At 44.6% G+C, this 129,993-nt stretch overlaps 2 protein-coding genes across 3 annotated transcripts; one reads left to right on the top strand and one right to left on the bottom strand.

Moving 5' to 3' along the window:
- Positions 1-767: 767 nt before the first annotated feature.
- SIGLEC15 (sialic acid binding Ig like lectin 15) lies at positions 768-13,252 on the top strand. The gene is made up of 6 exons (XM_047086472.1): positions 768-819; positions 8,042-8,101; positions 8,475-8,858; positions 9,930-10,316; positions 11,399-11,429; positions 13,171-13,252. Exons 1-6 carry the CDS (start codon positions 768-770, stop codon positions 13,250-13,252), a joined length of 996 nt encoding a protein of 331 aa, XP_046942428.1.
- Positions 13,253-19,124: 5,872 nt separating this feature from the next.
- On the bottom strand, positions 19,125-129,169 carry EPG5 (ectopic P-granules 5 autophagy tethering factor). Of its 2 annotated transcripts, XM_047086310.1 has the most exons (45): positions 128,735-129,169; positions 127,165-128,692; positions 115,613-116,557; positions 114,135-114,372; positions 112,531-112,667; positions 111,535-111,642; positions 110,549-110,622; positions 108,526-108,631; positions 106,403-106,517; positions 105,901-106,051; positions 102,483-102,638; positions 98,634-98,791; positions 97,345-97,499; positions 95,329-95,469; positions 90,428-90,592; positions 88,936-89,055; positions 88,023-88,282; positions 84,774-84,914; positions 81,553-81,697; positions 81,130-81,327; positions 80,631-80,741; positions 79,029-79,151; positions 77,947-78,113; positions 76,880-77,101; positions 74,943-75,066; positions 71,332-71,476; positions 69,322-69,493; positions 67,606-67,768; positions 58,516-58,658; positions 56,646-56,802; positions 53,791-53,985; positions 52,579-52,792; positions 49,921-50,069; positions 49,154-49,355; positions 48,510-48,582; positions 46,370-46,473; positions 41,620-41,795; positions 38,352-38,537; positions 37,393-37,602; positions 36,314-36,458; positions 29,398-29,640; positions 27,920-28,136; positions 27,519-27,734; positions 25,838-25,952; positions 19,125-23,626 (listed from the first exon to the last, which is right to left on the bottom strand). In XM_047086310.1, the coding sequence occupies exons 2-45, from the start codon at positions 127,225-127,227 to the stop codon at positions 23,444-23,446; spliced, it is 7,731 nt and encodes a 2,576-aa protein (XP_046942266.1). In that variant the 5' UTR covers positions 127,228-128,692; positions 128,735-129,169; the 3' UTR covers positions 19,125-23,443. The 2 variants fall into 2 exon arrangements, with proteins under 2 accessions (XP_046942266.1, XP_046942267.1); XM_047086311.1 differs by having other exon boundaries at positions 46,370-46,470; positions 127,165-129,169.
- Between the last annotated feature and the right edge of the window lie 824 nt (positions 129,170-129,993).

The raw sequence follows: 129,993 nt of genomic DNA, 5'->3' as shown, positions 1-129,993 counted from the left end.
TTTGCTTAGTAAGTTTACTATTTCCCTTTTATGCTGCTTGGTAATGTAACCATTGTCAATGATGACTACATTTTGGAGAGGACTTTTCTTCTGTGAATAATCACCACTTCAGAATCAGCATGGCCACAGGAAGATAGCTTCATCAAAATGAAAACCCGTGCTGGCACACTAAAAATGTAGAGAAGAAAAGGAGGGAAAGAAAGGAGGAGGGAGGGAAGAGGGTGGTAGGAGGGAGGGAGGAGGGGTGGGGGAGGGAGAAAGGAAGGTAGAATGAGAGAGGGAGGAGGGGGGAGGGAAGGAAGGGAGGTAAGATGGAAGGGAGGGGAGGGTAGAAAGAGGGAGGAAGAGGGAAGGAAGGGAGAAGGGGAAGGGGGAAGGGAGGCGGGTAGAGGGAGAGAGAGGACGAAGGGAAGAAGGGAGGAAGAGAGGGCAGGCAGCAAAAGAGCAGCACTTTTTTCAAAGGGACCAGTGGCCCCAGGAAAGGGTCCTTCCTCTTCCTCAAGTGCTTCTCTGTTTCCTGTCCTGGAAAATCATCTGAGTGGTTCCCCTGTTGGTTTTCCACATGACTAAACCCCACGGGCTTCATCTGATCATATCCAGGCTGCCCAACTGCCTCTCCCCAGTTCCCCTGGAGCCTGGAGCCCAGTAGGGGCACAGGCCTGGGCACACAACCCACCCCCTCACCTGCCTTCTCCTCATCAGGGAGGCTTCTCGCTGGTGGCCCAGGCGAGTGTGGGGCTGGTCTGGGGTCTCCAGACACTCACAGCATGGAATGGTCCCTCCGGCTCCTGGCCTGCCTGGTGGGCATCCTCCCTATAGGTAAGTTTCCCACTTTTCTCTGTGGCCCCTGCTCAGAACAGAATAGATGCTCACAGAATCTTAGGTACAGTCTTCTCTCCTTGAACTTGGGACAACCGGGTTGCACTTAGGGAAGCTGCGTTGACAGAAGCCACAAGTTCAAGCCCGGGTGTCATCTTGGGTTCCGGTGACTTTAGGCAATCCTCTGACTTCTCTGAGCCCCACCTGTAGAAAGGCCACCGGCTCAGCCACCGCTGTGAGGATCCAAGGAGATAGTGGGCAAGCTTTGGGGCGGACAGTCCAGGCTCTGAAGGGACCTCGGGTGTTGCGGTCATCCAAGTGCTTTGTGTCACGATGGGCACAGCCCAGAGGGAAAACGGGTTTGGGGGAAGAGTGGGGGTGATTTCACATGGGGAACAGGGCAACCGATAGAGGGCATCCTGACCGCTCAGGGGGAACCCCAAGGCGTGAATGGGAACCCTTTGCCGCAGGCTTAGGTAACGACGTCATTGGCACTGAGCTCAGTGAGTTCGTGTCCCTGGGAACGGTGTTTCTGTTACCGACCGAACATCGACCATCGGTAGCAGCATTTCAGTGGGAAGAGAGTATTTGTTCAAATGCAGATCCTTGGGCTCCACCCCAGTCCTGCAGAATGAGAATATCAGGCAACAGGGCCCAGAAGTCTGCATCTTCAACCATCTTCTCAGGTCATTCTGATGCTCGACATAGTTGAGGGTAATTGGGATAAATGACAAAAGCCATCCTCCGAGCCCCTTGGCCCAGACCCCAGTCCTTTCCCGGACCCCCGCCTGAGACATCCCTCTTGTGGATATGTCCCTGGACTCAGCGTCGGTGCCTCCATGTGCATGGCCACTGGCCGTCATGTGCCACATTAGTGATCTCTGATATCATGGTGTTCTAAGCTGTTAGGCAACATTCCTTGTTTGGGGTCCTGTCTCCATGACTGGATTATACACTCCCACACCTTAGGCTCCTTTTCCTTCTTCTTGAGCATTCAACTGAGGCAGAGTCCAGTTCAGGTCGGGTTTGGATAAGAGCAGCTGCCTACAGAGCTCTTAGAAGTGCTGGCCACTTTAATTGGTAAGTGTGGTGTAGGGTGGGGCTAGGATGTGTGGCTCTAGACTGAACCGACCCCAGTCCCCACCCTGCGCTGCCCGTTGTCCCCTGACAGAGCCCTCCAGTGGGGGCTGATAGGGGAGAGGCTTTCTTTTCCCAGAGTGCCCTAACTCGGCTGACTCCCTGGGATGATTTAGGGTGCCACTTAGAGGGTGGGGGCTGGAGAAGGTGACCCTGCCCGGATCTTGGGCTGATAAGAGAGCGGTTCAAGCATAAGTGTTGACGTCATACACAGCTTTAAATCCTGGCTCTGCTGTTTACTACCTTGTGTGGCCCTGAAAAGGTTGCCTAACTTCTCTGAGCATCAGCAAAGTGGGGTCCCTGGTGCCTCGTGGGGTGCTGTGAAGGATAATTAGATCATGTATATAAAAGCCCCCAGCACAGTCCTGGTGCTCAGTGATTGTACAAGGAAATGGCAAGGAAATCTTGTTGAAGTCACATACCCTTGAGAGAGGCTAGCTTTGGCGGGGTGGGGGTGGGGGTGCTTGTTTTGGTTTATTTCTTTTCTGCTGTTGAGGGTCAGGGGCTATGAATCAGTCAAAGACAAAAAGACGTAGAGGAAGTATGAGCAGTCACGTGTCCAAGAACAAAACTTAAACCACGCAAGTGTTCCTGCCATGTACTGAGATTTACCCAGGGAGGCTGAGGCGTCTTGGGGAGGGGATCCCTTTTTCTCACACTGGCAGCTGCTTCACGGAACTAGGGTGAGCAGGGTCGCACTTTCTGAGACCCCTCTGGCACCGTTCACCTATGAGCCTCTCCGTGTGGCACCAGGCCTGGGCAAGAGGCCGGACGACCGGGCTGGGTTAGGCTGCAATGTGGGAGCCTGAGGGGCTGCGTGAGCAGGGTCCCCGCGCGTCACATTCTGCCCCCCAGCTGCATCTCTGAGCATAGGGCCAGGGCAAGCCGTCGGCAAAAACAAAGTGGGAGGAATTTGTCCAGGAAACCCCCCTTCCCCTTTCTGTGCCCTTCTTCTTACCGATGCCACCCACCCTCAGCACCCAGCGCCCTGGGGCAGCCCCTAATCTCCCAGGGGCTCACACACACACACTCTCCCGTGTCTTCTTGTCTTTCCCGTCTGGCTCCCCACGGATCTGCTTTCAGAAAGCTGGAGATGCCAGGGAACATGCAGGTGGAAAGAACAATGGTCTGGGAGCTCTGACCACTTGGGTGACTTTGGACAACCCTGCAGTTGGTCCACAAGCCTCTGATAATAGGTAGAGCGATCATAGTCACTGTCACCCTCAAGGGCTCCCATCTCAGGCCCTGACAAGCAGCTCATCTACTCTTCACCCCAGCTCTGCAGTGCAAGGACCCCTGTGCCTGTTTAGGGAGGCCAATGGAAGTCGGGTAACTTTTCTGGGCTGTCACAGCCTGGGCTGAACCAGAGGGTTCTGAGTGCAAGCCCCAACCTTTACACCATCCACATGCAGCGGTGGGGAGCCCAGAGCAAAGCTTGTGCTCAAAGGAATTTATTAGCTCTGAACCACTGCCGCAAAACAAACCAAAAGGCAAGACAAATCTCAGTAGTGAGCAAGGACATGGGGTGCGGGGAGAGGCCAAGGAGGAGATGGGCTGCTGTCATGGGTCCAGGGGGGAAACGGGAGAGTTCCCCGAGCCAGGATGATGCTTCTGCTCCTGGCGGCTACTGTGGCCAGTAGCTTGGGCTGAGAAGTCCTACCTGGGGTGGAGAAGGACTGACAGGGAGCAGGGCCCTCTGAGAAGGCCAGGGAAGCACGGGCAGAGACAGGCTGAGTGGGAACTCGGGAGAGCAGCGCCCTGGGGCAGACACTGGCCGCGGGGCACGGTCAGCTGAGGCTCTCCATCTGTAGCTCAGGCAAGCGGGGCCACGTCCACAGCCGTGTGGCCGAGAGGCAAGGCTACGGGAGAAGCCTGGATAACCCCGAGGTCAGGAGAACAGCCAGGCCTTTCCCTCATGCATCCCTGCTCCTCATCCCTTCCCTAGAAACTTCTGGGTCCAGCTCACACTGAAAGATGGGTTTCCTGTTTTCTCTGTCACCCCACCCCCCTCCCCGGTCTGCAGCCCTTTCTCCCCTTTTCTCCACTGACAACCTATCTGCACAACACACAGGCCCCAAAAAGAATTGCTGGGAGCAAACGCAGGCAGGAGAGAAGTGGACGGAAGGCAGTGTGCCCCAGCTCAACCCACACACCTCCCTGGTGAGGTTTGCTGGCCAAGAGGAACATCTCCCCTTGCCCTCAAATGCCCTCTCCTGACACTCCAGGTGCCACCATGCCCAAGAGGCTACCGCCGGAGTCACTCCCTGAGAACACCCCTGCTAGCATGCCAAATGTCCCCAAGGAGGGTGGCCCCCTTACAGATCGCTGGCCTCATGAGAGTGGCTGCCGTCTGCTGGTGATGTCAGCCATCATGGGGCCGAGGGGGCGGCAGCACCGGGGAGGTCTGAGGGACTCCAGCTCTGAGCAACACGTGGCCATCCCCTGGGAGGCACGGTCCACCCTGACTGCCCACACGGTCCCTAAGATGCTAAATTGAGCCGCCAAAGGTGCGATGTCAGCGTCCCCTATCTTCACCCCTGCTGCATCGGCTTGAGGTGTGTGCCCAGAGCACTTCCCGCCACTGCTCAGCACCCCCACCCTGCTCCCTCATATGCACCCTCCCTTGGCAGGGCTGGGGAGAGAAGGGGGCTAACGTGCATTGAGCATTTGCTGGGCGAGCTACACGTGTGACTTCATTCAACCTTCAAGCCCATGAGGAAGGTATTAGGCGCCCCACTTTGCAGCAGAAGAGTCTGAGACCTGGGACAGTAAGTAACCTGCCCAAAGATCACCCATAAGTGAGTGAGCCTAGAACAGTGCCAGGCTCAGACTGGGTGCTCATAAGAGCCCAGGAAAGAATGACCACAAGTGAGACTGTCACCCAGGTCCAGCTGTGCCAAAGCAGGAAAGCTTGCCAGCATGCCCTGTGGCCCACCACTGAGTGGTGAAGGTGGACAGTGAGAAGAATGTGGGTCTCTTGCTGTCCCCAGAGGCTAATAGTCCTGAGGCAAGGAGATTAGAAACTCCACAATAAGGGGGCATGGTTTTAGTTCAGGAGTCATCCCTCCCTTGTCCTAAAGACGGGCATGAGCTGCCAGAGGGAATGACAAATGTCACAGGACGCTGGGGAGCTTAGATTCCTGCCAAAGCAAACACATGTGCTCCCTGGGCAGTTCCTGCCGGGACCTCCCACCCTCCCCTTGAGTCCCTGAGTGGATGTGTCCGAAGTCTCCATGTAACAGGGAGTCCAGGTGCTTTCCTCTTGAAACACCATCCAGCAGGTAAACAGGAAACACAAATCTCCCCTTAACTGGAGCCAAGATCCTCACACTGGCCAAAAGGGCCTCTGTGGGCCCTCTCTGCTCCTAGAGCAAAGCCCCCAGGGAGGGAGAGGCCGTGGCAGACCATCTGTATCCCACTTCAGGATGTTCCAAACTAGACTGTCATCCCCAAGCGACACAGTACACAGGACAGAGTAGAAACGTGAGCCACCAAGGGGGAAGCCTTGGCTCTGATTCTGGTGAGTCAAGTGACCTTGGGCAGTCATGTGGCCTGAGCCTCAGTTCTCTCTTCCCCAAAAGAGGCTATCGCGAGTCTCTCATTGGGTCGTCGTACATATGAAATGAAATGAGAAATATCTCCCAGTGAGCACCCAAAGCACTGTGTACTCTGGCTCCCTTATCTCGTCATGCCTGCAACCTCTATGCTCATGTCCTTACCTCTCTTTGCCTAGAGCTCCTTCCGTCTACACCAAATCTTAGAAAATCCCACTTCTTTCTCAAGAATCTGCTGGTCCTCCAAGCATTCGCTGACTAATATTTGCACACCTCTTCCTCTTCCCCCAGCCACACCACCCTCCTCTGCCAGCCTGATTACCCTCCCTTCCGCCCTTTTACAGCAATCCAATTCAACATCAGTTGGTTTGTGGCAAGTGCCGTGCTAGGCAGTGATGACACAAATACGACCACACATACGTGGTCCCTGTCCTCCCAGAGCTTCTGGATGCCTGGAGGATGTACCTCTGCCAGGCCAGGGGCCGAAGGCAAGGGTGCCAGACCCAGCCTTGGGGTTCAAGGAAGCCTCCCCTCTGTAGGAAGACTCAGCAGAGACCTGGGGATGACTGGGAGGAAGTTGGTGAATGATATAGGCCAGGAAACTTGTTCAGACAGAGGAAACATTGTTCGTGTCCCTCATTAGAGCACCTGGCAGGCTGTAGTGTAATTATGTGTTCACAGATCTGTCTCCCTTTCTGAGTGGTGAGCTCCAGCAGGCTGATAAGGTAACCTATTGATCTTTGTAACCCTGGCTTGTATCCAAGTGCCTGGCTTAGAGTGGGACATGTCTGATAAACACCTCCTAATTGATGAATGCACAATAGCAAAAAAATACCTCTGGGGAATCAGTACCTGGTTCCAGGATGCCTGCGAGATGCAGAAGCTCAAAAGAGGCTGAGGTTACAGAGGGTGAGAAGTGTAGGGAAACTGAGGCAGGGACTGAGCCTCAAGAGTGGGGAAACCGTTTCTGTAGCTGGAGGTACTGAGTAAACCAGCAAAACCTTCAGGAAGGGTTTCTCAGATTTGAAACTAGGCCCTTTGATTATTAACAACTGAGCAAACAAGCTCTTAGTAGAGGTAAATGTCAAGTCCTCCACTTGGGTTCAAAAGCATAATTCCACTTGTTTAGAGGAAACGAAATTTGGCTTATAAGCAGATCGCGTGAAAAAAGAGCTTGTGGTTTTACTGGATTGCAAGCTCGGCACAAGCCCACAGTGTCATTTTATACGAGGCAAAGCTCACACAACCCAATTCGTACCCCACTCTCCTGGTCCAGCACCCCCACGGCACACATCTGTGGCACACCCCTGCAGGACACGTGCAACACACGCCCCTGCAGCACATATCTGGAGTCCCCGGCTCAGGACACTACATTGCACGGAGAGCACCAAGCGGGCAGTGAGGAAGGGGAGGAGCAGGGGAGGCCCCGGGACTTCCACCAGAGAAGGGAAGACTTAATGGGTCCAGGATAGCCATGCTGGGGTCCCAGAAGGGCCATCACCGTGAGAGGATGTGCACGCTCCAAAGAGGGTCATGTGGGTAGTGGCAGATGTTGGTTCTATGCAGAAGAAATGTCCTGACCTGTAGATAATTCATAGATGGGATGGGCTTCTTGGAGGACGGATGGTAACTGGCTGTGGGCCGGGGGGATTCCAAACCAGGACATGAGCTACCCCCAAAGAGTAAAGAGCACTGGACATGGAGTCAGCAAAGCTGGGTTTCTCCCAGCATCTGTCTGTGTGACTCTGGGACTCCATTTTCGCATCTATAACAATAGTTCCCCGAGTCATTCTCCCCTAGGGTGTTTTGGGGGTCATGTGACATGATGTATACCAAAGAATTGTGTAAATTACAAAGCTCTTGGGAAATACCAGAGTGGGTATATTATTCCCTCTAAGGATCCCTTTTGTGAACTGCATTCAGCGTTGTAGCTGGGTAGAACTAGCAGCCTGTCCTCCCTCCTCAGGGAGACACCACCCCTATCCTGATCCTCCAAGGCCCAGGTCCAACACCCACCCACCCACCTGCTCACCCCTTCCCCAAAGCAGCACACATATGCAACAACAGGGGCAGAGGCTCTCCCGTCATCTTCAAGCTGAAGGCGGAGCACAGCTTCCAGACCCTAGCTCAACCGTACTTCAGAGGCTCACAACACAGGAGGTGAGGAAACAGCCCAAAGGCGCTTGAGAAGAGCAAGAAGGCAGCGCAATGGTCTACCACTCTTGGTCTCTCAGCTCATCTGGCCTTTTGGGAAGTCCATTTCGGTTGACCCGGATTCTCAAAGAATCTCATCCCATTCAACACGTTAAGCTCAAAACATACCATCCCTTGCCAAGGCCCGTTTCCCCTCTGTAAATGGGAGTGTTGGTCTCCTTGGATGAGCCCCAAGGTTTCATGCGTTTGTGGAATCAGGCAGTCCTGAGTCTGAATTCCGGCTTTGCTTCCTAGCTGTGTGACCTTATGTAATCACTCAACTTCTCTGTGCCTCAGTTTATTACATACAACCCAGGAATAACTGTGCTTACATCTAGGATCATTTGTGAGAACTAAAAGAGATACTACCGGGAACTTGCTCAACACGGAGGTGCACAGTAAGTGCTTTTATTATCACTACCGCGGGGGTCTTGGGACTAATGTAACCATGGAATCCAGGGCTTTTCTGCAGCAGGGCAGGGGTTAGGGAAGAGTATGGGGTCAAGGGGCCTGTCGGTGAAGTGGGACCGCCTGAATGAGGCAAATAGTCCCAGGCACCTCAAGAGTCCCGGGAGACAAGATCCCGGGAGATGCCTCTCGGGTCACGGTCACGGGGTGGGCTTCTGGGCCCCCAGGTGGGAGACGCTCCCAGAGTCCTAAGGTTTCCAAACCTCCCGGTGGGGACTCCCCTCCCCCCGCCTCCCAGAGTCCGAGGGATTGCGGCCGGCGCGGCCTCAGGGCAGGGCTGACGCTCCGGCCGCCTGCCCGCAGGTGCGCCGGCGCAGCGCTGGTCCATGCATGTGCCGGCCGAGGTGAGCGCGGCGGCGGGCGAGGCGGCCGTGCTGCCCTGCACCTTCACGCACCCGCACCGCCACTACGACGGGCCGCTCACGGCCATCTGGCGCGCGGGCGAGGCGTACGCGGGCCCGCAGGTGTTCCGGTGCGCGGCGGCGCGGGGCAGCGAGCTCTGCCAGACGGCGCTGAGCCTGCACGGCCGCTTCCGGCTGCTGGGCAACCCGCGCCGCAACGACCTGTCGCTGCGCGTCGAGCGCCTCGCCCTGGCCGACGACGGCCGCTACTTCTGCCGCGTCGAGTTCGCCGGCGACGTCCACGACCGCTACGAGAGCCGCCACGGCATCCGGCTCCGCGTGACCGGTGAGCGCCGTGCCCTTGTCCCGGCCCCCTTCCCCGCCCCGTCCAGAGGGCTTTCCGGGTGCCGGCACTGCGCCCGCCAGGGAGCCATACACAGCCCATCTCTCTAGGGAAGGAGGGGGGGGGTCTCACTGGCGATGGCTACGAGCCACGTGGGAACTAGTTAAAAATGCAGACCGCTTGCTCCGAGAAGGGCTGAATGGGGCCCGGGAATGGGCACTGTAATGAAGCGCGCAGAGAGTGAATGTTCCCAGGAGCTCGCAGTCTAGGGGGCGAGAAGCACGAGTAATCCTGAATACGGCAAAGGCTGCAATGGGATATGTGCTCTGTGCACTGAAGGGCACCCGCAGCCCCGTGGGGGGGGGGGGGGAATGCCCAGGGAGCCCACAGTGCCCAGTATTTTGCTAGACTCTGGCATAAAGAAGTGGGCACCAGGATCCCCGGTCCCTAGAACAGTGGTTCTCAACCCTGGCTGTGCACTGGAATTAGCTGGGGAGCTTTTAAATATCCTAGCCCCACCCCGCTGCCGTGGGGATCCGGTTCTGGGCTCGTCTGCCTCTGCCACGAACTTCCCATGTGCCCTTGGGCTGGCCGGGCTGCCTCTCCGAGTGCATTTCAGTTTCTCCCCAGGGCCCTCGACACCCTGCCACAGACAGGTTGTCTGGGAGTGAGAAGTGCCCTTGAACCCCTACCAGCAGACAGTCCCCAGCCCTGAGCTACCGCAACAATAACGACCGTTGAGTGCGCATTTGCTAATGGGCCACGCCCTAATCCAAGCACCCCACATGTATTAACTTGTCAAATCCCAACGACCCCATAAAGAAAGCGATCCCCATTTTACGCATGAAGAAACTGAGGCACGGAGCTTCGGAATAACTTGCCCAAGGCCACATCTCTATTGGGACCCAGGCACCGTGGCGCTAGAGCGCCTACTCCCTCTTCTCTGAGCCAACCACCCCCAAATCTCTTGGTGACTAAACGGGACTGGGAGGGGTCCCCCTTGCCTTTTCCTTTGCCCCCTCTGCTCTGACCAGGATTCGCTTTCTCCCTCGACCCCTTGGCCGCTGCCCGCAGCCGCCCCGCGGATCGTCAACCTCTCGGTGCTGCCGGGTACGGCGCACTCCTTCCGCGCGCTCTGCACGGCCGAGGGGGAGCCGCCGCCCGTCCTCGACTGGTCCGGCCCGGCCCTGGGCAACGGCTCGGCCTCCGTGCCGGGCCCGGGTCAGGGACAGGGTCACGGCCACCAGGTGACCGCCGAGCTGCCCGCGCTGGTCCACGACGGCCGCTACACGTGCACGGCGTCCAACAGCCTGGGCCGCGCGGAGGCCAGCGTCTACTTGTTCCGATTCCACGGCGCCTCCGGGGCCTCGTCGCTCGCCCTGCCGCTCGGGGCACTCGGCCTCAAGGCGCTGCTGCTGCTCGGCGTTCTGGCCGCCCGCGCTGTCGCCCGCCGCCGCCCAGGTGGGTGCACCCCCGGGCCAGGGTGGGTGCGAGGGGCGGGGGCTCTCCTTCTAGGTAAGGCCGCCCGGCTGACCACCTGGCGTAACCCAGCCCAAACAGACTTTCTGCACCCGTGCTCCAACTCACTCTCCTCTCCCTGCGTAAAGCTCAGGAGGTGGGAACTAGCAGGACCTTGTTTTACACCAAGGAAGCGGAGCCCAGAGAGGTTACGGAACTTGCCTCTACCCAGAGGCACAGAGATAGAGACCCAGAAAGTATAGCGCCGCCCTTTTGGCGGCACCCCATAAATGACACCACCACACGTGAGGCTTTCCCAGATAGCACCATTCCGTTATGTTACAGTAAGCATCTTGAGGACCTACTGTGTGCTGTGTAGGTGCTAGGAATACAGAGCTGAGTAAGAGGTGCCCAGTCTGCAGGGGGAAGGGCTGTCCTGGAGCCCAGGTACCACCCAAGCACAGACTGGCAGGCCTCACTCTGGTGGGACATCTGGATAGGGGCCAGGAGGGAAGGTGAGAGCTAACTCAGAAAAGCAAACAAGGAGCTGGTGGTGTTCCCAGCAGAGGGAACAGCAAACACAGAGGTGAGGAAGTGTGAGCTAACAGGGTGTCCTCAGGAGCTGCTGCTCACCCCACGCTTCTCTTGCTGAGCTGGCTGGGAAATTTGCTCGTGCCCCAGAGAGGGGCTTCCCAGGGCCTCTCAGGCCCAGGTCAGCAGCACCGGCCTCAGCCTCTCCTGGGATGAAATCCAAAATTTGTCACAGTTGCCCTGGCTGCTGCCTCCTTTCCTGTGGCTGTGCCGTCCGTCTTGCTGGCTCTTCACACCCACCAAGCATTCTGTGCTGCACGGTCCTCAGAAAGGCGGGTCTTTCTGCTGGGCCGCTCCTCACTCCACGCTCCTCCTCGTTAACTCCTGGTCATCTGCCAGGCCACTTCACCCCCTGCCAGCTAGTGTTTGTTACACGTCCCTTGAGACCACTTTCCACAGTGGGGTAGGGTGGGCAGCCAGGGCCTGTAGCCTGCGACGACCATGGAGATTCATGCCTCTCCTCTCTCTTTCTCTGTCTCTCTGTCCCTACACAGAGCACCCAGTTGCCCAGGACACCCCACCACGGTGAGTACCCTGCCCTCACCCACCCGGCTCTAGTCCCCACTGGCCAAGCAAGGCATGCAGGCTTCTCAAGGCTCGTGCCGTAAGGATAAAGAATGGCAAAGGGCAGGACTGGGGGCTGGAACTTGACCAGGGTTTAGACCCTCCCTGTGGCCTTCCAAAGCCTTCCTCTTCGGTCTCCCAAGTCCTTCTTGGCCTGACCAGGCCACGGTGACCTGCTCTCCCCACCCCACCCCCAGCATTTACAGTCTGAGCCTCGCCCTGGCATCTCTCCCAGACCCGCCTGGTTTCCTGGTGCTGCAGGGCCATTTTTCTGTTTTATGTCCACACCTAGATGTGATTCCTCAAGGCTGTGTCTCCTCTTGTTCTCCTAAGCATTGTAGAACAGGCAGACTCACACAAAAGCCACCTGGGGGCACTGATTCTCCCCCAAAGCTGAAGGTTTCACAAACAAAATGCCATTAGAGGTTCAGAGGGTTTAAGCTAGGAAGTGCTGACCCTCGTGTCCAGGCTCCCCTTCTCTCCCAGTGTCTGCTCATGTGGAAGTCTGTGTTGAAGAAGAAAGAATCCAATTCACTGACCCTGGGCAGTGTGCCTGGGATGCTGGGGAGTGGGGAGGCGGAACACAGTCTTTCAGGGCCCATTGGACAAGCCCTGGCATTCCTATAACTCCATCCCTGCCTGTGCCCTGGGGGCTGGAAAAACCATAATGCCAGCCCAGTCCCCTCTCTCCAGCTGCCTGGCCAGCTATCCCCCACATTCTTGGAAACCTGTGCAATACCCCTTTTCTTTGCTAAAGGCACCTAAATCAGAAAGCTGAGTGTTCAAATATTTATTGAGTACCCGCCATGTACCAGACGCTGTTTTGGATGCTAACGCTACAGCAAAACCCCCTGACCTCAGAAAACTCACATGATGTGGAGAATTTAATAAACACCTAAACAAGATCATCTTAGATTCTAAAATAAGAGCTGCAAAGGAAATGGACAGGGCCATGCAGCAGAGCCCCAGGGGAGGGAGGCAGTCACTGGGCAAGTCAAAGGCTCAGGGGCGACCTGGAAAGGGGCCGATGAGAAATCACTGAAGCAGACAGGTGGCCCCATCCGAACAAGAGTGGGGGCCAGGAGACCTTTGGGGTGGCTGCTGACCAAAGCTGAGGCCGGCTTGACACTAGGAAGGAGGTCGAGTGGTGGAGGTGGGGAGGTGGGACTGGTGGAAGGCGGGGCTGACCATAGGGCCAGGTGGGCAGCACAAGTGAGGGAGGCAGCCAGGGTGCCCCGTTTGGAGCTGTCACCCTGGGTGCCACTAAGATGAAGACGAGAGAGAGAGAAGGGGGTGGTGGTGAGGATCATGGGAGCACTCACATGTAGGTGTGAGATGCCTGTTAAGATGTCCCTGGGGAGAAGTCAAAGTCAGGAGAGCAGCTGGAGCTCAGGAGGCCAAGCCCGGGAGATCAGTCTGGAGGGCATGTGACACAAGACAGCTGAAGCCACCAATGAGATCCCTTCGAGAAGATAGCACCTCTGTGGTCTGGGCTGCCTTCCCCTGTGTTAGCCTCCTCCCCGCTCCACAGCTGCTGCCCCTACCCTTCCTCCACCCTTTAGTTGGTCCGCAAGCCCTGCTGGATATAGGCCCCAGTCCCCTTTCGTGTCTCCTTCCTGCCCGTCGCTGGGGCATGGTTTGGGCAATTGGTGATGACCCCACTTCTGTATCGGGTGGTCAACCGACTCTCTCCTGTCCACAGGCCCCAGGCTCAGGAGTCCAACTATGAGAATTTGAGCCAGATGAGCCCTCGGGACCCACCAGCAGCCACATGTTTACCGTGAGGAGCCCCTTGGCCACTGGCATCCTCTTGTACAGCATGAGGAGCGAAGGCCAATGCCAGGCTTGGCTGGGACAGCCCTTCCTGGCTGCCAGCCACCTTGGCAGCCCCTTGCCAGGCAACCCCCCACAAAGGGAGTCCAGACCCCATTCACAGAGGCTCAGTGGTTTCTTACGTGGATGTCTGTCCCAGAGCCCCCATCACTGGGACCAGCATTTTGAAAGAATGTGTATGTGTGTGTACGTGTCTGTGCGTGTGTGCGTGAGCTCAGCGTGAAGCTCACAGACAAGTTCTGGCCCTTTCTTACATAGAATGCCATCATAAAACGGGCAAGACACTGGTCAGAGGGGCTCCCAGGCTCTGACTTGCTGTGTCGACTAGGGCATGTTTTTACCTCTCTGAGTCTCAGTTTGTCCATTCTGGAACATGGACAATAATCTTCCCTCCTGGCTGCTAGGACTACCAAGATCTGAAGAAATTATGGATGTGAAGGGACTTCGCAAAGTACAGAACCATGTACAGATGTGGCGGCGGGGGGCGGGGGGGGGAGGCCACGGGCTCCTCCTTGCAGGCAGAGGGACGTGGGACGTGCAGAGACTTCTTGGACAAGTGGGGGCCCCACACCAGCCTGGCCAAGAACAAGGATTCCAGAGAGCAAACCTTTGAGTCTGGGGCTGTGCAAATCTGTGGTCCCAGGAACATCAACTCAGCGGTGAGAAGCACGGTACCCCTGCCCCCTGGGGTCTCGTCTGTGACTGCCTCACACACTGTGCCTACCTCTTACCCCATTGGCTGCTCTGCACTGCCTTGAGCTGGGTCCCCTGGGAAAAGAAACACCCATCATCTGACAGCATCTGGGATTCACTGTCCTTAAGGACCAAAAGCTGAGAGGTCAGAGGGGAAGTCTGGGCTGCAGGTTCGTGTGGATAAAGCAGCTGTGGCTGTGACCTCCACCTATGACCTGCATCCACCCGGCGCGTGAGAGGTCCAAAAGCACCAGCGATTTCACGGCATTTGTCCGAGGCCTCGCAGACTGACTGCAGGGTGCTGCCTTCCGTGTTCACACCTCTGTGTGAGCCTGTGCATTTTAGCTCCTGCAGTTCTTGGGCTCAGGGGACAGGGAGGAGGTGTGCCTGAGCCCAGGGCAAGCTGGCAAGAGCAAAGGGCCACCGGGCCAGGCACTGAAGAAGCAATGGGGACAGTCTTTCTCTCAGAACTTTTCCAAAAGCTAGGGTGGTAACCTAGAATAAGGAAGGGTCCTCGCTGATGCTTTGCTGGGGAGGTGGCCTGAGGTGTGAGGGATCTTCACAAGTTAATAAGCAGGGCAGTGGGTGACAAGTTTCCCTTGCTCAGCAGAGCCTTTGCCAGGGAAAGTGGGTGACAGCAGCTCATGGTTAACTTGGGATCCATCCAGGAGCCTGTCTGAACTGTCAGAAGGTCAGAGGAGTTGGAATTTGTACCTCCTCGTATGAGGATACTTTGGGCACCTCCATGGAGAGTCCCGTATCACCAAGGAAGAAGCGAGGGACACGGGGGTGGTGTGGTTTGAAACGTCTGCCTGGTCTTTGAGGCCCGTTTCACAGCCAAGAAAAAGCCATGATAGCAATTATTTTCTGTGTATCTGTTTTGTGCTAGGAATTGGGCCAGGTGTTTGGGCATACAGAAATGAATGAGGTATGCGTCTCGGTCAGTCTGGGTTAGGTTGTGCTGTGTTAACAAAGCCAAAATCACAGTGGCTGAAAACAACTAGGGTTTATTCGCACCAGAGTTACATGCCCACCACAGATTGGCATTAGAGCTTTGCTTGCTGTACTTACTCAGGAACACAGGCTCCCAAGGACCCTCCATCTCTTGTTGTGGGTCGTTGGGTTGGAGATAAAAAGAGAGCTCTCGAGGGTCTCCTACTTGAGATCATAACTCATTGGCCAGAACTACCAACATGCCACACTCACCCTCAGGGGGCCGGGCAGTGCGCCCGACACGATGCCTGGAAGGAGGGAAGCCAGAAGCATGGGCAACAGCCCTGAGGGCTCCACAGTAAAATTTCTCAGGTTAGGGAGCGACAGACCAGTTAGTGGGAAATCCTTTAAGGGCAACAGAATGCTGAAGGTGCTATGGGAGCACACAGGAAGGAAGAGTGACCCAGTCTTGGGAAGGCTTCCTAGAGGAGGGGACATGGAGAAGCACGTGCCAGCCACGTAAATGGGGGAGAACGGAAGTCGGAAGATGAGAACAAAGGTGATTCTAAGCAGATAGGGCAGTCTGGGAAAAGGCCAGGTGGTCAGACATGGCATGATATTGAAGCCACCCAAAGTTGCTGGAGCATGAGGGCTGGAGCTGGGGCTGCAGCTAGAGGGGGCTCCCACATGGTAGCAAGTGCTGCCCCCGACAGGGCTGAGAAGCAGGGCGGGGGGGGGGGGGGGGTGGAACCAAGGGGCCAAGCAGGACGCTGACTCCCTCTACTGCTCAGCATGCTGTTTTCACCCATCCAACTGCTGCACCTGCTCCGTAGCCACCATGCTCTGGGGCTGGGGTTTCCACCTCGAGACCCCAGGCTCTCAGAGCCGTGTTTCTGCAGTGGTTTCTGAAGGTCACGTGGTTTGCATCAGAAGGACCTGGGGAGCTTGCTCAAATCCCCATCCTGAGTGCTACCTGGGCCTCCTAAAAGTGAGCTCTGAGGCTGGGTGCTGGAATTTTAAACAGATGCTCATGTGATTTTTGCCCCTAACTTTGTATTATGATCATTTTCAATCATGCACACACACACACACACAGCTGAAAAAGGAAGATGACCACCCAGGTACCCACCACCTACATCCAACAGTTACTACCATTTGCCATATTGGCTAATGTGCACACGTGTGTGTGTGTGTGTGTGTGTGTGTTTGAACCATTCAGGGTCAACTGCAGACACCACAGTGCTTCGCCTCTAAATACCTCAGCTGCATCTCCAGAGAACAAGAGCATTCTCCATAACTCCAATGCCATTTTCACATTTGAGAAAATGTTAACAATAATTGAATAATATCATCGTATAGCCCACATTCGTATTGCCCCAGTTCTCAAAATGTCTTTCTTAGCTTGTCGTCTCTAGCCAGGGCCCAGGTGACTCCAGGCGATTCTTAAGCTAAAGTTTGAGGCTGCCTCCAGGTGGGCTGACTTCCAAGGGTGCGACCTCACCACCCAATGCTCCTTCTTATGGTATGTGCAGTTTGAAGGAGGGCGTCCCGGAAACCGCCGAAGTGGCATTCCTAAAAGGAACACGCAGCTGGTGGAGTGCTTTCACACTCCATGCTGGGCCGTGGGGAGCACACACAGAGAAGGGACAGCAGAGGGTCCCTCCGGCACTCCCTCTACTGATTTGCTTACTGCGCACAGGCAGCCTTCTGCTTAGTCTCCATATAAAGCGGCTGCTCCGGGGGCAAAAGGGGAGAGTGGTGAAGCGGCTGTATTTGGCCATCACCAGAACCCAGGAGCTTGGAGCTCTCACTGGGAGGTCTGCGTGGAGCAGAGCTGCCGTCCTCCCCAACCCGACCGTCTCGGAGCACTCAGGCTTTGTCAGAGGCAAGGACCAGAGCCACAGGCGACGGGCTCAGTCGGCACATTGTCAGGGAGAGAAGGGACCCAGGAGACTTGGCGTTTTCAAGACAGGACTCCGCAGTGTGGCCCAGGATGCGCAGCTAGAGCCGTCCCTTCAGTGCTCTGGGAATGTGAGCCCGTTTGTCCCCAGAAGGGCTGCTGACAGCCCAGAGACTGCCCTCCACTGCCAGCCCTCCACCTGTTGCCCCTGGAGATGGGCAGTGGGAGGAAGAGGTGCACCCAGATGTGCCAAGAGCCCAACACACTTCCCCTGCCTTGAGGAGCTAGTGAGCTTTTACATCGAGATGCATCTACAGGAGAAGACAGTGTCCATGAGATCATCTACACTGAAGGTAGGCCCTGCCTGGGGACGAAATGACACACAGTGGGCTGAGTGTTCACATACAGCCCCTTAGCCAGCCTGGACGGGAGCGCCAGGCCCACTGGTCACAGGGCCTTCAGGCCAGTGGGACCTTAGAGACCAAGAGCCGGGGGTCCTGGGCTTTGTCCGGCCTCCAGCCCTGGCTGCTTAAGTCAATGCTACCAGCCCTGTCTCCCCCAGTAACATCCCCTCAACATTTCCTCAGTGCCTCCACCTCTGTGGCCTCAGGGACTTCTTGCTGTAAACCCAGGGAACAGGAAAAGCTGCAATTATCCCCATTTAAAATAGGGAAAGTCTCAGGAGGAAAGCGGCCTGGCCAGCTTCCCACATGTTTTGTGACAAAACAGCTGTGGTCCCAGCTCTTTCCACACCAACATGCTGCCTCCTCTTTCCCAGGCTTTCTCTCCCATGTCTCTCCTCCTCTCCTGTGCCCCTTCCTCTGTGTCACGTTTTATGCACTAAAGGGAGAAAAACATGATCTGCCAACATAAGGATACAAAAATACTTGGAACTCTGGGTTTCCCGGGGTTTGGGCCCCCAGACCTTTGTCTTCCACAGTCACCCCCAAGTGACCTCAAAGCGTCCCCAGAGCTGAAGACAGCCCAGGCACTCACCTCCATACTGCCACCAGAAGAGGAGGAGGAGGAGGATGAGATGAAGGAGGAGAAGAGTGGGACTGGAAAGGGAAGGTGGACAGAGGGCCTTAAGGAAGGTTGACTAAGGACAAGGCAGGGGGCGCTTGGGTGGCTCAGCTGTTAAGTGTCCAACTCTTGATTTTGGCTCAGGTCATGATCTCATGGACCGTGAGATCAAGCCCCCTTCGGGCTCTGTACTGACAGCATGGAACCTGCTTGGGACTCTCTCTCCCTCTCTCTCTGTGCCCCTCCAATGCTCACACCCTTTCTCTCTACCTCAAAATATTAAAAACAAAAAAAAACAAAAAAAAAAAGACAAGGCAGGGAGCAGGGCAGCTCAGGAAGACTGAAGGTCCACAGTAAATCTGGTGTCAGCCACAAATTTAGGCTATATTACAATACAGTGTCCAGGAGAGGGGCCGTGTTGGTCACTCTGACAGACCAGGAAAGTGTGGCTGTTTCCTAAAAGGGTTTGGCTAGAAAGGAAGACCAAGAAGGAAGAGGGCTGTCTTCAGAAGAGCAGTTTCCAGAGGAAGATCCTGGCTCCTTCACCCTTAGATGAAGACCATCTCTATTTCTCAGCTGCCCCAGGGTGACAGGAACCATTTCCCGCTGCATTTCTGTGGGTGTGTCCCAGCAAGAAAGCCCACTGGTCCAGAGACAGGAAACCGATTCCTACACTAGGAGGTGGCACAGCTTGCCTCTAATCCACTTCCCAATCCCTAAATCCTGTGGCTCCGTCTGGAAAAAGGAAGCCAAACCCAGACAAGGGAGGAAGGGGCCCTGTCCCACAGAAATTCCAAACTGACGTCAATCCCAAATCAAATGTGCAGGCCCTCCCACCATACTTTGGCCCGTTCAAGATGTGTCTCACGAATGCTAAGGAAAGCGAGAGAAAGAGCTCCCTGAGCTTCAATGCTCAGGTTATACTGCCCTCCCCTGGCAGCTCGACCTCCAAGGTGCCCCAGCCCCGCCCAGGAAGTCTGGTGGTGGAGCCTTCCTGCAGCTTCGTGTCCCTCCTCCTCCTAAGGTCACAGCCACACTGTAGACCCTCAGGGCTCTCCTGAATTCTCTGGGGTCACCAGGTGGCCTCCTGTTCTTAAACTCCCAAGACTTAAATTCTCTTTGAATTTAACTTTGTGGCATGTGGTGGCATGTCACAAAATACAGTTTCTACCCCTTACAAGCTCTCTGATTCCAAATTCTTCTTAGTGTGACTTCTGGATGAAAAGACCTGCCAACCAATCTGCCAAAAACGAGACGTGTCCACCACATGTAAATTCAATTTTAATTCTGGTTTATTTGCAGGATTTTACTTAAACCCATTCGCATTTCTCTGTTTCTCATCATTATATAAAAACTCAATCTTTGTACAAGCGTGTAAAATGCTCAACAATGAACAAGAAGTGAATATTGCACATTTAATGACCGGATAAGATGTGGTTGTTAAAGGCCACACTATACATGTGGGAAGGAAAGAGTTAAACACACTCAGGAAGTACTTGTTGCCACATAAGTGATTTTAAGCCACTGAAGGAAAACTAAATTCTAACCTTCAGCGCTCAGTGAGAGATATTACATCTGTACATTAAAAAATAAAAGTTTTAATAAACAACATTCATTCCTTAGTGATTTCATTATCCCCAAACAGGGTCAGTAGTTCAGTTTTATTTTTTTCAAGTTATTGTCACCAAAAATCAGGAACCTATCCAGACGGGAAGAAGTGTCAGCTGTAGCTTCTGCAGGACACTTGATGGCTCTATAATGTGTGGGGATCACCAAGGACCAGGACAAGGTCTGTAAGAGCGCCTGGCTGTAAGCCAAGAACTTTATCCAGCTCAACCCAGATTCAAACGGAAGATCAGTATGAGGATACTCTTGAAAAAAAAAAAAAAAAGCAACATGTTTGCTTCCAACATTAGACTCCTCGTTTTGTTTAAGAAGACAAAGTTAACTGAGCAGAAAAGAATTCAGCTACTACTTCGAAATAAGCCGTGAAGTTGGTCCAGGCTGAAGAGCAGACAGTGTTAAAGGATACGTGCAAAGCGCCTTATTTGTTAGCTTATCATGCAGGCAGGCGATGAGACTGATCTTGGGCAGCAACTAATGTTAAACCAAGGTGTGGAGTTCGAATTCGCCACTAACTGAATGTGCGAACCACAGGGCACAGCCGCCGAGAGCCGATGCCATCCACATGTCCCAGGGGGTCAACGTCACTGCTTGGCCCACACTGGTGTGACAAAGCCCGGGACAGAGATCAGGCCAAGGGCACAAAACAGAAGGAAGCATACTCTCTTGCTGCCTGCGGGTGACTGCCACCTCAAGTTTGTGCCCCTGAGCCCCGGCCCTGGTATTCATGGACACGGCCCTTTTGGAGTAACATGGGCTAACTTGGGCACTTTCCCCAAAGAGCAGCCCTGTCAGACATCGTGGGGGAAGAGGACCAACTAAAGGCACTGAGCATTTAGCATGAAGACTAAGAGGTGGACCGGTGGGGTCAGGTGGGTGATGAGGTCTGAAAATGTTAGAAGATCGGTTAGAGTAGCAGAGGAGCCCCGGCCTGGCCAGCTGCAGCCGAACCATGACCAATGTCATCAGGCCAGTTCTGGCACAACATAAAGCCAATGCCCACCTGGGCTTGTCCACAAGGGGCAGGACTCCTGGCCACAGGACAGGGCGGAGGAGAGGCAGGGGGTTGGCTGGAAGAGCAGGGCTGGGGGTCCCTGCTGAGTGAGAAGTGGGACCAGATGAACTTTAAAAGTCATGATCCTACAGCATTTGCTTCCTGCTCCAGAGGAAATCATTAACCTTAGTATTAAAAACCCAATAGAAAACTGTGTATCACCTTCATTCAAAAGAAAGGGCATGAACTGAACACCCTACCTTGTGCCCCCTGGATGCGCCGATTTTAGTAACTGAGCGGGAGGAATGGGGCTGGTTAGGGTGAAGTGAGCCCACTCGGGGGATTTTCATTTTCTGGAGAGGCTCGCCCGGCCTCAGAATGAGGGGCTCAGGCCACCCCAGGGGGCAGATGTGACTGAGCCCCAAACTGATCATGACGTTCTCTGCGCGCCCAGGAGCTCTGGGATCACACCGGGTGGGTCCTGGCTCCTCCATCAGGCTGAGCGGACAAATCAGCACAACCTCCCCATCGGCCTGTGCCTTCCAGCTTTCTGCCCTGTCCCCTTGTTCCAGTCGGGCGCAGGAGCCAGGACACGGGGGAGGTCAAGCGTGCCTCTCAGACCCGAGCTCTGTGAGCTGTGGGGAGATGAGTGCAGATGCAGGGGAAGCACCTGTCATGACGTCCCTGTCGGAGCCAGGTGCCACCAACGGGCACAGGCAGGGAAGGTCGGTGCTAGCTCGCCTCCAACACCGCTCGGCGCGGGGCGGCCTTGGTCTGGTTTGATCCAGGCATCACATGTGGCACCGCAGGTAAGGGTGTCTGAACCTGGCCCTGCGCTCTCTGGAGGCCGACTGTTTTTGCAGCAAAGGCTCATCGTTCCTGAAAGCCAAGGGCTGGCTATTCTATTCTGCCCCCAGAAGGCTATAGCAGTGTTGCCACCTTCTGAACTATCTCAGCATCTTTAAAGCACTTCCTCAGCCTTGAGACGCTCCAAGGAGGCTATGTGGTGAGTGAGGCCTCCACTGTTAAGCACAAAGTAGTCAGAGAGGAAGTATTTCACCAAGCATCTCTGAAAATCAAGTTCCCATATCAGAACAGAGGACATTGGGCATAACATTCTGCGTTAACTTTAACTGAAATACCCCTAAAATTCATATTCTTGCCAGCTACAACCAAAGACTGATTTTATTTTTTATAATTTTTACAGACCAAATACGTTATAAATATTACAAACCTTTGAAAATTAATAGATGAATCATAATTTTCTTTAAAATGTAGACTGTCACTCAAAATTTTCACATTCTAGGATATCAATAATTACAGCCTCCTCACAGAAAACAGCACACAAAACACTTCTGTCATGAAATCTTTGTGGCCAAATCGGCCACTGAACTGCCCACAGCTTATGACATTTTCTTAACACAGCACAGGGAGGCTGACTGATTTTGAAAATGGAGAAAAGCAAAACCAAGGAGAGCCCTGTGATGTGCCCTCTGAGAGGGATGCTTTGTGGCCTACAACCTTGGAGGCTCACAGGGATAATCTTGATCTGTGGAGCAGATGTGTTCTGTGCAACTAAACAAGTTCAAACTGGGAGAACAGGCTCCCGCACACTTCCAAATGTTGGGGGGGGAGCACTCCAAGAGGAGATCTGAAGAGAGGTTATCACTCCGTTAACCTTTATCCCGCTTCCCCCTGCTGAGGGCTCTCAGTTCAGACACTGTTAGATAAATATCCTCGGGTTATAATTAATCCATGAACAGAAGACATATTCTGCCAGCTGAGTGAACAAAATCAATTTCGAGCCAAGAGAATTAGGAAGGCAGAAGTCAAACTGCTCATGCCGGGGGTGGAAATGACAAGAGCAAGAAGCTGGCCACAGAGCAAGGCAGCAGACAGGCTCTGGTAGCGAGTGAATGGTGAACAACAACAGAAGGCACATGGCTACTGGAAAAGTCAAGTTTCCACGGACAAGTGTCTAACTTCATTTGAGCTTAAATGTGGAATGAAGAAACAAGCAGAATACAGAGCATTAAGTTCTCAGACTCCCTCTCTAGAGAGCAAGGCCTTCAGATTTCAAACCTGCTGTCTATCAAGAGGTACAAACTTTGATGTCCACGGGGGCTGAGGAAGCGGTGTGAATGCAGGAATGGGCTGGGGTAGGCCTGACACTATGTCCACATATGTCCACAGTGACCACACTCTCCACCACGGGGATCAAACGAAACATGTCTGTACACAGTCTGCTCATCACATGCTACCTGTGTGCCCCCTCAGTTTACATGGACATCTCCTTCTTCATGAGGACCACAGCTGGATGGAAATGGACTTGTCACCATCTCTGCCATCCGCTACAATCAAGGATCAAGTGGCCACATTTCAGACAATGCCTCACTTTAATTCAGCATTCTTATCTCCATTTTGAGGGAAATAATACTTTGAAGCTGGTGTATTTCCCCACATTTGAGAAATGCAGAAGTTTTCAAAGCTTGTTTTACTTTGAAAGAACACAAATGAGGTTCAAAACTGAGGGTTCTACATGATTCCCAAAGCAGTTAGATCTGACACAGCAGTCTTGAGATTTAAATAAAACAGGGAAGACAGAAATGGAGACATACAACAGAGCCCCGTGGGGGGGGTCCTGTGAGGTGACTGGGGATCCAGCAGCTGAATGGCTCTGTGCCCAAGTGGGACTCATTTTCTCCAGTGGGGTGCACATAAAAACTACAAAGGCCCTGGGAAGTTTCAAGAACTAAGAAAACACACACACACACACACACACACACACACACACAAAGACATACACACATGCGCATGCACAACAGAATTATCTAGTGCCTCCCGACTTGCCTCTCAGTCAACGAACTCACTGGCCCAACTGAGCTCTGCAGTGAGACTGAGCAAAGTTACTTGTGCAACAGCAAAGTTAAATGTAAACATAAACAGCAACAGGTTTTTTTGAGAGACTCGGTGTTACTATCGTATGTTGTCCAAATAATGCACTTCTGGATAGAGACAGTTAACAAGAAGAGCCAGGAAGCTTTTCCCATCTTGGAGGCAATGGCCAGGATGCTTTATAAATTGTGCAGCTTGTGATACCTGATCCTGGTATTCAACATACTGCTTACTTGATGTCAAGGATTCAAGAGCATTCAGAGCCTGAAAGACACGGAAGACAGGAGGGTTAACCACACAGATGTATAGTTCGTGATCCCTGCAGGTGCAGCACACCTGCCATCATCTGGTGCAACTGCGAGCCTCAGGGAAGCCTAGGGAACCGGAAGCAGAAGTCCCAAAGGCAGGCACTGATGAACCACAGCAGAAGGAAGCCAGCACCCAAGCTTCTCTGGCTTCAGCAGCCTCCACACCCAGCCTTCCCTCCTCCTGGCTGTGCTGTTTCTCCAACCTTCCCCGCAGAAAGCCACTGTGGCAGCCAGGCCAGGCCGGCCCACTGCCTCATCCTCCTTCCCGCCAGTGCCGGCACAGAGCCCTCCCCACCGATCTCCTGCTGCCTCTCCTCCCAGAACCCAAACCGAAATCCCAGGCACCAGCTACTGTGAGATTTTGATTTGCTATTGGGTTTGTTCTTAGATTACCAAATCACGTCATATTAAACTGTCTAATTATATGCAATTCAAAAGAAACCAGTGCCTAAGTGCTGCTGAGGGTGAGATCATTCTATCGGTCAACAAGCATATAAAGTACAGATCAAGCTCCTCGGCTTTGCCCGCCAGAAACAATGAAGGTGTTCCCATGCCTCTCTTCGGGAATAAAGAAAAACATTCTTCAATTCCACAATTTCAACATTTCTTTCCTTCATAGTAGGAAAGGAGAAGAAGACTGTATGTGGAGAAAACAAAATCAGAACAGTGGTTCTTGGTGTGGGAGAGCTTTGACACCGGTCATCCACCCCCAGGATTCTGAACGTGACCACAGACTACCCCACACCTTCCCCTCTCAGATATGGGGCCCCCGCACAAGAGAATGCAGATCAAATGCAGATCAAGGCTCAGGTCAGTAAACAAGGATGGAGAAGTCGTTGAGGATGGTAAATAATTTGGCAGCTTAGAAATAAACTGCCAGGGGATTGAAGACAGAAGTGTCAGAGCCAAAAATGAACAACTGAAGGGATGTAGCTCCCAACCTGACTGCTGGGTGGAGGGAGTTCAATCTGAGAACAGGCATCAATGGGGGGCAGGCAGGAGTCATCACATAAGGGAATGAAGGTGGAGAGGCAAGGCCCGGGAGACCTGGTAGCCACAGGAGAGCATCAGACTTCTCGAATATACGTGGGTGTCGCGCCCACTTCACAATCGGCCCTCGGGAGAATTTCCTGCCCACGTGTGGCAGTTCCTACACGGCTCATATATGACATTAAGGACTCAAACAGCAGTTGTCAGGTCAATTGGCGACAAGTATCGGGTACTGTATAAACCAAAAAGCCTGTGAAGAACCTGCTGCCTGGATCGCTGGATGCTTGCTCTTAATAACCCAGAGATCGCCCTGCACGTGGCCGGCTTGGACATCACAAGGCCACAAAGGACGAAGAGCGAGGGGTGCGAGCACCCACCAGACACAGAGAGAACTGCAGAGCGCAGACGGGGTGAGGCCCCAGCCGGCACTTACAAGTCACTGAGCCCCGCCCCTCTCAGCCCCACTTCCTCAGCACACAACCAGGATAACAGCAGCTCCTACAGCACAGGGTTCTCATGAGGATTAAATGAGCTAAAACGTTAACTCATTAATATCAAGTGAGTTAAAACTCACAACAGTGCCTCCGGTGAGCACTCAGGAATGCTGGCCACTGTTTTACAGGAGACCCCTCTGTACACGGCCAGCCTGTTTACAGGTGAAAATACCTATGAGGACAGGACCACTGCCACATGGCCTCCCGCGTTTTTAGAACAAACTATAATTTCTCACAGCTGCCACCGTGTCCATGTTTTTTGGTTATTCCCACATCAGCCAACAGGGGTCAACCCCCAGGCTCACAAAATCAGAACGACTTCCTTGGTTCCAAGTTAAAGCTCAACTAACCTAGTCAGTCTCCTGTGGCCCCATCTTCTGTGCCAGTCCCTGGCCCCCAGCACGTGGTCACAATCCTATTCATCAGAACCAATTCGACCCTGGACCGGCTGGCTTGCCCATGGCCTTGCTTTTTCTACAACGGCACTTCCAGTGCTCTAGGCACGCACCTACAAAAACTGGTTTAAAATCTGAGGCAGGCACGTGCAGTATGCAGAGCACAGCACAGAGCTACGACAGCGAACCACGCCGCCATGTATGAGGACAACGGCTGCCACCCCTCGCCTCCCGGGAAGGCCCGCCGAAAAGACTCCGACCCTTAAATGTAAAGCTGTTTTTACTGACCTGCTGAGCTTTTGGGGTCAGATGTAATTCAGAGCCAGGCTTCAAACGGATCTGATCCTCGGAAGGAACCTGAACCGAAAGGAAGGCGGCCATGCCTCGAGCAACCACTCGGAACCTTCGGCGTCAGGGAGAGGTCAGAAGTAAATGACGAGTCAAGTAAATATTTTAAAATAAATACCACATTTTCTCTTTAAAAACAAGATAAACACATTTCAGACCTAACGTTGTTGCTAGCCTCTGCAGGAAAACCTTAAGTATGACCAAGAAGGAGCCTTAACCTTTCTTTCCATCATCACTGCCCAAAAAACGTAACTAACATTCAGACTGTTGCAAACATGTAGAATAACTGGAACCTCAGGCACTGCTGGTGTGAATGTAAAAACTGGTGCAGGAAAATGGATTTGGGCAGTTACTCAGTAACTTAAGCACAGAGAAACCATATGACCCAGCAATTCTACTCCTGGGCACATAACTCAAAAGAACTGAAAACATGTGCAGCAAAAGTTTGTTAACAAACTTTATAGCAGCCAAAAAGTGTAAAAACCCAAATGTCTATCCACTGATGAATGGATAAACAAAATGTGGTACATCCATACCACATCCACATGGCTGAATATTACTCAGCCATAAAAAGGAGTGAGGTACTGATTCATGATTAAACATGGGTGAGTCTTGCAACTTCAGGTGAAGTCACAGAAGCCAGACACAAGAGGCCACACAGTATATGATTCCATTTCTATGAGATGTCCAGAAAGGATATAATAAAGTCAGAAGGTCACTTAGTGGCTGCCAGAGACTCAGGGGAGAGGGACATAGGGAGTTAACTGTTTAACAAGTACGGGATTTCCTGTTGGGAAGACAGAAACATGTCTGAACTAGACAGTGGCAATGAGTACAACACTGTCAATGTATTAAACGCCGCTGAATTGTATAGTTTAAAAGAGTTACCGTAATAAATTTTACGTTATGTGTAGTCTGCCACAATTTAGGTAAATCAAAGTCACATACTCCTGCTAAATTCTACCACAAACAAAGACACATGATGTGACCTGGTCTGGACTGATTCCCGAAGTTGCAATGGGCTATTCTACAAGAATGCTGACATCACAATGGCAGAACTCTTTTCAACCCTGATAAAGGCTAGGGAAGAAAACCACTATGCAAATAAGGGAGATAAAAATTGGAGGCCAGTGGCAAATTCTTCCATGCCTTGCAATTTTCAGCAACAAAAACTTAGACTTGTTTCTCATTACTTATCCCTCTCATCAGTGGACTTGAACTCATCGCGATTCACAGTTCTAGGAGACTGAGTCCCTCATGGGCCTGCGCTGCCCTGACAAAGTACAGGCAGTGAAGCAACTAACTGGGGTATTATAACCTAACTTTACACACCATCGCTGGCTCAAAGCCAGAAAGAAATCAGCAGTGTGGTCAGGTTACACAGTCAAAATACAACGAGAGATATTACTAAGAAAACATTCTTTAAATGTGAAAACAAAGTTGTTTACAAAAAATAAACATGTTTTGTAATATATAAAGATGTAATCAAGCTGATTTTTCCCCCCTTAATCTATGAGGGGACCTAGCCCTGAAGTCAAAAAGCCTACTCAAGTATCCCAGTCCCCAAGCAGGGGCAGATGCTGAGGCCCAGTGGGAAGAGCAGTGGCAGGCGCCTGCTTACCTGTTGGACAGGGGCGACTTCCGGCCCAGCCCGATTGCCCCCAGAATCCCGGAGCTGAGCCTCTCCTCGGCCAGCTGGCTCTGTCTGCTCTGAAGCATGAGCAGAATTCGAACGACAGACTCTATCAGGACCGAGTCACTCTGTTCCGTCTGAATCAGGGACAGCTGCAGGACTTGGTGCCACCACAAAAACAGCTTGGCCTCTTCCTGCACGGAGCTGGGGGGGGGGGGGGTGCCCAGGAGGAAAACACAATTAGAGGTGGCTTCTTTCCGCTCCTGTTTAATTGAAATTCCACATTTGAATTTTAAGTATGGGGGACACTTGGTACTTTCAAAGCTTTGGCTGACAGCCCAGCGTGTTAACACAGTGACAGGGACAGAGCAGCCACAGGGCCAACATACCCGGGGTACACCTGCTCCAACCACCTGCTCAGGGTGAGAAGCACTTTCATTTCGTTCCTTAAAGTCTGTTCGCTGTTTAAACACTGTAGCAAGTAGACATAGAGAGTCAGGTAGCTGCCGAGGGACAGGCACTCCTGCAGAAATTCTTCTATGGTGAGCTCCGGAACTTGGAGGGACACCAGAATGGGGCCCCATCCTAAATTCTGACTGAGGGAGCCTGAGAAAAAAAAAAAAAAAAAAAAAAAAACAAGGAAAGATAGCAAGATGAAAACAAGAATGAAATTATTTACCTGCTGGAATGGGCCTCTTCACTTTAGGCTTCATGTCAAGCCCACGTGGGCCCTGGAGGCCACACAAGTGAAACGTGCCTCATGGCATAGACTGGGAAGTCCTCACGCTAAGTGCCCATCCACGGCTAGAGGGCAAGAGGTCAGAATCACCCTTCTCTCCCTTTTAATACCTTAAAATCACAGGTAGGTACTGCCTGTCCAAGTCACCTAAGGGTTTTAACTTCATCTAATACCTTTTAAGTGGGTTGTGAATATGCTTTTCTCAAGGAAATTATTATTACTCTATTTGACAGAAGTATTTCTACTTTTCAGGGCTTGGTTTGACTCATACCTCAACAGAAATCCTTAAAACTGTTTCACAAACTGAAAAAAAAAATTTTTGATTTTAGCAACCCGAATGAATTTGAAGCAGGAGTGTTATCCTAGTGGTTCTCAATTCTTTGGGGGAATGACAGTGGGGAGATGGTGACATGTGCAGCACCTTCCATGGGGGGACACAGGGACATGCACTGTTCACGGGTTGTCAAGGAAGGGCAGCAGCAGGTGACGGGCACTTCCCGGCCTTCTTGCTCTAATACCCTTCCTTCTCTCCTACTGTGTGCACAATGATGTGTATCTGGCTATCACAGCTGAGAATGTTCATCCGAGCAATTCTTCTTAACCAGACCACAATGTTTCCAGAATCGAGTTAGAGGGAGGTTAGGGAATAAGAATGATTTTTAAAAGGTGGGGGTGGGGGGATGGGCTTTGATCTCTTTGTAATAGTGTAAAAGATGTGACAAGAAGCAATAAAAGACACACATGAAAACTCATTTTAAAAAGTGACAAAAATAAAGAATATTAACATAGTGGGTCTTATAAAGATTCTGGTTTATAGCATTTCTTTAGAAGATCATGGCTAGGCCTGTGACTTTACATGACCTGCCTCCCATAAAAGAGCCGGTCTGACCTCCAAAACCACTGTAAAATGAATTGGAGGTTCCCTCCACTGAAACAGGACTGTACTAACAGACACGGGCCATAGGTTCTCACACTAACTGCAGATCTTTGTGGACAATACAAAATACATTGTGAAACATCAGCTACATTAACAAACAAATCGCTCACTGGAAGGGTCCAGAAAGGTACATCTTTCTGAGAAAGCTTTACTCTCCCCTGGAAAAGACCATCCTAACGAGAGCCTCGTACCTTCGTTGAAGTAGGCAGTGATGCAGGCTTCTGTCGTCTCAGCCATGTGGCGGACAGAAGCCAGGCTCTGACAGGCTGCTGTTAAGAGAGGCAGAACCACCAGCCCGTGCACCTTCTGCCCAATCCAGGTGCGGACACTGCCCCGGAGGAACTCTGCCGTTGGAATAGTTGCGTTGTTCATCATCATCAGGACTTCCATAAAGAGGCTGCTGAGCGCCATGTGGCGGGTCTGGCTGTCCATGTCTGCAGGGGAGCACAGACACATCGTGAGTGGCTGCAGGAATGGCGATGTCAGTGTGCCCGATCTTGGCCACACTCTGGGGCACACTTTACAGTTCTGGTCACTGATCCTGAAGGACCAGAAGGAACACTCTGCATGGGGTGTAGCTTTTAAGGACAGGATGCAGCACATCAGTACTTCGTAAGGGCAAAGGAGGAACCACTGAGCGATCCCTGGTTACGGGAGGCGGCTGAGCTATATTTCAATAAACAGACATCAAGCTGGTAAAAGACTAAATTATTTATCAGAACATGCTTACTTAGACTTTATCGTCCAGACTTTGCTCACAGATCTCAAAAGCCACCTGGTAAACTGTCTAGAAACAGTACCTCCACTCACCAGTGCCAAAGCTGTAGATATTCTGGAGTGATTTACAAGGAATAGAGGTTATTCCTTAAAACTAAATATAAAAGTAAGGAAAAGAAAAACTTTTTTAAACCTTTTCAAAAGAACTCCTCACTTAAGCAGTTTTTATTTCTTTCTTTGTTTTTTCAGTAAGAAAAGTGGACAGACGGGCAATATAATGGGTCTTTCCAAAAAATTGAGATGAAAAGAGAACAGAGGACGAGAAAAAGCAAATTCATTCTACAAGAGAACTGCAAAACGTTATTGAGGTGGATTCCTTCTTCACATCCCCAAATAGAAAACAGTTCACCGGGAGTTCATGGAAAAGACAATCCAACAGGCCACGGTTGTTGCCAGCTCCTTCTAGCTCTCCTTGAGTTAGGTAAAAATTCTTACTGAAATAGAACTGGGGCTTTCTTATCACAAGGCTTCGGTACTCACATCAATGAAAGTAGGGGAGTCTTGGTCTTGCTCATCACACCTATCAAACCAAACTCACCCACTCACAAGTGTTGAATAAACCCTAACTTAATGTTACTATAAGACCTACTTCTTATCGGGGCACCTGGGTGGCAAGTCAGGTTGGGCGTCTGACTTGATTTCGGCTCAGGTCACAATCTCATAGTTCATGAGTTCAAGCCCCGCATCGGGCTCTGTGCTGATAGCGTGGAGCCTGCTTGGATTCTTTCTCCCTCTCTCTCTCCTCCTCCCTGCTCACTCCCTCTCTCTCAAAAATAAATAAACATTAAAAAAACAACAACACTCCTACTTATTATCAAGCAAGGACTTCAAAAACAAAGGTTTTAGAAACAACCTATATATGAATACCTATTTTTTCATGTATTTCTATGGGTAGAGATACTCTTTTTTTTAAAGGTTATTTATTTATTTTGAGAGTGAGTGAGCAAGCATGAGCAGGGGAGGGGCAGAGAGAGAAGGAAACAGAGAATCCCTAGCTGTCAGAATCTGACAGCGTTGAGCCTGACGCAGGGCTCTCGTGAACCATGAGATCATGACCTGAGCTGAAATCAAGAGTTGGACGCTTAACTGAGCCACCCAGGCACCCCACAGGTATTCTTTATTAAGGCATTATCTATGAATTTCAGTCCAATAGCTATTTTAATTTGAATCTGCCTTTTAATTATGACTCACAGGAACAAAAAACTACTACAATAAACTTCCTAATAGATCCCACCCTTGCCTCTCCCTACGCATCATCAACACAGCCAACAAATGTTTTCTGAAAAACCAGATCTGATCCCATCACTCTTCTGATTAAGATCTTTCTAGAAAGCCCTCCTCTCCTGTGCTTGGCCAGCTATTAGCTAATCTTCAGGGCCTAAATCCATTTGATCAATTCTAAAACAGCCTCTCCAGTACTGTCTGGTAATTTTCTTTTCTTTCCTTTTTTAACATTCACTGAGTTACTGACTTGCCAGACCGATGCTACAGCTCCAGGCATACACTCATTCCGTGCTTACACTATCCACATGAGACAGGTACGATTATTATGCCCAGTCTGCAGATGAAGTTACACAACTTCTACAAGATCACATAGTTAGCAAGTGGATAAAGCAGGCAGTTTGGTTCCAGAATCTCTATTTTTGACTGCCATATTACATGCCCTGTATGGTAAATCTATATTGCAGATATGTTCGAGAAATTTCAACTGATTTCTTGTTCACCAATTCCAATCTCCTCAGTGACACCAGCTTTAAATGACTATGCTTCCCAGCATAGTACACTACAATCACCTATTCTCAAACAGTATTTAAGTAAATATTTAAAAGTTTGTGAGATTCACCCATGATGAGGCAGATTTTCACTGTTGTATTCTATTATACAAATATACAACAATTTGTCCTTTCTACTGAACAAATGGGCTCTTTTCGGTTTTGGACCCCCTTAGATGCATAGCTACAGACACTGTTCATATTTCCCAGGGCACAGGTGCATTTCTTTTAGAATATTCTAGGAGCAGAATTCTGAGTTGTAAGATATGCAAACCAGTAGATCATAGCAAACTTCTAAAAAAGGTTGTACCAATATACTCTGTGATCAGCAGTACACGAGAGTTACTCTGATCTACATAGTTGCCAACAGTTAGTATTGAAACCTTTTTAATTTTAGCCATTCTAATGGATATGTCATCATATGTCTCTAAGGTTTTAATTTGTATTTCCCTGATTATTTTTTTAAAGTTTACTTATTTATTTTGAGAGAAAGAGAGAGAGAGAGAGTATGCTCATGCATGTGTGAATAAACGGGAGAGGGGCAGAGAGAGTAGGAGAGTGAGAGAATCCCAAGCAGGCTCCGTGCTGTGAGATCATGACCTGAGCTGAAACCAAGAGTCGGATGCTTACCCGACTGAGCCACCCAGGCACCCCGATATTTTCCCTGATTATTAACAAGGTTTAGCACCTTTTTGTAGATACACTGGTCATTTAGATATTCTCTTTTGTGGAGGGTCAATTCAAGGGTCTTTGTTCATTTTTTTCTAGTGGGTCATCTTTTTCTTCCTTCCTTTATTCAGTGTGACAATTTTAGTCATTCATATTTAATGTAATTACTGACGTAACGGGGTCTAAGTCTATTATCTTTTGATATATCTTCTCTTTATTCCTCCTATTCCACATTCCTTTTTCTCTCTTTTACTTCCTTTCATTATATCTTATTGTACTTTTTCTCTTTTCGTCTGGAAGTTAAACACTCAACATTCTTATGGTGGTTATCTTACAAATGACACATGCATTCTTGAGTTTTCAAAGTCTGATGTTAACTGACTCTCAGACCATGCAAGGGCTTTAACCTACTGGTGCCATAACCCAGGGAGGCATTACTGTTATTCTTGTTTTAGACACTCACATTTCATTTAGATTCACCAACGCCTGTATTGGCCACTTTCATTGTTCTTCATCCTCAGTCTCTTCCTACTTATCTTCTCTGGATTATTACTTCTTCCCTTCCGCAGTCTTTAGTTGTATTTTGCTGTTCTTTTTATAACCTCTTAAGCTGGATCCTTACCTTACTAACCTTCATCTTTTTAAAATTTTAATATAAGCATTTAAGGCCAAGCAATTAAGTGCCACTGCAGCTGCATCCTACAAGTTTTGATGCATTCTGGTTTTGTATCCAGTTCTAAATATTTTTAATTTCTATTATGATTGCTTCTTTGGTCATCAGTTATTTAAAGTTTGCTTCTTAATTCCAGCATGCGATTATATTTTGCTACTGATTCCTAAGTTCACTGCACTGTGGTTAAAATGTGCGTGGTCTGTTCCACACCAGTCCTTTGGGATTGGTGGAAACTGACTTTCTACTGAACAAGTGGTGAGGTTCCTTACCCGTGCCGGGCAAGATTGACACCACGTGAGTTCTGCGTTTACAGGGCACATCTCCTCCGCATGGGCACTACAGCCAGCTGGGCCATCAGACTTCCTAGAGCCTTACTGATTTTCCTTCCTTAATTAATTACTGTCAGAAGTGTGGCCACATCTCTTACTGTGAATGACTTTCACATTTCTCTTCCTAATTCTGTCAATTTTCACTTCAGGTATTCGTAGTCGCTACTGTGTTATTAGGTACAAATACATTTATCATTATTGTATCTTCCTGGTATATGAAAACTTTTATCAATTTCCAATGACTCTATCTCTATTAACACTTTTTATTTATTTATTTTTCTGTCATGCAACTTCAAGGCAGGAAAACACCCTAGAGATCATCTGGCTCTGTAATGCTTTCTGCCATATAGTCCTATCTAACTGTCTAATATGAAAGCTATGCCAGCTTTCTATTTTAGTAACTGCCCGCTATGACTGCCTTCTAGAAAGCTTTGTATAGCCTATGCTTTGTATGTACTTTTTATAAACAGCTTAGAGCTGGTGTTGTGCATTATTAATCCAGTCTGACAAATTCTGTCTTTTAAACAGTCCATTAACATTTACGGACGTAAACTCTACCACCTCGTTTTGGTTATTTTTCTCACCTTCTCCAAGCTTCTTTTCTTGCCTTCTTTGGACTAAATGCATTTTGGCCATTCCTTTTTATCTCTTTCCACTAACTTGGCAATTATACATTTTATTTCTGTTCTTTTAGCGAACATCTGAGAAATGTCAACATTCACATTTCATCAAGGTATAAATTTAATCAATTTGTTGACCCTTTCAAACAATACTAAAACTTTAGAATGCTTTTAACTCAACCTCCTTCCTCACTTCTATATACTCGTGGTAATATAGTTTAATTTCAGCTTTTGCTTTTTAAGCCCCTAAATGCATGCTGACTGTAGCTTTCCACAGGCATTTTATGTTCATATTAACCACATTTTACCACTTTCTCTGCTTACTTTTCCTTCTTGTAATCCAATTCTTTTTATTCGTGATGACTCTTCTACCTAAAGAACATGCTTCAAGACTGCCTTTAGTGATGTCTTTGGGACACTCTCCATTGTCAGTGAAAATATCTTTATTTTATCCTTACCCTTGAAGACCGTATCTCTAAGGTGATAGTTCCAGGTCACGGTCATTTTCTCGGAGCACACTCGAGTTGCTCCACTGTCTTAGCTTCCTTTGTTGCTACTGAGAAATCGGCGGTCAGTGCAAATGTTGTTCCTTTGAACGTGTCCGCCCATCTGTCCTTCCTTCCTTCATGTGAAAGTTGTTTCCTTTGTCCCTGGTACCTCTGCAGTGTCACCAGTGTGTACAGATGTCAATTTCTCTCCAACCTTCTTGAGATTTGCTGGGTTTACTGAATCCGAGGAGTTTTCCGTTCATCAGCCCTGGAAAATTCTCAGTCCTGCTATCTCTCCAGCTCCTTACTGCCTCCCCCCAGTTCTGTCCTCTTCTCTTGGAATTCTGACTGGGTAACTGGATATGTGGTAAATCTTCTCGGCCTATCCTCCATGCCCTCTAACCTCACTTCCACATTCTTTCTCTGTCTGTTCTGCATTCTGGACATTGTCTTCATGTTCGTTTTCCGGCTTACTAATTTTCTCTTCAGAGGAGTTGAGCCTACCAAGTTTTTATCACAATTTTTATATTTTCATTTCTAGAATATCTGATTCTCTCTCAAAGCTGTATATTTCTATAATTTCTTGCTCCTTACTGACATTTTCAAATCTTTTATTTCATCAAATAGATTAAAAATACTAGTTTACTGTGCTAATTAATTATTCCAGTGTCTTAAGTCTTTATATGTGTGAGTCTACTGTCATTTTCTGCTGACTTGCTTGTGGGGCCTTGTTTCCTTATGTGTTTTATGACTTTTTTTTCCACTAGGATTTCATATTCCTTGGAACTCTGAGGCCAGAGTTGAAGACAGGTTTCTGCAAAGCGGCTCTGTGGTTGCTTTGTACCAGGCATCTAACGGCACTGCCAACCCAGAACAACTTGAACTCAATTTCCACATACAGGAATTTTTCTCTTGACAGTCTAGGTAGCGGGAATTTGTGCTTCAAATTCAAAGATGTGCTTCAACTTATACTTACTAATTTTCAAAAAGACGTAGCTCTTTGCCCACCACACAGACATGTGCCCCAACACCCAGGTCAAACATACCACTGTCTTTGCCCTCCTCTCCCAGGGGCAGGTTAAGCTCTAGCTACCCTTGTCCTGAAGATGCCATCCTGTGGGTGATGCACAGGAGCTCCTTTTAGGATCCCATTACTAGCAAGCCCCGGCCTTTAGTGCCTCCACCCAGTCTAAGAAGGTTCCACAAAAGCCTTCATGGGAGAAGCCAGCCTCGGCACTCCAATTACCTTTGCAGGTTCCTCCTCCACTTAGGTCCTGACTTCTAAGATTTTCCATGATAAGTTTCATTTTTGGTTTCATAAAAACATTTTCTCCAGCATTCTTAGTTGTTTTCAGCAGAAGCAGTCAGGATACCCAGTCCACCAAACTGCTGGGAGCACAAGTCTCTGCACACAGTTTCTTCACGTGTCTATAGATGATTCTGGAGTGCCCACCAGGGAAGAGCCAAAGCATCTTGGAATGCTGCTCACGGGCCGTCTCTGGCTCCCCCCACTCATTAAATCCAGTCGTCTAGCTTAGCCCTCAGTCCAGTTAACCTCACACCAGCATCCGACAGTGTGAACCCCTCCTCAAGTTCTTAGCACTCGTGCCTCCCCAGTGCTGAAATGACAGTGTCCCTGGGAGCCAGTCCTCTCTCTGCGCATCACTTCTCCGGGAACACGACTGAAAGCGTCCTGCCCGCCTCCCGGACCTCACGAGGCCTCACACACCGCAGGGATTCACCGACTGAATAAATACATGACTGCCCGTGGCCACTTACCAGGTGGGTTAAAGGCGATGATATCATCTAAGAGCTTAGACATCTCCTTTTCTAGGGCTGCTAAAGTGATTTTTCCATTTTGTTCCAGGGAGCTGAGGAACTGAACCATCTGATGAGTGAAGGCTCGGCATTTTGGAACTGCATCCTGACAGAAAAAGGAGCATTCATATGAATCCATGCAAGCAGTGTTAAGTGCTGGGGAGCATGCCGCGGCTCTGACTGCTTTGGTAGCAGGTAGAGAGAACAGAGCAGGAGACCACACAAAGACAGGCATGTGTCGAAGGACCGACCCTGTGTCTAGGGATACGCGCACATCTGTCACTAGAACACACATTCTCCCGAATTCCAGAACACTCTTCCTTTTTCACTCCGTTAATAAAAACATTAACGCTATACTAATTACTTGCCAGAAACTTTTCCAATTCATTACCTAATTTAATTCTCACAACAACACTTTACAGGCAAGTATTACTATTTCCAATTCAGATGAGAACACCAACGTCACAATGGCAGGGGGCGGGGGACCGGAGTTGGTCAGACCTCAAACTCGTGCTCATAACTTCCCTGCCATTCTGCTGCCAAGGACATCCAGATCCCTAAACCAACAGCTGCCACCCCCAACCTTTTTCACCTCTCGTTAGCCCATGATCCTGCCGTAAGTGAAGGTTGACCAAGAGAGATAATTAAAACTAAAAACTCTAGGAGTACAAAATAAGTGCACCATGACATACATCCTCTACCTTTTTTAATTTTTTTTTTTTTAACGTTTATTTATTTTTGAGACAGAGAGAGAGAGAGCATGAACGGGGGAGGCTCAGAGAGAGGGAGACACAGAATCTGAAACAAGCTCCAGGCTCTGTGCGGGCAGCACAGAGCCCGACGCGGGGCTCGAACTCACGGACAGCGAGATCACGACCTGAGCCGAAGTCCGCCGCTTAACCAACTGAGCCACCTCAGTGGCGCCCCTCCTCTACCTTTTTTAACTGAGCCATCACGAGGCTTGAGCCTGTCCTCAGTAGCACTTACACTACTACAACCCTGAAGAACACTCTGCCTTTTAAAGCACCCACTCGACTTACGAGATGTTTCTGGCCGTCAGTAGGAACAGAAAGGCCTGCAGACACTCTCAGCAGCTTCATGATTAATTCAGCAGAAGGTTCCTTTGCCAGGATGACGGATGGCTGGTAATGGCTGCTGAAATAACCTAGCACACTCTGGTATGACACAATGTCTACAAGATGCCATGAAAGTGAGCTTGTTTGTCCAAGGAGATTCAGCAGAGGTGAATCCTGAAAATAAAACACACACTCCTTTAGTTTTGGAGTTCCCCATTTCCCAGAAATATGTCTCCAGTCTATGGAGTGACCACTAAGAGGGCCCATGACCAGCATGGAACAGGTAAGATGTCAAAGAAGTATCTACTCAAGTAGAAGTGCTAGTGAAAGTAATAACCAAAGTCTTGGCAAAAATACTTTAAGATTTGTTAGTATTCAGAACCCAATTTTTCTTTTTTTTTTCTTTTTTTTTAAAAATTTTTTTTTTTCAACGTTTATTTATTTTTGGGACAGAGAGAGACAGAGCATGAACGGGGGAGGGGCAGAGAGAGAGGGAGACACAGAATTGGAAACAGGCTCCAGGCTCTGAGCCATCAGCCCAGAGCCCGACGCGGGGCTCGAACTCCCGGACCGCGAGATCGTGACCTGGCTGAAGTCGGACGCTTAACCGACTGCGCCACCCAGGCGCCCCAGAACCCAATTTTTCAAAGGAACTCTTGGATCTAGTCATAGAACTAGCAATTAATGAGATGGAAGATAAAATTGATTTTTATATTCTAACTCCATGTGCCTCCCTTCATGATCCAGAATTCGATTAGGAACGATCCCAGAAAATCAGGCACTAGTTGAAGGCACATCCCAAATGCCAAGCAGATATCACACCGACAGAGGTGTTAGGGAAACCAGTGAAAAACTACAACTTCGTAGAAAGGGAGGATCTCGGAAGCCTTGCCAAGTCTTCATCTCAGGCTCTCCAAACTTACTGCTTGGTCTACCAGCTGATCTTCCTTTGCCAATAAAATCATCATGAAAAGGAGGCAGACAATCATGCTCCGCGTCTCTGGGTGAGGACTGGGGCTCCAGGCGTCAGAGAGCACACTGACCCAGTTGACTTCGCACAGGACAGACCCCAAAAATAAGAAGCAGCTCTTAGGGCTTCCTCGTTCCACCTAAAGGGAAATGAATTCAAATCAATGTTTGATTGAAGATGTGTATAAATCACTGTTTACTAAATTGTATTTTAGAAAATAACTTTTTTCCCAGATTATAAAAATCATCTATAAATCCTTCCCCCAGAGATTTAGACTTAACATTTGTCATATTTTTTCTTCCATGCTCAGTGAATGTGTACATTTTTCACCTTATTTAGAGTTCATTATTTATTACACGAATTCTTTTTTTCTTTGTTATTTTTTTTTGAGAGAGGGAGGGAGGGAGAGGGAGAGAGTGCATGAGCAGGGGACAAAAGGAGAGAGAGAGAGAGAGAGAGAGAGAGAGAGAATCTTAAGCAGGTTACACACTCAGCACAGAGCCTGACACAGGGCTCAATCCCACGACCCTGGGATCATGACCTGAGCCAAAATCAAGAGTCAGATGCTCAACCTACTGAGCCACCCAGGTGCCTCTATTCCACTAATTCTTAATAGGAGAGGAGTGACCTTCCCTAGCTCTAACCAGACTGCCACGGTCAGTCACCAAAGTTCAGGGGAGTCTATTACAGCCCTCAGATGTGCTAGGACAGGTCAAAGACTGAGATCTACTAGCCAGTGGTTCCTAAAGCTGATCATACATCAGAACCCCCCCCCCCCCACTAAAGACCCACTAAAACACAGACTGTGGGACCCTGCTGCCAAATTTTATATTTCCTAAATCCAGGGTGGGAGCAGGAATTTGGATTTTTAGTAAGTTTCCCGGTGGTACAGACACTACTGGTCCTAGGACTCTACTTTTAGACCTACTATAACAGTGTACATAATTTTTATACTGCCTTTTTAGTGTAATGTTATGTTATAAAAATAACTCCACAACATTAGTCTTTGTGATTTTTGATGACTTCATAATGTTAAATCCTATTTAAAATACATTAGGGATTGGTAGGAGGGGTGGTAGATATATTTTAAAGTATATAATCAATGTCAGAGTTCTATCTTATTAGCCCATTTCAACAGTCTGTTTACATTTTTTTTAATGTTTATTTATTTTTGAAAGAGAGAGAGACAGAGCACGAGCAGGGGAGAGGCAGAGAGAGAGGGAGACACAGAATCTGAAGTAGGCTTCACGCTCTGAGCTATTAGCACAGAGCCCGACGCGGGGCTGGAACTCATGAACCGCGAGGTCATGACCTGAGTCAAAGTCAGACGCTCAATCGACTGAGCAACCAGGTGCCCCTCAACAGTCTGTTTAAAATAAAATGTGGCTGGCTATAAATTTTTCTGTTTAAAATGAAGGTTAAAAAGCTCTACTCCATTTATAAAATCACAATCAATGGAACTTGGTAATGATTCATGCCCTCCCATGACTACCATCATTGTATCATACTAACCACTTATTCTTTTCCCTTTTAGAAAATGATTCTTCATCCTCCTAATAACCTCTAACCTCACTCTAAACCCTTCAAAAAACATCCCTTCTAAGGCCAGCAAGACACATAGAACTGAAAAGCTTCCAGCTTCTGGGCAGGTCGGGGTCATCTATCATTAGACTAAAATTCCTAGAGGCACAGAGTCTAGAGCATCCCTTCAGAGACTGTTCTAGTTTAATCTGTCACACAGCTGAGGCTGCCCTCTTACTTAAAGCTGTATTACAGCTCTTTAAACAAACATTTTCTTCCATGTTCGTAACAGTGACAAATACATACTTAGGACCTGTCTCAGATACTAAACCTAGTTACAAAATCATTCCTAACCTTTTATCTCTGAGACAACTGTCCTCAGCTTTCCCTGGAGCTCAGCCACAGACAAGTGGCTGACAAGAACATCCCGGGTGAGTCTCCGTGTGCAGCACAGAAGGACTGCAGTACATTTCACTACTGCCGCGAACCACTGTGGACCTGCAGTAATTAAAGCACTTAGGGTGTCCCAGTAATCAATTGACATTAAGTTAAGAGTGAACACAAATGAGGGGCGCCTGGGTGGCGCAGTCGGTTAAGCGTCCGACTTCAGCCAGGTCACGATCTCGCGGTCCGTGAGTTCGAGCCCCGCGTCAGGCTCTGGGCTGATGGCTCAGAGCCTGGAGCCTGTTTCCGATTCTGTGTCTCCCTCTCTCTCTGCCCCTCCCCCGTTCATGCTCTGTCTCTCTCTGTCTCAAAAATAAATAAATAAACGTTGAAAAAAAAAATTTAAAAAAAAAAAAAGAGTGAACACAAATGAGCTAGTGACTATGAATAAATGGAAATGACTGTAAAAAGCTAAGAAGACCAGATTATAACAGGTTTTTAAAAATAGCAACATAAGAGGGGTGCCTGGGTGGCTCAGTCAGTTAAGCGTCCGACTCTCAATTTCGGCCCAAGTCGTGATCTCATGGTCATGAATGAGATTGAGCCCCACATCAGGCTCCTCACTGGGCGTGGAGTCCACTGAAGATTCTCTCTCCCTCTCCCCTTCCCTGTGCGTTCTCTCTCTCTCTCTCAAACAAAAAAAAGAAAACTATAAACTTAAGAACAACAACACTGCCTGGCTGGTAAGTAACACCACTGTGGCTGTTTTTCACAACTATTGCTTCTACTGCTAAAACTCACACACACAGATTAGCATTTTTTCCAGGTCATTTCAAGTCTTTATACGATTATGATGCATCATTGGCCGTTACAACGCACTTCTATCTCCTACAACATTATTCCCTTATGTAACTGCTTAAAGAAACTAATGGCTTGAGTACCAATTACATTTTGCTCTAATAGAACATTTAACAGTATGAAAGTCTGGTGATGCTATCCTAGAAAAATATGCAAACCCAGAAACACCAAGATTGAGCATGACGAAGTCATTAAACTATGTACTCATCGAACAATATTACTAAAATCTAGGGGGTGACAGCCATATGACAGACAAAATCTTTCTCTGGGTTTAAAAATGGTCCTAGAAGTGTTTTCCAATCACCTGCTCACACAGTGAAACGATTTCCATGGGAAGTCACATGCTCCACACAAGCACCACACAGGCACACAGAAAGCCCACACCGCAACTGTGGCTAAAAACCATTGAACAGGCTGCTGCCCAGAAGCCGGGCTGTGCCACGGGGAGTGAGGCTTACTTTGAAGAAGGCCTCCATGAGCATCTGGTCAGGGTGCAGGTCCCTCCACGGGAGCTTCTGGTAGGCACTATGGAAAGCGTACAGAATGAACTCGGGCATTCTGGGTGCTGTGCATGCTTCACAGTAATGCAGCAGGTGCAACCTGAGGGCTCCATCATCACCTGGCGACAGCTTATCTGAAATTGAAACGGAAAACACAGCTGAAGACATTCGGGGTTATCTTTAAAAATAAACAAATTAATACAAAACAGAAATTTGAACTGAAAGTCTAAGACCTAAGGTTCTCTATATTTACTCACTTTCAAAGATTTTCATGTGCCAGGAAAAAAAAAAACTGATGGCAAATTACTAACAAAGACTGGTATGTAATTACTCACTTGGGTAACTGGAATAAGCAGCTGGGATGTGGGAGAAAGTAGGGCGATCAGTGTTTCTTTAAAACTTCTAACTATTTGGCTTTTTAACACAAATACACTCGCATAACCCCAACCACTTCCAGGTACCCCTTTAGTCTGCTGCCCTCGGCATATACGCAGTCACTGGCCTTAGCACTTACTCATTTGGCACCCCGGAGGAATCTAATACCCCTCAAGAAGAAATGTGCCACATGACTAAAACTTAACCCTTGGTGCGGTAAAACTAGATTATTGCTGTCACTCAGCCAAGTTAGTCTAAAATGACACTCCTGTGTTATCACTCAGTATTATCATCACTCAGTATTATCATCACCAGTATCAATTACTACAGTGCCCTCAAGAGTTCATGGCAATGTAACCGGCGTTTCGTCTAAAACAAAACTTTTCAGACTTTCTGGTTTTATGAAAAGGAATGAATGGAGTCAAAGAAGAGAGAGCCACGCACAACAAGAACAGAAACCTGATGATGTTTCTTAATAGCGGCTTTTGAAAAATGACAAATAAGCATCAGCCCACGGTACCAATCAATTTATCATTTCTAACATGCCTGTGCCCTTGGTTCGCATCCTTACTTTATTCTGAATCATGAAACACTAACATGTTTTTAACCTCTTAAGACAAGGTAAGAGTAGCATTTGTTCAAATGTGAATAAAAATAGTTTTGTTTAAATAAGTACGGATATGTAGGTACAAGACGTCTAAAAGGTAATCTCTTAGGACAAGACTGAGTTTCTAGTTCCAGCCCAGACACACCTAAGTTCTGTGAGCTCAGATAAATTCATTTTGCTTTTTGGGTCTTCATTTTCTCACAAATAAAAGGAGAGAGCTGGTTCAGAAGACCTCACTAAAAGGCTACAACAAAATACTTCTTCCTGCTTTGCACAGTGCTGTTTCCTCTCCTTGAACTCAGCTACCAATTCCTGATGTTAGCCATGTACCCTCCTGTACCCAAGCTACTTTCTTACTTTATATACACAGGCAAGAGCCTAAGAGAGTACTTGTCCCTTATACTAAGAAACCAAATATATACAGCCTTTGTGATTATAATTTAATGCTCAAATCTTTTTGATGATGGTAAGAAGAAGCCAGAAGTCTATCTTTCCAAAAAAAACAAAAACAAAAAAGTGAGTACTATTAGGATTTCATGCGTTACTCATTGAACCCATACTTACCAAATAGACACTGAACCTACGGCACTGCCCAAGTCTTGTGGGGATAAAAAGAATGTTTCTGTGCCTAGAGCTTACATCTTACAGTGGAGTCAGAAAAAAAAAATTTTAAGAGATCAGGCATATACATAAAAGATCAATAAAAAATACTGGATGGATACATCTAGGCAACGGAATGTTGTTCAGCATTGAAAGGAAATGAGCTATCAGACCATGAAAAGACTTGGAGAAATCTTAAATGCATAATAGTAAGTGAAAGAAGCCAATATGAAATGCTACATAATGTATGATTCCAATTATTTGGCATTATAGAAAAACTAAAACTACGGAGAAAGAAAAAAAAAATTCTCCCCAAGAATTAGTGGGTGGGGGGGAGCATAGGCAGAACTGTAATGGTGGGTATGTGTCATCATACATTTCTCAAAATCAACAACGTACAACATCAAGAGCGAACCCTAACATACACCATGACTTTGGGTGATAATGATGTGTCAGCGTAGGCTCATCAACTGTAACAAATGTACCACTCTGGTGGGGGGTGTTGATAGTGGGGGAGGCTATCCGGGGGGTGGGGGGGGGGGATATGGGAACTTGCTGTACTTTCTGCTCAATTTTGCTGTGAACCTAAATCTTTCTATACACGTGCACGTTTTTTTAAGGACTGGATGACATATTAAGTCTGTGACTAAGTGCCACACAGACACATGGCGGCCACAGAGGCCACGGCAGCCACAGAGCTACACTAGTCAGAAACGGCACGTGCCAGTCGGGCCGTGGCACCTTCAGGACTCACTGCAGTGCCTGAGTGGAGCCAACAGCTGAGCACAGAGCTGGCCACTTCTGCCCACCGGGGGAACACTCCGTGAGGAATCCTGGCCCAGCGCTCGCTGCTGGGCTGGCCAGCCCTTTCTCGGAGCTGCGCCTGGGCAGAGGCACTGCTCTTCCTTCCCATCGCCTTTCACAGGTGTTACACCTGCACGGGCCCTGAAGGCGTTCTTCGCCCACTGCCGCTCCTCTCCCTCCTATCTTCCCAGGTACCACCCCAAAAAGATCCCAAGTAGCCTTCTACCCCACCACGGTGTCTGCTCCTGAAGGACTCAAACCATGAAGATGCACTATGAAGATTCAGAGGCAGAAGAGAAACACGTGTGTACAAAAACACGTGCAGAAGAATATAAAGGACCCGAGGCTTCGTCCAGTAGTGGAGTCAGCATGAGCAAGTACAGCGAGGGGAGGGCCAAGGACATCGGCGGAACGGCGTGTCAAGCAGTATGGCTGGAGTGGAAGGTTTCCATAAGGAAGCCATTGCACAATGCTGAAGCGCACTGGGCCAGATACATCTGAATGTTGGGCAAAAAGACGACACTTAAAAGTTTGGAAATATGAATATGATAGGACATAAATACTGTTTTCAGGAAATAATTAATCTATTCAATAGGCAGGAACAGAAACTAGAATGAGAAAAACAGGAGGCAACCGCAAGAATCTGGGTGGAGTGGAACAAATGTCCTTATAAACCTCCCAATATAAAACATTTGGATACAGTAGGTAAAATAAAACATCTTTGAAAATGCATAGCTAGGTACACACAGCGGAAGACAACAAGGCCAAATGCGGGTGGCCAGAAGCAAAGAGAGCCCAGGAAACGTAAGTCCTGAACAGACACCAAGACCTCAGCTGCATGCCGAGGGGTCTGCTTCTGCAGGGCTCTAATAGCATGAGGAGTCTCCCAAGGCCTGTGCCCTCACCGAGAGGGCAGATCAAGGGAAGAAAGGAACCTTTTCTCTGCCTTCACCTGGACTTGGAGCGGAGGAAACGGGGGGGGGGGGGGGGGGGGAAGCTGTTCGTGGTAACTGGGCACACCTACAAGCGAGTCTGGGGTCTGACTGCTTATACCTGTGTAGTGAGAGAAACCGCAGGCTGAGGAATCATAGTTCCAGATGGAACAAATGAGGATCTTTTCTGGAAGACACACCCTCATCCTGGTCTTCATGGAATTTCTACAGAGAAAATCTCTCTAAATATGGGCTCACAATACGAAATTTAAAAATATACACAGAGAGGTGCCTGGGTGGCTCAGTTGGTTAAGCATCTGACTCTTGATTTCGGCTCAGGTTGTGATCTCACAGTTTGTGAGTTCAAGCCCCGTGTCACCCTCCACACTGACAGCACAGAGCCTGCTTGGGATTCTCTCTCTCTCTCTGCCCTTCCTGCGCACTCTCTCAAAATAAACAAATAAACAAACAAAAAGATACAAAAGGAGGGGCACCTGGGTGGCTCAGTCGGTTAAGCATCCAACCCTTGACATCTACTGGCTCAGGTCATGATCTCACAGTTCTGAGATCGAGCCCCAAGTGAGGCTTTGAGCTAAGCATGGAGCCTCTTTGGGATTCTCTCTCGCCTCCTTTCTCTCTCTTTGCTTCTCTGCCCTTCCCCCACTTGTGTGTGCACACGCACACTTCCTCTCTCTCAAAATAAGTGAACATTTTTTTAAAATACACAAGGAAACAAGCCTCTAAGTATGAGAATCTAAAGGAACATCCAACTGTAGCATAAGCCAGGTGTCCCCAGCAGGGACTTCAGATAATTACTACCGCACACAGGTCATAAAGCAAAGTATGTTTAAACATTTCAAAGAAATAACAATTAGAGTTTTAAACAAAAAAAGAAATCAGATGCTATCAAAAAGAAACAGGGTAGATTTGAAAAACAAATACAACTTCTAGATACTGAAATAAGAAACTCAAAGCTTTTTGTTGTTGTTGTTGTTGTTGTTAAGCAGGTTAGACAGGACTGGGGAGACTGAGTACACTGGAAGAGAGACCTCAAGCCTTTGCCCAAAATGAAGCACAGAAAGAAAAGATGAAAAAGGAGTTAGAGGCAGAGAAGAGAGAACGAGGTTCAACACGAGGGCCAGAGAGTATCTGAAGAGAACGGCTGCCTATTTGCCATGGCTGGCGAAGCTCGGAGCTGCCTTACAAACAACGTATGATGTTACAAACTTCATGCTAACCAGTTGTATCAGTGACCGTCTTTGGTCAAAGATGACTGCCCCCCGACTAAAATAAAATTAAATAAAGTAGGGAAAGCAGAGGCCAAAGATTAACCGAATGACTAAGGGAAAAAGTGACAGCCAACCAGAGACATAACGTAACCTCCTCCTACCTTTAAAACTCTCATGCAATGAATCAACACAGTCAGTGAACAGCTGCACGATGCTCGAGGCCACCACAGCATCACTCTCCAGCCAGGGGTAATGTCGTTGGCTGCTTCAAATAAAAGAAACACACACTTAGAAATGAAAGCACCATGACTAAATTATTCTAGGCTCCAGTCTAGGGACCGCCTATGTCCTAGAGAACACTGTATTCCGTAGCCCAAAGACACATTTAGACCAGTCTAACAGCTGGAAATTCCGGGAGGCTCATAATATCAGCCATACAATTTAGTTTCCTTCTCAACGTTTATTCCAATGCAATTAAGTCAGAGATGTGTTACCTACATAAATTAACACCTTTTTATACCTAATTTACACCCTGTGTATCTTGGTTACATTTCAAATGTCTTAGGTATATGCCGCTAAGTGGCTTCAACAGTTTTCTCTACCCAAAACATGAAAAAAAGAAAAAAAAAATCCACATAACAAAAAAGATGACCAAAAAGGGACAGGAAATAACCAAAGGAAAAAACTCTTTACATGATCATTTTAGTTTCTGAACTGGGTCCAGAAAGTTCAATATCAAAATAAATCCCATTAATTCTTCCTAGAAATAAACAGCAGTCTGCATTACTGCCAGCAGTCTTAGAATCTGTGCAAAATCCTGAAGCTTGTAGATTAAGGATAGTTCTCTAGCAAAAGAAAAGATCCAGAACCTTTTCTATTTTCCTCAATGAGCCCCTGGAGCAGCACAGGTTAATACAAAGATCTGACATGGAAGTCAGAGCCTTGAGCTCTGCTCTCAGTTCTGCCCCCACTGGCTGTGGAACTGGAGTAAGCCATTCCTGTTCTCTGAGTCTTGGGAATAGATCAATATTTGTGAAGGTACCTTAAATACTGAGATATCTAGCACTGGCGTAATGTTAACAAGCTCCCGACAAGTTCATGTAGCTTTGTCTGTATGCCTTTCGGGGAAAAGACTCATAAGGCAGCTACCTGCATGTGAGCAGTTCTACACCTCTCGTTTGAATGCTCACAACACCATGTTTTCACTTAATTGCAGAGCTCACGTTAATTCCCACCCAGTAATTCGAAAGCCAACTTACTTCCAAAAAATAACTGAGGTACTGGATAAAATCAAGTTACTCTCATATTTTATAGTATCGTATTATCAAATTCAAATTCAAGAGAACAATTTTTCCAAAATTAAGGACCAAAATTTATTCAATGTCTTCATTGTGGAGAAAAAGGAAATGAGTGTCCAGTTTTGCTTCGAAATTAGTATTAAGATAGTAACTCTGATCGACCAGACTAGCAATTCCACTAACAGAAAATGTCTTAAGTTCCCTTCATAAGGAAGCATTTTTTATGGGGAGAATGCAAACTGGTGCAGCCACTCTGGAAAACAGTATGGAGGTTCCTCAAAAAAATTAAAAATAGAACTACCCTACGACCCAGCAATTGCACTACTCTGTATTTATCCAAGGGATACAGGTGTGCTGTTTCGAAGGGGCACATTCACCCCAATGTTTATAGCAGTACTATCAACAATAGCTAAAGTATGGAAAGAGCCCAAATGTCCATCGATGGATGAATGGATAAAGAAGAGGTAGTATATAAATACAATGGAGTATTCCTCGGCAATCAAAAAGAACGAGGTCTTGCCATTTGCAAGTACATGGGTGGACCTGGAGGGTATTATGCTAAGTGAAATTAAAGACAAAAATCATATGACTTCACTCATATGAGGACGTTAAGACACAGGACAGATGAACATAAGGAAAGGGAAGCAAAAATAATTTAAAAAAAAACAGGGAGGGGGACAAAGCATAAGAAACTCATAAACATGGAGAACAAACAGAGGGTTACTGGAGGGGGTGTGGGAGGGGGGATGGGCTAAATGGGTAAGGGGCATTAAGGAATCTACTCCTGAAATCACTGTTGCACTATATGCTAACTAACTTGGATGTAAATTTAAAAAAATAAATTAAATAAAAATTAAAAAAACAATAAGGAAGCATTTTCTAAATTTAAATACGGCCCTACATAAAAAATCAAATCCATGAATGCATCCCTTATACCAAAATCCCCTCAGAACTTTAAGTCTATAAATTTCAAAGGAATTTGAATACCTGAAAAACAATTTACCTTTCATTGTCCTCTAAAACCAAGATCCATGGCTTAAAGAGCTGGATGATTACTGAATGTAGGGATCTCAGCACTAAAACAAAGCAAAATTTTTAGAGACAAGAAACAAGCTCATCCTTTGTCAATTATCATTGGTAACACTAAAAAAAATCTACTTCTTCTCATCTATATACTCACAAACCTATGTTGATATGCAAACAACATGTTTCTTAATAACTAAGTATGTCTGTTTGTGTTTTCATTTGCTGCAATGGAATTTCTTGAAGAATTTTTATCACAACACAGGGTCATGGATAATTTTTTATTGCGTATTTTTTAACGATAAAAGCTTAAATATTCAGAACCCTTTCCTGAGCAAGATAAAGAACAGGAAGAAAGAGTTAGAGACTGAAACTCATCTCCTTGCACCCTGCTCTATGAAGGAGGGGCAGAGACAAGCTGAAGCAGGCACCCCTGTGAGGGGGAACAGAGGTATGACACATAGATGGGTTCACACCTACACTGCATATTTCCTGTTTCTTCTTCTTGACACTCAGATATTTTAATTTTATTGCTAAGATTTAAATCTCTCCATGTGTCTATTCAAGTCTCCTCTAATGGAAGATCAGAACACCCCACTCCTTGTTGCACTAAAGGCATGTTACCTGCTTTGCTGCTGGCAGATGGGTCTTGAGCCAAGCAGGCCATTTCTGAGTCAAGCAGCCTTTTAACAAGATAGCCCAAGAGTGTCTTCATATCAGCCATGTAAGGACTCCATTTTGAGAATAAACCAAAGCTTTTAAAGTCCAATGTGGATAAGCGAAGCTTGTAAAAAAAATTTGAGAGCCACTGTATCGTCTCCATTACCTGGAAGAGAATGACTGGTCAAAGAATCCTCACCCAATGTCTACTTTCAGCAGCTACTACAGAGGACTGTGACAGAGGGCTCAGACTTTGTAACACAGTTGCAAAGGTGTTTGCATATGAAAAGTAAATCGGCAGATTTCAAACTCTTTTTCTAAAGCAGAGGAACCATTCTGTCCAGTACATTCTCACATGGACCCATAGCACATAAAATTGACGAAATGAGGAGCCCAGCCCCATGGGACACCGCATGAAAATCTGACCAAAGGTGCCAGGGGTGTAAGCTTAAGAATCGGATGGGTTAAGGTGGTGAGGGGAGGTTTAACGGGGCGGCCTGGGCTGCTCCTAAATGGATGGGCAAGAATCAGACTCTGAGGTGTGAGAGAAAGGCAAAGGGGGCATGGGAGGAAGCAAGAGACAAAGGAAAACACAGGGCTCTTAAAGATAATCCATAAGAGTGCAGCTTGTTAGATATAAATTTTGAATGTGTCCCAACTGTTTAAAAACTAGGGGAGGAAACAGAAAAGAAATGCAGAGACATAAACTTCAGACACCAAAAGCTACACACCTGCTTATCGGACAAGAGAACATCTGGAGAGCTTTGAAGCACGGAGCTCTCGGCAGAAGCTGCCCCCTGCTGGCAGTTTGGGGCACAGCAGCCCAGGGCTCTCAGAGTGGCTTTCCAACACTCCGGGCTCAGCAGCTGCTCCGCGGAGCCTTGTGGGGCGGGAAGAGGACAGCAAGTTAGCATCTTTCACAAACTAACTTTTTCAACTTGAATCAAAGAACACGTGTACTTTACAAAGGAACGAAATTTTGGGGCGCCTGGGGTGGCTCAGTTGGTTAAGCATCTCACGGCTGGTGAGTTCGAGCCCCACGTCAGGCTCTATGCTGACAGCTCAGAGCCTAGAGCCTGCTTCGGGTTCTGTGTGTCCCTCTCTCTCTGCCCTCCCCTGCTCACACTCTGTCTCTCTCAAAAATAAAATAAAAACATTAATGGGGCGCCTGGGTGGCTCAGTCAGTTGAGCGTGCGACTTCAGCTAGGTCATGATCTCATGGTTTGTGAATTCGAGCCCCGCGTCGGGCTCTGCACTGACAGCCCGGAGCCTGGAGCCTGCTTCAGATTCTGTGTCTCCTCCTCTCTCTGCCCCTCCCATGCTCGTGCTCTATCTCTCTCTGTCTCTCAATAATAAATAAACATTAAGAAAAAAAATTTTTTTAATAAATAATATAAAATAAAATAAAAACATTAAAAAAATTAAAATTAAAAACAAACCCAAAGGAATGAAAATTAAATAAAAATCCAAAACAAATTCATACAGATCTATGGTGAAGAGGCCGCAGTAATGAGAACCTATTCAAAGAACTGTCCACCCGGACACTTGACTTTCCCTCTTGACTTTCCTGGTTCCTAGTGACTCTGCTAGGAGTGAGCATAGCCGGAGTCATCGGGGCTGGAATCCAGTGTTGGGAGTGGGGAATCCTGCCTACCAGCCCCTACCTGGGGAATGGTAAAAGTGCCACTCTCCTGGATGAAGCTGTGAGAGAAACAGCAGTAACAGGACAAGGGAGACTGGGTTGCAGAATGGAACCTCAGAGTCTAGGCTCTGTCCTCGTACTTACTCCTGAAACTCCACTCCCTCAACAGGCAAAACCTAAAGCAACACCGACACAGCATGCAAAACAGACACTACAGACAGCACTGTGCTCCAGGTAAGTCTCACACCCAGAGGCCAGGACTCAGACCTCCTCAGGCCCTTCCCACCCAGAGATGGCATGAGGATCACGAGGGACAACCGAGGCTGGTATATCTGAGGGGAGAGATGATAAGGCAGCTGCAATATGGTGAGCGAGAGATGTCTAGGGAACAGTGAAGGGTCTGTGGGGAATGGCTACTGTGGTCCGGCTCCTGGGGCAGAGCCCCGGAATCAAGTTACAGGTGTGGGAGTCAGGCACACCTAGAAGAGGGTAGTGAAGCCAGGGAAAACAACGGGCATGCCCACAAAGAAGGAAAATCATAGAAAAGCAAAGGATAGAGCCCCGAGAACAGCAACACCCTCCCCAGGGAGGAAAGGGAAACCAGGAGGCTAGAAGTCATAGAATCTGACAGGGGTGGTACTGTCATTCCTAGGCTTTTAACTGAATTACTCTTCCTGGGAAGTATAAATTTCCTGTTAAATGCAAGTCAATGGTTGCCTGCACACACCGTTTACAATTCCTTAAAAAGGTTTCGGGGAAAAAACCCACAATGTATACTTGATCAAATTTTGAAAATTTAGAACAAAAATTAGTTATGCAAGTATGGATCAAAATCATACAAACACCTCTCCTGCAACTGGCCTCCACAGGAAACAATGAAAGCTTGAAAATGAGACCACACGTTTCAGTATTTCTTCAGATAGTCCAATATATAAAATCATTAATCTATTCATTAAATGGTTTCTATGAAGTAACACAAAGATTTGGCATGAAGCAAATCTTAGTTTTCCATTACACCTATAAACTATCTGAAGTTTGCACAAAAAAAGTAAATACTATCTCATTTAATAAACTTCAGTAAAATCCCTGCCTAATGAAATTCCCAAAATAAAAACGCTAACAACTTTTACTCCTCTTGTAATCTCCAATACTCCAGTGAAAAATGCAGGGCGGTGGGGAGATGGGAGAGTGGGGCTGTGGAAAACTGAACACATCTCAGTCCCTTGGCGAATATAAACACAGTCTGCCATTACATATAGGTAAAATTTACTCGCAAACAAGCATGAGTCAAAGAATTAAGGGGGAGGGAAACCAAAATGTATCCACTATTTGGACCTACAGAGAAACCGACTGGCACCTTAAACATATTGCAAAGAAGCAACTTCCTTCTCTCACCAAATCTGCAGTCAACAGAGGAAGCAGGCGCATGTCTACCCCGGCCCAGTTCAGGACGGTTGCAAAGTCAAGGGAAAGAGGTGGGTGCACGACTGTGGACCCCAACACCACGTACTAAGTGCTGCCTTATTGAATCAGGACCCATCCAAACGTTTAGGACAATCACTAAGACAATCACTGCCCTCTTCTACAAACAGCTTTCGGTTTGTCAAGCACTTTAGGTAAAAATTAGCAATTCTAAACTCCTGCGTACTTGTCTTATTTCTACATTTTTAGATGACATCCATAGAATGGTAAATGTCACATCAAATATTCGCTGCAATCTAATCAGTCACAATTAAAAGCCACTTACTTTGCATCAGCAGCCTGAGAATGTCACTGTACTGGTCAGGGAACTGGTAGAGAAGAAGGTAAGTCCAGTGCTTACAGAAAAGATTAAAAGGCATCAAAATATCTTCATCTGGTTCAAGGCCCCAGGCAGTAAGTGCCAAGTGAATGGACTCCAGAAGCCTGGTACGATCAGACAGAGGAGGTTTAGTGGCGTTTAACCATTGCTTAAGATCGAACTAAAAAGAAAAAAGAAACAAGAAGCAGTTTTACTGACACGGGGAAGTTAGCTGAAGTGGAGAAGATGATGTGCAAACTTAAAGTCAAAGACCACTGAGCATTTGGCTTTTTACAAAAACTGAAACTAGAATTTATAATCAAGTACTGAGCGGAGGTCAATAATTAACAGGCACCCGGGAGCCTCCATCTCTGCGCTCTGGGCCACAGGGACAAAGCTTTCTCGGTTCCGTGTGCTTTTTTGTATAGTAAACTTTTGGTTAAGTTTTCCCTCCTAGGCAAGAATCCACACTCTGCCAAAAAAAAGAGCAGCCACTTAGGCGACCGTCTCCATCTAAAAGAGCCATGTTTCTGTGTCTATGGCAGTTACCTATCTCAGTTAATAAAAATTCAGGGTGTGGTTATCTATCACCTTCCAGAATTCCCAACTATAAAGCCTGTTCTCCCCCATTACAGACTGAAAGCAGTCTCTAGGCCCTAAAGAAAAATGCCTAGGTTTTATGATTTATGGATGTCAGAGAAATACAATTGAAGGCAAAATCACTAAGGCTCTGTAATTCTCAAGTGGCAAAGTAAATTCATTGCCTAGGTCTCAGTTAATATTCTACTCAGAATGAGGACAAAGGCAATTTGTTTATATCTGGCTTATTCCAAATATGAGAGACTTTGATATATTACAACTCATTTATCAAACACATTTTCGGCATAAATTCAGGATATAGTCAAAAGAAGGATGCACTAAATTACTATTATGAATATTTCAAAGCTGTACTGTTTCTAAAGGGCTCGGGAGCAAAGTCCTTTCTCTACTATGAGGAATAAGACTGCCCTACACGACACAACCACTGCCCCCACACGGAAAGGCTGCTTGAAGACGATACAAAATGCGGAAAGGGTCTACCTGGAAACAGAACTCCAGGGGGCCTTTCATTTCTACAGAGCTGAAACGACACTAGATCCTACGTTTCAGTGATGGCATCAGCACGGAATCACATCTCACCTTGGTCAGCAGCATGAAAATCATATCACTGTTGTCCTCACTTAGAAACTTCACCACTTTCCCATAGAGCTGAATGAACTCCGCAGGTGCAGCATTGGGAGTGAAGAAAGGGGACAGGAGAGAGCACAGCCTTCTATTCTTCAGAACGGTCTCAAGTACTTTTCTGCATTCTGACTTAGTGCCACTGATAAACACCTTGAGAGAATCAGAAAGGGAAAATGTCACCAAATTCTCCCCTCCCCAACTTTTATTTATACAACCAAGTTTTAAGGGCTAGTGTGTAAGGCAAACAGAACGTTTTCTAAATGAAAATGTGGAACAATAAAAAAAAAAAAATCTAAAATCATCACAGATAAACCTAACACTTTTAATGGAAGTGATATTAAAAATTCTGGATAATCCATTAATTTGATTTGGACAAGTCATAGAGAATTTTTAAAAGATTAAAATATTGGGATAATCTGAATCCAGAAATTTGCAAGGTGCCTACCATGATTACTGAGTATCAGCATTTTTTTTTTTTAATGTTTATTTCTGACAGAGAGATACAAAGCACGAGCAGGGGAGGGCAGAGAAAGACGAAGACACAGAATCCGAAGCAGGCTCCAGGCTCTGAGCTGTCCACACAAAGCCTGACATGGGGCTTGAACTCATGAACCATGAGATCATGACCTGAGCCAAAGTCAGATGATCAACCTACTGAGCCACCCAGGCGCCCCCACTAAGTATCAACATTTTGTCAAGAAAACAAAACCTCTAGGTTACAGATATTATTGAGATGTGCTTTCAATACTTTTAAAAAGCTAACTTTAACAACTGATATATAATCAAGATCACTGATGTTTCAAGTACTGGATGTAAGTGAGTATTTAAATAATCTCAGGGCCAGGAAAGCTCCGATAAGCTGGACCACAGGCAGAAAGAAATACTAAGAGGACTGACAGATTTGAATATACAAAAATTGTACCTTCTATAAGGCAAGAAGTATGATAAAATAAAAGGAAAATGACAAAGTAGAAAAATCAATTTAGAACATATTCCAGATACCAGGTTAATAGTCTGAGGAGCTCTTTCAAAGCCATCAAAAAATAAGAAATTCTGCAACAGAAAATGTGCAAAGGTCAATAACTAGCAAATCACAAAAAATAATTAAATGGCCAATAAACATATGAAAAAGTCATGCAAGTTAACAAATACTTGAAGAAATCCAACTTAAAATAATAACAAAGTACACTTCCCCTTTTAGATTAGCAAGACTTTAAAAGAATCATCATTCTTAACACTGGTTATGGTATGGAGAGCAATAAATTCAAACCCTGCTATGGTAGTGGGAACAGGGCACTGTGACAATATACATCAAATGTTAGTCCCTTTGACATAGCAACCATACTTCTAGGAAATTATCCTGGAAAAAATAGTCCAAGTTCACAGAGATGTGGAAGAACATTTATCTCAGGCTTATTGTAGCAAAACAAACAAACTACCTAAATATCCATCCAGGGCCCTGGGCTCCATACATTACAATATATCTGTACCATGGAACAGTATGTATTAAAGACCATGATATCAGTCTATATTTATAAACACAGAATAATGTCTAGAAGTCGTGTTTGAATGAAAAACACGAGGTTACAAAATAGCACTTGCCCATTTCTGAGGAAGTTTATGTATTTAGCTGTATATAGGAATGATACATCATTTCTACATACACACACACACACACATAACACACTAATAAACATACATACACAAGATAAACTATAATAAAATGTTTAGCTCTGTAACCAGTGTCTATCTCCAGGAGGTTAGAATTGAGAAATGTTTCTTCTTTACACTTTTTATATTGTCTGCATTGCTTATCATAAGCATACATCAATTTTAAAATCAAGGGGAAAAAACTACTTAAAAATCTATTTTATTTTCTGCTCTATATTGTCCCCTTATAAGTATCTAATAACTAAGGACTCATTCCATTGAATTTGGGTAAGAGTATATGGTTAGTGTTTACATATTTTCCATCAAGTGGCTTTCCTTTCCTTTATGACATATTTCACAAATGTGCATGGATACATTGCTCTTGCCTTGTTAAATATCCGTATTTTTAATAGTAAGTCAAATCAAGAAATGGGGACGGAGAATAGCAACTGGGAGACAGCAGTGGAGAGGTGGAGCGAACATGGACTGAGACAGACGACGTGGGATACAGGCTCAGCTCCAGCACTGACCAGCTATATTCTTTAGGCAAGTTATTTCATTTTTTAGAGACCTGTTTTCTCATCTTTAAACTGTTTTTAATGTTTATTTTTGAGAGAGAGAGACAGCGTGAGTGGGAGAGGGGCAGAGAGAGAGAGGGAGACACAGAATCTGAAGCAGGCTCCAGGCTCTGAGCTGTCAACACAGAGCCCAACGCGGGGCTCGAACCCATGAACTGTGAGATCGTGATCTGGGCCGAAGTCGGACACCTAACCGACTGAGTCACCCAGGCGCCCCTGTGTTTTCATCTTTAAAATGAGAAGGATATCAATCATTCAGAGTCACTGTGAGGATGAAGTGGAGAGCATTTTATAAATAATAAAGAGCTTGTTATTGTTAATAACACAAAAAGCATATGAAAAAGTTTGATGTCTCCCAGACTTTCAAATATGAGTAACTTAATATCTCTTGTATGGGAAGCAAAATTCTATACCAACAATTTTAATCGCATCTTGAGAAGTCAACAATTCAAAGGGGCTTCTGACTTATGTAAGACTCTGAACGTGTAACAGAAGTCTGAAGTCAACCCTCACTATAACTAATGAGGATGCTACAGAGATTCCATATATGTGAGTGAGGCTAAAAACACAGAATTACCTTACCTGTCCCAAGATCTCAATGCATGAAGTAAAGAATTGCCTTGTAGGAGGATGGCGCTGAGTCTCATCACTGACATAATCCACAACAGTAAAGAAGAGGCTAATGCCAACCTTCTGAACCCCAGGGGTAGGCTGCAACTTGTAGGCATTCACTAGGGCCCTGTGGGAAAATACAGGTGAGGCTACTGGTCTACAATAAGAGAATACAGACTCACAAGTACTTCCGTGGTACTCTACACTTCTCACACAGGCAATATTCTTAAGAGTCCTTCAGAGCCCCCAAATAAATGTCACTTTAAAAATATTTCATGGGGAAAAAAAAATTCATGGGGTAGATAAGTATCTTCTACCTTGACCCAACAACTTATTTTTAATACACGGAAATGATTTTATGTCCTCCGGGGGGGGAGGGATGGAATCATATATATTATTAATATTCTTACCCTTATTAGGAGCCCCTGGGTGGCTCAGTCAGTTAAGCGGCTGACTTCGGCTCAGGTCATGATCTCCTAGTCCTTGAGTTCGAGCCCTGCGTCAGGCTCTGTGCTGACAGCTCAGAGAGTCTGGAGCCTGCTTCAGATTCTGTGTCTCCCTCTCTCTCTGCCCCTCCCCAGCTCATGCTGTCTCTCTCTCTTTCTCTCTCTCTCTCAAAGAATAAACGTTACAAAAAATTTTTTAAAATATTCTTAAATGTTTCATATTTTATATGTAATTCATAATTCTTTAACTTTGTGTATTCCTTATATAATATACATTTTTAATTAATTTAATTACTTATTTCTCTAAATTTTTTAATATTTCTTTTTACATGTTTTTATTTCTTGTTGAGAGAGAGCGAGATACAGAGCATGAGCCCGGGAGGGGCAGAGAGACGGGGAGACACAGAATCTGAAGCAGGCTCCAGGCTCTGAGCTTTCAGCAAAGAGCCTGACGCGGGGTTCAAACCTGTGAACCGTGAGATCATGATCTGAGTAAAAGCTGGATGCTTAATTGAGTACTCAGGTGCCCCTCTCTAAATTTTAAAACCCATGTCACAGAAAGAGATTTCTATATAGAATAAGATCCCAGAATAAAGATATCTCTTCTAAGTCTCAGGCTGTTTTGAGTTCCTTTGCTAGTAAAAGACACATCAACTTCTTATTCACCTCATCTCCTTCTTCCCTGGACCCCCAGTCCAATCCACAAAAGAACTCAATGCCCCACCCCACACACCACTACCCCGATCTGCTGGGGGATTAGTTGCTGGTACTAGAATGTGGAACCACCTTAAAGTAAAAGGCAGGGTCAACCACTCTCCCAAGTCATGCCCTGGTGGCTTTAGGAAGAAAGAAGACATTGAGGGTAAGCCAGGAGCTCCAAGGGAAAAGCCATGATGGCCAAATGCAAGCTGGCAACTATACTTGAGAACCTAATTCCCCTGAGCAATTCCCCTTCAAACTCTGCTCTATAATCTGAGCTGACAATGCTGACTTCCTGGGTAAATGCAACTTTGATATAAAACTTAAGCACTCAATCTCTCCATGATTGAACTTCAATGTGCTGTATCATCTCATAATTCAGGGGTCAGCAAACTTACTCTATAAAGGACCAACCAGTAAGTATTTTATGTTTTATGGGCCATAAATTGTCACAACTATTCAATTCTACCATTGTGGTATAAAGCCATGCACATTAAGTAAATAAATGGACATGGCTATGTTCCAATAAAACTTTATTTATAAAAATAGGTGGCAGGCCAGACTTGGTCCAAAGGCCATTGTTTGCTGATCCTGTACTAATTTAATTAGTGGGTGTCTGGGGGTATAGTAGCATGTATGATTACTATCAAAAATAACAACATTGCATTTTAAATTATAATGCCCTCAAAACTTACGTAATCAAGTTTTCCGCGTGAACAGCAGCTTCCACAACATTAAGTGATGGTGGTTTAGCAGCTTCTGCTTGCAACTGCTTCACTTCTTTTCGCAAAACATGAAGCTGTTGGCTTACTGCTTCATTTTTATGCATACCTTCAAACTAAGAAAGATGAAAGTGGTCAAGACCTTTTTTGTCCTTGCTATGTTCCTAAAGCAAATATTATAAATATACTGAGCATCTGATGAAGAACTATTACTATAATTAATATTATAACTCAAAATTCTCAGTTGAATAGGAGAGGGGTGGGGAAAAAAATGTCAAAAAACTATTCAAGAATCTCAGCTTTTTCATGAAGGATCAAACTGGAGCGAGTTTATCACTGGTTCAGTCTTTTGTAGGATATGCTCTCTGTCACTTATGTTTTGATTCCCCGATTCTCATCAAAAACAGACTCGGGGCACCTGACTGGCTCAGTCGGTTGAGCGTCTGACTATGGCTCAGGTCATGATCTCACGGTTTGTGAGTTCGAGCCCTGCGTCAGGCTCTGTGCTGACAGGGTGGAGCCTGGAGCCTGCTTCGGATTCTGTGTCTCCCTCTCTCTCTGCCCCTCCCCTGCTCATATTCTGTCTCTCTCTCTCTCTCTCTCTCAAAAATAAATAAAGATTTAAAAAAAAAATTAAAAAAAAAAAAAACAACCAGACTCAATGTCTTCTACCACTGAGGTTTTCCTGGAAGCACACCAAGCGTCTCCTCCACTGAGCCCCTCCCCTGAGCCCTGACCACTCTCCATTCTCCCCACCCAAAAAGCACATACACGTCAACCTGAACCACTAGGGTGCACATCTCATGTGTGCCAAGCATACAAAGAGCACGACATAGATGCTGTTAATAAAACACTTGCCCTTTTGAAAGGAAGAAAACATATCCAATTATAAAACAACAAAATATGAAAAAATACAAGAAGTGCGCCAATCAGTTGCATGCCTCTGAAAGAGCAAGTGACTGATTCAGTGGTTCCCGAAAGCTCGTCACTGATGAAATATTTACTCGTTCTCAGTAAAGATGTGACAATGGAGAAAGTATTGAGTTTAAAAAAAAAAAAAAACTAAATCTATTTCAATTTAAACAATTAGCCTTTCTTTAAGATTATGTCTTTCCTATTTGAGGGGATTATTAATATCCCTTTTCTCTAACTAGTTGATAGTGACCTATGTGATAGCTGCTTTGTTTGTACATTTCGATGTCCCCTTTTGGATATGAATGATACAAAACATATCCTAGGCCCAGGCTGCAACACAAAGACACAACCCACGTGGCAGTTGTGGGGGACAAGAGGACAGAGGGACAGCAAAGAGAAGCCCAGCTGAAGAGCTCTGTGCTCTGGAGAGCACAGAGCAGTCAGGCTAGGGAGCGGGGTTCCTGTCCTGTGAACTCCTTCGGAGCAGGCTAGGGAATGTGGACTTATCTTGCAGGCATAGTAGAGAATGCTGAAGAGATGAGAACATTCAGAAGGCGGGAATGTTAAATCCTACACTCTCCTCCAACGGTCTCCTCCAATCACTGAGTCAGCAAAGGGTCTACATTTTCCTTTATACACACATGCCCAAACCCAGTCTTTAGCCACCTCTGCAGTGATTACAGATATCCTTTGTTAGTAAATAATGTAAATACTTAATTCACAAACGTATTTAACTGAGGTCCTGATGTCCCTGCCAGAGTTATTATCGTAAATTCCAGATGAAAGGCTACTGGAGGGCAATGGTGCTATTTGTTTTGTTCTACCCAGCACCCCAGTATAGCACAACTCTGACGGTACACGGAGCGCCTGCTTTCATGATCATGATAACTTTCTTCCATCAAACTCACCAATGTCATATTAAACAGCTTTACAAAGCTTCTTACTTAAAGACGAAAATAAGCTGTTAGTCTAAATCAAAAGCCATGAAGGTGAAGATCCAAGAACATATGATGTTAACAATTATTTTAATTTCTACTATTGGAGAAATGAAAGATAAGATGATTAAATGACTTCCATTAGACCACATAATGCATCAACACAAATATTAAATTTCCAACCTCTCAAATCAAAGACCAATGCTGAACAGCCTAAAACGTGGTCAGGAGTCTGCACAGTTTCGATGCCTAACGTGTCACCGAGTGCAATGAGGTGGGGTCTCTGAGGGCCACGGCCCTTGGCTGGCCTGGAGAGAAAGCAGGCAAACAGGGAGGAAAAGAAAGAACATGAGGGGAGGGAGGAAGACAGTGAGGATGGAGGGAAGCACAAGAGAGAAAGGACAGAGGTGCCCTCGCCCGGGAAATGCCATCAAGACCAAGGGACTGGCGCTGCAGAACTGCCACCCAGCGCCGGACAAACCACAGATGCCCAGGAATAAGGCAAAGCACCGAGGTGGGAAAGTTCAGACATCCTCACACACAAAAGCACCTCAAAGTTCTCATTATTTCCCAGTCTACTTATTTTTGCTCATTGTTCCCAGCTCTACAGAGAATTTTCTCTGCTCACTAGGGCAGAAGAGGGGCTGAGTGCCTGGCAGCTCACAATCGCCAGAAGTTGGAGACGACGGCACAAAGCGGCGAGGATGGGGGGCGGGGGGGGGGGGGGGCCGGAGTCACTGTAAGCAGACAAAGCCATGTGCAAGCTGGACGAAGCGAGTCGGATCTCACAGTACTGTGAGGCCCTCAGTGGGTCTTTTCCATCTTTCATTTCTAGGATGGAGCAAAATTTTCACATGATAATAAATCAATCCTGGGTCTGGCACACATGCCCCACAATACCGAAGCCCAACAAAAGGAACCCTATTATAAATCACCCCATTTCCTCAGGGAATATCACTGAATTATTAGAGCCTTCTATTGGGAGAGACGACCACAGAAGAAGCACGTCTCACTTCCCATAAAACATATTTGGCTTTTGTATACCCCAAACAAGCTATACATAGTTCAAACATTTGCAGATGGCTGGAAATTTCCAGGGCTTTTCCCTCACGAAAAATTCTATTAAGCAATGAAATATGTTCATGATACAATTTGAAATCTTTACAAATGAGCCATTTAAAATTATATTTAAAATATACTCTTGCATTTTAATCTCAAAATTTATATTTAAAATATACAGTCATTCCCCATGAAGTTGATTTTAAAAAATTGATCCAATCCATGAATTCTCTAATCACTGAAAAAGAAGATGATCCTGTCACACCAACTCAGAGAGAGAAAATGGTACACGTGTTAATTTAGAGAGATGATGGCCATGACCAGCTTACTCAGAATTGTACAGCTAACCTAGTCTTCAGAAGCTGGAGCAGAAACAGCTAAAAGCAAATGGCTTCATTTCCCAATACTTCCTGGGAAAGCCTGGGTCTTGAGTTCAAATAGACGTGGGCTTGAATTTCAGCTGAGCCACTTACTAGCTGTGTGGTTTTGGCAAGTCTCTGAGACTCTCTGAACCTATTTTCTCATCCCCACTTTGTGAAGATTAACAGTCACCGGCATGTTACCTGGGATATGAGAGTGCCCAAGCATGTGATAAGAAGCGCTCCGAACAGAACTGGGAAATAATCTCGTGTACGGAAGGAAGACAATCCTTATCGCTTCCAAGACTGACCACCTAGGAGACATTTGTAGTAGAGCGAAAAGTGCAGCAGTGTGTGAGGCCGGAGATTCTATATGGAAAGCATTAAGTTGGCCTATGGTAAACACACAGAATGACGGCTAATTTCCAGTAGGAAAAGGTTCCACCTTCCAGCCAAATAATATCTACAAAATCCCTAAAGCTAGTTAAAATCAGGGGGTTTACTTGTGAAGAATATAAATCTACGGTTCGTTCCTTCAAACACACTGGTTCTATGGCACTGACTGTGTCAGGCATTAACAACAGAAACACGAATAAGACAAGGTCCTGACCCTCATGCAACTCAAAATCTAGTAACAGTGTGACAAGGTAATGATAATACAAAACAAGTTGTAACATAACCTCATGATTGACGAGCTGGTGGCTGACGCACTGGTGGTTTTCACTGACTCATTCAGGGGCGAGAAAGGGCACCTATTATGTGCCAGGAGCCATGCTAGATGGTACAGAAATACAGATGACTATGGGCAGGAACTCTATTCCTCAGCAGTTCACAGACGGGTAGGAAAAATAGCAGGTGAATACAACAGCATTTATGCAAAAGCTGCTATGAAAGGAGGGACTATCTCAGTCTGACTAGAGGGGCTGAGAAAGACCTCAAGAGATGCTGCCTGAACCGAGCATGGAAGGATGAGAGGAAGGAGCTCACAAATGGGTGTGGGAGAACAAGTAACAGCACATGCCCGAGAGAGAAGGTAGGAATATGTGTGTCATGTTTGGAGAATGGAAAAAGCCTATGTGGCTAGAAAAAAAATGTTCAGGGATTAGGAAAGGGTAAATGATGCCACTAGAAACTCATCAAGAATAGATTATGGGGGGATCCGAAGGGTCCTATTCCTTTTAGATACCGGATAGTCAACGTTAGGTTTTCGCCTGGAAATGTGATTAGATTTGTGTTTAAAAAGATGAATGTGGCAGGGGCGCCTGGGTGGCTCAGTCGGTTAAGCTTCTGACCTCACCTCAGGTCATGATCTCACTGCTCGTGAGTTCGAGCCCCACGTCGAGCTCGGTGCTCACAGCTCAGAGCCTGGAGCCTGCTTCCAGTTCTGTGTCTCCCTCTCTCTGCCCCTCCCCTACTCACGCTCTGTCTCTTTCTCTCAAAAATAAATAAAGTTAAAAAAAATTAAGAAAAAAAAAGATGAATGTGGCAGAATGGAAAACGGACTGGACAGGGAGAGAGTCTATAGACAGGAAGCCTTATGTAGTGAGTGGTTCAGGGGAAAAGTAATGTGGGCCTACCAGGGGACAATGGCAATGGGAACAAAGAGAAAGAAACAAATGTAAAGTCATTTCAGAAGCAGAACCAGTATGACTTGGAAAATAACTAGATGGGGAGTATGAGGGTGGGGAGATGACACTGATGCCCAGGTCCCCACTTCCTGTTACAGGAAAAACAGGTTTGGAGGGTAAAAATTGGATTAGGCTGGGACCTGTGGAGTTTGAAGTATTTATGGGACATTCACAGAAAATCACATAGGCAGGTGGAAATCTAGATCTGGAACTCAGAGAATTCTAGACTAGAAAAGCAGAGTAGGAGTCAGCAACATATGGGTTAATCCTTTCAGTGGTCATAGACTACCAAGGATCTACTGAAGTTATGAACTATCCAGAACAAAAAAATTTCATATACTTTCAGGGACTTCACTGACTCACTAAAGACCATTCACACACCCACTCTAGATTATGAACTCCAACACGAACAGTAGGCAAAAGCAGCCAATGTCACAAATGACTATGGGGATCAGGGGTAGACGCAAGCACAACCAGCAATCTAAGGGTTGCATTGATGAAAAGGAATTCTGGAGGGAAACTACAAAGTGGCTAGTGATTTGGAGGGACTAGAAGAGACCTCATGACGTTCAACATCTCCAGATAATAAAATGACGTTAAACAGGATCAAAACTACTGTATATAGCCATGAAGTGGTCCCTAGACACACGCATACAGAGAGGATATAATTCTATGTATAAAAGCAACACAACCTACCCTCTGCATGACATATGCTCTCCCAGAGACAATTTCTTGATGAGTAATAAACAATCAGAACTCACCTTCCCTCCCCGACATCCATAACCAAAGTCATCCATTTGTGTAATGAGACAGCTTTAAAATCAAGTACAGGGGCGCCTGGGTGGCGCAGTCGGTTAAGCATCCGACTTCAGCCAGGTCACGATCTCGCGGTCCGTGAGTTCGAGCCCCGCGTCAGGCTCTGGGCTGATGGCTCGGAGCCTGGAGCCTGGAGCCTGTTTCCGATTCTGTGTCTCCCTCTCTCTCTGCCCCTCCCCCGTTCATGCTCTGTCTCTCTCTGTCCCCAAAAAAATAAATAAACGTTGAAAAAAAAAAAAATTAAAAAAAAAAATAAATAAATAAACTCAAGTACAATCTCTGGCCAAAACTCAGAGCAAACCTGACTGACTTGCATAGATTACATAATGTCCTAACTTCATGGCAGCTAGAGTTTCAACTTTCCTCTACCTTGCTCTTAGCTATTGATGAGTAGCCAAAAAAAGTTTTTATCTTCAATTCCTAGAAGTATCAACCAGCAAGTACCGCCTGGACAACCTTAGTTAGCAACTACTATGTAACGTTCCAAAGAAATCCTATTTAAATCAGACTACAAGGCACCTGGGTGGCTCAGCTGGTTGAGCGTCTGACTCTTGACTTCAGCTCAGGTCAAGATCCGAGTTGTGGGATTAAACCCCTAGTCTGGCTCTGTGCTGAGCAGGAAGCCTGCCTAAGATTCTCTCTCTTCTCCCCCCTCTGCCCCTCTTGCCCACTTGTGTGCGCGCGCGCTCTCTCTCTCTCTCCCTAAAATAAGAAAAATATGGGGTGCCTGGGTGGCTCAGTCAGTTAAGCATCCGACTCTTGATGTCAGTGCAGGTCATGATCTTGCAGTTAGTGGGTTTGAGCCCCACATCTGGCTCTGCACTGATCGCATGGAGCCTGCCTGGGATTCTGTTTCTCCTTCTCTCTGCCCCTTACCTGCTCTCTATCTCAAAATAAATACATAAACTTTTTTTAAAAATAAATAAGAAAAATAAAATAATAAAAAATAAATCAGACTACAAAAGCTGCCATCTTCACATTTTCAATTCCTCTGTCACATCTGCATCATCAGGCAAAATTAACGGCTGAAGTAAATACTGTTGTCAATATTGACAGGAGCCATCAGTGGGAGTTTCCCAGTTTCTAGCTCTTCCCAAACAGAACTGAAAGTCAGGGTGCTGGGCAAACTAGCAAGGCCAGCAGAAAATTAGAATGTGCTTTTTAAGAAAACTTAGATATTTCTAAAGAGATTATGGCCATAAAACACAGCTATTTTTTCAAATTCTTTAGGTCTCTATAAAATCTCCTTTTCTTCTCTGTCCTTTTTTTTTCTTTTTTCTTCAAGCAATCTTTGCATTTACCAATTTTTCTTTTGAGAAAATAAAGCATAAATATTTTTTGTGTTGTCTGTAAAAATAAAATCTAAGCCACATTCATTTGAGTCCTTATCCTAAATCATCTGCTTTCCAATCTCTGTCTTATCAGAATTACTTAGAAGGTATTTCAGGAAAAGTATACCTTTCTATTTCAGAATTAACAAAGCAAAAGCTTATAAAAGAAATTTCAATTCAAGAGTTCAGACAAATCAAGATTATGATGACTTTTTTGAAAAGGAAAAAGCCAGGTCACTGACAGGCTGGGAGCTGAAGCTCCCAAGTCAGCCCGGTGGTATTGCCCACCACAACAAGACCCTGAGAGTTAACAGGCGGTCAGGCAAAGAGAACTGGTTTTTGGCTGGGCAGTAAGTATTCATGACTCTTCACAGAGCAAGCTATTAGCCAGAACTGAAAAAACATTTTTGTACTTATCTTACCAAGTCACTTAATAAAATGCATCTTAGGAGAATTCCCTTTTCTGTACAGTATTAACAGCCTGGCAAAGATGTGTAATTCCAAAATATGGAAAAATACCGTATTTCTGAAGGCACAGATTGGTAGTAAGAGACCCTTTTTAATTAGAACTTGATACATTTCTTTTTTTTTTTTTTTTTTTTTTTTGCACCAAATCAAATTCGGTCCTAAATCAGCAGACTTATCTCCAAGCTCCATTATTTTAGCAAGTGATCCTTCTTAAATGCTCCCACCTAGTGTTACTAAAACATTAGTAACTGGGGGAAAAGTACACTGAAAGAAAATTAACTTTATAAAACACCTGGCCAAAGATGTTCTCTCAGTGTTTGGGAGTCTCACATCCCATGTCAAATTTCTTAACTTTAGATGCATACAAATATGTTATTTTATCAAAAACAAATTACGAAGGTAACGAAAAAGACAAGTGTGTAAGTTATTTCAGAGAAGACATTTTAGAGAAAACAGGCTCCCGAGGAGACTGATGAAGAATACATCAGAACTGCTCAAATGAGGAAGCACAAAAAGAAATTTATGAAAGACAACCAAGAGTCAGTAAAATAAGTTTTCCCTGATTTCTAAAAGCTAACAAAAAAAGAGGAGCTATGTTTGTGCAAATGCGGTAGCCAACCTCTGAGCATTTCCTCCCCAGCTCTGGGGACCCGAAGTCCCTCGCAGAAGGACTAGGGTGCAGCGAGTAAGGAGCTTGTGTTCTGCAGCCAGCCTGCCCGGGTCTCCCTGGTTCTGTCACCCGGTGGCTGTGTCACTCTGGGTACGAAACTTAACCTTTCTATGCCTTTACTTCCCCGTCTGGAAACAAGATAACCAGAATTCCCACCTCACAGAGATGCCGTGAGGATAAGTTCTGTAGAGTGTTTACACAGAGTCAGGCATAAAGCAAGTGCTACGATGTGCTGGCTAAAGTTAAGCTCCATTCTGAAGTCCTTTCAATGTCACAGACCCAACTTAATTAAGCCTGTTTTTCCAGTGCAAGAAGGTGACACTAAGAGGCAGCTGAATTCCTAATCTCGGAGTTGCACGTCTCTCCTTTGCCTGTTGGCAGGCTCCATCCAACTGACCTGCTTTCCACACGTCCCCCCCACGTTTGTCTTCAGTGGCTCCCCACCGACCACAGCACACAGTTGGAGCTCCCAAGTGATCATCCTTTCCAATGTGAATTCCCACCACCACACCCAAAAACAATCTGAAGTAGGCTGACCTAGCCACTGACCCCTAAATGGTTGTCCAGAGGACTCCATTCCCACATTCCTTCTAACAGAATCCAAACCATCATCATCAAAGTCTTTTGAAGATCAATTTAAAACCCTCTAAGGATCTTCTCAGTGATTATGCTTTTCTTGAATTTCTGTCCTTGTCGGACACACGAGCACTTACGGAAATACATGATCAGCTCTGTGTGGGTCTTCACCCCCCCAAATGTATTAAGTGTTTCAGGATGTGAATCGTGTGCTACAAACTTCTTTCAGTCTCTCTCAACAATATGCCACTATTACGGACTCAATTAAAAATTCTCTGAATTAAGAAGAAGCTTAAACAATCTTACCTGAACTGTTACAACTGCTGCTCCTTGGCATTTCTTACCACTACTGCCTCTACACTCCAAATGTAGTGTGGTCTGTTCTTCTCTATTAACATACTGCTTGGGCATTGTGTCCAACAGCTCACTATCCAGGGCAACCTGCTGAGATTCTCGAAGAGCTGCAGTTCTGAAAAACAACATCAGGAAGTAGAAGAAAGGCTTCGGAAAGGTTTCACGGTAGGTGATAAAGGCTTCCAGTTCCCCCCAGCCTGCATCAGAGAGCATCAAGACCAAGTATCCTATAGTAACAAAAGACCAAAGGTGTGTGCCCAGCCTTACCCAAATCCTCTCTTTTTCTTAACAAAAAGTTTTAGGGGCGCCTGGATGGCTAAATCGGTTGGGCGTCCCGCTTCGGCCCAGGTTACGATCTCACGGTTCATGGGTTAGAGCCCTGAGTCGGGCTCTGTGCTGACAGCTCAGAGCCTGAAGCCTGCTTCGGATTCTGTGGTTCCCTCTCTCTCTGCCCCTTCCCTACTCACCCTCTGTCTGTCTGTCTCTCTCTCAAAAATAAACATTGAAAAAAAAAATTTTTTTTTTAAAGAAATTTTAAAAAGGAAGGAAAAGTGGGACAACTTTTTAGCCAGGAACGAAGCTTCATTTAGAATCTGTATTACACTAACGATGTTTTTTACATGGACCCTTAAATATACAAGAGCAAATGGGAATCCATCCTAATTAAAGCATTCTAAAGGGTACCTTGCTTATAAGCACCAGTGATTTCTTCGGTATTAGCAACTCAAACTGAACTGTCAAAGATGGACAAAGCTGTTTACAAGGGTGTTGATACGGTTATGTTACCGTGTAGGCATGTGTGTGCGCACACTGGCGGGGGTGCACATTTGTATGCACGTGCACACAATCAGTGCCTGGACCAAGAGCGGCCAAGGAAAAAAAAAGCCAGTAAGAGATCGATTCCCAGTGTCTTCGCAAAGACTAGACTCTTCTACTTCATAAAACAGATTCACTCCACACCCGCTCCTTCTCGCCAGACCGCAAGCTGGAACCAAAACCTTAAAGAGTTGATTGCTCTGGGGGCGCCTGGATGGCTCAGTGGGGTGAGTGTCAGACTTCAACTCAGGCCATGATCTCGCGGTTCATGAGTTTGAGCCCCGCATGGGGCAGTCAGCGCGGAGCCTGTTTGGGATCCTCTGTCCCCCTCTCCCTCAGCCCCTCCCACGCTCTCTCTCCCTCTCAAAAATAAACACTTAAAAAAAACAAAGAGTTAATCGTTCTGTATCTACTTTAACTCAGAGCACTAAATGATTTTCCCGCATTTTAATCAAGTGCCTGAGGCAATTTCTTAAAGAATATGGAGAGTTAGGGAGCAAAGCAGTGACAAAAGAAAGTAAATCTCATTGCCTACCCTTTTAATACCATCTTTTCAGTGTCAGAAAGTTTCCTCAGGAGAAGCTTAAGAAACACTTGGCTGGCACTGCTGGCCCACAGAAATGCCACCACAGGAAATGTAAAATTCCTAGTCCATGAAAGCACCACGCATTTTCAACATGAAACCGAAGGACTTGTCACAACTTGGCTAACTGAGGTACCTGACTGGGCCAGCCTGGTCAAATCATCCTCATGGAAAGAACGCTGATGAGGAAACCCTTCAAGGTACTAAAGCATCCAAGTTGTCCCAGCAGCAAGCACAGGGGCATGACCCTGGAGGTCACACGGTCTCACCTGGCCTGCTGCTGCAACAGATTCAGGTCTGTGCGCACCAGCTGGGTGGTGTCCTTCTGACTCAGGAGCACAGCCGAGGAAATGACTGGCACAGGAGGCCTCACTGGGTGCAGATCAAGGGGAGGCTGGGGAGCCTCGTGCTTCCGCAAGTTGCTTAAAACCCTTTCTTTAGCTGAAAGAAAATTAAGTCGCGTTTACTGAGTAAAGGCTACTACTAGGTAGTAACATACTAATTGAGTGCAAAGCTTTGGCTGGTTACCTTCGAGAAGAATGCTGAAGATGTACAGAGTAGTTACATAAACCATCAGTGGCCTAAATGAATAAAATCATTATCTTTCGTTACCTGCTAGTTTTGAGGGAGCCCCCACCGGGGTACTAATATTCTACCAAGAGTCAGGAGCTCACGAGCATGTGGTATGATTAAACACAACTCCTAGCCTCAAACAGCCTTCCTTACTGAGAGTTAAAGAGTCAAAGCTCACGATCTTAAATTATTACCCTAGACAGTCTCGCACGACATGCTCAAGTGTGTGGACTTGAAACTAGCGTAAAGGGGATCTAGCGAACTCTCTAAGCAAGTCTGACGAAGATGGCAGCCATCACCAGTCAACGACGGGGGGACGGGGAGGGCGGTCCTGTTAAGAGTTTAATGCAATCATCCAGATAAACTTCAGAGAAGAGGAGAAAAAGCAATGGGCGTTACAGAATATGGCTGAGTGGAAAAATCTTAAATTAGGCCAAGGTTTGACCAGGAGGGCTGAGACCAGTCGAGTTAAAATGAACAAAGACGGGGCGCCTGGGTGGCGCAGTCGGTTGAGCGTCCGACTTCAGCCAGGTCACGATCTCACGGTCCGTGAGTTCGAGCCCCGCGTCAGGCTCTGGGCTGATGGCTCGGAGCCTGGAGCCTGTTTCCGATTCTGTGTTTCCCTCTCTCTCTGCCCCTCCCCCGTTCATGCTCTGTCTCTCTCTGTCCCAAAAATAAATAAACGTTGAAAAAAAAAAAAAAAATGAACAAAGGCATGGACACAAACTCCTACAGAACTTACATTATACAGTCATATTGTCGTTCTTTCACTCATCCACTTATTCATTCACTCAATAAATGGAATCCAAATAAGAAACCAGGTGCCATATGAGAAAAGTGATGGCAAATCTGTCCATCCAACTTTGCACTGGATTGCACATGGGGTCATAGTGGTGAATCCAATCTAAATGTTTGTATTTCTACACCTAGTACAGAGCTGACCACACAGGTATCCAATAAATCAATAAATTCCTATCTTCCCACCCTCTCTCTTCACTGCACTATACACATACCATACAGCAGGTGGGGACTGAGCACAGGAAGAAAAATGCTGCCACATACCTGCCTCTTTTCAACAGTAAGGTAATAGGGAACAGGAGAGGTCAAGGAAATGTCAAGTCAATAAATCAAGTCAACAAATACTTAAGGAACTACTATGAATTTCCGACTTCATTCCAGATGTAGCATTCCATTTTCTGTGCTTAAGAAAAATAAAAGAAAATTTAATAGCCATGATTTTAGTTGGCATAAAAAAACCTGTATTGTTTGCACCCCAAACAGATGGAATTTAACATTCCAAACAGGTCAAGTACGGGATCGTCCCATATGGCTGGGGTTTTTCCACTAGAACAACTACTCCCTGCACAGAAAGTAACAAAGTCGGATGTTAATCACTGGAAAAGACTCCTGACTTTGTTCAAGTTTCTCTCAAGAACATTTTAGGCCACGACTCTAAAGCTACTGCCTGAACTGCCTGCCTCCAGACTTCTTTTATGGGAGAAAAAGCACCTTACGTAAACCATTACTGTTTTGAAGTTTTCTCTCACTCATTGCTGAACCTAACCCTAAGGTGCAGACAAGGTAACAATGAACTTCTAAAAAAACAATTCTCACTGGAGGGATACACTGTGTAAACCTTAACCCTCAATTCATTCATTCATTCATTCATTCATTCACTGAAGGGGGATGATGGTGGTACAGCTCACCCAACAAAGGATCAGTGAAGTCCAGCTGCACTGACAAACTGCAGGGCGGCGAATGGGACTCAAGTGTGGCCTGTGTCCACAGACCAACAGTCTCCTGGAACTCATAACGTATGCGCTCCATGTTCAAATACTCCATCCACAGATCCTAGAATTAAAGCATAGGACTTTAACTTTCACAGATGAATCATATATTCACATAGGACTTGAACTTTCACAGATGAATCATAAATCACATATAAAATTATATATTTAACTAAAAGGTAGACCAGAAAGTTTCAGCACGAGGTGGTCCATACCAAGTTCTCCAGTGTTAAGAAGGATCATGTTCTAAATGATACTAGCAATCTTTGCAGGAGTTTGATTATGCACCAAGAACAGAAAAAATAATTTTAATGGCCCCACCAACTGTATATTTATACACTGTATACAAATACTACTGACCTAGTAAGTTAAAACCCAGAAATTTTAAAGAGATAGGTAACAAATATATTGAAAATAACTATCTGGATTAGAAAGAATCTGGGCCCTTGGTCCCAATACCAATTTACAGGAATACAGGGGACAGAGAAACATATTAAACCATACTACGACAATCTGCAAAATCCAGACTCTGGGGAAACTCTATGGACAAACTATCCAGTTTCTTCAACAAACTACAGGGGGAAAAAGGAATAAGGGAGGAGTGATAGATCAAACAGACTTATAAGAGCTGTCAACCAATTACAAAATGAGGATCCTGATTCAACTATAAAAATAAAAATAAAAATTTTATGACATTTATGAGGTAACTGGAAATTTGAACACAACTTCAGTATTTGATACTAAGAAACTGCTCTTAATATTTTTCAGATATAAATGCTATTGGGTTATAATAGTTTTTTAATCCTCATCTTTTGAAATCTTCATGTATCAAATGCTTTCTAGAATTAGTTCCAAAATAATATGGTGAAGGGAGTGAACGGGCTATAGATAAAATTAGACACCCGGTACACAGTGGGCAGGGGGAGAAGGGCATGTGTGCTACGCTATTCTATTTTTCTGTATGATTGAATTTATTATAAAAGGTAAAATAAATAAAATGAGAAAACAAAGAAGTTTTAGTATTCTCTTCCTACACTCCAATAAACTATCTTGCATATTTTGAACTACATGCTTCACTTTGATGATCAATACATATTATTAGAATGGGAGACTGTCTTTAATGAAAAGAAATGTCAGCTCTCCATGATCACTAAAAACTGTACCAAATAGTAGGAAGGTGATCAGCTATGGACTATGGTTTTGTGGATGATTATTTTTTTTCTTTCTGATCTTAAGTGTTTAAAGGATTCCGCTAAACCTACAAATCTCTGGCTTGTAATGGGCACACTGCCATGAAGTCCTAAATCATTACTTCCAAACCAACCATGGCATGAGGCATTCCAGACTCAGGAGAGGAACTCCAAAGTCATCTTGACCACAAGTCTGAAACCTAGAAGCACCAGACAACTGCTGGAGGTGCTGTACCAGTCCCTCCTACTGTGCACACCCATCTCCTTTCAGTGGGGTCACTATCACCTTGTCTGCCTCTGTGCTAAGTAACTGTTGACAGAGGCTAATGATTAAGAATACTGAGAATTAACGATAGGTAAGCAGAGATGTCTCAGAAAACCACAAAAAGACAGAACAACACTAAACATGAACTACAGATAAAAATTGGAGCTATAAAATCAAATGGCAAAGACTTAAAAAAAAGAGAACGGTATTAATTCTGTAGATGATGGGGAGCCAAGATAATTATCAGAGAACCAAGACACTATGACTAATATTTTTAAAAACACTGACCAGTCATCCGCTACATGCAGATTCTTAGATAAGGCCGTGGCGTGTAGAGGACAAAGAGGGATGAACACAGAACTGCGCTCAAAGGATCTCAGTCCATGACTGCCTATTTATTTTTCCTGCTGCTCTGGCTCTGTGTTCTTAGCCTTATTTCTCTATGCCTTGGGGCCCTAGCTCCATTCAGTCCTCCTCTCAATCTAGATGCTCTACTACCATTAAACTTGTATTTCCTTGGGAGAAGATATTTGCAAATGATATATCAGATAAAGGGTTAGTATCCAAAATCTATAAAGAACTTATCAAACTCAACACCCAGAAAGCAAACAATCAGTGAAGAAATGGGCAAAAGACACTTTTCCAAAGAAGACATCCAGATGGCAAACAGACACATGAAAAGATGCTCAACATTAGTCATCATCAGAGAAATACAAATCAAAACCACAATGAGGTACCACCTCACACCTATCAGAATGGCTAACATTAACAGCTCAGGTAACGACAGATGTTGGCGGGGATGCGACAAAGAGGAACCCTTTTACACTGCTGGTGGGAATGCAGACTGGTGCAGCCATTCTGGAAAACAGTATAGAAGTTCCTCAAAAAATTAAAAATAGAACTACCCTACAACCCAGCAATTGCACTATTGGTATTTATCCAAAGGATACAGGAGTGCTGATTCGAAGGGGTACATGTTTATAGCAACACTATCAACAATAGCCAAAGTATGGAAAGAGCCCAAATGTTCATCGACTGATGAATGGATAAAGAAGATGTGGGGTGTGTGTGTATACATATACACACACATACACATACATACAATGGACTATTACTCAGCGATCAAAAAGAATGAAATCTTGCCATTTACAACAACATGGATGGAACTGGAGTGTATTAGGCTAAGCGAAATAAGTCAGTCAGAGAAAGACAAATATCGTATGATTTCACTCATGTAGAATTTAAGAAACAAAACAGATTGGCATAGGGGAAAGGAAACAAAAATAAGAGAAAAACAGAGATGGACAAACCGTAAGAGACTCTTAAATACAAAGAACAAACTAAGGTTGCTGGAGGGAAGGTGAGTGGGGGATGGGCTAAACGGGGGATGGGCATTAAGGAGGGCCCATATTGGGATGAGCACTGGGTGTTATATGTAAGTGATGAATCACTAAATTCTACTCCTGAAATCAGTATTGCACCATATGCTACCTAACGTGGACTTAAGTAAAAAAAACAAACAAAAAAAACGTATTTCCTACACTGCCCCACTCCTAAGTTCTAGACCTATGCATTCCCTCCCTACCAAAGGCCCGGTACACCATTCTCCTTGAAGCCCCTGTGGCACCTCCTCTTCCAGTATCCTCTATCTTTGTAAACAGTATCTCTAGTTGCCCACTCTAGAAGTCTGGCTGTCCTTTATATCGAAACAATCCTATGACAGTATCAATCCCACCTGTGTATCTAATCTAAAATTCCTCCTGTTCCTACTGATTCTTCTTCAACATATTTTAAATTCACCCATTTATCTAATGACTCACACTATTTTAACGGCTCTCCAAACAAATACTTTGGCACAAATCCAAATTCTTTAGGAAGGCATACATGGCCTTTAACAATGTAACCCCTCTTCACCTATCTGGCATCCTCTGCCCTCCACAGTGGCTGTACCCCAACTGCACCTCCTGAACATGCCAGTGACCCATTTCCATATCAGTAAGTGGATTTAACATTAGATTATGACTGTGACATGTTCTATCACAGATATGCTAAGAGCGACAGTACTGCAGTATCACCTGCTGGTTCTGCATCACTTTTGCTAGCCTGTGAACATCATAATACTTTGGTAGAGAAGGGATATAGGTATCTCCTTTTTGAAAATTCTCATCTTCTAGCCATAATATATATACATTGAAGAGCCTAAAAGAAAAAAAAAAACGTAATTATATAAAATACAAAAAGACATGCAGGCAAATGACGTTTCTTACATGTCTAGGAACACTGTCACTACTACATAAAAGTAAAAAGCACAGAATACAGAAAATGCTTCCAACCACCACCACAGCCCCCAAGAAGCTCACGGGCCAGCAGGGGAGGAGGTCACAAATCCTTACGATCTCATGCGATAATTGCTACAACAAGGCCGTAAAGAAAGGGCTCTGTGAATTCTATTATTAAATCAGGGGTAAATACAACGTACAGAAAAAATAACCAGAGAAGGTGATTTTAACACAGACCTAGGATCTGAATTTGGAGTTTTTCTTTCCTGGGCAATCCAGTCGGTGAGCCTCAGTGGTTGGAAAAGGTTAACTAACATTCAAATAAACACATTTTCTATCTTTTAGAGAAGACATTAAAAGCCATCTTAAACTACTACAATGGAAAAACCTGCCAGCTTCAGGCTCAATGACGCTCTCCCGCTTCAAGGAAGCACAAAGAGGACTCAAAGCATGTGTACACCTTGCTCCTATTAAGAAGGAACAGAACAACGCCCAGCTAAAAAAAGAAAGGGAAAAAAAAAAAATCTCCATTTTCCAGTAGAAACTTTAAAAAAAATTTAATGATGTTTCCTTTGTTTTTACAAGGAACACAGTCCATTGAGCTAAGATCACCGGTATTTTAAGCAGTTGTTTACAGCAACAGGTACTAGAGGAATCTGTGGCACCCAAATTGCTGGGTGGGGTCTGGGAGGGGGCATGGCTTGGCTTTGCTCGGTAACATGGAAAACTACCTCCTTCACCTCTGAGGCAGTCTGCGTAGGAACAGAGGCAGGGACAGGACTTTGAGGCTCTCACACGCAAGAGGCTGGTACAGAGCTCTCTCCCAGCTTCTGATGCAGCTAGATGGCTACTTTACCAACACGCCAAAGGAAGGGGGATTTAAGAGAGGCGGAAGGGCACATCAAACTTTCTTGGCTGATTTAAACGTTCAAAGATTAAGCCTCCCCATGGCGTAAGCCTGGCTAAAAGTAAGTTTTCCTTCAAGAAGCAAGCAAGATGAGGGCAGAAATCATTCCAAAGGCTGAAAGATAGCCCGAAGGGCTTTTAGGTCAAGCAAGCCTGAAGCCTCAGTGCTGGATCAAAACCCTGGGCTTCCTCACCAAGACATTTTGCATTCAGGGCTAATTATTAGAAGCCATTTTTATTAAGTCTTATTTAGAAGACTAATACCTGGTTTACAGAAAGCTTATAAATGAAAGGTAAAGGAACAGCGTGAAAGGGACCAACCTTACTCCAGAGTTCTTAACGTCTGGGGGGGGACACACATACTGTACCCGATTTTAGAAGCAATTTTGGGTGATTACTAGATCCTACCTTACCCCAGGCAGATTCCTAGAGGTGTTTGGACTTCACTTAAAGAACCCTGCCTTGCTCATGAATTTCCTTTAAAGAAGTGTCCTAGCAGGCTTTACTAGGTGTTTACCTGCTATGATCAATTGTTTTGGTTTGTTTCTAGTATTACATAGAGAAACAGAGAGGATATCAGCCCTCTGGTTTAAGGCCTTCCATTCGGACTCCGGGTACTTGATAGAGCTAGATCCACACTGCTGACTTTCTTCTCATGAAGAACTTAAAAAGGAAGCATGACAAGATGCAAGCCTGGTCACTGCCACCCTCCACATCCTATCGGGGCCGAGAGAACAGCACCCGGCAGTCTGTAACACAGATAACTGTTCCGGCACAGTACCTGTGCTGCAAACCACAGCATAAATGGCTAAATAACCATGTCCCACCTCACGAGCTCCGTGTGCAGCTCTGGGGAAGTCAGGTAACCAGGGGTGCCAGCCTGGCCAGCAGGTGGCCCTTCACTGCCCTCTGCTGGAACGCGGAGGGCCTTGCTCGCAGCATGGTGGAAGTCGGCCACCTCAGTCAGGCGCCTCTTCATTTCTCTCAACAAACTGGTATGAGCAGGGCTTTGAAAAAACCTTTTTCCAATACAACCATCTATGGGTAACCTTAAAAAATATAAGCATAGATTACAAGATCAACACAACATGATCTATGTGGCACAAAATCACAATCAATTAACAAGTCAATGGTTATAAATATCCCACACTGAATTAATACCTATTATTCTACCTCAATGGTTAGTATGCAGCTCCAACAACACGGTATATATGAAAGCAGTTTTAAAAAGAATGAAATACTACACAAGGTATTACCACCACTTAGCGGTTACTGAATAAAGACAGTCTCTGCTCTAGAAGAACTTACAATCTGGTAGAAAACAGAAGTGCCCAATAACCAACATCCGTATGTTCCGATGGACGGAGTTAAGGGAGTGAGGGTGAGCTAGGAATTGGGCTGGAGTCCGAGAATATGGTCGGGAACAGTGGACAGTTCCAGCCGACCAGAGTCCCTTCAGACCCAGTGGAAATGGCAGACACCTCCCAGCCCAAGGGCTGCCGGGCACAGCCAGGCCTTTGTTCACACCTGTCATGCCCATCAGCAGTCCGCCTGGACGGGCTCCCAAGAGTCACACAAGCAGCCTGTGTGGAGCAGTTTCCCTCCCTTTGCAGCTCTAGAGGCTCTACACTACACCTTGCCTGGTTCCAGGTATCTGGAACTGTCTTCACCCCATTGGGAACAGGGGATGGCAAAGAAGGAGCTGCCATAAGATACCTTAAACTCAAAAATGGTCTAGTCTAATAAGTGTGAAACAGGGGAGAGAGGGACACTGCTAGTCGTAGGTCGAAGAACGGTTCTAACTTACAGGCCACGGCGGAGGACACAGAGCATCAGAGCAGCGCCAAATCAAGAACAGGTTCACAGACACTTACAACAACACGGGGTACCATACCCATATTGCGGTCCTGGGCGGTGAAGATACAGGAGGAAGAACTTCTGCCAGATGAGAGGCAGAAGAGGGTGATCAGAAGGCGTAACAAGGGCCTGGTGGGCCCAGCGATAAATCAGCAGCCTCTGGAGGGACGGGACGATGGGGAGCTTCAGCTGGGCCTGGGCTTTCTACAAAAGAGGAGGGCCCTTGAGCAACCATGACATGATCACAGTTCCAAACAGTCTGCTCTTTCTAAGTGATCCAAATGAAAACACTGAACGTTTTGTTTCAATTCAGTAAGTAAAACAAGTCATAGAACCTTGACCTTTCCGACCCACTAACTAATACTTTAACCTCCTTGGTAGCAAAACATATGGGGCAGGGGTTTTTTTTTCCATCAAAACATTTCCCAGGCCCCCAGATTGAAATGTGTCTTACACATCACCTAGTCTTATCTCATTTCTGTGCCTCTCCAGGCCTTTGCACATAAAACGCCACAGTGGAAGGGAGCAGAATGATAGGAAAACCAAAAGCCAGTTTTACTGCCAAACATTATCAATCTCTTAAAAACTTAGATCTGAAAAGGACTTTCCAGAATGATAAACTCCATGACAGACTCTGAAACCCAAAAGCAAAATCTGTATTATAAGACCCTGAAATAGGTCTTACATTTTAAAGCTTTATCCCAGTGTTCTTTCGCTTCAGTGAGCCTACAGATCAGCTAGGGAGTTTTTAAAACAAATTCCTGGTCCCACTCCACACTTAGAAACTCAGAATCTCGAAAGTTGGGATCCAGGAATCTGATTTTTAACAAGCTCTCCGGGGGACTAAGGCACATGAGACACACTGGAAATTGCTATAAAACAATGGCAATCCCCTCCACACACGCAAAAACACAGCCTTCAATCATAACGATGTGGCTCTTCATGCTAAATAAACCTTGGAAAGAAGGATGCACTTCAGTTATACAGTTTTAAGCACTGGTTTGGACACTGTGCTTTCTAAACATTTACAACGAAAGAAAACGGAGAAGTTTAAAAGCTATAGATAAATCTATCAGAGAACCACCTTCTCCCACTCAAATGCAGAACTGCTATTTGCACCTTCAGAGCTTGGTCAGGGGTAAAAGCAGTGTTTATAACCAATTCCCCTTCAACGACCCTTCGGAGCTGGGAGTCTTCTTCAAAGATGGATTCCATGTTCAGTACTGTCCAGGCAAACCAGACCTACAATGACAGCAGGTTAAGAGCGAGGGGAATGAGCAGCTCACTCAGACCAAATACATCCCAATAGTCTACAAATTAACATCTTTTCTACCAGATATCTCAATCAACAAGTATTTATAATTTCCAAAATTAACAGAGTTTTATACCTACCTCTGTTCTTGTCACAGATATAAACTTAGATAAAAAAGATCATTGAAAAATGCTGAATTCCTTTGGAAAAGCTACTTCAGTAAAAGAAAATGTTTGTTCATGCAACATGCAGGTTCTGTATGCACAAGGACAGGAAAGACGGCCAGACATGAGCTCTGCCCTTAAGAAGTTTTTCATCTCAGGGCACCTGGGTGGCTCAGTCTCTTGAGCGTCTGACTTCAACTGAGGTCATGATCTCATAGTTCGTGGCTTCAAGCCCTGCATCGGGCTCTGTGTTCACAGCTCAGAGCCTGGAGCCTGCTTTGGATTCTATGTCTCCCCCTCTCTCTGCTCTTCCCACACTCGTGCTCTCTCTCTCTCTCTCTCTCTCTCTCTCAAAAATATAAAAATAAATGTTCAAAAATTTTTTTTTTTAATTTTCCATCTCGTATACAGGAGACAAAACTAATATATAAGTAATCACAATGTGAAGTGAGAGGTGGTGAGTACTGAATCAGGAGTCCAGTGCTCCGGGAAGCCAGCAGAGGGAGAGCGGGATCACAGAGGTGGACATATCAGAGACGGCTCTGTGTGGAGAATGGAGGCGAAGGATGCCTGGCAAGAGGACCAGTGAGGAAAAGGCAAAGAGGTGGAAACACATGGGACACGGTAGGTAACAGCAAGGAGTGTGTTTCGGCTGGATCACGAGAGTTAAGAGGAAGAGCGGGAGGGAAGACTGTGATGGGAGGCTGAAGGATGTCGCTACTGGTTTAAGTGATGGATCAGGGCCATAATTCGACACTCACAGTCGGAGAGGTGGTAATCATGAAAAAAGTGCTGCTGCGGCCGCTATCGCTGACAAGAGCGGCCAACGCCTCGTGTGCACCGTGTGACATACTAAGCCCGGCTCTAAGTACATCCCGTGCAGGTGCACTCAGTACTCCCAGCACCCAGCTGAGGAAGCTGAGGACAGTGAGGTAAGCCCTACCCAAGGCACTGGGCTAACAAGCATCAGAACCGAGTGTGCACCCCGGGCGGCCTGGCTCCAGCATCCACCCTCAACCGTGCTGCCGGGCAGGCTCTACAGCCGGGCAGACCAGGACTGACCACCAGCGGTCTGATCCTGAGCCAGTTGCTCGGCTCCATTCAACCTCAGTTAAGTCCTCAGTGAAACGGAACAGCAACAGCACAACCTCAGGAGAGGGCCGCTCCGAGGATTAAACGAACGAGGGTTCTTACACGTGCCAAGAGCTAAATGAGCGTTATTTAAAGCTGCTAGCAATACATTAGTAAAGATGAGAACATTAAAAGTTCGCAAAGATTACCAATGGTCCACAAGGGCTTTCCTACCTGAGTAGGCGTGGCCAAGCCCTCCACGAAGGAAGGAGTGATGTTGCCAGCCACGATCCAGCTCACCAAAGAAGAGAGCAGACTCCGGTCACAGTGGTAACCCAAAGCATTCTATACAGGGGACAGGATGTGGAACAGAGAGAGAAGGCTTTAAAAAAACCTTATCAATGACCTTTTCAAGCATATCAGCAATTATCTTACTGTGATGGTAGATTCTGGTAAGACACAGATTTCATAATTAGTCCACCAGCAGTGAGAGCCACAGGCAGCGTATTACAGCCAAATGTCATGAGCAAGGCTCCTCCTGGGGGGTCCTTTCCTTTAGCTTCCCTGGAATCTGCATTAGCAGACTGTGGTTACTGAGATCGGGTACCAAGAAGATCAAGCTTAAAAAGGCAGTGGCCCCAGAGTAGTACTGAGAACTGTGCATTTGGGGGAGCATCCTGCGAAGGCTACTATCTAGACAATGACCGAAAGACAAATTCTCTAGGAGATTTACCTTATGTTGCTGGTAGAGCAACTTCTGCACACAGTCTTCCTGCATCAGCTGAAAAGCTGTTTTACACAAGTGGTCCATGAGGAAAAGGATGGGTTGTTCTCGGTACCAAAGATGCTGGCTTATTAGAGCCTGAACCCAGAACTCCAACACGGCAACGGGGCCCACTTCATTGGGCTGGGTGCTTACAGATACATGGGCCTACGGAGAAAGCGCTCAAGTGATGTGGAAGTAAGAGTCAGGCTCCCACTTTTAAAACACCAGCAAAATGACTACCTCCACTACAAAGCCCAAATCTGCGATGTTCTTGGCCAAAAGCACTGTGCCAAGTGCTTTGAAATGACCAACACTCAGATGTGCTAACCCTAGGGTGCCTGATTGGGAAGGTGGGCAAGGGTGTATTTAGGGGCCTCCTGGGGGCCTGACCTGGATCATGCTGTTGAGAAGCTTCACGTTGTCCCCATGGCTGGCTCCTGTCAGGTGCTGTGCCACCTTGTGGGTGACCTGCTGTGTGACACCCTGAGGGACGCCACTGTCCAAGTGTAGGAACAGAAGGAGGTGTGACAAAAACCTGCCAAGAACACAAGACAATGCATTTGACCTTCCAATCAGAAGTCAACAAAATGTCCAGTGGCTAATTACTTAGGAGGAAACAGAAAAACATGAAATTGATCCCATTTTTAGGCCAAAGCTCTATTTAGGATTTTCAATAAATCTTTAAGAACTTCAGAAAAATGAAGTTTTCAAATTTAAGGTGGGTTAAAAGGAATTCTATCTACCTGCAGAAGTATAGAGAACAGAGATCCCAAGACACACAAACACGTACAAGTTCAAGAGCATTAGAGGAACACCACCCCAAGTGCCCCTTTACCCCCTCCCCACTCACTAACAAATGCCAAGATGTTTGTAAAATCATCCCACAATCTTGTACTGGAAGTCAACTTCCTACACGGTGGTAGAAGGGGCACAAAGGGGCACAAGGGGGATCCCACCACAATCAGTCAAGAAGTGCCCTCAGTTCCTGGGTTTCCAGCTCCCTCCTCTCTCTGCTTCTGCTGGATTTTCTGACTGAAACATTCCCCCACACCTAACCTACCAAACTCCTACTCACTCCCCACACCTCATCTACAATGTTCTTTCCTCAGAGGATACTTTCCGAGCCTTCCTGCCATCTAAAACACAGCTAACCCATTAACCTCTCTCGTGGCACCCTGTTCTTTTCCTCCATGGGCCTTAAAATTGGCAACTGCATCCTGAGGACGTGATCACTTCCTACGTGTCTGAGGGCAACGGCCGGCCTGCTTCCCTCCCCACTGTACAGGCAGCAGCAGCACACAGCGCAAATTGATAAGCAATTGTTATTGGTGAATGAACACCCTTCCCATTTCACAGGAGACACAGTGCAGGCCCAAGTGAGGCCCAAACCCTAGTCAAGAGGAAAAGTGAGGGCGGGAAAGGTACCAATGAAGTGTTGTACAAGTTCAGAGGACAGAGCCAGTGCAGGCATTAGAGGGGCCTGGGAGAGATACAGAGAGGAAGTATTTGAAACACAGCCTAGAAAGAGTCATTGTTATTCAAAATTTAATGATTAGAGAAAAAAATATAGAAGCCATTCAATCTAATTTTAAAATATCTTTTATTTTTTTTATTTTTTTTTTAAATTTTTTTTTCAACGTTTATTTATTATTTTTGGGACAGAGAGAGACAGAGTATGAACGGGCGAGGGGCAGAGAGAGAGGGAGACACAGAATCGGAAACAGGCTCCAGGCTCTGAGCCATCAGCCCAGAGCCCGACGCGGGGCTCGAACTCACGGACCGCGAGATCGTGACCTGGCTGAAGTCGGACGCTTAACCGACTGCGCCACCCAGGCGCCCCTAAAATATCTTTTAAAAATCTAAAAACAAGTTACTAAAATGTGCCAGCCATTGTACTTTATATCACTTAACCCTTACACCCAGCCTGTATGCGAGGTGTAACAGCCCATTATGCAAATGAAGAAACAGAGGCCCTGCAAAGTCAAGGAATTCACCTGTGCTCACACTTCTCGAGGCCCCAGCCAGGTGCTCTCTACCCTGCTCCCCAACTGGCAGGGAGAACTTTCCTTCTCTATGCCTTCACTATTTCCCAGCCTGGCCCCTCCAGACCCTCTTTTTACCCCCTACCCATAGTGAAAAAGCCCCACCCTGCCCACCCTGTCCTCCCCACTGGCCCAACGCCTACATGCACTTCAAAACTCAACTAGAAACTCACCTCTTCCATAAAGTCATATGTTTCGGCCATCTGTTGCTTTTGTTCACTGAGCATCTTCTCTCTCTCTCTCTCTCCCTTCTGCTAACTGCACATCCTTTCATTAAGGGAGCTGTCCACCCTCCCCCCCCCAAACTGCCAATTCTGGGAGGGAGGGGCCCTCAAAACAGAATCCCTATACCCTCCTCTCAGGACTAGTCAATACCACCCAGAACAGTAACAGGCTGAGAGAGAACACATGACTAGGTCAGACCAATCAGGGATCATTACAAAGAACAATGATACAGAAAACATTGGCCCTTCCCACAGGGTAGTACTTAGTTCCCTTTACAGCCACACACTTTCATTCCCCTGCAGAAAAGCACACCTGCAGTGGAAAAACTGAAAAGAGAGGCGGGGCCAAGGGACCTGGGAAGGAGGATAAGAGAAAAACAGAGAAACACTAATCCAGGGTCTCTCAACTTTGGCACTACTGACATTTTAGGCTGGCTAATTCTTTACTGTGAGGAGCTCTCTTATGTACTGCAGGACGTTCAGCACTACCCCTGGCCTCTACCCAGCGGATACTAGTAGCAGACTCCCCCAGTCGCCCCTTCAACCACCCCCTTGCCCAACCATCCACTGCCTCCCGCTCCCCACCAGGATGTGACCACCAAAATCATTTGGAGACCAAATGTCCCAAGGGTCAAAATCACCCCTGACTGAGAACTACCACTTTAGAATGACCTGATGTTATCATGAGCCCTTTTCCCAATCACATGAGCCAAAACATTCCCTTCTTGAAGAAACCAGCATGCACCGGGTTTTTATCATGTGCAATTAAGTCTTGATTAACACCCCATCCTTAATTCTTAATTCCCTCCCTTCCAAGCAGCTATTTCTTTTACCCTAAATTCCATATACTTTTACCACACAACGCGAATGCAACCTATACACCACAGCATGCATGGCCTTGCCAATAATACTTTGCTTCATAAGTTTTGTAATTACCTCAAAAGTCTTGTTTTCTCAACAAGATTATGTATGTCTCATGTGATAAGCACCTTCCTATGCATCTTATCTGTTTGTAATACTACAGACAATTAACAGCAATGTGTTCTGCTACTGTTACAATGGCAAAGCCATTTGCTGCTCAGTGTCAGAAGCACTATTCCCAGGTTTCATGGAAACTTCCCTTCAACTGCTAATAAGCTATAAGCAATCTAAAATTAAATGAGAAATGGAAATATCTTTCATGATAATAAAACAAGAATCATTATAAGAGTCACTGTTTATCAAACTGCATTCTAAACTAGGCAGGAAGTTTTCTGCCTCATAAAAAAATACACCAGTGAATTATATCATTCCCTCTTTTACTTGCAAGCAGTCATCTGTACTCCCCAGGCTGTTTTCTACTTACTGCTCATTCTTCAGAAGGTAATACTGGCAAGGGTAGAACAAAGGCAGGGTCTTATCCAGGACATGAACCACTGTTCGCAAATGCCTCGACTGGACCAGAATTCCCAACAGTGGGATGCCTTCTGCACAGAACTTCTCAATGCTATGGAAAGAGACAAAGGCAATGAGCATGCAAGGCAGCCGGCTCAGAAAATGACGTTCTTCCAGTGAGCCATCAGCCTACTTGCTACCCAGTTGATCTCAGGTCTCCACATTTCTGCACCACCAAACTTAGCCCAGGAATACTAGCATCAGAGTTCTGGAGCACAAAGGAACTTAAGTTTCATCCATATGCTCATTTTACACATGAGAAAGGTGAAGGATCATGCCCAAATTCACATAATTTCCTAATGGAGGGCCAAAATGAGAACCCAGGTTTGCAAATTTCCAGTCCACAGCACTTTGCCACTACCCTACTTTGCTTCCCAAATGGTGCTTCTTCTAAGAGCCGTGGGGCTCTCACTGTCTGCATATTCCCACAAGGTAGCAGAGCAAAGAGAAGATTCAAAAGTGCATTCATTCTGTTAGTATAAAATGGCAAAGTTCTTCTGAAACCAATTTGCATAAAAATTTACTCTTTCACGCACTTCAGAAAATCTATCTTTAAGAAATAATCTCAAATGCGGAGGAACATATGACAGATGATCCATGTAAAAGATGGACTTTTCAAAATTGTTTAAAATCACAAACTCAGAAGCACACATGATTTATGTAAATTTTGGAAAAATGCATTCAATGCGAATATTATTACATTATTTAAAAATAATGTATACCAGGGGTGCCTGGGTGGCTCAGTCAGTTGAGCATCTGACGTCAGCTTACTTAGCTCATAATCTCATGGTTCATGAGCTGAGCCCCACATCAGGCTCGCTGCTGTAGGCACAGAGACCGCTTTGGATCCTCTGCCTTCCCCCCCCCCCGCCCCCCCTCCATTTGTGCGCATGCATTCTCTCTCTCAAAAATAAATATCAAAAAACAAAACAAAACAATGTTTCATTAGGGTGAGAAAGATTCTGGGTGATTTCTTTGACTACTGTTCTCTGTATTCTGTGATGTCATATTCGTATACAACTTATACTGCTGCATACTCTGCACCCAACCCTAAGCACATTCAAAAGATCGTTAATTCTAGTATGCATACATCCCAGACGACCGTGGTGGATGGAATTCAGCCCCAAAGAGAAACTCTTTATTCCCACCTTCACTCCATTCAGGATTTGGTAATCAGCACCAAACAAATACTTATGTTTGGAGAAGACACACAGTCTTATCAGTGAGTAAAGGAACTACAGTCCCAGAATGAATAGAAGAAACAAGAAGAACCATGAAACGATTGCGTTCAGAACACTACACTCTGAATCCACACGCCAGACATATGCTAAACGTGTTCAGTGAATTAGAACTCACTTAAGGCTCATAGAGTAAGTCCAGTACTATTACTATTCCCATTTTATAGATGAGGTGCCTGAGGTACAGGACCCTGAGAATGATACGAGGGCTATTGGAAAAGATGTAGAGTGCCTCCCAAAGTGCTTAATTAAGATCTCTCCTCGTCCCAGTGGATCACTTCTACCCTCTTTTACCTGACTTTCAAATCTGTCCATCACTAGTCCTACTGACCTACTTGATCACCTCCGTTCACTACCATGAAGCGTGGGCTTCGGTCAGGAGTGTTTCCTCATCACTCCTCACTCTTCCCCCACCCTACTCAGACACCTGGTGCTCCTTCCCATGTTCATGCTTGAATCAAATATATACTAGTTCAAGTTCTGGAGATACACTGATGAAAGGACGATGCCCCTGCCTTCAAGGAGCACACAGTGCATGAGAAGAGCGAGAGAGACGATTACACTACAATACAGTAAGGGCTCTGCTCAGAGCACACAGGTGCTATGGGCGGGGGAGTGGATGGTCCGAGGCTGAATCTTCAACAAGTGGGCACTAGTCACTTGGCAAGGGTGAGCGTCACCACTCTGCCCCCTAGCCTCGGACGCCTTCTCTACTTAAGACTCCTCTCCAAAGCTTAGCTCCTCCACGCAGGCATCCTGCCCTAATGATCTCTCCTTCCTTTAAATTCCTTCTGCTCATACTCTTGAGTGGTTCCCAATCCAGGCTGTACATCAGAATAATCTGGAGAACGGCCCCAGACTAATTAGATCAGGACTCTCACACTCTTCTCTGCACAGGGAGCTTTAGAATCACTCCAAACGTGACTCTGAAGAGCAGCCAGAACGGAGAAGCACCGCTCTACACCTCTCATCCAGCCCACGGTCACGTCTTTAGTGCTGCCAATTGATTCCATCTACCATCTCCACTGAACTGTCAACAGCCTGAAGGCCACTAACAATCCTGTCTCTCTCCCACTTCTTAGCACAAGGCTGAACATAAACAGCTAATAGCACAACTGGCATCCTACTGAAAATATATGTAATGTGGAACAAGATGTTGAAATTGGAATGGTAAAAAGGTACTACAGTGAGTCTAAAATGAAAGAACCAGAAAGCATGTAGGTGAAAGAAATTTTAGAAAAAAAGAAGCTAAAAAAAATTAACACACTGTAGGAAAATGGTCTCTGGGGGGAAAAAAAGGATTTTTAACCGACTAAGAACTCATTCATTTACTTACTGCACCGGTTACTTATTGCACCAGCTATAGCCTTCAGCACTGGGATAAAAGTAACACAAGACAACCATGGCTCCTGAGGTTAGGACCTCACACATGATCCCTGAGAAGACTGAACAGAAAACTACCACTCAGTGTAGAAGAGACAGAGATCGCTCTAGGCTCATACCAGAGAAGCACGTGACCTGAGCAGGCATTTCATTCCCCTGGGCAGGTTTAGCCCTCTAACTGAGAAGCCGAAGTTGGGCTGCCATCACTTTAAACAAAATTCAGTAGAGATGACTAATTATTTTTATATTGTCACTATTCCAAGGAAGACAAAACATCTAGCGCTAACGTGAACGTTCTCCTCTGGGTGACGGGTATACTCTCTCCGTAATGTATGAGATGATTTTCTGGTACAAATCTGTCTTATATGAATTTGGGCAGCATTTCCCCTACATAAGCAATTAATAAGGCTTATAATTTGGTCCTGATTGCCCTTAGATAGGTTTGATGGAGGCCTCAGACCTTGGGATGTGAAAAATGAAATCCAGAATCACTGACTACAAGGTTCAGCAACCCTAGGGGTTCAGCCCAAACACTGTACCTGTGGCCCACAGCCGTCATAGCTAAGGCCAGATAACAGCCGATGGGCATGCCCGCCTTAACAGCCTTCAAGAGAGGATGAAACGTGGGTGACTCTGTCATGTCAGGCACAGTGCTGGAGAAGGGAACAGTTGGACAATTCTGCTGTATTCCATAATCATTTTTGTGCAGTTTTAACCTCAAGATCAAGTTCCAGGCCCACTGGTTAAATGAGGTCTCAGGTGTCTCTCCGTATCGAACAATACTGGCCAAATATGAAACCTAAAACAATTATTTATTTTAAACCACATTAGTCACATACAAATTAAATCAGTAAGCTCACCCGCCCATTTGCTTTTGTGATCAGCAACGTCCGCAAAAGAGAGGACACACTACTTACCAGTGCTCAGTTTGCAGCACTCAATTACAGCAATTTCTCACAACTGACCACTTCTGCTTACTCACTAGTCTCTTTGTGCGTCTGATCTGAGTCAGCACAAGCAAAGGAGTAATAATACAAAAGTTGGTGCACAACTCATGGGGTGATGATAAATAAGTTTTAACAACCAGTTGGAGTGTGGGAGATCCTTTACAGGGTTTGTCAATTTTGTCAGTGTGAAAACTCCCACCATGGTCAGTTTCAAGCTACCAACAGGTCAACAATCTAGTTTGCAAAGTTCCCGAAAATTTAACATTCAGCTCTCCGGAGCCAGGACACGCCAGCTCCAGGTCAAGTCAAGTCAAGCCACAGTATTAAAATGGTCACATGTAGGCCACTTCTCAAAGAAAAAAATCTTCATCCAACCACAGAATTCAATTTCAGTATCTTAAGTTGCCAGAACTGTTCTTAGGCAACCTAAGGGTAAATACTGTAGCTGTATCCACCCAAATCATTTATAATAAAGATATTCTCAATATATAAGAGAAGGAAATACCTGCTTCATACTTTCAGAAAGAAGCCCAGCATACGGCTTCTGTGCAAGGTATTTCTGGTACGCTTCAAGAATCATTAAAGCCACTTCAGCATGGACTGCTTGATCCAGATGAAGGGTACCCTTTTAAAGAGAAAAATCATCATAAACATGCCATCTTGATTTTTTTAACATACCTTTGAACAAAAGGACTAGGAAGGATAGTAAAAAAAAAGGATCTTGGATCCTCAACTTTCCAAAAATTACATCACCTAACAATGAAGTTATAAAATGGCAACAGGAAAAAACACGGAAATCTTAAAGAACCACTACGTTGTACTTAAATAGTCTGAGTCATCCTGGACCCTCATATAAAAGGTATCTTTGAATGTAACTCCCCCACTCCTACCCTAGAAGCTCCATGAAGACTTTAGGTCACAAGTTTAAGGGCACTGCCACAAACCGGGAAGATGTTTATTATTAAACAAAAGGATACTTAATAAATTAAGTCTATATCCCCTTTCCTCATTTTCTCATCAGTAAAAATACAGAAGATACTCAACAACACAAATAAAATATTCCTTTAGGAGCCTGAAGTTGCCTATAGAATTTCCCATCCAATCTTCCTTTGCAACCTGAAGAAACACGTTCCTGGGGCACCTGAGTGGCTCAGCTGGTTTAAGCATCCAACTCTTGATTTTGGCTCGGGTCATGACCTCACAGAGGATGGAGCCCCGTGTCGGGATCCACAGTGACAGCAAGGAGCCTGCTTGGGATTCTCTCTCTCCCACTCTTTGCCCCTCCCTGGCTTGTGCACTCTCTCTCAAAAATAAATAATAAATAAACTTAATAAAAAAAAAAGAAAGAAAGAAACATATCCCTAATCCTCTCACGAATCCTCTAATGAAGGATCATGGAGACTCTCGTAGGGAAGTTCATGCAGCCTGCTAGGAGAGGGAGGACTAGGGGCTTCTATTCACAAGTCAGAGAACACGAGGATGGAAAAGAGGGGTCTACAGCTCTCACTTGGAGTGGGGGAAGCCCCGGATGAACCCATGGGCAGACCCAGGTGGTCAGGGACACTCTGGAAGAAAAGCTCCCTGGCTCCAGTTTTCTCATCTGTACAACAGGGTCAAGTTCATGCAAAACACACAAGATGCCTGTGACAACCAAATGATTTGTTCAGAAAAAAAGCTGGCAGACTGTTAGAGAGGGCTGAGTTCTCTCCCATTTTCCCTTTAAAATGTTGAAACATTTTGACCTAGGAACTAACACGTAAGGCCTAGAGTAAAGAGGAAGGAAAGTTTCAATGGTCAAAATCATGGACATGGCATCTTTAGAGACATGATACATAGCAAACTCTTAATAATAAAAACTATTAATAACATTAATAAACTATGATCAATAAAAACTACCATCACTGAGTACTGAGAAATGTTTATGTTTTGAGGAAATGTTTCTCTAAAATTGATGTGTAGAACCTCCAGTATCTAGAGAGTGGTTTTGATACACATACCTGTTCACCAAATCCCCAATTTAGTCCTTCTAGAATAACACAGGCCAACTTATTCTTCACCATTGTCAGGTTATAATTCAATAACCAGTCCCGAATCACGGCTATCTCAGAGGCAGAAGGTCGCCAGAGATACAGAGGCAGTTCTTTAAACAAGTATAAAGAAACCTTATTTAAAAGAAAATGATGGTAATTAAGATCAAAACTTAAGGAACAATCCTGAATTACTACAATATATTATTAAACTGCTTGCAAATTTTTTTTTCCAAAAGGAAGTGGGGTTTTGTTTGATTTTTAGACAAATGAAATGGACATCATGGACAACCAAATGAAACAAATATTAAAACCAATGATACACCAAAAGCACATTTTGCTACCCTGTGTAAAGGTCAATCTTTTATTACGTATAATTTGGTATACTTCCATTTAATAAAACCACCATACCAAGACCCAAATTTAAAGCCATAATAAACGAGGAACAGTCATTCATTTTACAAAAAGATTTAGCGCTTTAAATAATTATTTAAATAAACAAAAAAACTGGTAGTTGTCAGAGCAGAAGAGGGGAGGATAGTAGGGGGATGGGTGAAAAAGGTAAAGGAGATTAAAAGTGTAAAACTGGTACAAACTTCCAGTTATAAAATAAATAAATCACAGCGATGAGAAGTACAGTATAGTAATTACAGTCAATGACACTGTAGTAACTTTGTACAGTGACAGATGGTAACTACACTTATTGTGGTAAGCATTTCGTAAAGTATATCATCGCCAAATCACTATGTTATACACTTGAAATGAATATGATATTGCACGTCAACTACACTTCAGTAAAAAAATTAATATTTCTTTTCTGGCATCTAAAAAGATATTTCTGTTAGCTCCCAAGCAATCTGGGGACGAGGGACAAGGAGTGAACAGAGGTAAAAATGAAGTAAGATTAACCAAGAGTTGGTAACTGTTGAAAGTAGATGATGGGTACACAGGGATTCATTTCCTATTCTCCCTTTTATATATATTTGACAGATTCTATAATAAAAAGTTTTTAAAATCCTGTTTACAAGAAGTCTATAGCATCACTTTTTGAATAACCTATCGATGTGTGCAAATTAAGATAAATCTGGGGTCACTCAATAGTTTGCTTTAAGGGAGACTGATCAGAAGAGCAATTCATTTTATATTATCTAGAACAGTGTTATCCAATGGAAACACAATGTAAGCCACATACATAATTTTAGTTTTTCTACTAGCCACATATTTTAAAAGTAACAAGTGAAATCAATATATTTCATTTAACCTAATATGTCCAATACATTATCAACATGTGATCGTTATACAAAACTATTGAGATATGCTACATACTTTTTGTTCACACTAAATCTTTGAAACCCAGTGAGTACTTTACACTTACAATACATCTCAATTTGGACTAGCCACCTTTCAAGGACTCTACAGTTGCATGTACCTAGTGGCTACTATATTGGACAACACAGATCTAGAACATGCATACTAGTACTTTTCAGGTTCCTGCACTGCTCCCAATGAGAGGCAAAACAAAATGGGAAAGAACAGTAGAAAGAATGAGTTTTAAAGAAGCCTTTCCTGGGGTGCCGGGGTGCCTTTCCTGGGGTGCTGGGGTGGCTCAGTCGGCTAAGTGTCTGACTTTGGCTCAGGTCATGATCTCGCAGTCTGTGAGTTCAAGCCCCGCATCAGGCTCTGTGCTGACAGCTCAGAGCCTTGGAGCCTGCTTCTGATTCTGTGTCTTCCTCTCTCTCTGCCCCTCCCCCACTCATGTTCTATCTCTCTCCTTTAAGAGTAAATAAACACCAAAAAAAATTTTTTTTAATTAAAAAAAAAATTACCAAAATAAATCTATCGATACATAAAAAGAATAACACACAATGATCAAGTGGCTTTTATTCCAGAAAGCAGTAACAGTTCAACGTTTGAAAACTGGGACAGTTTAGAGCCCACAGATCATTCCTAGGCTCTGGGGCTAGTTCTAATTCCTGATTATACCAAGGTAACAGCAAAAATATTCAAAGCCATCATATTCATCTGAAGGCACAGAAGGTTTGAACAAGTTCCTCCAAAAACGTCAGCAAGCTCACAAAGCATTAAGGAACTACAGGTATAAACAGAATGGAGGCACCTTTTAGAAGATATGCTCTAAAAAACATTATGCTTCCAATTTTTATACTTAAAGTCAAGCATACCTCTGGGCCAGTTTACTAGAAGTATTATGAGCAAATTTAAAATGTAAGTGGGTGTATGTTAGCCAACTTGACAATAAATTATATTAAAAATAAATAAATGAAATGAAATAAAATTCATCCATATGGAAAATTAAATTAAATTAAATGTAAAATGTAAGTGTGGCCAAAACCAGACAGCCACTTAAGAGAAAATGGTGATGAGCTCAACCAAAGCGAAAGAATCTTGCAACCCACTGTGTTATTTCTTTAGAACTCATTCCATTAGATAATCACCCAAAAAGGAGTAACCAAAAACATGCTCCCGTATATTGAATATAAAAGCCCTTTCGTCTCAATAAAATCATATCATATCGTGGTGGGATACAATGCTTTTATTAAAAAGAAAAAGTACTACTGCCACTATGAAAACACTATGGTGCTGCCTCAAAAATGAAAAATGGAATTACCCTATGTTCCAACAACTCTACTTCTGGGTATATACCCAAAAGAATGGAGAGCAGGGCCTCAAAGAGACAGCTGTACGCTCACATTCACAGCAGCATTATTCACAACAGCCAGAAGGGAGAAGCAATCTGAGTGTCCAGCAACAGATGAACAGATAAACAAAATGTGGTCTATACATGCACTAGAATATTATGCCAGCTTAAAAAAGGAAATTCTGACACATGCTATGACATGCATGAACACCGATGACAATATGTCAAATGAAATAGGCTAATCACAAAAGGACAAATACTGTGTGGATTCATTTACACGAGGTACGTAGAGTAGCCAAACTCTAGACAGAGAGAAGGTAGAATGTCGTTACCAGGGACTGGAGAGTGGAGGGTGGAGGGTGGAGGGAATGCAGACTTACTGATTAATAGGTATAGAGCTCCAGTTCTGCAAGATGGAAAGAGTTCTGTAGCTGGATGACAGCAATGGTAACAAGCAAAACAATGGGGATGTACTTATGTCACTGAACCGTACATTTAAAAAGGTTTAAGATGGTATATTTTATGTCGTGTATAATTTACCACGATTAAATTTTTTAATGTAAAAAAAAGTACGATGTACTTTTCCAAGGAGAGCGTATCATTTATTCTTCATTTAGAAAAAATGTGTCTCATAAACCAATCTTTCCCCGGAATCTGCCCACTTATGAATGTAATGAAGCAATGACAGTTATCAGTGATACATCCTACAGGGACAATGCAGTGACTACAAGATGAAGGGCCTCTGCAAATACTATCACTTTAAATGCTCCTCTTCAAGTTACAATGTGGGACTATCTGCCATTAGCAAAACTTACACATTATAGCAGTATTACAGATGATGAAGAAAATCTTCAGTAAGTGTGGGTTTTTTTTAAATGGTACATCCAGGAGCGCCTGGGTGGCTCAATCAGTTGAGCATCCGACTTCGGCTCAGGTCATGATCTCACAGTTTGTGAGCTGGAGCCCCATGTCGGGCTCTGTGCTGACAGCTTGGAGCCTGGAGCCTGCTTCGGATTCTGTGTCTCCCTCTCTCTCTGCCCCTCCCCCACTCATGCTCTGTCTCTCTCTCCTTCAAAAATAAATAAATATTTTTTTAAAATTTTTTAAATGGTACATCCACACAATGGAATATTTGGCCATTAAAAGTCACGAAGTGCTGACTCATGCTACAATGTGGATGAACCCGAAAACTATGCTAAGTAAAAGAAGCCGCTCACAGACCACATATTGTATGATTCCATTAATACAAAACGTCCAGAACAGTCAAATTTATAGAGACAGAAAGTAGATTAGTGGTGGCTTATGGCTGGAGGGGATGGAGGGACAGAGTGTGATAGCTAAAGGGTATGTGGTTTTTTTTTGAGGTGATCAAACTGTTCTAAAATTAAGAGTGGTGATGGCTACACAACTCTGTGAAAAAACGAAACACCGACTTTCGTGCTTTAAACAGAGGAACTGTATGGTATGTGAGTTATGTCACAATCCAGCTGTTTTTAACATCAACAGACTACAAAAGGGATTGTGACAAATGACAGAAATAAACTGTATGTGTCTTGTTTGACTTAAATTACCACTTTTATTTTCACTTTTGGCCTATGTAAACAGGGCCTTCTTTCTTAATCATAGTTGTTTCTTCCAAGTATAAACTATAAAAATTACGAAAGCCAAACAAACTTTGAAATACAAACTGTTATTAACTATATAGACTGTACTTAAAAGAAAAGCCTGTTATTGAGGGATGTCTGGGTGGCTCAGTCGACCGGTTAAACATCCCAACTCTTGATTTCAGTTCAGGTCATGATCTCAGGGTCATGAGATCGAGCCCTGCATTGGGCTCCACGAAGTGTGCAGCCTGCTTTAAGATTTTCACTCTCCCTCTCCCTCTGCCCCTCTCCCGTGCATGCATGTGTGCATGCGAACCCTCTCTCAAAACAAGAAAAAAGAAAAAAGAAAAGATAACAAAAACCTGTTATTGAGGGAGGTACAAAGTCACTTTGAGGAGATTAAAGAGAATCACAGCTTTTTGTAAGAAGCCGCTAACCCCAAGCAGGCACGGTGAATGGCAGGGCCCAGGACACGGTCCACGTTGTCTTCATCCTGTTGCGCCCGTCACTCAGTCATTCCCCAACAACCTGATTATTTTTCTCATTGCTCCATTACTCCAGGATAACAGAACAAAAAAAGCGAAACATACAAACAAATTAAGTGCTCTTACCATTCCAACCTGGTCAATGGTGTCTTGAACTCTATCCAAAAGGACAGAAATTATCTCAGGGTGAACAGCTGTGATGGCCCCTAAGAGCTCTCGACCAACCTTTGAAAAAGTCTCTCTGGTGGACAGGGTGACATAAGATACCTAAAAGTGGGAGGAGGTGGAGATGGCACTTTCAATACCCATCAATCATCAGTCAAAACACAGTTCCTTAATGCAGGATGTTTTCAAGTAAAAGAGAAAGAGCCTCACACTGAGCCTTGGGTCACGCCATGTTCAAAAAGATGTCAGAACTACAGAGAGCTACCTGTCTACCTGAGGCTGAGTCAGGAGGAGAGGGAAAGGCACCTATGTAATGACTTCAAGCACCGGGTTCAGGAAATATATCCCAAAGCCTGTCTGTAGCTATATCCCTTTGGTGTAAAAACTTTCTAAATTTGAGAAAATTGCCAAAATGATGAAAACCAGAATGCATTTCATAGAAATACCTATTGTCTGCTATAAAATAAAATCCCCAACTACAAGAGCTTCTAAAATATCAATGTTTATCAACTCCTCTTAACATATTCCAAAGTACAGGTTACAATCCACTGATGCAATGGCAAGCACATTTCTTTTTTTAAAAAATACAGTGGAATAGAACAGAAAAAGAACAGAACAGAATAGAAAATTGTGAGGGTGCATCTCAGTAGCATTAAGTATTGCTTCAGTTTCACACACACACACACACACACACAGGCACACAAAAGCAGAATGTAATACACAGTGTAATTTTTACTGTGAGTACTGGCCAAACCCTTGAAACATTCAAGAGCATAAGTGTTAGGGTTAGCACAACAGACCCTAAGAATGCCACTTACTATATGTGAGAACAGACCTTCCCTCCACACCCACGATATTCTCATACCATGAAAATAGTCTGGAATTCCAGACCCATTTAGACCTTAACCTCACAAGTAAGTATAGGAATAGCCTAGTGCTGGACCCTGGAAAAGAACTTTGGATCATCCAGTTCATTCATTCTTAAACCAGGATACTTCGGAGAAGGTGTTAAACTCAGAGAATCTCCTTCAAACATAATTTTACTTAAGTGTACTCGAATAGTTTGGAAGAGATATTTTTTAATGAAGATAAACAGACACATGACAACCTAAATTGAAAATATACATCTTTTAAAATACACAAAACTCTAAAAAAAATCTTGATAACCACTTTGGGTTCTGTCTCTAGATACTCAGGGGTCCAAAGTCTACTCTCTTCCTCCATTAGGGATGACTCAGTGAAGGATCTCATCCCAGCCTGTCATCTTATAGATGAAGCAGCTGAACCCAGAGTGATGAGGTGTCTTTCCTGCTGTGAGATGAGCAATTATTAACAGAGTTCAAACAAACCCAGGTCTTCTGGCTGTAGCATCAGTATCCTTTCCACCATCTCATTTAAATTGGCTTGGAAGCCAGGCTTCTGCGTAATTGGCACTGACACAGGGCAGAGGGACAACAGACTGTTAAAACCACAAGTGCCAGGCTGTGCCAGAATGCCTATTCCTCACCGAAACTCATGCATCAAATGTCAAGAGACAGTAGGGGGAAATAGAATGAGTATGATTCATATTTTCAACATTCCTTAGAGCAAAACGATAATCCTTTAATTCTCTATCTCTTTCCATAAGTACAGACAATACAAGTTAGTCCCTTTTTTCAAAGCAATCCCCAAAGAGGGGGTGCCTGGGTGGCTCAGTCGGTTAGGCATCCAACTTAGGCTCAGGTCATGATCTCCTGGTTGGTGAGTTCGAGCCCCACATCAGGCTCTGTGCAGACAGCTCGGAGCCTGGAGCCTGCTTCAGATTCTGTGTCTCCCTCTCTCTCTCTGCCCCTCCCATGTTCATGCCGTGTCTCTGTCTCTCAATAATAAATAGATGTTAAAAAAAAATTTTTTTTAAAGCAATCCCCAAAGAATCAACGCATGGACAATCCAAAAGAAAGCATTTTTTAGCTGATTTCTAAAACTTAATATTCTAACCTCATATATCTCCAGAACAATAATTTTTATGAAGTCTTCATCCACATTGGTTCTTCTGGCCTGAGCCATCTGAGCAAATGTCGTTAGAAGGCAAATCTCTTCTGAGCTATTCATGGAAGAAAGACACTTCTCAAAGTTCACAAAATGTTCTGGGTCTGCAAGTTCATGGCAAGAAAATTAAAATGGGTGAAGAATGAACATAGACCATGTTTAATTACTCTTCCAGAGAGAAAGAAGATATAAAATTAAAAGATATATAGAAATATTTAAAAGTCTCTGTTCCAGCATAGATATCTACAGGCATCGGGAAAAAGCCGGAGACCAGATGAAATTCCAACTCTATGTATAATGTAGCCTCAGAGGTGACATTAACATCTCCAATTCTCAGTTTCTTCATCTGCTTTAAACAGCTGTTAAAGATTAAATGACACTAGTGACCAGTCACTAGTGAAGGGGTCTGTCAACTGCAAAGCGCTACTACCGTCACTAGGTGTGACATTTTCAAAGGCACACGGGAAACTACTCAGTAACTGTCAGCCAATGAACCATGTGACTAATGAAAACGGCTAAGACTAGCAAAGCGCCCTGCACAAACACAGCACACATCCCAAACAAAAGAGATTTCCTTATAAATGAAAATCTTGGGCAAGAAGTGAGTCATAACCATGACTGCAATACTGGTAAATGTGATAAACAGTATACGGTCCGTTTTACCAACTCCTCAGAGGATGCAGTGGAAGCAATATTACATTTTGTCACTAGGGAGCACTATTGACAAACAGCTCTGTGATCCATGACAGAAGACTGAATGCCACAAAGAAACGGTATAGAGGAAAGATTTTAAAAAGAGAGAGAGAGAGAGAGAGAGAGAGAGAGAGAGACTGTTTAAAAAATGTATTCCCCTGATGGAATTTTCACAGTAAGAAGGCAATAAGCCTACAATTCTTTCCACGTGTTTACACCTTTGAGAAATCAAAAGCAGTCTACCAAATGCCCTGTATTTTCAAAATAACTCCCTGGGGGCATTCACAACCCAATTTTCATTTCCCCTCCCCAAACTGGGATCATATCAAGTTACCACCCAGAGCATTTCAAGAATAATGAAAATTGGAATTACCATTCTACTATGTCAAAACAATACAGCCATCTTTCAAATTTCAAAATTTTTACTTATGAGTACACAGGGTAAAATACTCTTAGTCCTTTTACAAGATAAAAAGAATAAAGCCACGACGAGAAAGGCACACAGGTAGGAAAGACCTCCGCTGCCTGCTGTGGCCCGGCCGTACCTTGGAGCTGCCTCTTGCACTCCGCAGGCGGGAGACTGATGCAGAGCTTCTCCAGATTCCCACTCTCCACCTGGTGCATGAGGTAGAAGAGCTTCCAGAGCATCTGGACGGACAGCGTCCCAAAGGGCATCTCTGACATAAACAGCCAAATGCCAAGTCTGCATTTTAAAGAGTAGGAATAATTTCGTCCATCAGTCAACCTCACCACACTGAGAAAGCAGGCAGACCTGCTCTGGTAGAAAAAACAAATTCTTAAATCACAGCACAGCAATTTCGCTATCATGCTTCGGTCACCCACACCTCAAGGATGGATAGCAATGACAGCAATGCTCACAAAGCACTTACTCTGTGCCAGGTACTGTTCTAATCACCCTACATCATCTCATTCCATCCTCACAAGACCCGGGCAAGAACTATCACTGACACTATCCCCAATTTACACATAAGGCTACCAAGGCACAGAAGGGGTGGTAAGAGGCAGAGCAGTGTTTTAAACCAAAGATCTTATTAAGACCTAGGTGACAGGTTGCTTAGATGTGGATGTACGTGTGTGAGCTTAAGTACAGGTATGTGTGTACACACAGACACGTGTGCCATGGGTGGGAGGAGAACCAAAAGCCCTCCGGTGACTCCCCACTCATCACTGAATGAAATTCAAACCCTTCAAGCCTCACATTCAAAGGCCTGCGCTTACAGCTCAGACCCATGTTTCTAACCAGAGCCCTCGCTGTGTTCAGACCATTCCTGGACAAGCCTGGCAAGAACCTATTACCTGCAAGCAGCCACCAATCCATTTGTGAAGCCCTCCTCTGATTTCCTCCTCAGCACTATCACAGAATTTGGTCCACACCTGACTTTGGCAACATCATACCCTTTATCAGTGGTTCTCACACTGGAGTGGGCAGAAAAAGCCACAAAGTAGAAAATGCAGATTTCAAGGCCTGCCTATAGGATCCTGATTTTGTAGATCACAGTTGGGGCCCAAGAATTTGCACATTCTATAGTCACCGCAGGTGACTCAGACTCAAGTGCTCCTCAAACCACACAGTGAGAAATGCCTCAAGTTACTGTTATTTACGTACACATACAAACCATGACAATTTGAAAGCAGAAACCAGGTTTTGTTCATCTTTGAATAAACCACCATGTAACCTAGAGTCTTGTATTTTAATTATCCACTACCTAAGCCAGTATCTTGAAAACAATCAGCACTCAATAGCACCTTTAAATGCTATTAAAACTTTGTGGTGTGAATTTTATATCAAAAAAATCTTGGAAAAAACAGGGAGGCACTCAAAACGGTTGCTTTATTTTGGGCAAAACTACAAATTGTCCAATTACAAACAAGGCTTATTAAGAGAACAAGAAAAAGGTATTAAATAGTGCATGCCTGACCCACATCTATACCCAAACCACTACTGACCTAGATTTGAAAAGCAACAGCTAGACCCTTGAGCAAAGGTTGAAGAAGCCGTAACTTCAGGTGAGCCAAGCTTCTGTCTTATTATATAATTATCTGAGGGGCGCCTGGGTGGCTCAGTCGGTTAAGCGGCCGACTTCAGCTCAGGTCATGATCTCTCAGTCTCTGAGTTCAAGCCCCACATCAGGCTCTGTGCTGGCAGCTCAGAGCCTGGAGTCTGCTTCCGATTCTGTGTCTCCCTCTCTCTCTGCCCCTCCCCTGCTTGTTCTTTGTCTCTGTCTCTGTCTCTGTCTCTCTCTCTCTCTAAAAAATAATAAACATTAAAAAAAAAATTAAATAATATCCCAACACCTCACACAGGACCTGACACTCTTGTATAACTTATCCCAAAACAATGAGAGAAAACTGCAGAGGCCTTAAAAGTCATCACAGGGGGCGCCTGGGTGGCTCAGTTGGCAAAGCATCCGACTTCAGCTCAGGTCATGATCTCATGGTTCGTGGGTTCGAGCCCCATGTCGGGCTCTGTGCTGACAGCTTGGGGCCCAGAGCCTGCTTCGGATTCTGTGTCTTCCTCTCTCTTTCTGCCCCTCTCCTGCTCACGCTCTGTCTCCCTCTCTCTCTCAAAATTAAATAAACATTAAAAAAAAATTTAAAAAAAAAAAGTCATCACAGAACTCTGTATTTCAGGCTACAAAATTCCCCACATGGCAGATATGCAGTAAGTGGCTTAGGCTTTGGCTATCTTTTGGGTTTGTTTTCGGGGATAACCACATCAGAAATTTCTATTGGAATGCCAAATAAATTTAAGTATCATGGCTTTAAATATCTGATTCTCACATAATTTCTTTCCTAAAATAAATTATACTCAAGAGTAACAGTTCTTGATATTTTAAAGTTTAAAATGATGATCATCTTTGTGAATTACAGATATAATACTAGAGGACAGTTCACAGCTCAAAATCTAAGAGCTAGTAGCTATGGCGAGAACTTTCCATCTCAGCTAAGCAGGTGCAAGGATAAGTGATGAGAGCAGAGATGGGAGGCTATTCCTGATCCCCCGGCCGGGTTCTGCACAGGATCTGGTGTACCTCATGAGACAAGCGAATTTATGGATAACACAGAATGTATGACGAATAACCTAAAGATAAATTTCTAAGCCCAAATTCTATTTATCTTAGATCCATGCCTTCTGAGTGCCTACAAGTGCTTAAGACTTAGTCAAGGAATTCTGATATTTCTCTAAGCGAGCACTTATCCTATTCTTCATCTAAAACCACAAAAGAACCACCACCACTTACCACCTAAAAAGTCCTTCAGGGTTTACAAAGTATTTCCATACATTACTGCATTTCATCCTGGTAACATGTCCATGAGGTCAACACAACAGGTAGCATCATCCTCTCCATTTTACAAATGAAGAAAGTGAGGACACGAACACTAGGTGACTTGCCCAAGGTGACAGTAAATAGCCAAGACTCAAACCCCCTCCACAACATGCAATAAATACGGGGCTGAAGCTAAGAGACCCATGGCAAGAGGGAGCATAGCTCAGAAGAAGGCAAAGGTGGGGAAGAGCTGGTAGTTAACTGAGTGAAGCTGGAGGCCAGCAAACCTCTCCCAGCAGAGGGCACAGGGCTGTTAGCAGAACTTGCTCCTACCCTTGGCCAGAAGCTCAGGGAAGACAGTGCAGGAGGTACCCTCAAGTGTAACCCGGGCTATAAGCAGCAATAGAAGACAACATGATCAGAAGCCGGCATTTACACAGACAGGACAGGGGACCAGGACCCATAAGAATCCTAGACCTTGAAACCCTCAGAGTAAGTAGGACAACTGAAACAATAAAACTGGCAAATCATTTGCACTGTGCACTACTCTGCCTCACTCAGGCACTGAGTGGGTGTGAAACAGAATTCACCCCAAAAGTTCAGGGGTGGCAAAACTGAGATATCACAATTGGGTTATTTTAAGATTGAAAGAAACATTAAAGAAAAGGCATTTCAGTCACCACTATAAATAAGGACACTAAAGCCCATGAATTTGCCCAAGATAAGAAGCAGATGAAATACACCCTGACATTATATAAGATATCTACTACAGGGGCGCCTGGGTGGCTCAGTTGGTTGAGCGCCCAACTTCAGCTCAGGTCATGATCTCACAGTTCATGGGTTCGAGCCCCACATCAGGCTCTGTGCTGACTGCTTGCTCAGAGCCTGGAGCCTGCTTCGGATTCTGCATCTCCTTCTCTCTCTGCCCCTCTCCTGCTCACGCTTTCTCTCACTCTGTTTCTCAAAAATAAATAAATGTAAAAAAAAAAAAAAAAAAAAAAAAACATTAAAAAATAAGACATCTACTATAGTCGATGACTTTCACGCCAATCTTTCTCACTAGTCAGAGAGCCATTTCTCCACAGTTACCATCATACTCCTTACCTTTTGGCTTTCAGCACATGGAGGACAGCTCTCAAAAACAGCTCATCAAATTCAACCTGTAGTTTCTCCACAGAGTAGGGCTGCTGGGCCAAACCCAAGCCTTGGTTGTGACTCACAAACTGTGCCCAATGGTCACTCACATAACCAAGGGTCATCCTAAGTGTGAAGACAGGCAATATGGCACTTCTCGTTAATGCACTCAATCCTGACACCTTTATATTACATTTGAAACACAAATTTATTCATATATATTTACTGAACACCTACCATCTTCTAAGTTCTGAAAAGAATTCAATGGGGGAACAAACACTACCATCATGAGGGTTACATTTAATGGGAGGACAAACAGACAACAAACAAAATAAAGTGAGAAATACAGTCTGTCACATAGTTATCACTGACATTGAGAAAAATACGTAGGAGAGAGGAATAATGTTTCTCTGGAGTTGGCCAGATTAAGGGGGTTGGTTGGGAGCAGGAAAGGCCTTACTGAAGAGGAACACGTGAGTAAACATTGGAAGAAGTCACAGGGATATCTAAGGGAAGAGCATCCCCAGGTAGAAGAAAAAACACCAGGGGCGCCTGGGTGGCTCATTCGGTTAAGCATCCAACTTTGGCTCAGGTCATGATCTCACAGCTCGTGAGTTCAAGCCCTGCATCGGGCTCTGTGCTGACAGATCGGAGCCTGGAGACTGCTTCGGATTCCGTGTCTCCCTCTGTCTCTGCCTGCCCCCTGATCCCCACCCCCGCCCCGCTCATTCTCAATCTCTCGCTCAAAAATAAACATTAAAAAAAATTTTTTTTTAAATAAAAAAGAAGAAGATACAGCAATGAAGCTTCCAAGATGTGGTCAGCATGTTGGAGGAACAGTAAGGCAGCCAGTGTGCAAAAGCAAGGTAAGTGAGAGGGAGACTGGCTGGAGAGGAAATGAGAAAAGTGACAGGAAACCAGACCATGAAGGCTGCTGGAGGTCACTGTGAGGACTCTGGCTTTTACTCTGAACAGGACTGGGAGCAAAGGAGTGACATGAACTGACTCACCATTTACCAGGAACACTGGTTGTTGTGAGAATAAGCTGGGGGGGGGGGGGGGGAGAGAGCGAGGCAAAGCAGGAAGGTAAGTCAGGAGGCTATTACAATTACAATTAGGGAGAAACACCTAAGAATGAACTAGAGTCGTAGCAGTGAAGGTGAGAATTCCGGCTGGATTCTGGAAATAGCATGTTTCATTGGTTCAAGAGGATGAACATTTCACACTTTCACACAATCCCTGCGATTGGAATGTGTATTAAATTGCTAACATGCCATATTTTGGTAACATTTTTTCTTTCTTAGAGACACATAAATGCATCTTCAGAATTGGTGGCATCTTAGATTTGATGGCAGATGGTGTTTTGAAGGTAGACAGAACTGGCCATTAGACTGGATGTGGGGTGTGAAAGGTCAGGGATAACACCAAATGTTCTGGCCAGAGCGACCAGAAGAATGAAGCTGCCACTTACTGAAACTGGGAAGGCCACGGAGAAGCAGCATGGGACGCGGGAAGAGGGAGGCCCATTGGGTGTATTAAACTACAATGTTCATGAGTCACCCAAGTAGAGGTGCTGACTTGGCAGCTGGACTTACAAGCTTAAGAGTTAAGAGAGAGGCATGGGCTGGAAATAGAACTCTGACAATCCTAACAGTATTTAGGTGGTATTTAAAGACATGAGAACAGATGAGGTCCCAGGAGCAAGTTTAGATGGGAGAGAAGAGGTCCAGAAATGAGCCCTGAGGCACGCCAACATCAAGAAGTTTGGGACGTGAGGATGAAAACGACCAGACTCAGAAAATGGGCAGCCAGGTAAAATGGAGGAGAAACCAGGAGAATGTGGGATCCTGGAAACCAAGCAAAGAAAGTGTCTTAAGGAGAAAGTGAGCAACTCTGAGAAAGCCATGTAAACTATGGGAAAGATGTAAAGGAGGAGGAAGACTCAGAATCGGTCACTGGATCAGTACAACAAAGTTCAATAGCAACCGTCACTCCTAAGAGCTGTTTGGGTAGTACTGGGGGGAAGCCTGATTGTGGAGCATTCAGGCAAGCATGGAGGGAAAAACCTGGAACCAACAGATGACCTGAAGAAAGGGACCTTGTAGAAAGTATGCTACAGCTGGAAGATGTGAGAAGAATCTGTGATAGATACAAAGAAAAGTAAGCAGATGGAAAACAAAGAAAGAATAGTCATAATATGCTACAATAATCAGCTGTAAGTATTTACATAGAAACAATATAAAGAGGGAATACTGACTTTAAAGCAATAATAACAATGCCTCTCCTATAGAGTTATTGAGAAAATAAAATGAGGAAGTATATTCCCAGCACATAACGAGCACTCAATCCTACATCATGTATATGAGTCCAAGGACAGATTTTACCTTATTTACACCAACCAGAATAAGCAAATAAATGTCTGGACTTCTGATAATAAGTAGATAGGCTTTTAGCTTTTAAGAAATTACTCTCTAAGTCACCAGCCATCCCTCTTCCCACCATCTCATGTCCATCATCTTTCTCAAGCCCTTAAAGGCACCCTCCAGCCTTTCAGGGCATCCTAGAATCATTCACCTGGCTTTACAAGGCAGATGGATACACATCTAAAATAAATTAATTACAATCTATTTTGTTTTGGAAACAAAACCGAAGAGGGGGAGAAGTTTTAGAGGGTTTTTTTGGAGAGAAGGGTGGTTGGAAGAAATAACAGCATATTTATATGCTATCGGGAATGACCCAGTAAATACAGAAAAACTAATGATGCAGAAAAGAGGATACAAAATTAATTCAATGAAAAGCAGTACATATTGTCAAAATTTATTGGTACTTCATAATAAAAGCATAAACTCATTTTTCAATCAAATAAATAATGCTTTCCCTAGTTCAAATATAGTGGCCGCTGATGAAGTCTTTGCAACTTTCTTTAAATGGTATTTAACACAAAATCAGAATAAGAATAAATACAAGAGAAAACAGGGAAACAATACACAAAAGAGCTGCTGCCAATCTTCCACCGCTAGGTGGCAATTCCCAGGCAAAGGCTGGGAGGCAGAAGGAAAAGAAGGAGCGAAGGAAAAGGAAAGAGGCTTCATCTTCCTTGACCAAGTTCAGTTTCTCTGGCCACGTTCAACCCAGCAACTGCTTTGAGGATCTTGACTCTAAGGACAATTACCTAGCAAACCAGTTAAATCTGAGTTAATTAACCAAATATCCTGACTGGAAGCATTTACAGAATTCCCACCTGCTAGGTGGTGAAAAAAAAATTCTTACTTTTACGATCAGTCAGATGTGAAGCATACACGAAAATGTCCATCATCCCAATTTCGCAGTATCTACATCTGACCAAGGCGAAAGCAAATAGAAACAGATGTACCGACGGCAGTATTACCTGATCATGTAACCAATCCGCTTCACAAACTGCCTATAGCGCGCTCTATTGAACGTTTCTAACCCCACAGCCAGAAGCTCCACTAGTGAGTTAACAAACGCAAACATTTTCATCATCTCTTGAGGTCTTGTTGTTTCAGGTAAATAATCACCTAGAAGTTAATCAGAGAAAAGGAAAAAATTATAAATGCTATGAAAAACACTGAAGGATACGACTGTAAATACCTCAATGAGGAAACTAAGCCAAGGCAGAAAAAATAACAATCTCCGTTGCTCTGGCTCCTCTGTGAACAGGAGATGGGAAACCTGGGACAAAGTGCAAAATGAAAACAATTTATGAAAGCTGGGCAATGTGCAAGCTAGGTGACCTCTCTGCATTTCAGCACTAAGTGGGAAATCACAAGCACCAGAGAAAGGAAGGAAATCTCACTGAGGTCTGATGCAACCATCTCTGTTCAGTATGGCCAGGCACAGGGGAACCAGGACAAAAGAAATCAGTCTACCTTTTGCTTTAAACCCAAGAAGATGTTGAAAGAGCTCATGAAATGGAAACTGTGATAAAAGGATAACCAAGTCATCTTCATTAAGAAGCAGCCAACTGGTCTCAGGGTCTTCATCCTAAGGGAAAAGATGCACAATCACGTCAGCTGATTTGATGAGAATGCACCGTGCTCTAGAGTCAACAGGAGCTAAATTATCACAGGCATGAGGGGTACATCATGGACCATGTGTCTTCATGGACTTCCCCTCCCAGGATCAGTTCCACAGATGGGCTGTAAACCCCCCGAAATTGCAAGCACAATTTTATGTGCATCTGGGTCACGTCCGTCCTTCAGCGGCCGAAACTGCTCTCACGAAATCTCCATCCCAAAGAAGATTTAAACAAAAAAAGTTCTTCTAGAGTAGAGAATCTTTGACAACATCAATTAAAGAGCCACATACTGAGTCCCAGTTATTTTAGCTACAGGTCTCCTGCCCCCAAATCAAGGCCTACTGTAGTACTTAACTGCCTTACAGCGAGGCAATTTCTGTATCTGCCATAGATAACTGAGGCTCCGTTGTCAGGCGGTGCCGCCAGAGCAGGAGAGAGTAACAGGTCATATGTAGCGATTCCACAGACGAAGCCTCTGAGGTTCTAGTTTGACACACGGCACGAAAGTCACTTAGAAATCAAGCTGATCTGTGTCCTAAGATATGCTACACTCAAAAGGGAAGGCTATGAAAAATGCAGAGATCCTGAGGATTCTCACTCAACTTCAGCAAGGGACTAATGTGATTCATTCGTAATTTCCCAAGCCACTCATTTCCCCCTCCGTTTTAGGTCCTAAATGGCTAACAAGCAAGCCTCAGCTCTACTAACAGTAGCTCTCAGCTCTGGCTGTATTTTAGAATCACCAAGGAGGCCTTTAAGCACTTGGATGTCTGGCCAGGGGCCTGGGCAAGAGTTTTAAGTTGCCAAGGCAGCTGCAATAGGCAGCCAGCGTCAACCAACCACTGATGTGGCGGATCTGGCGCGCCTTCCTCCCCACAGCCTTTATAGAGCCAACAGCACTCTCAACCCTCTCATCTACTCCCCCAGTTCTGGAATTCACTCAACAATCAGTGAGTGCTAACCAGCAGCCAGGCACCACTGCAGGGTCCTCAATCATTATCTGTTTCTGGGAGTAAATGCAGGAAACCTACCACAGAAAAGACTTCTTTCTCAGGGGAGAACACTCTTGGGGGAAATAAAACGGTTCCACCACAATCTTTAAAAGACCGATTTGCGCCAGCTCCTGAGAGACTCTCTTCAAGGTGACTGTTCAGTCTCTAGCAAAGATGTCTAAAGAGTAAGAAGAGAGTGAAGGGGCTTCCCATTCCTGAATGAGCACTTGGGTAAATACAGACATGATCCCCACACCTGCCATGGCTGTCATTCTGAGAACTGTCTGTTGTGATCTGTCAACTCCTTTTAAAAAGAAGGAGTCTCAGTACATCTGGTCCCTGGCCATCCTGGACAGCACATCAAATCAGGATGTGGACCATAAAAAAGCGCCAGGGCTGATAACTAGCTGGAGGGAGAACCCCTTACAAATACACTAACGCTGTATACAGCAGAAAGAAAAATCAACAAGTATTATCTTGAGAAACTAGAGTTTGATCATTCAATCCTCATCACGAATAAAGAACTATCTTCTACTTTTCAAATGAGAAGATCTGGATGAGAAGTATTTGTAACAGTTAAAGGAAGAACCTAGGTAAGCCCCGGCTCCCAGTCCAGAAACTTGTCACTACATAAAAGAAAATCCTAATGCAAATTTTATAGAGTATGAAAATATTCCCAGGTTCCAAATTCTCCCAGCTGAAGAGGAAGATATTCTACACACAGGCGTCAACATAGCACACTGGTTCAGAACACAGGCTCTAGAGGTGCCACCATTTAATGACCTTATGATCTGGGAAAAATCCTTCACCCCCTGCGCCTCAGTTTTCTCATCTGTAAAGTGGGGATCCCATCAGTACCTGCCTCCTGTGGCTACTGGGAGAAGTCAATGCGATGCTATGTGAAAAGTGCTTGAAACAATGCATGGCACATAAGAGAAGCTTAAAAATGATTAACCAAAATAATGCAGACATGACAAATTACCTCTTCTCCTCCCTCATCTACTAGTGTCCAGGTCCCAGATGCAGGCCCCGAGGAGGATGGCTTTGGCTCACTGGGCTTCATGTGGCACAGGAACTCTGCTCGATTTCTAAAGGACAAGGGAAATCAACCCATCACATAAACGCAGAAAGCCCACATGCACACACTCTGGATCATCTACTCACCCTAGAGAAGAGTCAGCCATCCATCCAGTCTTCAAATGGCTTAAAGTAGTAACAAGAAATAAGAACTGGCTAAAACTCAGGGAAGCCAAAAGCTTACAAATTGGGGGTGGAGACCTCCACCACTCTGAATTAGTCATGACGAGTCACTGCAGGAGTGCGGTTATGCCGGCACAGCCCCCACACTCCCTGGGACCTTGACACGTACGGACCATGGCGGTACCTTAACTCGAGCCAGGCCTGCCAAGTGTTGCCAGGTACACGATTTTAGGAACCATGCTTTACTGAATAAAAAAAGGACAATCTGCAGGTAACTCAGAAGCTTGTATAGGGCAAAAGAGTACATCTAATGCAAAAACATTAAGTCAAAATCGTATCTACCACAGGTTGCAGAAGCCCCCCTGTACCCAGGCAGAGAGAACTGGAGAGAATTCCTGCCAGCCAGACTTCACAAGGTGTTGGCTAGATCTGAGGAGCAGGTATAACTAGAGAAGTTTCTCCTCTTGGACCACAACACGGTTCTCAGCCCCCTGTTCCTTCCCCTCTGGCCTGACCCTGAAAAATTCATCCATTCCCTCCTGTTACAGAAACTTTCTCCCATGACTTCCAGCTCTATAGGTCCACTGCTGCCCTTGCAACCTGAGGAGCTCCAGTCCTGAAGCCCCAAATGTCCACTGGTATCTGTCACTTGTAGGCCCCCAATGACCTCAGACATTTCTCCTTATAAAATGGCTCTCCTTTGTCTTTTGGGTCTATCAGCACCAGTGCCCTCACAGTCAGTCAGGCTCAGACATCTACAGGGTTATGTCAGAACCACCCCTTTCCCACCATTTCCTTATTTAGCCAGCTACTTAATCCCTTTCTGGGAAGATGACCTTAGGTACCCCTCCTTCTTTTTCCCACCACCATGATCCCACCTCAGGCTCTGAGGCAGAGGGGCTTTCTAGGACCGAGAGCAAGTGGTAGTAACATTGTTCAAGGTCACCTAGACAGACTGTGCCTTTTTCCCCAGTTAAGTGTCCTCCGGATGGTGAGTTAGGATCCAGAGCCAAGAGAGCCAAAAGTCTGCACCTGTAATTCAGTTAAGCAGAAGCACATCTTCTTCTGCCTTCAGTCAATCCTAACTTTCCTTGATACGACTTTTACCTTTGTTCAAAAGTCCTCAACTGCTGCCAGGCCCAGACCATATCAATTCTAGATTCCTCTGTCTTAATGTCAAACCTTTCTATAATCCAAGTCACCATGGTTATTCATCTGTCTGACCATCCCCCACATAGTCCTTCACTCCAGCCACACTGATCTCCTGCCTGTCCTCTGCACAGCCATCTGTACCTGTGCTTGGGGCCACTGCCTGTTCTCCCCACTGCCAGAGCACTGCCTGCTCCTTCACTCCTGCTGAGATCCGCCCCATTCTTGCAATCCAGCTCATGCACCTAGAGCCTTCTTCCATGGCTCCACCCTCCTCTCTTCAGCCTCTTCAGTGCTAGTGTGCCAATCGCAGCTTGGCAATTTGTGCTTTTCCCTCTCTGATTCCAAATGTCTTCTTCTAAGGAAAAGATGATTTTTCCGATCTCCCCACGGCACCTTTCACAATGACATATATGATAGGAGAGGCAAACCTACTAAAAAGGGGCACCCAGAAAAGCTTAATTGTTTATACATAAGCAGTTAATAAGGTCACCTGGGGACAAAGGGTATCCAACCCAAAGAAAATCCACAATATTAAATTCTGGAATGCTGACTCTTCCCTTAGCAGTTCTTTGGATCTGAGCAGTTTAGGAAGCCAATCCTTTGGTAGAAAGAAGCATTTCAATTTCTACTTCATAAAGCTCTTCCACACTTACTTGACAGGCGACATTAGCAGAGCAAGGGACTGCATAAAATGAAAGACCCCTGACGGGTTATTCAACACTTTGATCTGAAATCAGAAAAGGAAAAAGCATACTGTAGAAAACCAACAACCCGAGTATCCAAATTCTTAGTTCACCAGCATCCTGACAAAGGGAGCGGTTATGAAAACAAAGATGGACGCGCCGAATCCACAAGAGCAGAGCGCAGCTGGCGGGCTACCTGGCAGTACTGAAATCAGCTGTCCTCCAAGAGCAGCGCTCGCTAAGCACTGTCCTTCGGCCACTGTAACCAGACAGGATGCAGGACAATGCTGCTGTTTTAATCCAAAGAGAGAACAAAACAAAAAATCTTCCTTCTACCCAAAACGATTCAAACTTCTCACCACCAGAAATACTGAAGAAAAGGTAATGTGGAGAAGTTGAACTTGGCATGCACTTGGCTTCTACCCATCTGAGTGGTTGCTGTGAGTAACAGAACAACCCAAAGGCAAGCAACAGAGAGGGGAACCCATGAACCACATAATCAACACTGAAGGTGATTATTTGAGAGTTGATCATCACACAGATGCGGACCTCTGCTAGTATTAAAGAACTGAGATGCTCAAGGTGTCTGCCTCGTCTGTACCAACTGAGATGGATTAATTTACAAAGCTGTGTTGAGTATTACCAAAAAAGTCCTAGTGAGCCTTCCTGCACAGAAATTTTACAAAATTAAATACTACTGAACCTACCAAGCCAGACTACAAGGGAACTCTTATAATTCTATCTTAATTTCATCAATTAGGGTGGCTCAAGAAGTTTCAGCATAAAAACTCCTATGAATATACGAATATATATATAGATGTATTTTAAAATTTTTATTTTAAATATTAATATTTTTAAATAGCTTTCTTAAGGGAAAAAAAAGCAATTTCTTCAGGAAAAAATGTTTAACAAAATCTCTCTCATCCCACTCAAAATTAGACAACCATTCATCATACCTGGATGAAAGGAACAGCCCATTTACTAACACCTGCCGGGCATCGAAGAATATGGTTTAAAAGGAAGAAGTGATCTCCAGGACAGCCAACTCTTTGTAACACTGATACCTGAACAGGAAAGAACATAGAGTTTCACTATTTAAGAAGAAAAATGCACCTAAGGGTCTAGTAAGTCATTTAGCCAATGTTGAAATACATGAATCTTTCAGAAGAATAACCAGAGATCTACTACACACATATATACCCATATAGCATACATGTAGTACACACCCAAAGATACACTATGAACAGGTGACTTTCTACCACAGAGACACACAGAGGCCTATGAACCCATGAGTACTACGATCAAAATATCATAAGTATTTTCCTGCAACCCAATTTTTATTACCTGGCAAAAGACAAATTCCCAATGTTCCTGGCCACATGTGAATAGATACAAGCCAAGTAGTTTAATGTAGTCTCAGTTTGTAACAGATTCTCAAATCCAAGTAAGTATGCTTGGGATCTTACCACATATGTAAGAACTCTAGCATGAAAATTTAAAAAACACCCAAGGCGGCCCCACTGAAAACCACTAAACAAAGAAGCTTCCTTCGCTACTACACTTAACATCTTTCTTAAGTTTCCCAAATCCTGACACCTGTCTTTTTTCTCTTAATCTTTTAACGCAACATCAAACATAAGATGATAAAACTAAATGACATGGAAGTTTTCAGAGCAGCAGCCTATATTAAATACGTATCTAATCTTTGCTTTACCATGCTTCCCACATTTCCATTTCTTCCCAAGGATGAAGCCCCAAGATTATTTAGCTTAAACTTTATTAGAAAGAAAAACACTTCGTGCTTAATAACACACTAGGTAAGTATAACTTATTTCCATGTGTCATGAACAAAGAAAATGTCACTAATTAACATATTAAATGAAATAGCTGAAGAAGCTGTTGAAAAAAAGAACTATAATAAGAGATAATTCTTCAATTATCTGTTTCCTTACCAATCTCTGCAGCCAGAGAAGAATATCGTCATGGAACTGAGTATCTTCATTAACCCTCCTGGTGAACATGAATAAGACACTAATGCACTCCTTTAGTTGACACAGATCAGAGGGAAAGCTTTCAGTCTGTTTACCAGCTATAAATTAAAAAGAGGATTAAATGAGCCCCATATAAGTGGTGTTTTGGGGAGAATTTTTAGTGTCTCAATAAATAAATAAATAAATAAATAAATAACTTCTCAAAATATTTAGTTCAGATAAAAATCCAAAGGAGAAAAAACTACATCAGAAATATCTCAATTTGGGGCACGTGGGTGGCTCAGGTGGTTAAGTGTCTGACTTCGGCTCAGGTCACGATTTCACGTTTGTGACTTCAAGCCCCACGTCGGGCCCTGCTGTCAGCACAGAACCCGTTTCAGATATCTGTCCCCCTGTTTCTCCGCCCCTCCCCTGCCTGTGCTCTGTCTCTTTCAAAATAATAAAAAAACTTTAAAAAAATTAAAAAATATATATATACATATATATATCTGAATTTTGGGGCACTTGGCTGGCTCAGTCAGAAGAATATGCGACTCATGATTTTGGGTTTGTGAGTTTGAGCCCCACGCTAGGTGCAAAGATCACTTAAATAAATGAAACTTCTTTAAAAATCTGAATTTCGGGGTGCCTGTGTGGCTCAGTTGGTTGAGTATCTAACTTCAGCTCAGGTCATAATTTCATGGTTCATGGGTTCGAGCCCCGCATCAGGCTCTGTGCTGACAGCTTGCTCAGAGCCTGGAGACTGCTTCGGATTCTGTGTCTCCTTTTCTCTCTGCCCCTCCCCTGCTCATGCTCTGTCTCTCTCTGTCTCTCAAAAATAAATAAATGTTAAAAAAAATTTTTTTTAACTCTCTCTACTAAATATGTAATCCAAAACTGTATTTAATGTTGTGAAGTATTACAAAGGGAAAACCAACTTCATCAAAATCTATTTTTTATTTAAAAAGCAGCAGACCTCTGGTCTAACCCCAGCTCTTAGATTAGTTATGAAATCAATGAGGGGGAAGGATTATTTTTACTTTAATTATTCCTAATATCTTCCCTAGAAATAAAAATTGCATAATTCAATTAGCTAATTCATACTTAATACACGACACAATCAAAGCTAGTCTTGTAAAACCCAAATATGATGAAAAATGCAGAACATTATAGATCCTCCAAAGAAAGTTGTATAAAACAGCCCAACAAACCAGACAAGCAAAAATAAAGTACAATAGACAGAGGATGAAAAAGTATGCTGAGTATCAGTTTTACAATCAAAAACTGCATTTGAATTTGACTTGGTTAAGAAGCACATAAATAGGACAGTAAGGGGCATTAATGATAAAAAGCAAGCTCTCTGGCTTCCCAGAGAAGCACAGACTGACAGCCCCAGGGAAGGGAGACCTGGCATAGCTCCCAAGAAATGTTACTAAGGCAGATCTCCATCCTGCTTTGGGAAAGACAAGGTAAAACAGCACAAATGTTCCCTTCTAATACCAATTAGGGCACAATTCAACCAACCTCTCAATTCTTTTTTTCCTTGCAGATCACAAGAAAGAGTAAGACTTTGATTATTCACCTACCTCGGCCTTGAACTGCTAAAGATCTCAGAACAGCTGAACTATTGAGTAAGGCATAAATGTAAGACTCCACTTGCAACTTTGAGAGCACAGAGGTATACGAATGCAGAGCGAGGGTCTGGTGGAGGTGCTCAGATTTGGCATCAAATAGCTTCTTTAGCTCCCCCAGTGCATTTTCATTCATCTCTACTCTTTGGTAGCGATGATAGCCAGAAACTTTCACTTGATCTGCACAGATACCCTAGCGGTGGACAAAAGGGGAAAATAGGAAACCAGTTAACTCTTTGCACTTGAAATAATCAGGCTGCAGGCATATGATGCATTGGCTCAGTACCACCTTCAAAGAGCTTATAAATCATGGTGAGGGGACAGTACCGCCACATAGAGAAGAATAAATCAAATATATAATCAGGTGCCGAGAAGTATAATGCCAATTGTAAAGCATCACAAGGTCAAAGAAGGAAAAACAAACCCTCAGAAAAAAATAATAAAACTTGCTCCTAAGACTCTCATGATTGATAATCTTACCTTCTACTTTGCAAACACTGAAGATAATGTGAGATCTCCACAACTTTAAGGGACTTCAAAATATCTCTGTATCTACCCTCTGCTCAAAAGAAATTCCTCTCCTTTCCAATACTAACACCTTCAGCTGTGTTCTTGATTCTATCCTCCTTTTTAGTATTTTCAAATGTTCCCCTCTCCACAGACTCCTTTCTATCTACAAAGAGAGATACACGAGTCTCCCAATAAATAAGGATTAAGGACGGGGGAAAAGCACATTATTTCTCCTTGGTATCTCCGGCTTCCCTTCACTGCCAAACTTGCCAAGAGCGGCTTTCTCTTCCTTGCCATCCTTCCCAGGCCACTATGGAATGGCTTTCCTAATGGCCACCTTGGCCTCCATACAGCCACATCTGATTGCCTTCCCTGTTTCCTCATCACGTCTCAAGCTTACTCCATGGATCATGCTCTCCTTGACACTCTCCACCTACTGGATGTTCCTGGCATTATGCCCAAGATTACAAAGTAAATGGTCCACAAGCTGGATCTGACCTGGAGACATGACTTGCTTGTCCTCTACTCTGTATTTTGTTGCCAACCTTTACATTTCAGGATCCCTCCCATAAAAATCCGGATTTCCAGCTCTTCTTAGGAATTGAAAAGACGTGGCAATGTGGGACCACACAGCCTCAAAGCAACAATCAGCGAGGACTTAAGAGCAGCTGCCCCTGCTGGGCCAGACATGAGCCCAGACCACTGGGCATGAGCCCAGTGACCACCATCCCGCTCAGCCCACTTCACTTCTCTAGGTCACCTGCTTGGCCCCTGCAGGCATCTGACTTTGTGACTCCTCCACTGTACTACTCTGGGCTAGGTCAGGGTCAAGCGTTAGTATAAGCATACTCCAGACCTGGATGGCCTCACGAGAAGAGCACCTCCACTGCAAATCCCCCAGGCTCCTGAAATAGTCAAAATACCTGCACAGACAACTGTTCCTCCTTAAAGTGCCATAGTCGACTTTTCGCATTTTGGCAATCAGACGTCAGAGCAAGGAGCTCAGCTTCAGCCAGCAGCAGCTGCTTCCTACATCGGGAGTAGTTCAATAGCAACTCATAAAATTCGTGCCTGTCCTGATGAGCCATGCTGTCAAACTCTTCTAAATACGACTCAACATTTTCCAGCCACGAACCAGGCTCAAAGATTTTTAGCTGTTCTTTAGTAAATGGTACCAGTTCTGGTTGAGATGGGAGCTCGGGGTACAGTCGCTCGCTGCGGAACAAGGGTTTCACTGCCACCAAAGCTGGTACTTCTCCAGCAATTTCAGCTGGCAGCTGGGGATACAGTCTTTTCACTCTAGGTGGCTGAAAAATGTCTTTGGCTTCACAAGAACTCTGCAAGCCAACATTTTGTAGCACCTCTGGAGAAAGACCCAAGGCTTGTTTGTCTTCTTTCTTTTTCGGAGTTTCTCTGACCTGTAAATTTTCCATTTCTTGCTGAGTGTGAAAAAAATCAGGTTGCAAGGGGCTTTCAGAAGGTCCACATTGTATCAATTTATTTCCCTCTGCTTCTGTAAAGTTCTTGGGGGTTTCTACTTTGATTCTGGCACTGTCCCCAGGGTCGACCTTCGGCTTCACGGCATCATCCCCAACACAGGCTCTGACCTCCTCCCCTTCCTTTGAGGTCTCTGTGTTCCATGTCAGGGACCCTTCGTTGCTTATAGTTAAGGAGGTGAGTGGTACATCAAACATTTCACTCTCGTTGTGTCCACTGGCAGCATTCTGGAGCTGAGAATCAGTTAATACCTTCAGACAGTCTCCTTTGAATTCACAAGCTGGAGCAGAAATTTCCAGCTCTCCGGAGGTTTTCGGAAGGGAGACTTCATCAGATTCTTCCCTCTGCAGGGGTTCAGATTTTTTCTTTTCCTAAAAACAAGATTTATAATGTGAATTAATTTGTAATATAGCAATAATTGATGATTTAAACACAAGAAATTCTTAAACTGTATATAAAATTTAATTTTATAATTTAGAAAATGGAACATAAATAAACTTCATGAGCGATGTATTTCATGTTTCCTATTAATCAATTTTGACTACAGTAAACTTGGGAGACTCACTAGTATAATCCCAAAAGAGAAAGACATCAAAATAAGCAGCAAATTATGATTCGAGGACAGAGGAGGAAAGTTTTAATTAGGTTGTTCTCCATTCTGCTAGAGGTCAAGTGAAACAGAACAGTTTCCAAGTAGCTGAGGCCTCAATAGATTTACCTTCATCTTCACATAGTCACAGAAAACCCATACCTTGAGCATGGAAAAAGTCAAATACCTTGAGCAATAAAATAAGTAACTACAGGATTAGATTATAACCCATGGGATAAAATAAACGTAAATGGACAAAAAATGACTTCCATCTTAAAGAATTTCAATCAATAAATGTAGGTGAAATGAGAAAAACAGAAAATTCACATTACAACACTATGGTAATAACTGTCACAGGCAAGATCTACTAATGGATGCTAGAGTGAGTGAGTGAAAATGTAAGCAGAAACAAGACAGCTGCAGAGCATCACAGTATGTCCTAAATATTTAGTAATTACATAGGGGGAAATAGTAAGGTTCAGCGGAGAATTCTGGCAGGTTAATACCTTAACCCATGATCAAGGATAACATCACCAGTAGCACATCCCCATGTGATGTGCTGAGAAGGCCTATCACTTCTTCAGTAGCCTTTCCAATAACATGTAACCTCAATATGATCATAAAAAACACCAGATAAAAACTCAAATTAAGGAACAGTCTACAAAACAACAGAACTGTTACGGTCATCAAAGAAAAGACTGAGGAACTATCGAGAGATGGGAGGAAACAACAGAGACAGGACAACTAAATGCCATGTAGGATCCTGGATTGGACCCTGGAACAGAAAAAGAACATTAGTAGGAAAACTGCTGAAATCCAAATAAATTCTATATTTTAGTTAATAGTATTGTACCAAAATTAATTCCTTGGTTGTGATAAACATTCTGGACCACAGAATTTATGATTATGTGAGATGATAACATAAAGCTGCATGAAGGGTATATGGAACTCTCTGTATTATATTTACAACTTTTTGTGAAGTCCAAAATTAACTCCAAAAAACAAAACAAAACAAACAACAACAAAAAAAAACAGAAAATTAACCACTAAAAAATGCAATAAAATGAATTATGGTTTTAAAAAATTTTCAGGCACTAACAAACTAGACACATTGGAAAACACGATGATAAAGAAGAAAAAATTACAGAAAAATTACTTAAATAAAATTGTTACACTCAAACAAACTGGAAAAACGACTGAATCAAATACTCCCCTTTCACCGTGAAACTGTAAGGAAGACAAACCTGACAGTTACACAAGTTATCAGTGATTCTGGATTGTGCCGTCCAGCAAATGTTCAGGAAAAAAAAAAAAAAAAAAAAAAGTTGGTGAGTAAATAACCAAAAATGTAAGATGTTTATATGTACCTAATATTAGGAAGAAAAGATAAATGTTTTTGAAATGGAATTTGAGGTCATCTTGCTGGTAATGAATATGGCTACCAAACATTTACAAGTGGTGATTAAAGAAGCAATGTGCCCCCTCCAAAACTACATTCACCTACACTATGAACCGTGGATATCAGATTCAGATATGAGTCACACAATGCATACAAACCAGTCTGTCCAACTGCCTAAAATCACGAATAACAAGCAAGCGCTGCACGAGTATTTATAAGAAAATGAAAAAGTGGGTCCAATTACACTGCAGTGATGTTCAGTATGATTCTATAATAAATAGGTTTGTCAGACTGGGAGTTCAGAAAGAGAAAATCAAGAGAGGGAGGCCTTTGGTTACTACAGTGAGTGAAACGCTGGTATACTGGTCAGGGGAAAGGCCAAATTTTTGTGAGCTGAACAATCAAAACGTAAAATTAAGAAAATAATTTCATTTATAATGAACAAATAAAATACAGGGAGACAAATTTAACCAAAGAATTGTAAAAGTTGTACTCTGAAAATTGCAAAACATTACTGAAATAAATTAAAAACTTAATATGTGAAAATACATTCCATGTTCATGGAGGACAGCAATACTCCTCAAATTGATACACAAATTCAACATAATCTTGATAAAAATTTCAGCTGCCTTTTTTGCATAAAATGACAAACTGGATCTTAAGCTCATAAGGAAATGCAAGAGACCCAGAATAGACAAAACAATTCTGAAAAAGAAGAACAAAGGAGATCTCACAGTTTGCCACTTCAACACCTACTACAAAACTAGAGTAATAAAGACAGTGTGGTTCTAGCATAGATCAATGGAAGAGAACTGAGAATTCAGAAATAAAGCCTTATATTTACGCTCAAATGATTTTCAACAAGGGTGCCAAGACAATATAACAGGGAATGAGTAGTCTTCAATGAATGGTGCTTAACAACAAGATATCCAAAGACTGAAATTGGGCCCTTAACTTCCATCATATATAAAAATTAATTCAAAAACTATCATAGACCTAATGTAAGAGCTAAAACTTTAAAACCCTTAAAAGAAAACACAGGAGTAAATCTCAATGACCTTGGGGTACACATGACACCAAAAGTACAAATAACAGAAAAATAGATAAATTGGACTTCATAAAAATCAAAAATATTTGTGCTGAAAATGACACTATGAAGAAAGTGAAAATATAACCCACAGAATGGGAGATAATAGTTGCAAATCAATTATCTTATAAGGGACTTATATCCAGAATTAAAAAAAAAAACCCTTGTAACTTAATGGTAAGATGAATAATCCAATTTAAAAATGGGCAAAGGATGTGAACAGACACTTCTCCAAAGAAGATATACAAATGGCACACAGAAAGATGCTAACATCATGAGCCATTAGAGAAAAGCAAATCAAAATCCCTCCACACCACGTCACATCCCCTGGGCTAACTATTTAAAGTAAGATAATAAGTGACAGCAAGGATGTAGAGAAATTAGAACCCTCATACACTGCTGGCGGGACTGTACCGTGATGCAGCCACTATGGAGAACAGTTCCTAACAGTGGTGATGGCTGCACAACCTTATAATCATACTGAAAACCACTGACGTACACTATAAATAGATGAACTGTATAGTATGTGAATTACATCTCAATAAAGCTATTAAAAACAAAGATGAGCAATTTTTAAAATTTAGTGAGCTGACAAATGAATGAGAAGTAAGGAAGTAGAGACTGGAATGTAAAACAGAGAAGATTTTTATTTCTTCTTTCCTTAAGCCGGAAGAGACCTCGAGGGGTGTTAAATGCCAACTGGAAGACAGGGAGTTGGAAGCAGCCACAAGATGAGCCATATGATCAAGGGCAAGGCAAGCAACCACACCTCCTCCAACACACGGGCATCGAGAGGCTTCCTCCCCAGCCTGTCCCTCAGGCAATTTTGAACCTCCCCATGTCCCATCTCACTCCACCCCAACCTCACCTCACTGCTCTCTCTCCTCACTCCAGAATTGCCCTTGTAATTTCAAATTCTTCCCCTTCACTAACAAAATGAAGTCTCCAACTGCTACTTCCAAATTCGCCTGCCCACTCCCAGCAGCTCTAGCAACAGATAATATGGCTAGAGAATCAACTGAATTTTTTAAAAACTTCCTAGCCTCTCTGGGAAGAACACACAAGACTTTGTTTAGGCTTTTATTTCCCCTGGGGTGGAAGTCAGTGCTTCTCTGGCGTTCAAAAGTGGAATCAAAAAATTCCACCTGTACAGGTTAGGGAAGTTAGGTCCAAAGAGGAATTAGCCTGGAGTTGGCCTAAGGAGGGAGCGGAGGCAGGACAGAGAAGCTGGTGCTTTGATTCAAATGGACCATCCAGACCAAGGAAGCTACCTGGAGGGAAGGACGGACAACTGTTTGGGCTGATGGCAAAGGCCTGATACCGTTCCCTCACAAATCCCAAGACCGGGGCAGGACCTCTAGGGTGTGAATGTGGAGGGAGAGGGAATTTGCTGAGATCATCACCAAAGCCAAGGCCTCAGGAGCAGTGGTGGCTCCCTGTGGCTTATGTCACTTTTCCAAAGCACGGAAAAGGGGAACAGGTCCTGAATGGTCTCCAAGCCTCCAGCCTTTGCCCTACCACCAATTCATACCAGATGCCATTACCACTGGCCTTCCTGAGACACCACTCTAAACACCACAGACACAGCCACAGCTCTCCACTTAATGAAAGACTGACTCTTAACTCTGGCACTCAGCGCTTCTGATGACTCAGTTATGATCGTGCCTCGAGACAAAATCTTACAATGACCCTTCCGCGCGTGCTTTACTCTGAACTCCTGCTATATATATACTTGTCATCCGGCCCTGGTTACAGGTTTAGACATACGGTTACTTATCTTTATTTATCTTTATGTTCTGTCTCCCTCCACATAAACCACAAGTATCTCAAGGCCAGGGACTATATCTTATGTTTTTGGATCTGATCTGCCCCTGATTTTCAGCAGTGTTCAATAAATGTTTCTTGAGACACTAGTGATGGATTGGAGGACTGTAAGGGTTTACTGAGTACCAACTGTGTGCTGAGCTCTGTCTTAGGTACTAGAATAAAGAACTTTAGATAAAAACATTATTCAATTATCTAGAAAATATTTTCCATGTATTCTGGCACACTCAGTTTATTTTTATATGCCTCTCAGAAAGCAGAGGGATTATCCAATGAATTCAGAGGAAACGCAACTTTTAGACCAACATATGAATCTATTCTTACACTAAAAATACAAAATCTCACTTAAAAATAAAAAAGGCAGCTTCCAATGACTTTGCCTACTTGAGTTAACTAGAGATAAAGATAAAGGAGAACATACTGTACATATAATAATCATTACAGATCACAAAATAAAATCTAAGTAGGGCTCCATGTGTATCAAGTTATGTGTGCAAAAATTCATACCATTTTATTTTAAACAAAAGACAAGTTTCTTACAACTAAAATTGGCCGGGAGATTAGGAATCCGTATTTCCTTATTTTTGATCTCCACATAAATTACATATGGATAGAGAACAAATTTTAAAATGATTCCACAGAAGGAAAAATAATCAAGCACTTATACAGAAATGGAAGAGTCGTTAATATGGAAAACCACACTTAACCATACATCACAGTAAATAAAATATGCTCTGGAATGCTGTGTACATGTGGGAAAAAACTAAAGAATGCACACAAACTGCCACTACCAGTTATCTCCAGGAGATGGAATTCAGGGTATTTCATTTCTGCTGCACATTTCTGTGTGTGTGTGCGTGTGTGTGTGTATGTGTGTACTCTCAGGCACACATACTTCTTTAAGCAATGAGCACTTTTGTAAAATCAGAAGAAAAATGAGAGTTCAAGTTCTGGGAAACAAATGGAAGTTTCCTCATTTGCAATTCTTTCTCTCTGAACTGGAGTAAGTGAAAATAATTACGACTCCTTTCCTCCCATAAAAATAACAATGAGCTGCTTCTTCATGAATAATGAAGGTTCAATTTTACACATTTCACAGAATACTTCCATGAGATTATTCTAAAGGCAGGGTCTGTTTATCAATAATGTCTGTATCCACAGCACTTAGCACAATGTCTGGCACAGAACAGATAAAAAGGGCTTGGACACGTGGGTTTGTATCAGATCAAGAGCTCTTGGGGCAATTTTACCAGCTCTCCTTGGGGGGGGGGGGCGCGTATACAGGGATGCTGCACAAGTACAAAGACTTGGGGGGAATGATGGGGTCTCTCTATATTTTGCTTTGAGTACATCTCCTCTTGGCTGCCACCTCTTTTCCTGTTGCTCTTAACAATCTTACTTCACGTGTCAGAATTTTGTAGGCTTGACCTCTTCCTGCTCCTTTATACACTTCCTTCACCCAGCTTCTGGGCCCTACATTCTCGGTTAAGAGCACTGGGGACACATAATACCTCACTGGTAGCTTCCCACACTCCTTTGTGTGTCCTCCTCTTCTCCCCAAACTCTTAAAGTTGGGGTGCCCTGGGTTCTTTTCTTATCACCTTTTCACACTACACTCATTCCCAAAGTGACCTAATTCAGTCTCTGGCTTTAAATATCTCTAGGCTAAAGACTCCCAGGTCTTAATCTCGAGCCTGGAGCTCTTTCCCAAGCTCTAGATTCCCATACCCAACCCTACTCTCCATCTCCATTTGGATGTCTAGCAGACACTCGCTTCTAAATTAGCATATTCAAAACTGAACCCTTGATCAGCCCCCAAACCTATTCCACCCACCACCTCCTCCATCTCAGAGTCATCCTTGACTGTTTTCTCCCACATACCACAACTAAACCATCACCAAATCCTCTTGGCTCTATTTGCAGAAGCTCCCAGACTTCAAACACTTCTTACCACCTTTGCTATACAAGTCTGGTCCAAGCCACTGTCACCTGTCGCCTAGATTACTGCAACAGTCGCTTAGAGGGTCTCTCTGCTTCTACTGTTGCTCCTTTACAATCCATTATCAACACTGCAAGCACAGTGCTCCTTTAAAGCATAACTCAGATGGTATCACTCCTCTGCTCAAAACCCTCTGGCGCTTACACATTTCACTCGGAGTAGAAGTTGCTACAATGGCTGACACAGCCCTGCATGACCTGGCCCTGTGTTACCTTTCTGACTTCATTCCACTACCCTCCCCTCCCTCACTCTATCCTATCCAGACTGCCTCCCTGCAGTTCTTGGGGCAAACCAGACAGGTCTCCTTTAGGGCATTAGCCTGGAACACTTCTCCCCCAAAATCCATGTGGCTAACTCCCTCGTCTCTTTCTGTCTCTACTTAAATGTCACCTTGGAAAATTGCAACCCATCTTTATCCCTCACCAGTACTCCTCAACTCTGTACCCTGTTCTTTTTCTGTTTTCCTAACACTTATCACCTCCTAACATATCACATATTTTAATTATTTTTTAGGGGGATTATTGGTTTGTTTGTCTTCTCCCTTGAGAATGTAAACTGCCTTAAGGCCAGGTTCTTTGATTTTCCTGTTATTTCCCAAGTACCCTGAACAGTTTCTAGGTGACCAGTGAGTGTTTGCTCAACAAATGAATAGATCTTAGGAGGCACAAAAGGAACTGAATAATACATAGTGCATCCCCTACCTTCACTCCTGTAACTACTCATGGGAAGGAGGGACTAAGAGGTAGAAATCATCCAGGCAAGAGCAATAGGGGATGGCAGTTTAAAGGTCTTTCTGGGGGTACCTGGGAGGCTCATCAGTTGAGCGTCCGACTTCGGCTCAGGTCATGATCTCACAGTCTGTGGGTTCGTGCCCCGCATCGGGCTCTGTGCTGACAGCTCAGAGCCTGGAGCCTGCTTCCGATTCTGTGTCTCCCCCTCTCTCTGGCCCTCCCCTGCTCATGTTCTGTCTCTCTCTGTCGCAAAAATAAATAAAAACATTAAAAAAAAATTTAAAAAAAATAAAGGTCTTTCTGTTTCTGTGATCAGCTTTCTGGGCCACATCTCAGTCTATCTTTAGCAATCACCATACATTGTTACTGTTAATGAGTTGCTGGCATTCAGAATTTAACTAATGCTCATATACATTCCAGGACTATAATACACTGCATCTGTAGAATAAGTCCAAATCTAAAAACCTACTGTACTTAACCTCTAATCTACCAAGATCACCAAAGTCAGGGTCCTGTGAGGTGGGGATATTCTAGTAGAAAATGGTACTAAAAGATGAAAAAGTTATTAAGATGCTCTCTTGGGAATGAGGTGATAACCACAACCTAACAACATGAGGTCATCTACCAGATGATTAACATTGAGGAATGCAGGTCAGCTGCCGAGTAAAAAATCCACAAGCCACCCAAACTGTCTAAAGGCAACAACACATGACACTACTCACTTCCTGAACTGAGCCTTGGAACTGCTTTATGGCTCTGTAAATAGTTATATTTACAAATTGTATTACAGATAATAAAGATTTCATTAATGTAGAACTTTATAATTATGGCCCAAGTACAGCCAGCACTAAAAATGAATCTATTTACTCTAAGAGAATAATCTTTTTCAATGACAAATATGAGGGCCTTACTGGTGTTATGGACTTTTTCCATTTGTTTTTTTCATGCTACTCAGGAAATTTACTAAATTCTTCTAAGTGACAAAGCTTGGAAATATTCTTCAATACCAGCATCTATTCCTTTATTCAACAAACATGACCAAGTGCACAGAGAGCTGTGAAGGATACTAGGAACAAGACAAGGCCTTCCCTCATTGAGAAGGGAGAAGAGTTGTTGACAAAATAACTACGAGTGAGGCGAGTGACAAAAGGGATGCAGTGTGCCACTGCAGGAAGGAGTAATGTGAGGGTGATGAGGGAAAGCTCTAAGGAAGCACTGTTTCACTAGAGACCTCATGACTGAGCAGTAGCTAGCTAGGGTAAGGGGGGCAGGAAGAGGTGTCAGGGCAGAGGAAACAGCATGTGCAAAGGTCCTGAAGCAGAAGAAGATAGACAGATAGAGTTGAGAACCAAAAGAGATAACAGTGGTAAACCTGAGGCTGCAGAGAAAGATAGAAGCCAGATCATTTAGGGCCCTGAGACCATGGAAGGACTCCAGACTCTAGCCTCTGGGCAATGGGGAACATTTGAAAGATTTTAAGGAGGAGAGGTATCAGTTTTGGTTTTGTTTTTAAAACTATCAATTGGCTTTAGTTTAGACAGTGGGCAGCAAGAATGAACTTGGAAAGGCCCCTTTAGCAGAAATCCAAGAATTCTTCCTTGGAGGATAGTAGTGGTGGGATGGAGAGAAATGAGAATTAAGAGAATATTTAGGAACAACAACTGGCAAGACTTAGTGACTGATGAGACTTGGAGAGTGAGAAAAGGTATGTGGCCCAGATTTCTAGTTTGACCAAATACCTCTAGAATGAAGGTCTCTTCAAATAAATTAACATGGGTTTGTATAGGAAAATTGTCTAATATATGTCAATAAAATAAGCAATTGGTTTTTCACGATGGATTAAAAGCTTAAGGTTTTTAGTTTATTTTAGAAACTCTCTTGCAAACAAAATAACTTCACAGAGCATCCTCTTAAGTTTTTAAGTACTTATAACATTCTATCTATAGACAGAGACATATAGATATATGAATTTATTAAGCTACTGGATTGCGATATTTGGCTTTAACTTGAGTTGTCAAACTGCATGACTTTGAACTTATCACTTGTCACTTCATCATTCATTTGAAAAAAAAAAAAAACCCCACAGATTAAGATTTAAGATTCTGTTCTCTACGTGACTGATGTTTACATGTTATGCACAACCACATTCTAGGTTCAGGGACCTTATGCATGGTTGACCAAGGGCTTTTTTCTTCCTCCTCTGTCTAGCTAGTTCTTTACCAGCCCAATACAAAGCAAAATTATTTCTCTTAAATATGCTTCTTAAATTAGATAGCAAGATGGCTTTCGCCCCAAAGAGTAACTCCTCACAGGCCTGGGTATACTGTTGTGCACAACTCCATTACAGCCTTTTTTTAATGTATCATAATGAAAGACAGTCACATAAAGCATTTATGGATTATTAGATACCGTACCAGTGAACACCTGTCTCTTGTCAAAATTTTGTTCCCATGAGAAAATCAGATTTTGATACCTTTTTTAAGTTATGCCTGCTCTGCACATCACCCCCTTGTAGAAAAGGAAATTCCCAGTAATTGTAATGCCATCATCATTATTTCCTTAATGTAAATTCAGTTCTAGGTAAGCCAGAATAATCTAGGTCCAGCCATCCAGGGCCAGCATTTAATTTGTTCACTGTAAAATAAATGTCATTTCAGAAAATATACAGGAGTAAAATTAAAACCCAAGCTGCATCGAATACAAAACACACCAACAGAAGAAACCCAGAAAATTCAAATCTATCTCTACTGTGTGAGCCCTGCCCTGGTTTCATTTCTGGACATTCATTCCCCATCATAAATGACCAGGATAATGAGAAATAAACAGCAGCAGCAGCACCATCACCTTGAATTTCAAAAGTGAAGAGGTCCATCACTATAATCTACTTTCTATCTGTCGCTATCCATAAAGTTCTACCAGAGAGTACATGCTACGCGTGGAGGAGCGGTCCCTTCCCTCTTTGTGCATGAGAGGATTGAAAATGTTCCTAGGTTTAAGGAGAAAAGAGACAGAGTCAAAAGATGAGGCTGGAAACTGAAAAGCTACTACATGGCAGGAATCCAGACCTAGGTGAGAAAAAGTCAAGGAAGCAGAAAAGAGCCCACAGAGGTCAGAGGAGGAAAAGGAAAATACGGGCTCCTGACAAAACCCGGCAGCGGAACGTGGAAATGGAATAACAGAACAGGGCCAGTGTCAGTGGGTAAGGGATCAAATACTGGGAGGTGCGGGCAGTGACTGCGGAGGGCTCAGGGGATGGGTAGCCCTGGCTAGAGAGGCCCAAGAGAGGAAAAAGCAGACAGGCAGGGAACATCCGCCAGGGTGTTGGAAGGCTAGCGGGGGCGATCCTCACCTTGATTTTTGTCCGGCTGGCCTTGGCCTTGGCCCGGCGCTGGGGCCTTACCGCCTCGGCCATAGACCCTGCGGCGGCGCCGTCGCCGTTTGTTTTTATCAAAACCCTGCTCGTCCCACAACCTGCCCAGTTCCGGCCTCTGGACTTATCACGTGATCAGACATCCACCACTCCCGGAGAAGGGGCGGCACCTCAGGGACGCTACGGGCCACAACGTAGGACAAACCACTCCAGGAGGCATTTTCACTGAAAGATGGTAGATCCGCCCCCTTCCGTCCAGGCTCCACCCCTGGCCCGGCGTGCGGGGCCTCCAGGTCCAACCCGCCCGCGGCTTCCAGAGGGTTGTGTAGCTCCCGGGCCCTGGCCGGTTGACGAGTCGCGTCTGTCTCCCTGGCCCACACTCATTTTGGCCGCGCACACCTCAGGCACAATGGCTTTAAGGAGTCCGGGGAGGGATGTTTGTCAATCTTGTTTTGACCTGTATTTAAGTCAGTTAGCCTCTGTCTTTGCTTGGCGCTCTTGATGTTCCTTAAACGCACCTGAGTTTCCTCTTTTGTAAAGGAGAATGATGATGTTTGATGAAGGTTAAATGGGCTAATCGTGAAAGGTACCTGGTAGAGCGACAGACATGTTAGTAAATGGTATTACTAAACAAATTGCCAGGCAGTAAATGGACACCTGATCCAAAAAGGGCAAAGAAGAAATAAGACCCATAAAAGTATTCTTAGTATAGAATGTGTGTACCTTGTGTGTACCTTGCTTCAATTTTAAATTCCAGATGTTAAAAGCTTGGCCCCATCTCCCTTCCCCAGCTGTTCCATTTCTTTTTTCCAAAGCATTTAGTGCCTCTTAAACTACTATAAAATTTGCTTTCAGGTTTATGCCTGTCAGCTCCTCTAGAATGTAAGATCCTAAAGGGCAGGGTTCTTTGTTTTGTTCCCTGTTGTATCCCAAGGGCCTCTACCACACTGGTCAGCATATAGTAGACGCTCAATAAATATCTGATGAATGGAACAAATGAATGTGAGTTGTTTTGTCTGGTGGTGGGGTAAGACAGTTGAGATGGCTTGTACGGGAGGAAAATAAGTCTATTCACCCATTGGTAGCATATCCTAGAATGAAAAATCCTGAAATATGATGTGAGAAATGAAAAGCACTCCAAAGATGGACACTGCACAGTGACTTGTTTGTGAGCTATTTGATCATATAAAGTACAGTTTCATATCTTTTGATCTCAAATCCTCAACAATAACAAAAAAAGTTACCAAGCTACTCGGAATGCCCCTGCACTTGGTATACCCTGGTGTGTGTGTATGTGTGTGTGTGTGTGTGTGTGTGTGTGTGTGTGTGTGTGTGTATTTAACTTGGAAAATATGAGCAAAATCTTTATGCCACCATTACTACCAATTACTTTTGCTGGTATTTCTCCAGGTCTGGAATACCCTTTCTGGTTTCCACCAATTCAAATCCTTTTTGGACTTCAAAGTTCTCTGTTAGTCACTACTTAGCAAAATGGAACTGACCCTACCTTCACTTCCAGTGATTTACAACTTAATGGAACTGACCCTACCTTCACTTCCAGTGATTTACAACTTATTTGGGAAGCACACATGATGTATAGATAAACTGCAATAAATGTATCACAGCCTATGGGGAAAAGGGGGCATATGTTACATTTATAAACTGAATTTGTTATACCTTAGTACCATAAGTAGTTGGTTTTGTTGGTCAGTTCAGGCAATAGAAGAAATTAATCTATATTAAATTTAATACTGTAGTTTACAATGTCTGAAGGAATTTAAATCACAAATGAGACTGATTCTTTGACAAAATTTGGTCTATTGAATTTGAGTTGACCAAATGGTAAAGTTCCCCCTTGAAAGTGATTATTAAAATTTATTAGATTTATAAATAGAATGTTGAGATTCATAAAGGCTTAAGAAAACTAAATTAAAAAAAGAGAGAGAGAAAGAGGGGCGACTGGGTGGATCAGGTAAGTGTCCGACTTCGGCTTAGGTCACGATCTCCAAGTCTGTGAGTTGGAGCCCTGCATCGGGCTCTGTGCAGACAGCTCAGAGCCTGGAGTCTGCTTCGGATTCTGTGTCTCCCTCTCTCTCTGCCCTCCCCCCAACTCATGCTCTGTCACTCTCTCTCTCTCTCAAAAATAAATAAAAAAACTTTTTAAAAAATTAAATTTTAAAATGTATATGACAAATAAATTGAACATTAACTTTAAAATAATTAGTTTAGAAGATTCATTTCAAACAAGAAAATAATGGGGGCACCTGGGTGGCTCAATAAGTTAAGTGTCAACTCTTGATTTGGGCTCAGGTCATGATCTCTGGTTCATGAGATGGAACCTGGCATCAGGCTCGCACAGAGCCTACCTGGGATTCTCTCTCTCTCCCTCTCTACCTGTGCACTCATGTTCTCTCTCTCTCTCTCTCTCTCTCTCTCAAAAACAAACAAACTTTAAAAACAAAAACAAACCTACAAAACAATGACAAATGTATTTTCTATATATAAATTCTATCTGCAGCAACTCTAAAATATTTACAGCAAGCACAATCACTGGCCTAACTGAGCAGTGAAGAGTTTGCTATTACCGATCCTTCAGCAGTAATAATCTCCATTTCCTGAGCACTTACTATAAGCCAGGAACTGTTCTGAGGACTCTTCATGTAACCCATTTGATTCTCGTGCAACCCTACAAAATTTTATTGTTCTCATTTTATAGACAGAGACTAAGGCCCAGAGAAGTTAAATGATTTGTCTAGAGTCACACAGCTAGGATACGGGAGAGCTGGGATTTGAACCCATGCAATTGTG

Source organism: Lynx rufus, unplaced genomic scaffold (assembly GCF_022079265.1).
Source record: "Lynx rufus isolate CCGP_SWC_20201006 ecotype Redwood Valley unplaced genomic scaffold, mLynRuf1.p SCAF_20, whole genome shotgun sequence".
Taxonomy (NCBI): domain Eukaryota; kingdom Metazoa; phylum Chordata; class Mammalia; order Carnivora; family Felidae; genus Lynx; species Lynx rufus.
This window is presented reverse-complemented; position numbering and strand designations above follow the sequence as displayed.

What these genes read in the sequence shown, in the direction of transcription:
- EPG5 (XM_047086310.1), bottom strand. Translation starts at nt 127,227, where the DNA reads ATGGCCGAGGCGGTAAGGCCCCAGCGCCGGGCCAAGGCCAAGGCCAGC. An exon ending in CTGTTGCAGCAGCAGGCCAG is followed by an intron (nt 67,769 to 69,321) that starts GTGAGACCGTGT and finishes GTTGTTTTTCAG; the next exon opens with AACTGCAGCTCTTCGAGAAT. An exon ending in AAGTCGCCCCTGTCCAACAG is followed by an intron (nt 25,953 to 27,518) that starts GTAAGCAGGCGC and finishes CTGACGCCGAAG; the next exon opens with GTTCCGAGTGGTTGCTCGAG.
- SIGLEC15 (XM_047086472.1), top strand. Translation starts at nt 768, where the DNA reads ATGGAATGGTCCCTCCGGCTCCTGGCCTGCCTGGTGGGCATCCTCCCT. An exon ending in GGTGGGCATCCTCCCTATAG is followed by an intron (nt 820 to 8,041) that starts GTAAGTTTCCCA and finishes GCTTACATCTAG; the next exon opens with GATCATTTGTGAGAACTAAA. An exon ending in GCTCAACACGGAGGTGCACA is followed by an intron (nt 8,102 to 8,474) that starts GTAAGTGCTTTT and finishes GCCTGCCCGCAG; the next exon opens with GTGCGCCGGCGCAGCGCTGG.